Here is a 144,179-nt window from a genome sequence, read left to right on the forward strand (position 1 = left end):
AATCTCAGGCAGATTAACACCGAAATTGGTGAATTTTGGGCCGATTAATACTGAGATTTTATATATTTTCCATATCTTACCTTTTTCTTTTGCAAAATTTAATTGATAAATTCATTTGGAAATTTAGAAAGGAAAATTCTTATATTAGAAAAATCCTAAAAATATTTATACTTTATAGCAAAAAGTTCCAAAGTATTTGTACTTTTGGAACTTTTTGCTATAAAGTGTAAATACTTTTAAATATTTTTTATATTTAAAAAGACCCCATTTAGAAATTCATATAATCATGAAAATAGAAATTGACCTAAAACTAGGTCTGAATTGAATATAATATTCGATAAAGATAACCGAATTTGGAGAGAATTTGAAAATATATAAGATTTAGTATAAGATTTTGATAGATTGTCTGATATTTGAAAAAATTACTAAAATCCCAACGTTAACCTATGGCCAAAACATAGGTTAGAAAAAGTAAATTTTTTAACTAAATCGGTGTCGATCTCGCTCAAGATCCACTGAGAAAAACTAGTTTAACAACTTTTTACAAAGCGTGCTAGTTTTGAAAGATGAAAAGTTAAGAGTGCTATTTCTGATAATTTTTCATTTATATATATATATATATATATATACTAAAATTCAAAATTTGAATTTGAATTTTGAATTAATAAAAGGGCAGGGAGAAATCTCTCATTCTTACGTAAAAATTGGAAAGAGGGGAGGAATTGTTTCTTCTTCCTCTCTCTCCTTCTCTCTATGTTCTAGAGAAACATTTTCTCAGACAAATATCGCGTACTCCTCCCTAAGCCAAAACTGAGAGTGAGCCCACACCTCTGCATGATTTCTCGTCCTAAAGAATAATGAGGAAGACCTTGTGGTGGTGTCCACTTCATCCTGTTCATTGTGTTTGTGGTTGCGGTGGTTGCGGGTTTGGGAAATCGAGAGGAGCAGTTTGTGTTCGTGCTGAGAGGAAACTCAAAGATATAGATCTTCAAGGGCGTGTGATTCCCTTTATCCCTTTCTTCTTTATATGTTTAATACAGTAGATAACATGCTTAAATTAATATTGTTTATCGTTTTCTATTCTATATATTTTTCTGTTCTATAAAACAAAATTTAGAGACTAATGCATTCAATTGCTTCCATTGCGGAAAATTTCAATCCCTTCAGTATCGTCTTTTGCTACCAACATTGTCAGTTTGAAAAAATATTTTTTTACTTGTAAATATTGTCTGTGTAGTTGTACTATCGGCCAGACATAGATTTTCTTCACTCATTTTTTAGTCACCCAACATATGAAAATGATCAAGGTTTCTTCATTAGAAGAAAATAATTACAATAAGAAAAACAATATTTGGAAGATACAAAGATTAACATCTACTAGGAGGGAAAAAAAAACATGGATATGAATTTTAAAAAACAACATTAAGTCTAGATATTTTCAAACTCAAAGGAAACACTTGATGTTCTTTTAATTATGTCGATTTTCTCTTCAAGAGATTTAAAGAAGTCCGTCACATCCAAATTTGTCATATGGAATGGGCCAAATATGTCATTATCGTGATATGCAAAATTTGCTTCCATATTTTTTATTTTTTCCTTTATGGATGCTTGATAAAAATCAACTAAGTGTTTTGACATATGACAGGTACGTGACTAATGTCCCGTTATTCCGCATTGGAAGCATTTATTTTCAACACATTTTGAATTCTTATCTTGTGGAGCTTTTCTTTTGTGATCATCATTTTGTGTGGTTCTTTTAAAATTTGAATAATTAAAACGACCACCATGAAAATAATAGTTATTTATTCCTCTATCACGATTACGATCTCGACCACGACTACAATCTCGATTATTATTAAAATTCACAATATTCACTCAGGAAATATTGTTGTTTCAGTTGGTCGAGATTCGTGATTTTTCATCCACGATTATTAAAATTTACAACATTCACTTCAGAGAATGTTGTTGATCTAGTTTGTTGATATATATATATATATATTATCAATAACTCGTTATTTCATTCAGCCACGAGAAGACATCAAATGAGTGCATAATACTTTTAAAATATTTCTCTCCATATTGCTATCGCAAGAGTATATCCGAAATGTAAAAAAATGTCTTCTCTAACATGTTCATTTACGATGAGCTTTATGAAGAAAAATTATTTTCTGATGATCACATTTTTATGGCATCCATGTATATGTTGCCATCAAGTACTAATGACAAATAATTATTACCATCAATATCAAATGCTACAAATTCTAATTTTATCAAATTTTTCATAGTAATACTATTACAAAATATTATATTTCTTATTAGAAATTTAAAAGATATTAAATATGCAGAATAATGTTAAATTATTTAGTTATAACGAAGAGGGAAAAACCAATATACCTTTAGGACCTACTTTTAGCGAGAGAAATGACAGGAGCCAAGGAGAACATGGATATGAAAAATATAACATAATAATATATAATTAAAATAAAATAAAATAACAAAATATAAAAATTATGAGAATTTCTCAAGATTCTCCACTTTTCCCAAAATTCATAGATTTTATCCGATGTATGTGTGTTTTTAAAATCCATAAATGGCCATTTATTTATAGGGATTTTGGAAAGTAGGATGTGACAAGACACATTTGGACATCAAACATAGATTATTAATTATTATATGACATATGGCTAATACATGTAGTAATGTAAGGAGGACACTTGGCTTTTGACACTAAACTTGGACATCTATCTAATGCCTATTATAATATATATATAAATTGTTATAATTTTAATATTAAATAAAGTTAATTAACTAAAAGATGAATTTAAAATTGGGAGTTATTTTAGTAAATGTTAAATTTATATTCCTTTAGAAAGCTTATTCAAGCTTAGAATAATAACGACATCCATATTGATATCACGATTTCAATTTATGAATATACCAATAGATATTCTTATAAATTAAAAAAAATTATAGAAATATTTTCAATTGGTAATTAAATTGTTTGTATATTATGTTATAGAATTTATTGTTAGTTCTCTTTAGTATAAATTTTTTAAAAGTTTTTTAGTATAGAGATTTTGTTCTTATTATCATGCGTGTTAATAATAGATAACAATGATAGAGAGCGAAGATATCGATTAATTTTAATATCGATGTTAAATTATTCAATTTATGAATATATAAATTACTAACAAATATTTAAATCTTTGTTTCTATTAAAATTATTACTTATATTTCGATTTTTATTTCGACTAAAATTAACCATTTATTTCAATAGACTTTTCTTGTTTTGTTGAAATAATCTCATCTTTTAATCTTTTCTCTAGAAAATCAGAATTTTATTATTTTCTATATTCTCATAAAATCTATTTAAACTAGAGAAAATATTAAGTCCTTTAGTAAATTATTGTTTTTTCTGACCAAAATTTATTCCACTCATTGTTTAACATATTTGTTAGTGGTAATTTCATCTGTTATTTTTCTTGACAGGAAATAAAATCATTTTTGGTATAATTTATTGGCAAAAAAAAAAAAAAAAAGCTCAATTACACCCAATATTGAAATATTGCATAAGCCATAAGGAGAATCAAAGATTAGTAGTTGAGCCATAGGAAACTTTACCAATGGATACTATGTTGAGGATGAATTAATTAATTGTGTTAACCTTTCTCTTGTTTGCAAATCATATCATTCACATATATAATTTAATTTTAGACCTAAATTAACTTCTTGGCTTCTACTTTCTTAATGTCATCAATTAGGTTACGACATTAATCTAAAATTTTTCGACTATCTCAAAAGCAAATGTCAAAACTATAACAAATTGTTTAAGCGTCTTCGTGGAAAAAGATTGTTGAGAGTTCTAAAAGTTGGTTTGTTATAGTTAGTATGATATGAAAATGGTATTAGGTAAATTTTGGATATTTAAATCCCTAATTCTCGAATATTAAAATCCTCAAACTAATATGATTTCAATACAAAAGAAATGGTTATATTTGGATGAATTACATTCTAATAAAAAACCAAGAGATAAAAGGAAAACTAAATATCGATAGTTTAATCCATGATTGGAGCTATGAGATATATTTTAAGTCTAAATTATCATCGCATATCGAAAGAAAATGAATTTCATAATTACAAATAATACACAAAGAAATTGTCTTTATTTTGTAATAGATTGTGCAAATGATGTTGATTATCAAAACCCAAATTTAGTCAATAGGATATATCAACTAGAAAAGTTTGAGGATCTAATTGTAACACATCAATTTTTATCATTAAAATTTTGAGTGTACAATTGCAACTACTACCATACTAGAGAAATTTCTAGGATAGATGGAAATTTTGTTCATACTTCCTCTATTCATTGCTTCGGTATTTAAGAATTATATGGGTCCACAAAATAAATCAATAATAAATTAAAAATGTCATGTCAACATTTAAAATAATAATAAGAAAAAATAACCTTTCAAACACATCTATCAATAAAAATTAAGGATCGAAATTTAAGGGTTTGTTTGGTAAGAAATTTGAAAACAAAGTTATATTTCATGAATGTGTTTGTAGATTCTAATTAAACAATTGTTTAAAAAGTATTTTGTACTATATTTTTAAATTATAAAATTGGTTGTAGCTACCCACTTAATATAGTTTACAATAAATTGTTATTAATTTATTTAAGAACATGCTTTATGTTAAACAATTTTATATAATTGTTATTTATAAAATTATATAATTTATAATACATCACACAATACATATTTTAATTAAAAAATCAATTTACAACATGACATAGTATTTTTAAATGTTTTTATCTTTATTTAATATAATTATGCATTTTAAAATTTAAAATTCAAAACATAAAGATATTGTTTTTGAATCTGCATTATTTGATTCACAAAATCTATTTTTTTTTTTTTTTTTTTTTTTTTTAAATAGATCTGAGAGTAATTTTTGGACCAATTCAAAATTTTGGGTTGGTTGGATTGACAATCCAAAGGACCCAAATAACTGTAACCCAAATTTTAAGGGTTGGGTTGTTAAGTTATAACTTTTTTTAATTAAAAATATGTATATTTATATACAACACATATGACTACTAACTAAAATTTCATAAAATTCAAATGTCAAATACTAAATATCTATGATATTTATTGCAAACTTTAAACAAAGACAAATATCATAAAACAAAGGGATTGTTTGGGATAAGGAGTTGGTTATCACAATCTTAGGTTATTATAGTTGGGTTATAATAGTTTGTGTTTAGGTGTAGATTATTTTAATTTGGATTATAATAGTATGTGTTTGGGGTATAAACTATTTTGGTTTGAGAAGGAAATAGTAAACACGGTAGCAAATAATAAAAAAAAGTAAATGATGAATGTAAAATAGTAAAAATTGTAGCAAATAGTATATAGATAGCAAATGGGGTGAAATAGTGTTGATGGTAGCTAATTGGGGAAAGAAAAATATTATTTACTGTAGCAAGATGTGGTTATTATAGTTTAGGATAATCCTTGCCCCAAACACACCCAAGGTAATCAAATTTTAAACTTTTTATATATATATTAAAAGGAGCAAAATGGGGAGAAATTTTGACTCCCCATTTTGTCGTTACTACTTTTTCAAAATTTATCTTTTCCCTTTTGCTCGTAATTTTTATTTTTCCTCTTCACCTAAGATATTTTAAATCTACACTTTTTGCTCTTCAAACAACTACTTTATTAAAAGCCTCCTACCCTTTCATTATAAAATCTTTCAACCCTTGAAAGAAAGAGAGTCAGGCACCTCGTCTTCTAGGGTTAACACCGCCGCTGTCGTAGGTGGTCCGTTCGAAGGTGGTCGGTCGTCCGTTCCTCACGTTCCGTTCAGTTCCGGTGCCGGTTTCTTCACCATTCCAGTTCGACTATTTGTCAGTCATCTCCAAGTCGGTTTCTTCTCCGCTTCAGGTCGTCCATTCCACTGGTGGTTTGTTCCGTCGTTCGTCAGTTCGTTTAGTCAGTCGTTGTCTAGGTCTGTTCAGGTCTGGTGGAGGGTCGCTGTCGTTGGTCTTCATTCAATTCATCTCTGTCTGTTCTTGCTGGCTCGGTTTGTTTGGCGTGCTCGCAGTTGTTCTGATCCAAGGTAGTTCGTGCCTTTAGGTATTGAGGTGCGGGCTAACCACAGTGGAAGCGGGTGACGATGGTGCGTAAACGGTCGCCTTTAAGACTGAAGGAGAAGAATGGAGGTCGAGTTTCTCGACAACCCTTTCGTCTGCTTAGACCGGAGATTGATGCTCGTTCTTCGGAGGTGAAGGATTTAGGGTTGTCTGACGGTCGTTCTGAGGAGGGTGACAGGTCTGGTACGAGAAGTGTTGACAAAGTAGGGCTGGGGGGGTCATCGGTGGGTGTTTCGGAGGCAATTGAAGGGAAATAATTGTCGTCTAACCTAGATTCGGTGGGTATTGATCTGGGTGGGCTGGGTTTTGGGTTAGTTGATGGGCAGGAGAGTTTGGGCTCTTGTGGAGTTGGGGACTAGGGTATGAAGGGTGTGTTTGGGAGCCTTGAGGGTGTTAGGGGCTCGGATGAAAATCGGGTTGTGAGGGGTGTTGGGTTGGGCCTTGATGGAATTGGGGTGATCGAAGTTGTGGGGTGGTCTAGTTCTGGGAGAGCTAGGAAAAGGGTCAAAAGGAGTGGGGGGTTTTGATGGGTGGGTTGCGTGGTGCTGGGCCGAAGTTAGAAGGCTCGGAGGGAGGAGGGAGGGGGGGCAGAAGTCAGGTAGAGAGGGGGTTTCACAGGGCTGGACCTTTTGGTAGTGAGGGTCGCTCGGTGGACACACGGGACCTTTATGTTCGAGAGGAGTCAGTTCCCAAAACTGGTTTAGCTAGGGGTTTGGTCCTAAGTCGGTCCTGTTAGAGGAGAGGGGTGTTTCTGATGGTTTTGGTTACGGCATGAAAGGGGGTAATTCGTGGGCGGCCCTTTTTGGATCGAAGTTGAGGGGAAATTTAGAGTTCATTCCCCCAGTGGTTGAAGATGATAAGGTTATTGTTAAACCTTGTGAGGAAATTATTGAAGAGGGTATTTGTCTGTGGAAGAAATCTTTGGTTGGTCAGCTTGTGGATGCCAAACTCTTGTATACTGTTATTTGTCGAATTATTCAGAGAATTTGGGGACGCGTAGAGATGCCAACTATTGCCTTGTTGGAGAACGGTTTGATTATCTTTAAATTTCAGAAGGTAAAGTCAAGAGATTGGGTGTTGGAGAATGGTCTGTGGCACTTGGGTGGCAAACCCATTTTATTATGACAGTGGTCCCCATGTATTGTTTTTGGAACCTTTGTTTTTTATTTTGTTCCTATCTGAATTAAACTGGAGCGTGTTCCCCTAGAGTTGTGGACGGATAGGGGTTTAGTAGTGCCGTGGGTAAACCTGTCTCTTTTGATGTTGCAACAAGAGAGCGGCGGCGGTTATCGTATACGAGGGTTTATGTTCAAGTGGATGGTGATTCGTTAATGTTCCCTTCAGTCACTGTTAGAATGCAGGGTCAAAAGTTTATTATTCCAGTAGTGTATAAGTGGAAACCTCGTAGGTGTGCTTGTTGTGGATCCTTTGGGCATACTGGGGTTGTGTGTGAGAAGCAGGGTGTGGAAAAGAGTTAAAAGTTGTGTATTGTGGCGGTTAATGAGGGATGTTTGGGGGAGAATTGGGGTACTGAAAGTGTGAGGAAAGGGCAGAACATGGGTAATGGTGAAAAGAGAGATAACCCAGTGGTTGGGAGTAAGGGTGTGGGGAGTGTTGATGAGTTTACTATGGTCAGTCATCGTAGGCGGGATAGAAAAGGTGTAGGCCATAGGGGTGGCAGTGGGTCATCGGACTCGGTGCCCTTGAGGAAAGAGCATTTTATGGGTCCCCTGGAATTACGGGGTTTGTAAAGCATGTTGATGATCGCAATAAGTTTGATATTTTGTGTGATGAGGGGGGAGACTCCCTAACTTTGGCTCTAGTGCAGGCAGATCCTGATCCATTGTCTATTATGGATGAGATGTTTGAGAGTTCGGGCAAAGGCCCAGTGGAGGTGGTAGGTGTGATCTGTTGAAAGGTCCATGATTTGGTGTTCCTGGAATGTTAGGGGGTTGAACAACCCTGTTAAGTGTAGGGTGGTGACAGACTTTCTGGCTTCATCCTCTGTTACTTTATGCTGTTTGCTTAAGACGAGGGTTCGTCGTGAAAATTTTGGTATGGTGATGGGTAGGTTTAGTGATGCATGGAATTGTGTGTGTAGCTATAGTGTGCAAAGTGTTGGGAGGATCTGGGTGATATGGCGGAAGAATGTCTATGAGTTTTCTATTGATGTCAGTGGGGATCAGTTCATTTTTGGAACCTTAGTAGATATTGTATCTACTACTAGGGTACATATCGATGTTGTGTATACCTCTAATCACGTGAACGAGAGGAGGAACTTGTGGTCTCAGCTGATGGATGTATGTGTCTCGTGACAGCTTCCTGGAGTTGTTTTGAGGGATTTTAATGTTATTCGTAGTAGTTTAGAGGATTTTGGTGGTTGCCCTAGCTTGAGGGAGATGAAGGAGTTTGATGGGGCGTTATTGGAAGCAGATCTGATTGAGTTGGGTGTGACAGGTAACTGGTTTACTTGGACTACGCCGATTGGATCGTTGCTTGTCTAATGAGGCATGGAAGGTAGCTTTTCCGTATTCGAAGGTTAGGGTTGGTCAGTGGGGAATTTCTTATCATAACCCTCTTTTGGTGTCTACAGGGGAGACGAAGAGTAGGCCGCCTCCCACTTTTCGTTATTTTTCTCATTGGACAGAGGCTCAAAATTTTATTGATACTATCAGGTCAGTATGGAGAAGTTCTGAGGATGTATCCCCTATGGTCAACTTTGTGCGAAATTTGAAGGCAGTAAAGAGAGTTTTACGTGCTTCATTTGGGAGGCGTATCTCTGTGTTAGCTAATGAGGTGAGGGCGGCTAGGCAGGTTATGGAGGTTGCTCAGGCGAAGGTAGAAAGGGGTCTTGCTTTAGAGTCGGTGTGTGTAGAGGCGGCTCAGGCCACTGAGGTGTTTTAATCAGTACTGAGATTGGATGAGGCGTTGCTCTGACAGAAGGCCAGGGTGAGGTGGCTGGAGTTAGGTGATATGAACACAACTTTCTTTCATCGTTGTGTTCGTTCTCAACGCAGCTGCAGTGATTTATTTACGGTCGTGGATGCTGAGAGGATTCGCCAGATGGTGCATGACAGGGTGGCAGGGATGGCAGTAGATTTCTTTTGGGGTTGTTTAGGGTCTCAACCAGTGGGGTATAGGGATCTTACTGCCAGAATTGGGGATATTGTGCAATTCAGCTGGTCCGAGGAGGGGGTGGAGGAGCTTAGTCGCCCAGTGAGTCGAGATGAGATTAAGAAGGCTTTATTCTCGATGAAGTTTGGAAAGGCTCATGGGCCTTATGGGTTTTCGGTTGATTTTTACAGAGCTGCTTGACATGTGGTTGGGGATGATTTCTGTGATGTTGTGCTGAATTTTTTTTAGTCTTGTTACCTTCCTGGTGGAGTTAATTCTACTACTATCACTCTTATCCCAAAGAGACGGGGAGTTAAACGTATAGAGGAGTTTTGTCCTATTTCTTGTTGCAATGTTGTGTACAAGTGTATCTCGAGGATCTTAGCTGAAAGATTGCGGTTGTGGTTGCCTGCTTTCATCAGTGGTAATCAGTCTGTGTTTGCTCCGGGTAGGTCGATTTTTGAAAACACATTATTGTGTCAGAAGCTTGTGAGGGGATATAAGGAGGGTAGAGGGAAGCCGCGTTGTGTGTTGAAGGTAGACCTTCAAAAGGTGTATGATTCGGTAAATTGGGATTTTTTGTTTAGTGTGTTGCTGGCTATAGGTACGCCCCTCCAGTTTGTTAGTTGGGTGAGGACTTGTGTTACTTCGCCTATGTTCTCTGTGATGGTTAATGGTTCCTTTGAGGGATTTTTTCCTAGTAGGAAAAGGTTGAGGCAGGGGGATCCGTTGTCTCCTTTTTTGTTTGTGATGGTGATGGAGGTATTGTCTAGGTTGTTGAATAATCCTCCTATGTGGTTTAGGTTCCATGATCGGTGTGAGCGTGTGAGCCTGACTCATTTAGTTTTTGCAGACGATTTGATGATTTTCTGTGCAGCTGAGAGAGATTCTTTGGAGTTTATGAGGTAGGTCCTGGTAGATTTTGCAGGGTTGTCTGGGTTAGTTGCTAATGTTGGAAAGAGTTCCATGTTTATTGCGGGTGTGGAGTCTGGGGAGGCGGAGGAACTAGCTGTGTTTATAGGTTGCTCTCTTGGTTCGCTGCCTATTAGGTACCTGGGTTTACCTTTATTGGCGGGTCGATTGAAGGCTGGGGATTGTGCTCCTTTGATTCAGAGGATTACAGCTCGTATTAGAAGCTGGGCAGTGTGGTCCCTCTCATTTGCTGAGAGGCTACAACTTGTTAGGTCTTTCTTACAATCCTTTCAGGTGTTTTGGTGTAGCATCTTCGTGTTGCCTGCGTGTGTAACTCATGAGGTTGATCGTCTATTACATAGTTATTTATGGAAGGGTAATGCAGTGAGTCGGGGTGATGCATGGGTGGCATGGGATGAGGTATGCATGCCGCTGGGCGGGGGGGGGGGGGGGGGGGGGGGGGGTGTGAAGCATGTGGCATCTTGGAACCAGGTTGCTATTATGAAGTTGCTCTAGCTTCTCTTAATTAAATCAGGTTTATTATGGGTGGCGTGGGTGGAGGCTTATATTTTGCGTGGGCGGTGTTTGTAGGCTATTCGGAGTGAGGTTGAGAGGTCTTGGTGCTTGAAGGCTATCTTGCGAAATATAAACAGATTCAAGCATTTGGTTCATTTGATGGTTGGTGATGATCGGTCTTGTTTTGTTTGGTGAGATCCTTGGCTGCCGGGGGGGTGCGATTTTGGATTCCTATGGGTTTACGGTGGTTTATGATGCAAAGAGTAGTTTGGAGGCGCGGTTGTCAGAATTCATGGATGGTGAAGGAGATTGGAGTTGGCCTACAGTGTCTTGGGAGTTTCTTGAGATATGGGGTCTTATTTAGGCAGTGGGGCCTAGAGTGAGGGGGGAAGATTATTAGATGTGGGTGCCGGATGCGAGTGGTCGATTTTCTATCGCTAGTGCGTGGGAGAATTTGCGTCCTCGTCGTCCTAGGGTATCTTGGGCTGGTATTTTGTGGACGGGGGGTGGTATTCCACGTCACTCCTTCTGTGTGTGGTTAGCTGTGAGGAACGGGTTGGGTACGCAGGATTGGTTGAGGAGTTGGGATGTGTTATAGGGGGTGCCTTCTGTGTGGGGGAGATGTGAAGTCGCGAGATCATTTATTTTTTGAGTGTGGGTTTGGGAGAGAGGTGTAATCTGGTGTGTTGCGTCAGTTGGGCTCGTCGCATCGGGTGGCGGGTTGGGATGTGGAGTTGAGTTGGTTGTGTTGAATGAGGTCGGGTAAGGGGGTGCGTAGTAAGTTATTCCGTGTATTCTGGTGTGCTTCCATATACTACATCTGGCAAGAACATAATCGACGATTGCATGAAAGTAGACTGAGGTCGATGTCAACTCTGGTTCACCTTATGGTCTCTACGGTTCGTGCTCGTGCTTCTTCCTGGCGGGTTGATCTTCTTGGTCTTATATAGTGTGTTTACAGATGTTTTCTTGTTGTACTTTTCATTGTTCTTTGTTTTGCTGTTGTCCTTTGTTTGTGAGATTTTGGTTTCTTTTCTCTGGTTTTCTCTCGTGGCCTGCGTGTTTGTTTTTTGTGTTGGTTTTGTTTTGTTCTTATCTTGTAGACTTTGTTTTTGGTTTTGTTACCCTATCTTTGCTTGTACTTTGATGCTTTGATGCCTTGATCCCGGGTTGTGGGATCCCATTGTTGTTGTATAATAATATCACCTATTCTAAAAAAAAAAAAAAAAAAAAATCTTTCAACCCCTTCATTTTAAAATCTTTTTAGGATAACTAACTCTTTATAACACGATGGAAACTTTTTATCATTAAGTACTTTCATAAAATTAGTTTTGTTGGATGGTGATTTCTTCTTTAAAAGTCGTTGGATCCCAATAACAATGATCATGATTTTTAAAAAGTTAGTGGTCGTTTCACTAAGTTTCATAATTTTGAAAATTTTGATGATGGGCATGGATGAATGACTATTGGATTCACACATGATTCATCCACTCCCATGATAAATTCACATTTTTTTACTCTATCATTACACTGCAAATTTCCATGGATTTTAGAATTAGTGTGAATTGAGGATTTTTGTGGATTTGTTTTTTCTTTTTTTGACAAAAGAAAACGATGAACAAATCATTCGAAATTTGTGATTGTGTTATGAAGATGATTGGGGTTTGATTTGATTGGTTTTTATTTATTGAAATGTAGATTTTTAATGAGATTACTTTTTTAGATCAAACTTTTATATTTTTGTTCAAATTTGTGATGTATTCATAAGTGGTTATGTTATAGAGAATATTTCTCTTTTCCCACTTTTTTTTTATTTGTCCATAATAATCGTTTGTAGATTTCTATTTTGTATCATGGTTGTAAATAAGGTTGGCAATAGGGCGGGGTGGGGCCGGGGATGCACTTCCCATCCCCGTCTCCTTCCCACGGGGAGTCGGGGTCGGGGTCGGGGTCGAGGAATTCTCATTCGGGGATCGGGTCCCCACGGAGAAAATTTTCTCGTTTATATTTATATTTATATTTATTTATTTATTTAAAATCAATTAATTTTTTGTATTTATATTTAAATTTTAAATATTTGATATAACAAAATAGTATTATTATATTTTAATTATTTAAATAAATAATTAAAAACATTGTAGATTTAATAAAAAAAATTAATATAATTATATTATGAAATGAATTAAAAATTAAGAAAAAAGGTTAAAATAATAAAACTAGCTATTGATATGTATATGTATATATATATTAATGTTATTATTATTTTAAAAAAATATATTCAGGGCGGGGTCGGGGACGGGGATAGGGCGGGGATGGTTTTTATCTCCGGTTTGACCACATCCCTGTGGGGACCCGACTCCTTTTTTATGATATTTTGATATACAGTTTTGTTATTTTTTATTGCAGTTGCAAGTTTTTGTGACATATGTTTGTTTATCCGCATTTGTAGATTTTGGTATATTATTAAGCAAAGGCTTTATCATTATTGATACGTTTTATTGCCTTTTTAATTATAATATGAGATGAGTTTATTTTCAATTGATATTTATGTTTATTTTTAATTGATATTCATACTGTACAGAAAATAAAGAAAGTTGGTTAAGATATGGAGAAAATCATTGGGATGGAGAAGAAATAAAGAGAAAATAAGAGGATGGGGGATACAAAGAGATTTGAGAAAATTAGGGAATAACAAATAATGATGGGAGAAATTGACAGAAATATAGAGTTCATTTAATTTTATTTTTAATTTAGAAGTAGGTTCTCTATCGGCATAATCTCATAATTTTAGGATATTTTTTAACGAATTTAAATATTATTATTCAATCATGAACAAAATTCAATAATATTATTTTAACGTATATATAAAATTGGTAAATATTGTATAGCTAAATCAAAATTAAATATTATTATTCAGTGATGAACAAGTTTCTATTTATTAATATATTATTATTCAAAATTAAATATTAATTTGTATCAATTCTCTTAATTAATTTTTTTAGATTCCAAGCTATTGAAATTAAAGTTTGTTAGATTTTAATTAGATGAAGATTTATTTGATTATGAAAATTAAACCGACGGGCTGGAGAATTCATTAATTTATTTAATGTTGCTATTTCAACCCTAAAATTTTTTTAAAAAATATTTCATTTTATCCCTTATCTTAATTAGGGGTGTTAAAAAAAAGCTGATAACCCAAAAAAATCGATCAATCCAACCTAACCTGATTTGGGTTGAGTTGGGTTCAAATAAATGAAAATTTTATGGGTTGGGTTGGTTCATGAATTCACCTAGTATAACCCAAACCAACCCGAATTTATTATTAACTTTAAAATATGTTTTTTATTACTCATAACACAATTATTTATACATATATTGATTTTAATTTTGTTTAATTTAAATATTTTTTTGAATAATTTATTTTTTAACAACTCTCAAAATTAGTTTCTTTGCGCTTTAAAAAGAAAATTTTCACTATATAAATTGAAATTGAGTTGTTAATCTTAATTCAATATATAAAAATATTTAAATTAGATTTTTACATATTTACGTTTTGCTTCTTTTTAGAACAAAATTTTACGTATATGACCCGATTAACCCGAACCAACCCAACCCAACCCAAATATTTCATGGTTGGGTACCCAACTCAAATATTTAATGATTGGGTTAGATTAGGTTCATTTTTCAATAAGGGTTGTTCGTTATTTGGAACAATTGGGTTGGGTCTGAAACGTCTTTCAACCCAACCCAATCCAACCCATGAACACCCCTATTAATTATTATTATTATTTTTTTTTTAGATTTTTAGCCATTGAAATTAAAGTCAGCCTTGAGAATCATTAATTTATTTAATGTTATTATTTTGACAACAAAAAAAAATTGGTTAAATCTTTCATTTGTATAAGTTTTTTTTGGATTCCTAACCATTAAATTTTTTTGTTTGGTTAGATTTAAATTATATGGAGATTTATTGATGATGAAAAATCAACTGAATTCTTTAATTTATTTTTCTCCATAATGATATTATTTCAACTCTGAATATTTACACATTTTATTTCATTTTTCATTTTTCATTTTTCAAATTTTTATTGTGTTTTAATAAATGTTTTAATTCCTCCTCTATTTTTCATTCATTATTTTCCCAAACATAAATGTATAAATACGTTACATTTTTTAAAAAAATATTATTAAATTAACGAAATAGAATAACCTTGTAATTTTATTCACTTAGGGATTGTATTATTTAGAATTTAGGATACATATATCAAATGATTATTATAGACATTTTAAATCTATATTATTTTAAATTTATGACACATATGTCAAATTATTATTATAGACAATTTAAATAAAATATAGTGAAAAAAAATAAAGACTTCGATGGATCTCGAGGTTTTATAAAAATAAATAAATAAAATAACCAACAAATATTTGTCCTATTTTGATTTTTTTAAAATCCCCTAAACCAGAAGTTTCACTTAAAAAATTATATAAAAATTAGGCTTTTATTTGCTTTTCAAGTCACTGCATTCGAACCACTATAAAAAAATTACTTCACGAAATAATAATTAAGATAGGTTATTATGTCACTTTTATATCAATTTGTTTCACAAACTTTATTTGCATCATAATTTTATTTATTCATATATTTCTATATATCATTCTCCGTTTATAGTTTTAAATTTCATATTAACTATTTAAATTTTAAATTCAACCATAAGTATATTCATTCAAAAAAACTATTTACCTTAAAAAAACCATCTAAAAAATTTTCAAGAACATTTAAAACATTCCATCCATTGTCAATTAACTTGAAAACAAGAAATATGTAATTTTTTTTATACTATTTTGAAATCACTTTTTTTTCATGTCCAATATTTACTAATTAAATTCAATCAACTTTAGATCAAATTTTTATGTTAAGAAACTATTAAATTGTAATTTGAAATTTATTCTAAAAATTTATGTAAAAAAAATTTTAAGCTTCCACGTGTCTTCCAACTAATATATATATAATTTGGGTTGAGTTGGCTTGGGTCTTGACTGGAATAAAAAAATTAATAGATTTTTCCCCTATTTTTCTTAAATTTCAAGTGAAAATGTACATTAATTAAGGGCTTGAAGGCCCAGGAATATGTGGCGAAATTCGAACTAAGGCCTACAGATCGAAACCCTATCTTGTCGGACTGGAAGGAGCAAATCCAGGCCCGAAATTAAAGAAATGGAATATGCGATTCAGCTCCATTTTCACTTCATCCATCTCTCAATTCACATAATCAATTGACGCGATTTCATCATCACTGCCTTCTCCAATTCATTCAATTCTTCCCCTTTTCTGTTAATTTTTTATACCGTCAACACTTCAATTTCATTTTGTGTTACTGTATTTTTCTTTTCTCCTTATTCAATTGCAGTACATACTTTTTCTTCTCGCTTTTTAATCTCCGGGTTTCGTTATCGTTTCGGGGTTTTCGATGTTTCTTCTGGGATAGGGTCAGTGTTAGGTTTTTTCTTTTTTCATTTCTCGGGATTCTTTTGCTGATCGATCTGCGTTAAACGGATATGGGTGCCGACGGTGATTCCTGCGAGCACCGGGTTGATGGCGATGGTGAAGAAGGAGGAGTTAGTGTTGCAGTTAACATTCGATGTTCTAATGGGTCGAAATTTTCGGTGACGACGAGTCTGGATTCCACGGTTGGGACATTCAAATCAATTCTTGCTCAGAATTGTGATATCCCAGCTGATCAGCAGCGCTTGATCTACAAGGGTCGCATCTTAAAGGACGATCAGACCTTAGTTAGTTATGGTATGTTCTTCTTCTTCTTCTTCTTTTTTATTTGTTTTTTATTTGTTTATTTATTTTTTGAGTTTTTTTGTGATATGGAATTGTTTGATATGGAAGTATGTGGACTAAAGTTTGATGGGTAATTATCGTTTTGCTTTGTTTATTATAATTGGGTTTTTGAAGGATACGTGAGTGTGAATTTTTTCGGGGTTGTTTCTCAAGTTATAGTTTTCATTTGTTCCTAAGGGATTCTCCTGATTGATAGGATTGTAATCGTCTCCTGAATCATGTCGGCTCTTTGTGTTGATTCTTTTCTTTTCCCCTTTGTCTCAAATGTTCCTTTTTTTGGTACAGGGTTTGGCATAAGCCAAGTATAGATCAATTACCCGGGAATTGATGGGAAATTCTTTATGTTCATATTCTGTTGGGTCTGAGTATAGTTTAATGGAAGGTACTGAGTATAGTGCAACTGCTGCAGCCGGTTGTGTACTTTATGATCCTCTCTGTTCTTGACTTTCCCAAGTTGGTCTTTGTGTTCTAAGTCTTGTGACTGTATTATTTTATTCTTTCAGAATTAAATATGTATGGCATAATGTGAGGTGCCTGTACACCCAAGTTATATTTATTTGTATGAAGCTAAAATAATGTGCACGATTAGCTTAACAAGATGTACAGTTCCAGCTTTCGATTCCCATTTCATTCCTAGTGCCGGAGGTTCTTATGTTCATGTTGAATATTGGCTCAGTTATATAATGTACTCCGTGGTTATTATTTAGTGATTATTGTGAGACACATTACATTGATAAATTATGCTTATTATTTGCCTGCTGTCTGTATCCTTTTGTGCTTTTGAAGAACGGGTTAAGCTTGTTTCATTAGCACTCTTGCATTTTTTGCTGTAATTGCCGTTGAGGATATGTATTCTTGTTTGCATCTTTCCTGTCACCTGAAACTGACTTCTTATCCTTTTGCCTTTTCTTTTTGAAGGTTTACAGGCGGATCACACTATTCACATGGTTCGTGGTTTTGCCCAAACTTCATCAACTCCTTCTGCGCCTGCTTCTAATGTTAACAGTAGAAGTTCTGACACTGCTCCTGGCGTCACAAGAGGTGTTGGTTCTAACGAGAGTGGTGCTTCTGGAAATGCTGGCCTTGGTGCATCATTATTTCCTGGACTGGGTTTCAATCCTCTCGGTGGGGGTGCGGGTGGACTTCCTGAGTTTGAGCAAGTGCAACAACAGTTGACTCAGAATCCAAACATGATGAGGGAAATAATGAACATGCCTGCAATTCAGAACTTGATGAATAACCCTGACTTGATGCGAACCTTAATTATGAGCAATCCTCAGATGCGGGATATTATTGACAGGAACCCAGAGCTTGCTCATATACTCAATGATCCTGGTATCCTTCGACAGACATTAGAGGCTGCAAGGAATCCTGAACTCATGAGAGAGATGATGAGAAACACTGACAGAGCAATGAGTAACATTGAATCTTCTCCTGAGGGATTTAACATGCTGAGGCGGATGTATGAAAATCTTCAGGAGCCGTTTCTAAATGCAACAACAATGGCTGGAAATGCTGGAAATGATTTGAGTTCAAATCCATTTGCTGCTCTCTTGCCAAACCAAGGAGGTGCACAAGCGAGGAATGAGTCCAATAATTCTTCAACTACAGGATCAGAAACAACAGGAAATGCTGCTCCGAATACAAATCCACTTCCTAATCCCTGGGGTAACAATGCTAGTAGCAAAACATTGCCTCTTATACCTTTTAAGACTAGTCAAGTACAATTTTGGTTGCAATTCTAATCTATTCCTCTCATTTTTTTTTGTTAGAGCATGCCTTTCTGCATTCAAATGACATAACTCACATTTATCTTTTTGCGTTCAAATGAAATTATAATGGGAAATATTTACTTTTGTCTATGACTTGATATATTTTAGATAAGATTTATAATTTTATGTGGTTGTTTCTTGAAGGTACTTTTGCTCATCAATACTCTGATTTCTTATTTATTTACTTACTGAGTTTCTGTAATTTTTTCAAAAAGAAAATTTCACCTATGGTATTATATTTCTCTGGCCAAATTAAACGCATGACTCTATCTTTCTTGAGTTCTCTCAAGCTCTTTTGGCTTATTTCGTTGTAAATTTGAATCTCATACCATTCGTTTGGGAACCCAACTTCCCCATTTCCTTCACCCTATTAACATGGTTCATCTCATCTTTACTGAATGGTGGCATATTTCAATGTTTTTTTTAGGAGGAACTCAAACCACAACCACACAGCCTACTCCAGCAGGTGATGCAAGGGCTCCTGGTATTGGGGGTTTAGGAGGGGCTGGTCGTTTTGGTGGTGCTGTGCCAGACGCGGCTCAGTTGAATCAGTTTCTGCAAAACCCAGCTATTTCACAGATGATGCAAAGCCTGCTCTCCAATCCTCAGTATATGAATCAAGTACTGTGCTTATATGATAATATTTCCTGCTAAATTAGTTATATGCCATATGGAAGGTTTTGTAATTCCCATATTCTTTGATTTGAACTATAGATCCTCAATCTCAACCCACAGCTACGAAGTATGGTTGATATGAATCCTCAATTAAGAGAGATGATGCAAAATCCAGAGTTTGTTCGCCAACTAACTAATCCTGAGATGATGCAGGTACAACTTCTCAGACATCTCCCCACCCACCCACCGCACCCAAAAGAAAAGGAAAGAAACGATGAGATAATCTGCATTCTAATCTTGATTTCACTGGTTGGAATCGATTGGTGTTCATCGTAATGTGATGATGGTTCATAATAGCTTATTGATATCATTACCAAATTTTTGTTCTCTATTAAAATACATCTATAATTTTCTTGGTTCATTTCTGCATTTCCTGCTTGCAGCAAATGCTATCAATTCAGCAGACCCTCCTCTCTACCTTAAATCGACAGCCATCGTCTCAGTGAGTCCAACGTCCTCTCTTTAATTTACATTATTGTGCACCTTTGTATCTCAAATAATCGGCCGATTGAAACCATGGTCAGGGATCACATTTTATATAGAATGCTGGTGACTCATCAATCATCATCATATACTGAAACTGTTTTTCTTCCTTGTATAATCAAACCTCATCCGGAATGAATTCTGTGGCCTGATAACTGTTTGGTAACTTAGTAGCTTGATGAATTTGTCAAGATATTATTGTTGTACGATTAATCTTTGTGAATTGTAACAGATTTCGTTCTTTATTCACACTGATTTTTCACTCTACGTCATATATTAATTACTTCCTATGATTTACAGAGATTCTGCTCAAACAGGTGCTGCTGCAGGTATGGTGATGGATGATTTCTACATATGATGTTCCTCATTTTCTTTCACATAACCAATGTTTCTATGTCTCATGAGTTATAGGTGTTCCTAGCACTGCTGGATTGGAGATGTTAATGAACCTGTTTGGTGGTCTCGGTGCTGGTGGGTTGGCTACTCCGAACAATCCCAACGGTTCGATTATCTACTCGCTTCGTTATTTTCTTTTTACTGTTGCAGCTAGCTCACCCTCCTGGGGTTCTCTTCCCAGTTCTCCCTCATACTTAAACATCAAATAAACTTTCTTTGCAGTGCCCCCAGAAGAACTATACGCAACTCAACTTTCACAGCTCCAAGAGATGGGTTTCTTTGACACTCAAGAAAATATCAGAGCTCTACGTGCTACCTCCGGGAACGTCCACGCTGCTGTTGAGCGACTGCTGGGAAATCTCGGGCAGTAAAATTGATAATACCTACCTTTCTTCTTAAAAAATTTAATTGAGATTTGTGATGCAGACATGTACTAGTGAAACTATAGATCTACAGCACAAACAGCTGCACATGCCAGAGACATTACAGGTTATGTTTTGGAATCTGAATAATTGAAGTTCTTCCCCATGAGATAGAGATATATAGACTTGTGGATATGTTATGGATTACTATATTAAATTTGTCGCTCCCCTTCCCCAGCTTTGACATCCCTCCAAAAAGACTTGTAAATACATTTTAAATGTTTCAAATTTTATTGGAACTTGATCAGCAGCAGTCTTTAAATTCTCATCCCCCCCCCCCCCCCCCCTTTTTTTTTTTTTTTTTTTTGTGGGAAAAAAAAGTGTTGATGCTGATTTCTGTTGGCTTCTGTCTCTCTCTAGTTCTTTGATTAAATTGGTGAGTTTGTAGATCTGAACTTAGAAGAGCTGCATTTCAATATTGCTCTCATCTTGTTCTGGGATTAATGGACAGAATTTTCCTTTGATATATTTATTCCTTGGTTTAATTTGTGTAATCTCCAAATTCCAATTTGTGTTTGTGAAAAAGGAAAATTAATGATTCTTCTGTCATTTAATTTATAAATAATAAAAATCATTCATGAATTTTTTTCAAGTTATCATAATACTTGCGTATTCTGATTTTCATTTGAGAAAGATTTCAGATTTCAGTTTAAGTCGTTTTTTAAATTGTTATTTTGTCATACTCGCTTTGGAACAGTGTTTTCGGTTTGAGTCTCTTTTTTTAGGCTAGATATCAATTTTGGAAATTGTATTAATTTTAACTTTAAATTAATAATTGTATCAATTTAAATCTTGAATTTTGAGGATCCTATCAATTTAAATTCCAAACTAATAATTGTCCCAATTTAAACTCTAAACTTTTATAAGTATATCAATTTTAATTTTAAACTTGCGAACCTTCTATTATGTTTTATGTTTTATTTGGATACATTTAAATTGATATAATTGTTAAGATTGAGGTTTAAATTGATATTTTTCATTTTTTTAAAATAAAGACTTTATTAAACCCCATTCTTGTAGAGGAACCAAAGGATGAAGGTCGTCGTTAATACCTTTTTAACTTTAACTAGTCTTTTTGAAATGAGGTCACTGAAATATAAAAGAAGTTTAATAGGTTTTAAACTCTTAATTTGGTCATCAGGTTTTTGGTTTTGTATTTAATTGGTTTTTAATTTTTTAAAATTTAAGAATCTACCTTTAAGTTTATGGTTACATTAGACAGCAATAAATCAATTTTTTAAAAAAATTCAAATATGATGAGGTTTTATTGAAAAAAAAAAACATGAAAACAAGTATACTGATTATCTAATAGTTCTCTTCATTCATCATTTATGAATTTAGGTGATTCCAATTATTAATGTTGATTTAATTTGTAATTTATCTTAATGTTTTATAGATTAAATTACAAATTTAGTTATTGATTTCAGAAGTATTATCTAAAAAGTTTCAAATTTTTGTCTAATAAATATTAAACATTCACTTGTATATTGAGTGAATTTCTAAGATCTCATCTGATAATCAGTTCGGCCTCGTTTGGTAATCATTTCGTTTTTTAAAATTAAGCCTATTTCATTCACATTTCTTATAATAATTTACATTTTTCTTAAGTATAATGGTTGAATTCTTAGTCAAATTTTAAAAAAAAACAACTTTTTTAGTTCTCAAATTTTGGTTTGATTTTTTAAACTATTGGTGAAAATGAAATAATAAAGGAAGAAATTTGGAGGTGGAAATAATGTTCATAGGTTTAATTTAAAAAAATAAATAAAAACAAAAACAAAACAACAAAATGGTTACCAAATCCGGTCTTATTTTTTGTTTTTTGTTTTTGAAAATTAAGTCTATTTCTTTTCTATTTCTTATCACGATTTGCATCTTTATAATGATTAAATTCTTATATAAATTCCAAAAACAAAAACAAAATTTTTAAAAAGCTTTTTTTTTAGTTTTCAAAATTTGGTTTGGTTTTTTAAACATAGTTTATAAGTAGATAACAAAATAAGAAATTTGGAGGTGGAAAGAATGTCTAGACTTAATTTTCAAAAACCAAATCTTTATCAAACGAGACCTACATTGTCCAATTAGTAGGTCATTGATATAGTTAACATTTTTTTAACTCATGTAACCACTAAACATAATATTAATTTTTTAGGGTTTCATGATACATAAAAGTAAAATTTCTATATAATAGATCAATTATCAAATATGTTATTTACAAAAAGAAATATGTCGATGACTTATCACATACAAAATTGAAAGTTTAAGAATTTTTAAAATTTTTCGCACTAATCCAAATAAAACCCCATTTTAAAATTTAATGACAATTTGTAATAGAATTACTTTTATATATTATTATTATTACTACTATTTCAAGTTCAAAATGAAATTGCAAAGATATACTTTAGCTTATTAAATTATTGGCAAACTAAGATGGAAGGTCCAATCTTCCCTCTCACAAAGTTTGTCTCATCACATGTATTATTATATTATAGGGAGATTTTTAAAAATTAAAAAAAAAAAAAAAAACTATTTACATGAAATAGAAAAATTTAATCTTCTTTGATTGAGGTCGATATAAAACTATCAATATCTATCAATGATAGAAACTGATAAAAGTCTATCATTGATATTATGTGATAGAGACTAATATAATATATATATATTTTTTATTTCTGTAAATAGTTTGACATTTTTCTATCTGCAAAATTTTTTCTTATTATATTCCTAGACATTTTAATAATTTCATAAGTGACATATTGATAAATGGTGAATCTATATTTTCTATCATTTTCGTTAAAAAAATTCATGAAACATTATAATAATAAGCCATGTGAATATAATATAAATGATAAATATGTTTATCCATCAATTTAAATATTTTGTTTTTATAATTTTTCAATCACCTATATTTATGTAAATTGGACCTCAACATTTCCGTCACATTTCAAACCTGCATCAATCTTTCATTTATTTGAATTGGAATATTCTAATAAAGAAAATGAAAATTCAATGATTATTTGAAAATAAAAAAAGCATAAAAATAATTGAAAAAAAACAGACCCTCAAACAAACATTTTTTTTTTTCCTGAACACAAGAATTCACTTTTGTGCAAAATTGAAAAATTCACGGGGGGAGAGCAATTTCCTCGTGCCGCTGCCGGGAGTCGTTGCACCGCCGCTAGCCGGCGAGATCAAAATTCATATCTTCCATCACCATCTCTCTGTACACTGTTCCGAAATCCTGCGAGAATCTTCAAATGATGAATCCGAGAACATTCTTTTTGATCCCAACGACGGCCGCAAAGATTTCGCCGTGAAAAGCTACGGCGAATCGAAGAATCGAAGAATCAACCTGCCGTTCGAGGAACGCCGGCAAGCCGCCGCAGCGGTGGACGATGTGCGTCATTCTGGCTGAGAGTGTCGAAGATCGCTAGAGGTTTGATGGTGAAAGGAATCGATAGAAAGAGACGAGATTGATAGAGGTATATTGGAGGTTAGCAATTGGCGGAAATTTTCTTCCCACCGTCGTAGTGGATGCTGACGGGACGCACGGGACTCCGAAGTCACGTGCCTTCCCCGTGCTTCAGCTGCACAGTTTCCTAGGGTTTATTCCTGATTCGGGTAAGAAATCTCCCTATTTCGTCTCTCTGACCAATCAGTTGGATGAAGCTCTACGGCGTCGTTTATTGACTATTCTGTTGTTCTGTGGTTCTGTTTTCTTCGTTATTCTCATGGTGATTTCTTTTTCTTTTCTTTTTTGTTTTTCCTTTTTGATTTCTTTCTTTTAGCTGCCATCATCCCCATTCCCGTTAATGTTTGAATGATTTTATTATTATATTCAGAGTTTGATTCGTGATTCCTGGTTCTCCCCATAATTTATCGGTATCTCATTAGTATTTTTAAACTTTGATTTCCATTTCCCCTTCTCGCCTTTCTTCCATTTGGGTTTGCGGAGTTTACTCAGTTTCCTTCTTCGTCGAGGTTAGTTGTGGCATCGGTACCCTTTTGGGTATACAGGTGAAATGAGCACAAATTTATATCAGGTCATTACCACCAAACTAAACCGATTCACTAGCTTCTATCCTTCCCTGTTTCATCGGAGTAGTTGAGGCGAACTGATCATTTTCTGAAACTGAACAATCTTTTTGAAATTTACCATTGATGGATCTGTGTGTCATAAAATAATCGATTTATTTTCTTAGAAACAAAAACTTCATTGCCAAAGAGGAGATAGAAAAAGAGGGGGAGATGAGATACCCTCACATACTAAAGTATTACCAAAGAAACCTCTCAGCTAATGAGTAATTGAGCTATGCTATAATTCTAGACAAATTAGAAGAAGTAGATCAAGTAGAAGTAAAATTTTAACAAGTTCCCATTCCCAAAAGTTTTCTGTTAGATTCTTTTTTTCTTTTTTTTTTTTTAAAAAAATCATGAAAGACTTTGTGTATTTATGGACTTGCGATTTAGCAATGAAGTTATTTCTAAAAATGTTTTAGAGTTTTGTTTAGAATTGCAAAAATTCAAGCCAAAATCTAGATATACCCTGTGATGTAAAATTCGGTTCATTCTTCTAAAGCATTAGAAGTTTCTTACTTGTTCCCTTTTCTTTAGAGACAAAAAGATAGATGTGACACCTTCTTCTTAATCAATTATTAAATGAAGATGTTTGGTTGTGTTTATTAATACACTGTCTATGCATTTCAACAGGTTTAATGCTTTACTCCTTTTTTTCCAGTCAAATAAGGTAATTAAGATTAGAGTCTGAAGCTTTAAAGTGAAGATATTGACTTGTTTCAACATATCAATGACCTACACACCTCCAACATGGGCGACATTAGCTGCTGCTGCATTTGTTATTCTGACTCTTGTCCTTTCACTATATCTATTGTTCGAGCACCTTTCTGCATATAAGAATCCAGAGGTTCTCATATTCTATGAAAATGCTTCCTTGTCTTGTAATTTTTCTGATTTGCTTTCAAATAGTATAATTATTCCTGGTTATCATCTCTCAGGAGCAAAAGTTTTTGATTGGTGTTATCCTAATGGTCCCAACTTATGGTGTAGAATCAGTAAGTTCTTAACTGAATGCTTCCTGTTATGACTAGGCAAATACTTGAGATAAATTTCTTGTTTTCATTCTCTCTATCACCTTACTGAGTGTTGGTAGTCTGACCCTCCCTCAATGTAAAGGTTTATGGTTGAAATAGCAAGAAGTTCCAATATGCAACTTAACTATTTGTTCTTCCCTGCGTAGTGGATAATAACCTTCAATTTCAAGTTCATCATGGAAGGAGAATATTGACTTGAGCAGTTGAAAAACGTGTTCTTAAGGACACATTGCATATATTTGCAGTTTATAACTGTGAAAACACGTGACCTTGTTAATTTGAGGTTCTAATTGATTTTTAGACTTATATTCAACATGGTATTTTCTGCTGGTATTGATAGTATCTTTAAACATTGGCACGTGATATTTAATGTAATTTATCAGAGTTTATGATGATAGGATATAATTTTCCCTCTGTATTGAGTTTTGCTGTTCTTTCTCTGTTTTGGATGCAACAGATATCTTGTGTTCAAATTTGCACCTTCTCTTTTCTCTTACTTTGTTTACTTTGAACAGTTTGTATCATTGGTGTACCCATCAATAAGTGTTTATCTTGAGATACTACGCGATTGCTATGAATCCTTCGCAATGTACTGCTTTGGACGATACCTGGTTGCTTGCTTGGGTACGTTCTTTAGAAAAGATTTCAGAAAGTATTGTTGGATTATGACATAGGCTATGGGTTTTATGTTTCGCAGGAGTCTAAATATAGTTTTCAGATTATATTTGCCATTTGCCATTCATTTTTTCTGTTTGTCTGCAAAGTTCTAAAATTTTCTTGCAGTTTCACATGGACCAAGTCACCTACTGACCCCTTTATTATTAATCTTCTTTTTCGTGATATTACTAGGTGGGGAAGAAGGGACTATTGAATTTCTAGAGAGAGAAGGACGTTCAAATACTAAGACGCCTTTATTAGAACATAGCTCAGAAAAGGGAACCATCAAGCATGTTTTCCCTATGAACCTTTTCTTAAAGCCGTGGAAAATTGGTGGATGGGTTTACCATGTTATCAAAATTGGAATCGTCCAATATGTATGCTTGCCATTGACCATTGATGCTTTATTATCTAATGCCTTTTAATATGATTAAAGAAGACTAATGGATTTTCTATGGCAGATGATGATAAAGTCCCTCACTTCTATTTTAGCAGTAGTTCTTGAGAACTTTGGTGTTTATTGTGAAGGGGACTTTAATTTCCAATGCGGGTAAACCAAAATTTTCAAGTACTCTGGCGTTGCTTACTCTCCATATTGGACTAACTTTATGTCAAGTGTTGAATTTGTTTTATGTATTCATGTGATGGGGTTTTATTTAATTTTGATTTTTACATGGTACTGGATGATTTCTCAAGTATATTATTACGCACTTCTTGCTTTTTCATGTCCTTGATTTGATCCATCCGTCAATTGTATGTGTGCATCTGTGGAATTTATTGATCTATCATGTTGACATAACTTTCTTTACGATCTTTTATTTTGAAGGTACTTCATTATTCTCTCTCTTTTTCCTGTTGGTTTCTAGACTGGTTTTGTTTTTAATTTAGCTGAATTAAATCTCAATTGATGGTTGTCTGAAATTTTGGTATTCAGTATGCTCTATTTGCTCCTTCTCATTATGTTATCTTATGAAATACTTCTAGGTGGGGAGTTCTTATGACTATTGTTGCTTTAAAAAAAAAGACTGAAAAATATTGGAGCTTTTACAGCCGAAATTTTTGGTTGATGGTTTTAATACTTCTTTTGTAGGTATCCTTATATGGCAGTGGTTTTAAATTTCAGTCAGACATGGGCACTGTACTGCCTGATTCAGTTCTATACAGTTGCAAAGGATGAACTGGTACATATAAAGCCATTGGCCAAATTTTTGATGTTTAAATCGATAGTATTTTTGACTTGGTGGCAAGGTGTTGGAATTGCTCTCCTATCTGCCTTCGATTTGTTTAGGAGTCCCGTAGCCCAAGGGTTACAGTTTAAGTCAAGTGTCCAAGATTTCATCATTTGTATAGAGGTAGCCATTTCTTCCTCCTGCATCTTTTTTCCCCGTTTAACTGTGTCAGATCTAATCTATGAGTGGTGGCACCATTGATTGAGCAACTTTTGTCGGACTTGGCAAATAAAGTTCTCTTTTTCAAAAGTCACTTGACCCTTTAATGTAGTTCCCTTTCTCTTCTTAGATGGATAAGACGACAAGTAGAATTCAAGTTTATTCTACCTTTGTCATGCCTAAATTCTATACTTGATTGTTGAAACTTGATACAGGAACAAACTTTTGAAACCAATAGAATAGTTGAGTTTCATTTACTTTTAAAACATGCGATGGTATAGGGAAGGGACCTCTACAGGGTTATCTGATTGAGCTTGTTCATTGAATCGGAAGAACTGTGATGATGGTGATGCTATATTGGCGATAGGCATCCTGCAGTTTATTATTTCTTGATTTCTACGTACTTATTAAAGCAACCTTGTGTATTAGAATTTGACTGAATTAGGATTTTTTTTCGTTTTCATTTCCTTTTACATTTTATCTGCTGTGCTAATGACTTCATCTGGAGAATGAAACAGTTGTGAACCTTCTTTTCTTTTCTCATATATAGAGCACCATTTTGTCTTTTATGTTTCTCATTCTTGTTTTATGAAACATCCTTTTTCTTTTTTGGCAACTGTTCATTTCCGTGCTTTAAATAACGCAGCTTGGAGTGATTAATTGTTGTGAAAACTGGTTTTTGTTAGTAAGAACTTAACAGATGTATTCTTCTATTGATTCATCTTCTTCTTTTACTCACTCCAAAAGTTTCATCTGATTATTATGTCTGTATTCAGAAGACTGAATTTTAACACATCTATAAATTCATCCAGCACAGATGGCCGTTGCTTCTGTGATTCACTTGTATGTATTTCCTGCAAAACCCTATGAACTCATGGGGGACCGTTATCCTGGAAGTGTTTCTGTTCTTGGTGATTATGCTTCTGTCGACTGTCCTTTGGATCCAGATGAAGTCAGGGATAGTGAGCGTCCTACAAAGTTACGCCTACCCCAGCCTGACCTTGAAGACCAAGATTCCAAGATGGGAATGACAATCAAAGAGAGTGTCCGAGATGTTTTTGTTGGTGGTGGAGGATATGTAAGTTTTCCCCTTCACTCTATATATGTCATCCTGGACTTATCTAATTGTTTGGGATTAATGTCTTCTGGTGTTTTTTGCTTCTTAAGGTAACTTGGCACAATAGTTTGGCATTGAATACTACATACATACAAACAAAAACTATATATATGTACGTGCGTACATATATACTGTCACTCATGGGAAAGTAGATAACATGGGAAACTATTTTAAAGTAAGCACTATGGAATGTACATTTGCTCTCTTTCCATTAACCATAATAACTACTTCTGGTGGGCCAAAGTGCCTTTGGAAGACAATCGAGTGTTGTTACACAATAAAGTCGAGTAGGTTAACATTTGAAAATAAATACATTGGGCCTTTTTTGTTCTTATATTTCTCTAGTAACTTCAATGATTTTTACCATTTGAAATGACCTTCTGAACTTGCTTACAGATTGTGAGTGACCTGAAATTCACAGTAAACCAAGCAGTTGAACCTGTGGAAAAAGGAATAACAAAGTTCAATGAAAAACTCCAGAAGCTCTCCCAAAACATGAAGAAACGTGACAAGGATAAAAGAAGAACCAAGGATGACAGTTGTATTACGTCGCCCACACGAAAAGTCATTCGAGGAATAGATGACCCCCTTCTGAATGGGAGCTTTAGTGATAGCGGGGTCGTAAGGGAAAAGAAGAACCGTCGTAAATCAGGTTATATAAGTGCAGAAAGTGGTGGAGAAAGCAGCAGTGATCACGGTTTTGGCAAGTACCAAGTCGGGGGCCGCCGGTGGATCACTAAAGACTAGTAAAGAATAGGTACTGCTCTATATAATCAAATCAAGAAAAAGAGGGATGGTTATGGTTCACTTATCAAGTGGAGTTCTAATAGATGAGAGATGTGTATTGAGTTGCATATGCCTGAATTTGTGAAGCCTCTCCAAATGTAGTGTGGCATAGCAATGAAGGGAGGATTCCAATAGAAAACTCCTGCTATGATTTGTGCAACCAGATGCTAAGGTAATCTTTTTGGTGCACAGAGGATTAAATGACTATATGATGAGGTTAGTGTACCACGATTACAAACTATGTATGGGATTACCTTTCTTGTAAATAGATGAATATGATAAATCAGAATTGGGATATTTTGCATAATTTATTTGTGGGGTGAACTTATATATTATATATTAGTACAGAGATTTGTTAAATCTTATCAATTAAAAGTAACAGGCTCCTGGAATCATGCAGTGATGTTACAACCCTGCATTATTTTCATTGGATTGATTGATCTGAATTATGCATTTGGAGGAGATTGATTACCTTATAGGGTTTGTTTGGTATAAAAGGCCCATTTTAAAATATACCTTTGACTTTTAGATGGTATGTAAAAATAGGGTTATTGTAAAAAATGTTTCTGTTTTTGAAGAAAAAAATACCCCTTTTTGAAAAAAAAAAAAAAAAAAAAAAAACACTAGTGTTATTAGACCCTTTGATGATGAATGTTGTTACTTGTTAGCATGAAAGAATCTAGATGTAAAATTATGTCTATGTCCTCACTCAAAAACCAAATGGTTATTGGATCTAAGACTAGAATTGCTTCTTTGAAAATAATATTGATTTCTTTATTTAATTGTCTAGCTTTTAGGAGTGATTTTAGAACTGAAGCAAGTTTGGAAAATTGAGAAAAAAAGAAATGGTTTGTTTTTTTAAAAAATATTTTGCTATTAGGAAAAATGAAAAATGTAATTTGAAAAAAGCAAAAATAATTTTTATTTTAGTTATCAAATGAGGGACTTTGAAAACGTTCCTAAAAATAATAGAAATTCATTTAAGTAGTATGTTTAAGTTTTTATTTTTTATTTTTATTATTATTATTTTTTTAAAAAGGTTATTAAACTAAATGAAGTCAATGTGAAGATTAATAAAATGGGGTCGAAATGAAAGAACTTAGTATAAAATCATCAAGTTGGAGTATGGAATTAGTTTTAATTATACCTTCCAAGCTTGAAAAGTTTCTATTTAAAACCTTTCAACCTTGATTTTTTTTTTCTTCAAAACAATCCTTCAAAACTTTTGGTACGGTTAAATTCAAGGACATAAAATTTTGCGCCGTTAAATTTTACGACTATTGGTGCTGTTAAATTCAAGCTTGAAGTTTTTTAGTTCAATACTTTTGGTGTCGTTAAATTCAAGAACAGAAAAGTTTGTTTATGCACAATTTCATCAACGTACAAGTAAAATGAAGAAATTGGGGACATAAAATTAAAAGAGGAAGATGATATTGGGTATGGTTCATAAATAGTCCATATACCTGTTTTACTTTACAAATTTATTTAGATTTTTTCAAACTTTTTCGTCCAAGACAAAAACTAATAAGATTTGTTTTGAAATAAGCTTCGAATTTTCAAAGGCTAAATTGTGACTTTTAAAGTTACGTGATATTTTTGATAATTTAAGCTTCACCATTTTATTGGTTTTAGTAAAATTGGGCAAAATGACCATTGGAAGTTTCATTTTGTTTTTTTTTAAAACTATTTTTTTGACCCCTTGATGATGAAAATGATGTAAGCATGGTTATATAATTACTCTTTTGCCCTTTACCATCAACCCACCAAATTAATTCACATTTTCCACCTAAAATTAATTTATCTAAAAATCATTAACAAAAAACTATTCACACAAAAAATTCTTCACCAAATTTGTTGCTTGTATAATTACTCTTATGTCCTTATTAAATTTCCACTTTCAATTTCAACCACCAACCTATCAAATTAATTCACATCCTCTACCTAAAATTAATTTATTCAAAAACCATTAACAAAAAATTATTCTCACAAAATTCTCCACAAAATTTGATTTGTTTACAACCCCACAAAAAGTTCTCTTCACCTTATTATTTCTATAACGAAATTCGTCAAGTCCAAAACTTGTCTTTCACGAAGCTGTAATTTTGTACACTCCGTCGTAAGAAGATATGTATTTCATTTTTGTATGTATTCTCAATAGTTCACTAATTTCTAGAAAATTGACAAAACTAAATGACATTTTTGGAGTTTGATTTATGCTTGCTTTATTGATTGTTTTTTTTTTAATAATGTCCTGCATTTAATATTTATTTATAAATTTATAAAAAAAAAAAAAAAAAGAATTTTTTTTAATATACCTGGTCGGGCTTCACCGGATAGGAAGCAAATGAGTTCAAATTACCCGGTCAGGATTCAACTAAATGTTATATGCTTAGTTGAAGAAGTCGATCACAACTTTTATGAATATTCATTAAATCAAACTAATTAAGTTACCTCAAAAGCATGGGGAAACTTATAAAGATTGTACGTTTGTTGTTTTCCATCTGCATTGCCCTTATACGCCTATGCTTTATTTTTCAATCATTGTTTGAATCGTTTAATTATATTCGCAAAAATTTTCTTGCTCCATTCCTCATTACAAAATTTATTCCAATCGCCTATGATTGTTAAATTTTCAAAATCCATTTGTTTTTTCCTCTCCCTACCCATCATAGCAAACTCAATAATATAAAACAATGCAATTTTCACTACATCAAAATTGTTTTCAAACTCAAGACTTGGAAAAATAGAGTCCAACTTGTATGCATTCATGCCCTCATTATCGTTTAGATACTTAGCTCTAAGTCTAACAAAAGAATTTTCTCTCTTCACAGTTCTAGTTTGATGTTTTAGTCGTGTGATAAGGTTAAACTCTATTTGGCTGAAAAATACCTTATTCCCCATAAGGTTAAAGCTAATAACATCTCTTCTAGGTTCCTCTACCTCCCGAAGAAAAATATAATGAATTAGTAGTCCATTGAAGATGATATTTGTGTCAAGGAGAGGACCAAAACATGTTTGTTTAAACATGACTAATTGTGTCGGAGTTAGTTTTTTTTCTTAATTTTAGGGCTAGGAAAATGGTCATCCACCTTCATATCTAGTTCCATTATAACCTACATTTTTCATGAAATAGATAAATTAGAAGACAACACATCATGATCATCAATGAGTACTTAAAAAGAACAAAAATTGTATATAAATATATATATAAAAAAAATCAGCCTAGCCCATACCCGACTGAGTAAAAACCAGTATACCCCTACCCGGTCCCGCCCGCCCCCCTTTCGGGTACGGGAGGGCCAAAATCCAGAAGCGAAGGGGCGAAACTCCTGGCCCGGTTGTACCCTTCCCAGTCCCGGCTGGGCGTTTCCTACACCTACCCGATCTCGATCGAGCCTTCACGGGGAATCCTCACTTCTGGATTTCGACCCGGTCCAATACCCGGTTGGACTCATGACCGGGCCATATACCAATCTTCCCCTCCCCCTACCCAGTCCCGGTCGTGCCTTCATGTCATAAGTTTATAGGATTTTGGCCCGGTCCAATACCTAGCGAGGCGCCGGATCGGGTCACATACCAATCTTCCCCAAATCTCTTCCCCATTCTTCTCCGCTGACCACCCTTGTATGAAGCCCAACCGGGCGTCCCCTACCTTACCCAGTTTTTGCCCCTTCCCTTCGTCATTTTCTTTCTTTCCCGCCTATACCCGGTCGAATTATACATGAGCCCGACCGGCCTAGCATCAGGCAACAATCTTCCCCATTCTTCTCCGTCCGATCATATACCCGCTTATTTTTGTACGAAGCCCAGCCGAGTGCCACCTACCCCTACCCGGTTTTGCCCCCTTCCCCATCATCCTTTCCTCTATTTCCTACCCATACCCGGTCAAAATATACATGGGGGCCCGACCGATCTAGCACCGGATGCAATCTTCCCCAAATCTACTCCAAATCTTCCTCAATCTTCTCCGTCTGGTCATGTACCTGGTCAACATTGTATCAAGCTCGACCGGATAAGACTAATTTCCGAAAACTCATTTTTAGGCCCAAACTTATTCAGAAAATGTCGAACATGATGTTTTTAGAAAAAAAAAATTAGCATTTAACATAGATCTAACATAGATTTCAAATAATAATTTATAGCATCTAAGATAAACTAATATTTAGTGAAAAAAATGAAAATCCATACTTGATTAGTTGAAAAATTCCAAATAATCTTCAATAAAAAAGAAAATGGTAAAGGAAATGGAGATAAATGGAGTGAGATTGAGAAAATGGCTGGGAATGATCGAAAATGGCAAAGAAAAATAGTGAGAGTGGAGGTTTGGAGAGTTTAAGTAACTTTTGAAACGTAAAGGATATTAGAGTAATTTTACTTAATTTTCAAAATTGTGAAGTAAAAAACAAATTTTTTAAAAATAATCCAAAACATAAAACTAAAACTTCAAAAGGACTATTTTTGTGGATTGTCTCGGGTTTTAGTATCCTTCTTTGATAGAGAGACAACGTAAGGAAGCCACCGTCTCCCTCGCCGTCACCGGTCGACTCCAAATCCCGAACTCCTCATTCTTTCTTCACCGCCTTATCGGATTCCTCGTCTATGGCTCTCAATCTCCGCCAAAAGCAGACTGGTAAGCCCTTTCTTCTTCTTATTCTTCCTTCAGTTTCTGTCGTTGCTAATCAATTATACACATAAACCCCACGATTCTCCTGATTTCCATTTGTCCGACGTCCTTTGAACTAATTCCGTTTTTAATTTCTCGCAGAAAGCATTATCCGTATGTTGAATCTGAACCAGCCGGTTACTCCAACGGGTACAGCCAACGAAGAGGTTTACAAGATATTGATCTACGACAGCTTCTGTCGAAACCTCCTTTCTCCTTTAATTCATGTCAAGGACTTGCGCAAACATGGCGTTACTCTTTATTTCCTTGTCGACAAGGACCGTAAGCCTGTCCATGATGTGCCTGCTGTTTACTTTCTTCAACCTACTAAGCATAATATCGATCGGATCGTTGCCGATGCCTCCCGTTCTTTGTATGATAGCTTCTTCCTCAACTTCTCATCCTCTGTCCCTCGCCCGCTGCTCGAGGATCTCGCATCTGAAGCGTTGAAATCGGATTCAATTCAACGGATTGCTAAGGTGCACGATCAGTATTTGGAATTTGTTACTCTAGAAGACAATTTGTTTTCGTTGGCTCAGAAATCTAGCTATGTGCAACTGAATGATCCTTCAGCGGGGGATCGTGAGATTGAAGAGATTGTGGAGAAGATTGTTGGTGGGTTGTTCTGTGTTTTGGCTACACTTGCTGTGGTGCCGATTATTAGGTGCCCACGAGGGGGTCCTGCTGAGATGGTTGCCATGGCGTTGGATCAAAGGTTGAGGGATCACCTGTTATCCAAAAACAACTTGTTCTCTGAAGGTGGGGGGTTTATGAGCTCCTTTCAGCGCCCGATTCTGTGTATATTTGATCGTAATTTTGAGTTATCTGTTGGAATACAGCATGATTTTAGATATAGACCTTTGGTGCATGATGTTCTTGGGCTTAAACTGAATGGGTTGAGTGTTAAGAGTGAAAAGGGTGGAATGAATTATGAGTTGAATAGTTCTGATCCATTTTGGTTAGCAAATGGATCCTTGGAGTTCCCTGAAGTTGCAGTTGAGATTGAGACACAGTTAAACAAATACAAGAAGGATGTTGATGAGGTTAATAGGAAAACTGGTGGAGCTGCTGGGGCTGAGTTTGATGGAGCAGATATGATAGGTAACACTAAGCATTTGATGAAAGCTGTGAACTCATTGCCTGAGCTGACTGAGAGGAAGCAAGTCATTGATAAGCACACAAATATTGCTACTGTGTTGCTTGGTGAGATTAAGGAAAGGTCCCTTGATTCATATGCGAAAAAGGAGAGTGAAATAATATCGAGAGGTGGCATTGATCGGAGTGAGCTTCTCAGTGTGCTTAGAGGTAAAGGCACGAAGATGGACAAGCTTCGGTTTGCTATCATGTATCTGATCTCTTCTGAGAACATTAATCAGTCTGAGGTTGAAGCAGTCGAAGAGGTCCTAAGGGAGTTGGAAATTGACACCAGTGCATTTCAATATGTAAAGAAGATAAAGTCATTGAACGTGTCGTTCGCATCTGCAAATTCTGCTACCAGAGGCAACATTGTCAATTGGGCTGAAAAGCTATATGGACAATCAATTAGTGCAGTGACTGCTGGTGTAAAGAATCTATTATCTACTGATAGGCAACTTGCATTAACAAGGACTGTGGAAGCTTTAATGGAGGGAAAACCAAATCCTGAGATTGATTCTTATCTCGTGCTTGATCCACGCGCTCAAAGGTCAAGCGCTGGAACGAGCAGCAGCCATTTAAGAGGACCGTTCAAGGAAGCGATCGTATTTATGATCGGCGGGGGTAATTACGTAGAGTATGCGAGTTTGCAGGAACTTTCCCTTCGTCAGCAGGCTCCCAAGCATGTTGTATATGGTACAACAGAAATTCTAACTGGAGAGGAGTTTGTAGAGCAGCTTATGCAGTTGGGGCAGAAAATGGGTTTGGGAAGTGCTGCTGTATCTTCCAAGTAAATTAGTGCATATTCTTAGTGTAAAGCATCTTGGAGTTATTTTTTGGTTGATGAAATATTAAGTGGTAAAATTTTTAATGTCACATAGAACACTATAGTCACTGATGATGTATACTTATCATAGAGCGGGCTACATGAATCCAAGTTGATCGCTTTGAATCTCTTGGGATGTCATTTTCCCATTGTTAGATTGGCTCGATTCAGTCAATTCAGAGTAGAAGTAGAGGATCTGATGATCCAGACTACCAGAACCAATTTTGTTGTAGACTTTAATTGAACAGGATTTGTTCTATAGATTGTACAATTATGTCCCAATGTTTTAAAGAATCAATTTTGCTATTGGAGGAATCAACTAACCGAGTACCGGCAAATCAACATTTTGGTATAACTTATTCTTTCCTTTTTAGTTGTATTTTGTTTAACATTTCTAGTTGACACATTATTTTGTGTAGGACTATAATAGAACGTGAATTATATTTGTATATTTGGATGATTAAATCCCACACCAATTCACTATTTGCTTACATTCTTGAGCCACACATTAAAAGCAAGCATGCGACCCCTATTTCATCATAAAATCACCTCAAACACACTTTTAAATTTAATATCTATTTTAGTCGTATATTTTACGAAAATAATTTATTTCTTCAATCACCTAAGTTGACTCCTCACTTTCCTACTTGTCCAAATTTACATTACGATCATGTCATGTATCCCATTTGGCATATAATCATGCTTTCTCCTTAAATTATTTAAAAATTAGAAACATATTAAAAATGTGGCAAAAAAAATGAGAGAAAAATGTAGAATTCTAGAGGCATTTCAAAAATAGAAAAATAAGAAAAAATATATACAAAAATAACAAAATTTAATTATTTTCTCTTTCTCCATCTTCCTACTTCTCCTCCCTCTTCTTCTTCACCAATAAATCTTCTTCTTTATCTTTCTTCTTCTCTATTTATAGTTTTGTTCCTAGTTCAAAAATGTTAATTAGAATGATAATGATAGATAATGAAAGGTCAAATTATAGATCAAGTAATAATAGTTTTTTTATAGTTATATTGCTAGTTCCAAAATAGTAATAAAAATGTGATCGAAAAACTGATAGATATTGATAGAAGTCTATCAATATCTATCGGTGATAAAAACTTATGAAAGTTTATTATTGATAAACACCGATAAATGTCTATCAATGTTTAAACTGATAAAAATCTAACATTAATACTATCAGTAATAAATCAATGTCTAAACTAATAAAAGTCTATTACTAATACTATTAGTAATAGAAATTGATACAAATCTATTATTGATCGAGATCGATAGAAGTCTATCAAGTGTTTGTTTTTTTTTTACTATTTTTATAAATAGTTTGATATTTAGAATGCATATATCCAATTAACAACTAAATCACAACTTGTATATGTAAATCAAAATCTCAAATTATCTTCAGTTAAATTAAGAATTGTAAATTACAACAATGGATTAAGATATGTCTTTAACCAAGACGTTAGAAGTCACATTTCTATGATAACTCACCACACAACACTTGAAAACCATTTTTCATAAGGAGAATGTGTTGGAATATGATATACAACTATCGTATAAGTCAGAAGGCAAATGTGGAAACATGTTAAAATGATATTAGCACGATTCTTTTTTCCCAACGTTATTTGCCCTTAGATAATGACCACGATGAACTTTAAACTCCAAGTTTCAGCTTATAAACATGTATTATCTTCATTTGTTTTTTAATTGAATAAGGCAGGTCATGTATTGACTCTTTGATTTCTTCAAATAACTCTTTTAAATAGCGGCTATCCTTGTCAAACTGATTATAAAAAAATTGTACCCAATTCGATATCTTTCTATCTTTAATATCAAGTTCCTCATTCCATAGTGAACATAACTCAACATTAATGGACATGTACTATCTTTTTTTAGATTACATCTAAACAAGAAAACAAAACAAAAACACAATAGAGAATGAGCATATTCTTAAGCAGTTAAAGACTGCCCTATTATTCAATGACGTCAAAATTTGGAGAATAAACAACAAAATGAGAAATTACAAGGATATTAGAAACCTTAAGAAAAATAAAATCTTAGATGGTGGAAACATTTAAAAAATTTATAACTGTAACTAAAAGAGCTATGGCAATGTGTGAACCTTGGTATTTTGGAAATTACTGTGCAGGAACCACCATGGACCATTTCTGGAAAGCAATCTGCATAATCAAACAAAAAAACCAAGTTATAAACTTCTGCAGAGAATGACGTGAAAAACAGAGGTCCCAGCCAACAACTTCAACACCATTCGTCTCTTTTTGGTATTTTGATCAATACATTTACGTCATGCGAGGCCCGACATGAGAAAAGAAGATAGACTTGCTTTGTGTTTCTAACAGCGTGCCTAAAATGGCCAACAAGAGCGCCTCCCTTTGACCTTATGAGTGTCAGCACCTCACAGGAGTTTTCAGTAAAGAAATTAAGAAACATGAAACATCAATCAAAGGCTCTAGCTTACATCATGGAAAAGGCATCTAATCACGAAACAATTTTTTTTTTCTTTTGCAAAATTTTAATTTTAAATTTTTTCTTAATCTAATTACTCATGCTACTTCATTGTTTTTATTTTTTTTTTAAATTTAAAAAATCCACAGTTCGTGCATGGGCCCTTTCAATGAGTTGAGGATTGATTAGCATTTCGCAATAATGAAAGTGTGAGATTCTACCTGAAAAAACCAGCTGCAGTACGCAAGCCCATAAAGAGAGACAAGCCCAACCACAGCCCACGAAGACCCAAAACAGTAGGAGCATATAGCAAAACTGAAGAAGAGACGGCCCCAACTGCCATCTACAGGTAATTCACAAAATCAATCAAGTCACATCTTCGAAAGAGAATATTTCAGTCATAATTGCAAGGCTAAATTCAATTAAAAAAAATACACCCTTTGTTTAAAACACTATTTATTCTCTCAAAAGTTGCAAAATTACCCCCCCCCCCATAAAGATTTCAAAACTTACCCTTACAGTAGAAATCCTTTAAAATTTTGGACAGATTTTTTAATGGTGTGGCAGTAACCAAGAAAGGATGACAATTTGGATTTTTGTTCTAGGTCACCACCACATAATTCTAGGTAACTATTTCCATTTGAATCTCTATTAGATTTCTACTTTTAAGGGTAGTTTTAAAACGTTGATGTAAAAGACCAAGGGTGATGTGCAACTTTAGAAATAATATGAGTATTTTTTAAACAAATGACTTCAGGCATTTTTTTTTTTTAATTAAGGCTATATTCAATTAAAGAAACTGATTAAATAAACAAATACATACAAATAAATAAAGAAACTATTTACCATTGAGAAAGCAGCATATCGGAAGTCTGAAACACCATAATGCAGACCATCAAAAATAAACGCCAGAGAATTCAAAGGTTGAGTTGCACTAACAAACTGTAAAGTTTCAAGCATTAAGTTAGAGGATACACAATTCCTCACAGCAACACGATAAATTCACCACCACAGAATTGTATCCTACCAAGACTCCAGTTCTGACAATTCCTAAAACGTCCGCATCCTTGGTGAACAAGGTGGCAAGAGAACCAAAAGATGCCCCAAGAATTGCAAATAATATGGTACCTGTGAGCAATCCTACCTGTACAGGTATAGGTAAATTTATATAAAACTCCACATCAATTTCTAGAATCATATCTAGCTCAAAGACTTAGCATCATCCTAATAAAAAGTAAAAATAAAATGAAATAAAAGAAGACTAAGAATGTAGAAATTCAAAGTCCACACATAAATTCCTACCTTTAAGGCTAAGCCAGTTACTTCCTTCGCAGTCCTGTAATCACCTTTTGATACAGAGCTTGCAATCATAGCCTACCAAATAGATAATTTCAGGATCAGAGAGAAACAAATAAAGTTAAGGTGAGTTACTATAACTAGTTATTTAATGAGGAAAACTCAAGGTTTTAAACCATGAGTTGAAGAAGATATGACAAAGCCACAAAAAAAATTGGGACGTCGCTACTTCAGCAACCATTTTTTTGTACTATATTTCCATGGATTGAAATTTTCGGGAGGTTCTAAAAGGGGAAAAGTATGTACCTGACTTGAAGCAGCAAGTGCATCAGTAAGAAGAGAGACTGCTAACCATACTTGCATACATATTTGGTGTGCAGCCATAGCCACTGCACCTTGGCGTGCAGCCATTGACGTACCCAACGTCATAGTGGTTAGAACAGAAAGAGTCCTTCCAAGAAGAAAACCACCTAATAGCAGAGTCCACATCGTTATTTTATTGATTATTAACGAGTGAGAGAACTTGATCACATAACAAAGCCAAGAGGAATGCATTGTAAAATTTGATTGATCATTTTCCTTAAATGCAGCAATGGTTTAATTGCATAGGTCCCAGCTTCTTTTGATTTTGAATAATGTGATATGTACTACTATTTGGAAGCTTCCTACTGTTTGGAAGATTACGAGATGCGAATGAAAACTTTCAAGGGTTGAACATTCTAAAAAATTAAATTAAGATAAGTAACCAAATTTTAATCAGTGGTTTTTTATTCTACGGTTTCAGAGTATGATAATAATACCAATTGCTATGAAGTGATGGCAATTGATGCTTCAGACCACAATCTCATGTTTGATAGCATTTTTTTTTCTAAACCTTCTCACAAGTTTGCATCAGACCTCTCTTCTAAACAGTATGCTGTTAGTAGTGAAGATGAGGAAACTGGAGCCCATTGTGACTAAAGCATAATGAAAAGATTAATCCCAGTAACATGACACTAGTAAAGATATGAATAAAAGATAAGAATTCTAACAGTACCAGATTTCATGTATACACCAAATTGCAATGCACCAAACTTTGGCGGCAATAGTACAGCTCTTTTATTGAGAAACCATAACATCAAAAAGGCAATAACATATCTGAAACATAGACTCGATAAGTTTGGAGGGTATGATTAAAAAAATAGAGGAAAAAGATCAATTAGAAGTAAACATACTGAGATACAACAGTAGAAATTGCTGCTCCAGTTGCACCCAACCGAAAACAATAAATCAATATTGGAAAAAGACAGACAGCTAACAAATTTCCAATTCCTGCAAATGAAGAATACAAATTTAAGCAGGAAGGTGCAGTAAGAAAATGAAAAGAGAAATTGCTTTAAAATAAATTCCACCATTAACATAATTCTAGGTTTCATGACTAGATGCGTGCCTAGACAAAGAACAGGAGTTTTAGTATCCTTAAAACCCCGGAAAACTCCTTGAAGAGTCAAATAAAGAACAACAGCAGGAGCACCGAGGGCTCGAAGTGAGAGAAATTGTTGGGCTGGAATGCGCAAGGACGACTCCTATTCAAAATAAACCAACATATTCAAAAGATCATAAAGATAAAAGAATCTTTAAAGTATATGTCTATAACATAATATTTTTGGGAGGGTATTTAAATGTAAATATAAATACAAATCCATATAGCCAATCAAAGCATCACATAACTAGTTTCCAATTTAACTTACTGCAGAAATGCCCATGATATTAAGAAATATTCCAGATCCAAAATACAACGCCAAAGCCTCAAAAAGTCCAATCCCAACTGCCAATAATAAAGCTGTAGAGACTGAAGATAGCTGCTTTTTCTCATATAACTGCGCGTCTGGTTTTCCAACAGTATAGCCTTCTAAGGAATCTACTTACATGAAAAATTAATTTGGTATTAGATTACATAACCGTTAATTATAGCGCTCTATGAAAAAAGTTTGAACAAGCCAAAGACCAAAAGAACCTGATGAAGGATCTTCAATTGCATGTTTTGAAATATCCTCAGCAACAAAAGAAGTAGTTACACTCAGTAGAGGTATATTAAAAACCTTTGATATGTAGTTAAATATGTTTATAGAAACACCCGCTGAAGCCAACTCCAAGGCACCTACACAGATGTTGAAGATGGACAAATATGAAAAGTCTACACAATACTGCAATTCAGAAATAGCATGTACTACATCACTTCAGCTGGTGGGAGGAAGTGCCAAAGTAAAATTAATACAATTTACACCCAATAAATAGGACCCATCCCGATGATTACAGAAGGATGTTAGCATCCAAGAATTCCCATTGAGCTCGTAGCTTAACAGCTTAATTGATATATTAAGCAAACAGACACTGACTAACAAACCAAAGAAGTAATAAAAAAGTCGTCCAAGCACACACATGATCAAGTATCAAAGTTTTCATTATAAAGTAACTAAAAAAAAAAAGAAAAAGAAAACGTGGCCACTTCAAACTAAGTTTGTCCACACAAATGTATGACTCCACAGTCAAACTCAAAGCAGGGGTGGGTGGAGGGATCTATACATATTTGGGTCACAATTAATCACAGTATCAAATTAAAAATAATAAATAAACTGAATTAGAAGACCAGAAAGAAAAGTTATTATCAAATCAAGCAAAATACGTAAAGCAAAATAAATAGAAGGAAGTAAGCAGACTAACTTCAGCACAATTTTATGCGATATATATCTTTACTGGAAAGAATCTAAAAGAGCAGGGAAAAAATAAGAGTTGTTTTGTAACATGAAAACTAAAACTACAGAGTATTTGGAAATTTGAAGATACATGCCTAATCTTCCAATATAAGCAGTCTCCATAAGCTGTGCAAACGGTTCGATAGCTTGTCCAGCAATTGCAGGCGCACATAGAGCCAACAGCTCATGCTTAACATCCAGAGGCTGTTGGTGATAGTGGAGAAGTTCTTTCCACTGCCTGCAAGGAAGTAAGAAAAGTCAGCCAGTTCATACAAGCTGTCAAGTTTCATAACCAACTTTCAAAAGTAATAATAATAATAATTAAAAAAAAACGACAGTAAAGATAAATCTATAATAATTCAGCTAACAAGGAGGTATTCTCGACTCTTACACTGCCCCATTCTGATCCCTGGAAACAGCATCATCTTCTTCCGGATATAAACTTTCCTCCACATCCGAGGAATCCACCTCACAATCTGAGCTCAACTGATTCCTAGCCACAATAAAAGAGGCATTTCTGCGGCGTACAACAGGTGAAATGAACAGGCCATTGCACCGAGAACTCGCAGACAAACACCAATCCTCGACTCCATTTCGATTACTTAAAACCTTACTCTCAATTAAGGAAGTAACACAAACATCCCTACGCTTCAACGTTAAAAAAGACCACGTCTTATCAACATTTACTTTCTGTTTCCCCACTATTCGACCCACACCACTACAAACTATCCCGTCACTGACTCGACAAGCCATTTCCAAATTCCGACTGAAGTCCTGCAAATTCGCGCGTAAATATCAAAACATAAACAGTAAACGTAAGTAATAAGAAAACGGTCGAATTCAAAATCATAATCTACTCCCACAAAAACACATAGGAAACGCTCAAGCAATTAAGATTCGAAGCGTATAACAAAAACAGAGCTAAGTACCACAAAACAGAACAAGAAAGTAAGATTAACGAAGATTACAGCAATTAGTTAACGACAGATGAAAGAAATGGAGATGGAGAAGAGAAATACCTGGCTGGCTGGTCGGTAGTACGAATCGGGATTAGGGTTTCAGGAGGAGAATTCCATGGAAGAAATTGAAAACGAACACCGATTTTCAATCCGAAGTGGAAGCGCGAAGGCAAGAAAAAACGAAAGCTCTGAATTCTCTGTTTAATTCAAGCAATATAAAAAATAAAAGTAAAGTTAAAAGATAAAATAAAATGAAAAAAGGCGGCACCGAGCGGAAGTATCAAGATTAAAGTTCCTTTTGTTATTTTATAAAAATCTAAAAAAGATTAGATATTTTGTATAAGGTAAGAAAAGAGAGAATAGCTTTACGATTAAAATTTTGTTAAACTACAATTTTAATGAGATATTTTGATGTTAGGTCTAATATGTAATAAGGTGGACTCTGATCAACTTAGGTATAATTCAATTGGTTTATCTTCAACTAAAAAGTTAGAGATTTGAATTATTACCTTCACGAGATATATTTGACTTTATAGATGATGTAATAGATCTCCAAACCATATATATTTGACTTTAATAATTTTCTAAAGTTTTGAATTTTATATTAAATACCCAAATGTCACTTTTTCTTTTTAAATTCAACCAGAAGTAGGAATGAAGTTATTCATATTTTCGACCTATTAGTTAGTGGTATAAATCTTAACCAATTGAGATATATTTAAGTTGATAAATATATCTATTATAAAAAGTTGCTTTAAAGTGAGCATAATTGGATGATAATTAATATATTTTTTAACCAAAATATTTTTTCTATATATATATATATAGGAAACACATTAGGCTCGTAGTATTTAGAGAAGTTGTTTGATAGATCATTATCACTGTTGAGAATCCCACATTGGAAAAACCGAGGGGATTCACGCTCCTCATAAGATAGATGAGCTATTTCTCTTATGGTCAATTGGTTTTGAGATGGAACCTCATACTATCAAATATGATATAAGAACTCATAAAACCCAAACGAGTATTGTCGGTCCAATAAGCATGTTGAAAATCCCACAATAGAAAAGGCTTGCATCACATCATTTGAGTACACTCTCTATCGTTTAGCTCACGAGAGACTACACGACAGCTTCAAGTATTTGTCTAAACAATCGTGTACATGTGCTGTTGACTAAACGATCGTGTAAAGTTTGACTAAACGATCATGTGCCTAAGCGAGCTTCACTAAACTTACTAAACGATCAAGCACAAGTCTATATGATAAACACAATACTGCTTCACTAAACTTACTAAACGATCAAGCACAAGTCTATATGATAAACACAATACTCTCCCACTTGCTTGGTCGTAGAGCGCATCGTTGCAAGTCTATATGATAAACACAATACTCTCCCACTTGCTTGGTCGTAGAGCGCATCGTTGTTTCCTCATTCCCTCTACCAAATCCAACAGAGCCCACAAGAGGTTGACTAAACGATCGTGTAAAGTTTGACTAAACGATCATGTGCCTAAGCGAGCTTCACTAAACTTACTAAACGATCAAGCACAAGTCTATATGATAAACACAATACTCTCCCACTTGCTTGGTCGTAGAGCGCATCGTTGTTTCCTCATTCCCTCTACCAAATCCAACAGAGCCCACAAGAGGTTGCTGGTCTCAGTTCTTCATGAGAGTGAGAGAAAAAAAGAAGAAGAGTTCTTCGAAGGTAAGTCTCTCGTTCCTTTGTATTTATTTTTGAAAGTATGCAGTAATTTGTTCTGAAATGCATAACTTGTTTGTATGTTTGTGAATGCTTGTAATTGTGTCACAATGAATTTGAAACAAGCTTGCTTCTGCTCATAGGTTCTTTTTGATAAAAGTTCCTTCACTCAGGGCATGATGTAAAAAGAAGTTGGACACGAACAGAATCTAAGATATGATGATCTTTACGTATGCTTTGCCACTTTGTTGGGATGTATAAGGGTATGAACGTTTAACATGGGTGCCCTGTTGGGTGAGAAATGAGATGAGACTCGATTCTTTGTACTCCATGGTGTTGTTAGTGTGAAGAATCTTATAGTTTGAGAAATTTACATCTGAACCATATTAGCAAATGCAATGTAAACTTACGGTAAGGCAGAATGATTTTTAAGAAAATATATCCAAGTAAAGTGAGAATTGTTGGATATAGTGTCTTAAATCTCATGGATCTTGTAGTTTGTAATTGGTAAATACAAATGATTTATTTAGTAAAATAAGTAGTATTTTATTTGACATTTAGAACACATTAACTCAATTCAATAAACTAAGATCCAAGATTATTTTATGTAGCTTGAACAATATATGGTAGATATACAAGTGGATCATGTTTAAGTAAAAACCTAAGAGGTCTCTAGTATATGGATAAAATTAGGTGTTCTATCTTGGTGACCCTCAGTTACGACCCACTTTGTAAGTGTTCCAAATGATTTGACCTAAATCATTTATGTAGAGACATGTGAATGAAGGTATCCTATATAAAGAGTTTGTATAAGACCAAACAAATGAAGCTAGGAACATAACTACACAAGATGAAGTTAACTCTTTGTCTTGATGAATTGCTCTCTCAATTGCTTACTCCGGTTTTGAACAAGGGGCCCCTCCCTCTCATTGCCTTGAGAGAGATTTGTTTATGGTAGGATCATAAACAGGTTGTTCATTAGAGGATCAGTGAGACTCAAGAAGAAAGATGTAATTACAGGGATAAAATGGTAATTTTGACCCAATTATAATTACGAGAAATTCGTGAAGGATCAACTTATTGACGACTGGTTATATGCATTGACACAGAAATATATCTACAGTGCGAAAAGTGTAGCTACGGGACCTTAGTAGAATGACTCACAGTTGATGAATATTGATTACAATGATTAAAGAGTTTGATTAAGTTAATCTTGAATCATTAATCTGTAGGTCCATTAGGTCCTCCTGCTAGCTCACTAAGGGTAAAACAATGATTAATTAATTTTTGAAATAATTTGAATTGTTCAAATTATTTTAGAGAATTTTATATAATATGATTTATAATTAAAACTATATAATATGAGAGAATAATATTTGAATAATCTTCGAATATTAAATTAATATGAATTGGATTCATATTAAAACTATATAATAAAATTTAATATGATTGAGTTCATATTAAAAATATAGGCTATGAGAGAGATATGCATTTTTATATGATAAAATACATGATGAAATAAATATGTGGTATTTGTATTAATTAATTAATAGTTAATTAATTAAGTAATTAATTAATATTTATTTAATTATTTATTATATATTAAATATGATTAAAGATATATTTATTCATTAGAAAATAGTTAAATTTTAAAATAAAAATAAATCCTCTATAATTATGCAGGAGAGTGGGTGTGAGGGGGTTATTTTCCCCTCATGATAGGTTCTGCTTTTTAACGTAAAAACACAAAAAAAATTAAAAATAAAAATAAAATTAAAAAAAATAAGAACTATGGTGTTGTTCTGGTCTCTATGCTCTCTTTCAATTTCTCATAGAAAAATCTTCTCTCAAAATTTCTTCAGTTCCCTACCAATTTGGATCCCACAATTCGTGATCCTTCAAGAGACATAACGGGGAAGCCCTATTGGGAGTGTCTTTCCGTTTGAGTTCTTAGAGGTTCATGCAAAGGATTTTCTTGAAGAATTGGTCTTCAAAGGTAACTTTTCTATACGGTAGAAAATTGAATGCTTGAGCTTTACGTTTATGTAAAATCAATTCTGATTTTTCCCATCCCAATTCAAAGAAAAAAAAATAATTGCGCGCTTTTGCATTGGGATTCAATCCCTTCAAGAATAATCATCAATAAATAGGACAAAATACCGATAGTCATTAACAATAGGAGCATGAGTGGACTCCAAATATAAGAGTGGATTAAACCAAAAGGTGCATCGCATGAGGATGATGAAGTAGAAAAGGACAAAACAAGTTGTTTCACAACTTTACAATTTAAACAATCAAAGGAATTAAATTTTGAAATGTTGGTTAAATTTTCAGACAATACAAACTTGCGGAGTTTTTCAAAAGACGTATGACCAAGATGAAGATGTCATTAATATATAGCAGACTTAGTAATAGATGCAAAGATAGATGAAGAGCTAGGAATCTAAAGAGTTGTTAGTAGAGGTGAGCATGATAGATCAAAAAATTGAGCCAATCGACCAAATCGAAGTCGGTCAGTCAGATAAGGAGAGGGGTCGGTCGGTGTCGGTTTGGAAAAATTCCAAATAAAAAATTTCAAGAAAAAGTTTAAAGAATAAAACAACCAAACCGACTGATCGACCGACTTTTACTCCTCAACAGTCAAGATCGGTTAAAACATTTACTAAATCAATCATAGTCGGTTCGGTGGCAGTTTGGTAAAAACATTGACTCCGACATACCGATGCTCACCCTTAGATTTAGCTCAAACAATCGTCCCACTTTGCGACCCGTACCAACTATCTGTCTCGTATACAAATCCTGAACTTGATAACCATCAGAGGAAAAGGAAATAATTAACCAAGATCACAATGTTGATCAACAGAGGCAAGATTAAAGGTCAAATTAGGGACATGATAGGTATTTAGAAGAGTTAAGTCAAGTGTGGCAATAGTACCAATATGGAATATAGACATACCGTTTTCATTAGCAGCATGAATAAGAGGAAGGGATGGAGCTGGAGTTGAAAAAGTCAAAAGTGAAATATTGGAAGTCATGTGATTGCAACAAGTAAAATCAAGAAGGATAATGAGCAAAAGTATGGCCAAATTTGTGACAATTTGTGCAAAAAAAAAAAAAAAAAATTAGTAGGTATGTGTTGGGACTTGTGTCCTAATTCTCTGGGAGTCTCGTTGTTTGTAATGATACATATTATTTGATGAATAAAATAACTGTTATTTCATTCTAGCATTTACTCATATCCAATAAACAAAACTCCATGGTTATCTTATATAAACTTAAGCATATACATATGATATACAAGATCATGACTTAAGTGATAACCTAAATAGGTCTGTAGTATAAGGATTAAGGTGGGATACTTGATCCTAGTGACACTACAGATACGACTCGTTTTGATGAAGTTTGTAAATGTTGTAAACTACTACAGACGGTAGATCTTGATCATTCATGTGGAGACATGCGAGTGAGGGTGTCCTATACAAAGAGTTTGTATAAGACCGGACCACGAGATGACTAGACTCTGTATATAACGTCGTTGATACTAGAGACTTACATCTCACCTAAATGACCATAGGTGACACGACCTCAATCCTGAGTGTTTTGGAACCTGCCTTTGAGGGCGGTCCTTTGATTAGTATGAGTGAGAGTGGCCAGATTGCCAACTCAACATGCCTACCTTTTTGGGGACTTGTCTGATCTGGGAGCTAGGAACTCACTTACACAAGATGGAATTTATTCCTTCCCTGAAGTAGGGATAAGTAGAGAGATTGCTCCCTTAAAGGCTGATTCCGGGGCTTGAACATAGTGGCTATAGCTTCTCTTTGGAAGAGAGGACTCAGTCATAGTAGGACTATGACTTATGTTCATTAGAGGGATCAGTGGTATTTAAGGAGTTAGATGTAACTACAGGGACATAACAGTTATTGGTCGAGCTGTACTAACGAGCGATCTATGAAAGGTTGTCGCACTGCTGATTGGTTAAGATGGACACATAATATATCTGCGGTAAGGAGAGTTCAACTGTTGGTCTTTAGTGGAGTATCTGGCAGTTAACGGATGGTGGATCCCGTGACTAAAGAGTTTAGTCAATTATTCACGTACCGTTGGAGCTTTGAGCTACATGTCCATAAGGTCCCCTTGGTAGCTCAATGGATTCAGTTGAAGATCAGTTCTTGATGTTGATTTGAAATGTTCAAATTGACAAGAGATAATTCAATTATATATGATATGATCGGTATGGTGTATGAGATATATCTAGTGGAGGATTATTGTAAATGAGATTTACATTAAGTACCATGGAATAGAAAAAGAGTTATGGTTTGTATGTTTCATGAGATGAAATATTAAAACTATGGGTTATAAATATAGTATGATAAGTTGGTTATCATTTATATTTATAATAATATTAGTTATTGGATAATTAATTCTTTTCCTCTAATAACCAATTGAGTGAGAGGTTATTGGTGGTTTTATGGTAACCGTGAGTTAAAAGGAAAAATGTTTTCCTAATTTTACTAAGAAAAGGAAAAGAAATTTTTAAGATTTCTTCTCTCGAAATATTCTCACGAAAGTTGTCAAGTAAATAGGATTTACTAAGCGACAACTTAGATTAGGTAAACGATCGTGTAGTATTTGTAGGCGACAAACACTTAGCTAAGCGATGAGCTAAACAATCGCACAGCTTTTGCTAGACGATCGCTTAGCTTTTGCTAAACGATTGGGCATCGACTTATACGATAGCTTCTATCTTCTCCCACTTGCTCAATTGTTTACACGATTGTTGTTACCTCCATCTTTTGCATCAAACCAAGTCCACGCAGAGCCCACCCTCTAGATTCTCACACCTAGAATACCAAGGTAGCCTTCTTGGTGATTTCATACTCAACTCGACACCGTCGAGGTTTTGTGGTAGCTGCTCGTGTAGTCAGGGTGTTCGTGACCAAGAAGATCGCTGAGTTCGAGTGCACGGTGTCCGTGCAGTGTAGCGGTCGCATTGGACGAGCGTTCGAGGTTGCTGTGTTGCTATGTTCGAGCGTTCGTGATCAAGGAGCTTGACGATGAGTCTACAAATATGTGTAGCGATTCTCTTTGATCATTTGTAGTATCATGTTGTAATTTTTGTAATTAATGCATAACCGTATGTTTCTATTTATGACTGTAATTGTAAATTTCATATATTATTGTAATTTGAAATGATCTTTCCGCTTCTCATGGAAATCCTCATGTTCGATTTCCTTCAATTGGTATCAGAGCCAGGTTGTTCTGATATTCCAAATTACAAGTCTGTTTTGAACTTCTTTTACAGTTTTGATGGGTTTCTGCATTTGTATTTAATTGTATTTAATTGCTAAGTGCATTTGTGGTTGGAGTTGATGAATGTTTCGGGTTTAATTTCCTTTAGTTAAAGCTTTCTTTAATTACAAAGTGTTAATTTGTGAGGGTCCCTGTGTTTTTTGGGCGTAATTAACTTGCAATCGAGTCTGTAATTCGAAGAGTTTGAGTTAGTCGAGTCGTTTGTGATGAAGTTTCGAAGCATGGAGATGCGGTTCTCAACGAAGAAGAAGACCAAGTGTTGATCGTATCGTGTAGCCTAAGGTAAACGATCGTTGGGATTTATCTAAACGATCGTGTAGATTTTTCTATACAATCGTGTAGTATTTACTAAATGATCGTTTAGCTAATGTTAAGCGACGGGGTAAATCGTTTACTCTATCGCGTAGCGTTGGTTGTCCGATTGCGTTAGGCGCTGGAGGTAGACGATCTTAGTGGGGGCATGTGATGCTCATCATTTAGTAAAAGACGCGCGCTAGACTATCGTGTAGTTAGCAAACCTCATCACTTAAATACTACCTACACGATCGCGCGGTATACGATACGGAGGCGCTAACTAAGCGATCGTTTAGGCGATGGTGCTTTGCTACATCGTAATCGTTTAGACGATCGCGTAAGATGAGCGTTGTGCGGAGCACGTTAAGCGATCGCGTACCTCAGACTTCATCGCTTAGTAAAAGGTACACGATCGTGTAGTATTTGCTAAACGATCGTTTAGCTCTGGGAGCGTTGTTAAGCGATAGAGCGAAGAGTTTGTTTTATCGTGTAGACAATCGTGGGAAGTTTAGTACACAATGGTTAGAGACACGTTGCTTCGCCCGAGCGGTTCAAGTCCTGGTTCGCTTGTTTGAACCGAAGACTCCTTGTTATTGTAATAGTTAGCTTTAATTTTGTACTTTTAAGGCAATTTTACCCGTTCATCAACATTTGTTTATTATACATGTGATGTATGATGCTTATATGGCAAAGTGTTTGACATATAGTTTAAAACCCACCTTAGGTTGTGCAATTTTTCATGCATCATGTATTATAAATGTTATAATCTAGCATGAAGAAATTACTTGAAAGCATGTGCATGCATCATGAAATATAAGAGTTATATTTTGCATGCAATGAGCATTATCATGCATCATCCTTTTATTATAAATGTTATAGTCTAAGAGTGAATGGAAGCATGTTTTGTTTGTTTCATTACTGTTTTGTATAAGTGTTATATAAAAGAAGTAGCAATGAATGGACAATGCATTGAGCATGACACTTAGGCTGTTTATAAGCATTATGAATGCCTTACATCTATTAGCTTAGCATTATAGTGTTGTTTTCCGTTTATAAGTGTTATAAAGGAAATTAGACCTAAAATCAATAAGAAAGAGTTGCATGCGAACTTAGGGTGAACTCAAGCTTTTTAAAAGGGTTTTAAAATTGGGTTGAGATAGACCTAAATTCAAATGGTTCTAAAGAGTTTAGTAACCTAGATTAATCTTTTAAAATCAGTTTAATGGAACTAAATTTGTTTTAAATCTATCTATAAGGGACAGGTTTTGGCTAGGCTGGGGTTCTTAAGTTGATGGAAACGTAACACCCCTACCTGGGAACCTACCTAGAAAGGTGAATTAGTTAGATTTTTAACAAGCATGCGACAATTTGGTCAAAGACTCCGTTAAAGAGTTTAATGGATGATGATCAAAAGTTTTTTAACTATCCAAGATAAAAGTTACTCTTGGGAAAACCTAAAAGTCACTTAGTTAAAATCCTTAGCCGTGTTTTTTCTAAGTAAGCTAAACCCTAGATTATAAAATACTTAGTGGGAAGAAGAGATGTATCTGATATGTCTATGATTCCACCCACGTTTCTCCTTATACGTTCACATCGTGAGATTCATGCTTGGCCTCATGGTGCCCTGGAAGCATCCCCCTTTGGATGGTGTTTGCACGAGTCAATATCAAGATGGATGGAAAGAGTGTTTATAGTAAGTGGGTGAGGGGTGTGTATCAACACGTCCTATGGTCTCTGTCATTGGTTCACACCGTGAGATCATTCTATACTCCTTCGTGGCGCCCTGAGAGCGTCCCCCTTCGGATGGGTTTTGTGCAGTTGGTCAAGATCAAGGTGAACTCCAGAAATGGATAGAGTCGCTTTAGGTTTTGTCCCAATCGGATTTTTTCCCTTCAAATTGGATTTTTGGGGCGGATCTCTAGGACAAAAAATGACGGGTCACACTTACAAGAGATTGTTAAGTAAGTTAAGGATCTCTTGGCCAACTCAATGATGGCTAGTCACTATAGGAGCAAGAATTGTTCTGGTATTAATGACTAGTTGAGAACTTCTCAATTCAGAGGAGGGATAATTGACCTCCCTTCAGCGGATTTTGTCCTAAACCTTTGAAGCGTTATTGCGAAACTAGATGTCACACGGGGTTCATATTAGTTTTGCTAAAATCTTATTGGATGTTGTTTGTTTTACAATGGGTATTTGCTTAAAACCTAACGTAGGTCAATGTGTTTTTCTTTTTAGTAACTCGTTAGTATTTCCGTTTAGTGCTTTTAATATGACCGACTACATACAGTGGGAAGAATCGTGTGAAACGTATTTCGTGGCAAACGACTTCGTATTTGTCATGGTTGAGAAGTGTCCTCAAGTCTCAAGCCTTGATGCACCGTGAAGTGTTCGCAATGCATATGAGATGTGGATGAAGGCTAATTCATTGGCTAGACTTCACATTTTGGCTAACATACCTGATGTTTTGGCCAAAAGGGTTGAGCACATGATCATTGCACGAGAGATCATGGACTCGTTGCAAGATTTGTTTGAACGTCAGTTCTTACTTTTTGAGCATAAAGGGATGGATGAAAAAACCAGTAGTGTTAGTTGTTATGAAACTGATCCCACTACTCTCCAAAAGAGGAGGAAAGACAGTAAATCTGATTTATTGGTCTTGGAGACGTGTTTGGTAGAGAATGATAATTCTGCCTGGATCTTAGATTCGGGTGCTACCAATCATGTCATTTCCTCTTACCAAGGATTCAGTTCCTGGAAAATGTTGCCACAGGGAGAGATGACTCTATGAGTCGACACTGGTGAGGTTGTTTCAGCTGTTGATGTAGGCAGGTTGAAGTTATTTGTTGACAAGAAATGTTATCTATTGCTTGATAATGTTTTTGTAGTTCCTCATATTAAGAGGAACTTGATCTCGGTTTCTTGTCTCATTTTCTGAGAATAAAGTGTTTGTTTTCAATAACGGAATGGAGATTGGTTTTGGTTCAATGGAAAATAACTTATATGTACTAAGGTCGTTAGTCATAAAATCCTTGTTTAACACTGAAATGTTCAGTACGACAACAACAGCTAAAAGACCAAAGGTTTCTCCTAAGGAAAATACCCATCTTTGGCATCTAAGGTTAGGTCACATCAACCTTAATAGGATTGAGAAGTTGGTGAAAAGTGGACTTCTGAAGAGTTTACAAGAAAACTCCTTGCCGGTGTGTGAATCATGCCTCGAAGGCAAGATGACGAAACTACCTTTTACTGGAAAAGGTTACAGAGCCAAGGAAGCCTTGTAGCTTGTACATTCAGATCTCTGTGGTTCGATGAATGTTAGAGCTCGGGGTAGGTATGAATATTTCATCTCTTTCATAGATGATTATTCAAGGTTCGAGTATCTCTACCTAATGCAACGTAAGTCTGAAGTCCTTGACAAGTTCAAGAAGTATAAAGTTGAAGTTGAAAACTTGTTAGGTAAGAAGATAAAAACATTACGATCTGATCGTGGTGGAGAGTATATGGACCTCCAATTCCAGAACTATATGATAAAACATGAGATTACATCCCAACTCTCAGCCCTTAGTACATCTCAGCAGAATTGTGTATCAGAAAGGAGAAACAAAACCTTGTTGAACATGGTTCGATCTATGATGAGTTATGCTCATCTTCCAGACTTATTTTGGGGTTTTGTAGTGCAGACTGCATGTTATATCCTGAACAACGTTCCCTCGAAAAGTGTTTCTGAAACACCTTTTGAGTTGTGGAGAGGCCGTAAAGGTAGTTTATGCCACTTCAGGATTTGGGACTGTCCGACACATGTGCTAGTGACTAACCCAAAAAAGTTGGAACCACGTTCGAAGGTTTGCCTTTTTGTAGGCTACCCCAAGGAAACGAGAGGTGGATACTTCTATGATCCGAGTGAGAACAAAGTGTTTGTTTCTACAAATGCTATCTTCTTGGAAGAAGACCACATCCAGGATCATAAGCCATGAAGTAAGCTCGTTTTGTGTGAGATCTCTAGTGAGACTGAGACTGCTGAGGGTTCAACAAGAGTTGATGAACATGCCGACAGATCAACAAGAGTTGTTGAGGTCGGTACATCCAGTCAACAAGCTCAAGAGTTAAAACTATTTCAACATAGTGGGAGGGTTATGAACCCACCCAATCGCTACATGGGTTTGACTGAAGCCCAAAACGTCATTTCGAATGATGGGGTCGAGGATCCGTTGTCTTTTAAGAAAGCAATGGAAGATGTTGACAAAGATGAATGGATTAAGGCCAACCAGGAAATAGAGTCTATGTACTTCAATAACGTCTAGGACCTCGTTAATCCACCTGATGGGGTAAGACCTATTGGGTGTAATTTGATCTATAAGCGAAAGAGAGGTGTAGCTGGAAAGGTGCAAACCTTTAAGGCTAGACTCATGGCAAAGGGTTATACCCAGGTTGAGGGAGTTGACTATGAGGAAACTTTCTCACCTGTTGTCATGCTCAAATCTATCATGATTCTCCTGTCTATAGCCATATTTTATGATTATGAAATATGGCAAATGGATGTCAAGACTGTCTTTCTTAATGGTAATCTTGAGGAGACCATCTATATGACTTAACCAGAGGGGTTCATAGTTCCAGATCAAGAGCAAAAAGTTTGCAAGCTTAATAGGTCCATTTTTGGGTTGAAACAAGCATCTAGATCATGGAACATCAGATTTGACTCTGCAGTCAAGTCATTTGGCTTTGATCAGAACGTTGATGAGCCTTGTGTTTACAAGAAGATCATCAACAATTCAGTAGCTTCCCTAGTACTGTATGTGGATGATATCCTACTCATTGAGAATGATGCAGGGTATCTGACTGACATTAAGAAATGGCTAGCTGCCCAGTTCCAAATGAAATATTTGGGTGAGGCACTGTATGTTTAGGGATCCAGATCATTCAGGATCATAAGAACAAACGGTTAGCCCTGTCTCAAGCATCGTACATTGATCAAATGTTGATCAGGTACAGGATGCAGAATTCCAAGAGGGGTTTGTTACCCTTCAGGCATGAACTCGTTTTGTCTAAGGATCAATATCCTAAGACACCTCAAGAGGTTGAGAAGATGAGACAGATTTTCTATGTTTCAGCTGTAGAAATCTTAATGTATGCAATGTTGTGTACCAAACTCGACATTTGCTATGCAGTAGGGTTGTCAGTCGATATCAGTCCAATCTAGGATTTGATCACTGGACAACAGTTAAAACGATTCTTAAGTATCTTCGAAGAACGAGGGACTACATGCTTGTGTATGGAGATAAGGATCTGATCCTTATAGGATACACAGACTCTGACTTTCAGACCGATAGAGTTTCTCGCAAATCGACATCGGGGTCAGTTTTCACTCTGAATGAAGAGGCTATAGTGTGGTGAAGCATCAAGCAAGGATGCATCACGGACTCCACTATGGAAGTCGAATACGTAGTCGCTTGTGAAGCAGCTAAAGAGGTTGTTTGGCTAAGGAAATTCCTTTCAGATTTGGAAGTTGTTCCAAATATGGATTTGCTACACTTTTTATTGTGATAACAACGGGGTTGTGGCAAATTCAAAGGAGCCTCGGAGTCATCGTCGGGGTAAGCACATAGAACGGAAATACCACTTGATCAGGGCGATTGTGCATCGCAGTGATGTGATAGTCACGAAAATCGCATCGGAGCACAACGTTGTCGATCCCTTTACAAAGGCTCTCATGGCTAAAGTGTTCGAGGGTCACCTGAAGAGTCTGGGTCTACGGGACATGCGACATCTTGTCTAGGGCAAGTGAAAGATGATACTGGGGTATACCCTAGTTTATTGTATATTGTACATGTTTTATATTGTATTGTACATTAATTTCCCGAGTAATTAGGACAAATGGGAGATTGTTTGGACTTGTGTCCTAATTCTCCCGGAGTCTCATTGTTTGTAATGGTACACATTATTTGATGAACAAAATAACTGTTATTTCATTCTGGCATTTACTCATATCCAAAACAAAGCTCCATGGTTATCTTATGTAAACTTAAGCATGTATATGTGATATACAAGTTGATCATGACTTAAGTGATAACCTAAATAGGTTTATAATATAAGAATTAAGGTGGGATACCTGATCCTGGTGACACTACGGATACAACCCGCTTTGTAGAGGTTTGCAAGTGTTATAACTACTACAGATGGTAGATTTTAATCATTCATGTGGAGATGTGTGAGCGGGGGTGTCCTATACAAAGAGTTTGTATAAGACCGGACCACGAGATGACTAGACTCTGTATATAACGTCGTTGATACTAGAGACTTACATCTCACCTAAACGACCATAGGTGACACGACCTCAATCCTTTGTGTTTTGGGAACTCCTGCCTTTGAGGGCGGTCATTTGATTAGTATGGGTGAGAGTGGCCAGATTGCCAACTCAACATGCCTACTTTTTTGGGGACTTGTCTGATCTGGGAGCTGGAAACTCACTTATACAAGATGAAATTCACTTCTTTCCCCAAGTAGGAATAAGTAGAGAGATTGTTCCCTTAAAGGCTGATTCCAGGGCTTGAACATAGTGGCCATAGCTTCTCTTTGGAAGAGAGGACTAAGTCATAGTAATGTTCATTAGAGGGATCAGTGGTACTTAAGAAGTTAGATGTAACTACATGGGCATAATGGTTATTGGCCGAACTGTACTTACGAGCGATCTGTGAAGGGTTGTCGCACTACTGATCGGTTAAGATGGACACATAATATATCTGTTATAAAGAGAGTTCAACTGTTGGTCTTTAGTGGAGTGGCTGGTAGTTAAAGGATGGTGGATCCCATGAATAAAGAGTTTAGTTAGTTATTCACGTACCATTGGAGCTTCGAACTACAAGTTCATAAGATCCCCTTGGTAGCTCAATGGATTCAGTTGAGGATCAGTTCTTGGTGTTGATTTGGAATGTTCAAATTGACAAGAGGTAATTCGATTATATATGATATGATCGGTATGGTGTTTGAGATACATCTAGTGAATGATTAATGTAAATGAGATTTATATTAAGTACCATGGAATAGAAAAAGAGTTATAATGAAATATTAAAACTATAGGTTATAAATATGGTATGATGAGTTGTTATCATTTATATTTATAATAATATTAATTATTGGATAATTAATTCTTTTTCTCTAATAACCAATTAAGTGGAAGGTTATTAATGGTTTCATGGTAACTGTGAGTTAAAAGGAAAAATGTTTTCCTAATTTTAGTAAGAAAAGAAAAGGAAATTTTTTAGATTTCCTCTCTCGGAAATATTCTCACGGAAGTTGTCAAGTAAACATGATTTACTAAGCAACAACTTGGATAAGGTAAACGATCGTATAGTGTTTGTAGAAGACAGACACTTAGCTAAGCGATGAGCTAAACGATCGCATAGCTTTTGCTAGATGATCGCTTAGCTTTTGTTAAATGATTGGCCATCGACCTATACGACAAGTTCTGCCTTTTCTCACTTGCCCAATCGTTTACACGATTGTTGTTTCTTCTGTCTTCTGCCTCAAACCAAGTCCACACAGAGCCCACCCTCTGGATTCTCACACCGAGAATACAAAGGTAGCCTTCTTGGTGGTGTCATACCCAACTCGACACCGTCGAGGTTCTATGAAGGTCGTTCGTGTAGTTGGGGTGTTCGTGACCAAGGCGATCGCTGAGTTCGAGTGCGCGGTGTTCGTGCAGTGTAACGGTCACGTTGGACGAGCATTTGAGGTTGTTGTGTTCGAGCGTTCGTGATCAAGGAGCTTGGCGATGAGTCTACAAATGTGTGTAGCATTTCTCTTTGATCATTTATAGTATCATGCTGTAATTTCTATAATTAATGCATAACCGAATGTTTCTGTTTATGACTGTAATTGTAAAGTTCATATATGATTGTAATTTGGAATGATCTTTCCGTTGTTCATGGAAATCCTCATGTTCGATTTCCTTCAGTATGGTCATCATAAACAAAGACCAAATAGTAGAGTCAAACATGCAAGTGAATCAGATCAAAGCAAACTGATCTGGCTGAATTGAGCGGAATTGGTCTAGGTGGACCGAACTAATATGAGTGGCTCGAACATATCTGAATGGATCAAATCGGTCTGAGTGGGCCAAACTGGTCTAAGAGAAATGGGTAGATTAATCTGGGCACATCACCACAAGGCGACAAATATATGCACGGAAGATCAGAGCGGAACCAAGCGAACTGGGTAGTGGATCTAACAGAGGATGACCGAATCTGGGAGATTTAAGCAGTGCAGGTGCTTAACACAGACGATGGCTACAAGCTAGAAACTGAACAAGGGAGCTTGCTTGCAAATCTGAACGTCGGAGAACTAGATCTAACTTGGGAGCTTGGTTGCATGGAAGTTTGGGTTGGATTTGTTGAATTCGAACACGTTGTGAACATCTTGGCTAGATCAACCAGATCTGAGAGGACAGAGCGTTGATGGGCAGACGCGTGGGACCGATCGATTCTAGTCTGATGAGGGACACGATGGTTGGATCTGATGAGGGAGGCGAGGACGGGAGTTTGGTTAAAACCTTCTCTGATACCATATGTAAACTTGAATATTTTATTGAACTATTGTTACTTTACAAAGAGGAATACAAGTGTATATATATACACAAAAGACAATACAAGTAAGGAAAATTATAAGAGGGTGTTTAGCTCACCAACTTGAGTTGAATTGAGTTGATATAATACCAATTCACCTCAACTCTCAATTCTTCCAATATTTTCAATGGCTCAACCTACGACCATTTATGGCAACTATCGCTGTCACACTTCGGGAACCAACTCCAAGCTCCAATAACCACCTTCGATGACAACTCCGACAACTAACTCCGGGCTCCGACAACCACCCCTGATGAAAACTCCGATGACCAATTTCGAGCTTCGACAACTACCTCCGACAACCATCTTCGCGCGACCAACTCTGATGACCAATTTCAAACTATGGCAACCACCTCTGATGACAAACTCTGATGACCCAACTCCGATGACCACCTTCACGGGACCAACTCCAAAAACCAATTTCAGGCTCTAGCAATCACCTCTGACAACAAACTTCGATGACCAATTCCGACAATCACCTCTAACTACAAAACTCTTATGAAAATCACTTACGATGATCAACTTTTTATGACCACCTTCGAGCGAGCAACTCTGATGACCAATCCTAGACTTTGACAACCACCTCCGATGACAAACTTCTGCAATAAACTCTAATACCACCTTCATGCAACCAACTTCAAGCTCTGACTGTCGTCTCTGACTATATACTCCAGTGAAAATTATTTTCGACAATCAACTTTGACAACCACTTCCGACTATTATAAGACTGATGGCTGTTAAAGTACGTTGTAGGGTTGCTAGTTATGTAAATAATCGTATTGTCTACAATTAAGTGTGATATTTATATGTAGAAATTTGTAAAATATATTTTTATTTAATTGAATTCACATATCAAATAGGTGCTAAGAATATTTGGAAAAGTGCATATGTAGTTGAAAAATATGTAACATATAACAAAAAAAAAACCATAAAATGGAGAATTTTTTCCTATAACATTTTCTAGCAAGAATCAATGAAAAATAGAAATTTGTTCTCTAATGCTCCTCCAAATTTGGAGGAATTGAAAATGAAATTGTTGAAGAAATGTGGTGGCATTTCATTGGCTGCTAAGATGATGGGGGGTTTCAATTAAAAAAAATCATAAAAGAGTAAAATACATGACAACAATAGGAAGAAGAATACAAAGAAGAAGACGTTGATGAAACTCATGGAGAAAAATTAGGAATCAAAAGTTTTAATTTCTCTTTGGTCTCTCATTTTATTTAATCATATTGGGCAATTGCTATTTATTACCAAAAAGAAAGAAAGAAAGAAAGAAAGAAAGAAAAGCTTTAGAAATTAAAGAAAACAAATTGCAATCCATGTTCTATTCAAACAAAGATGAGTAATTGAATAAAAAAATTTCAAAACAAAAATAATAATTAGAAAAGCAGATTATTTAGAATTCAAAAAGCTGCACCAGATACCCAGATATATGAACTCAACTCTGCACCCAAAATACAAACATATGAACTTAGACCAACTACTCTCTACCCAAAACATAAACATATGAACTCAGATCAACTAACTCTGCATCCTAAACACAGTCATTTGAACTCTACAAATATATAAACTTCAGACATCCTATCTCAACTCAAGTCCCAAAACAGTCCCTAAATAAGAAAAGAGTAATTAAAGATTCTAATGGGCTAATTTATATAAAACATATATGATAATAATCACATACTTATGTAAGAAAGATTTAAGGGATTAGTTTACTATCTAACCAATATTTCGATAAGGGTCATAAAACTTAGTAATGTTTCATAATTATTTTAAAAATATTTTGGGACATTTTTAATCTTTTGATATTCACTTATCTTTTAATTTTATAATATTTTAAAATAAAAATATATCATTTTCATATTTACTATTAATTATAAGATTTTTTTTTAAAAAAATATCATTAATTAATTTATCTCTTATCAATAAAATTTTCAAATATTTAATTTCATATTAACATCATAATAAGTCTTTTATATTCCTAACTCAAAATCAATGATTGAAATTTCAAATATATGTCGAATATATTGATAATATACTAAAAAATATAAATATATATCATATACATCATGATTATATGATTTATTTTGGAATGTGTTTACAGATATACTTGAAACCAAGTGTTATAGTCCAATATTGGAATACAAATAGCTTTTTTTCCCCCTGGAAATAAACAAATTGCTGATTACATTTACGCCAATAGTATTTATTTAGCCTCATTCTCATTCCTACAACAAGATTCTTACCACAAACTTATGGCACAACAAATTACAATCATCAACTGCACTTAAAATTGTTCAACATTACAGATCAAAATCAAATTCACATCCATATCATACATCTCTTCTAATACAGTTCATCCATTTTCACGATTTCCGGCCACGAAGAGATTTATTTCAAATCGACTTATTAACGTTAAAAACGAGGGAAAAAAAAAAAAGAAAACAAAGATGGCTATTCTGTGATAAATACAGAACATTAAGAATCTACGTACATTGTGATTCTCTCTCTACAGCAGCATACAAGGAAATTATACTTCTTACTGAATGAGAAGAAGACCAAAAGCCAGTACATGTGTAAAGGCGACGAGATAGGCCAAATTCAAACCTTGTGAACCCATCCTCGAAGCGCCGTTTCCGTTATCTGCATATACATGGAAACAATCATATTCCAGATGATGAGTGTAGTGAAGGAGAAGTGTTCAAACTAAAAGCTTTGAGTAGAGGGGTGGGGTGGGGTGGGGGTATTGGTTATCTGTAGAGATTTCATCCTCTAATGGTGACTAATGACTAATTGATGATATGTTTTTAAATTTATGAATATTTTTAAGAGATATCGGAGATATCCATTAAATCCAGATATGAAAATCAAATCATACGATATATGTACGGATATTTTAATCATTGTTTTTAATCAGATATCATATCATTGTCGCAACATAAAAGTGTGTATTTAGGAGTTTTTTTCTTTGGTGAAAGTAACAACAATGCTCAAACAATCAATTGATTTTGATGCGTGGTCATGCGTTTTTAAGAGTGCTTCTCGACCAAACCCTTAGACCAAAAACACTGTAAAGTATTTTCTCACAAAACACTTTAGTTTAAGATGCTTTTGACCTTAAAAAACAAAGCACATGTAGCCTACTTTCAACCTGTTTCAATAGTACTTTCATGTTACTTTCAATGACGATGATTTCGAGTATAAATTTTCATAATTTATTTTAATAGAAAAGATATTCTACGGAAAAATTTCAAAGTTCAAGGATATTCTTTTTAAACAAATTTCAATGTTCAAGGGTAGAAACAAAAATTTTCTAAGTCAATGGGTATAATTTGAAATCTACCCCAAAGTTCTTTGAAGTTTTTTATATAATTTAACCTAATAAGTACTAGCTTCGAAGGCATTAAAGGCTGGGGTTTGTAAAAACTGAAATGCTTTAATTAAAGTCAAGTTTAGAGCTCACCTTCAGGCCAAGGGCAAGTGTTGAGAGTGGAAATATTTGTGAAGATGGTTTGTTTAGAGAAACCAGCATAGGCACAAGTAGTGGAGTCGCAACCAGAAGATGTTGAGTTACCAAGGAGAAAATTGTTGCCTTCACATGCCATGGCTGGGCATGATGACCAATTCGATAATTTCATTGAGGATGCCTTCAACTGTGATGGCTTACAGTCAAGACTGACAAAAGAAAACACACACAAAAAAAGTAAGCTCACTAGCTCTAGCTCTAGCTACATTCAGTTCAGATCCAACAAGTTTTCATTTCTCAACAAACAAATTATTCAGTGTGGAACATACATCCAGTTTTTTGCAGCATCACACTGACACAACACACAGTTGTTGGCCGTGTAATCGTACGTATCGTTTGAGAGAAGGAATGGGAAGTCTAAAGAGTCTTCCCTGATCGCTGATGAACAAGCTGCAGATAGAACTCAGAACAGTTAAGTTCATGGTAGGCATTTGTTGAACAAATATAAAGGATCTTCAGTGATATGGTAATGACGAAACTACGACAAAAAGTGTATCTGTTGAACAAATATAAAGGATCTTCAGTGATATGGCAGATCTTCAGTGATATGTCAACTTGTAAACAATTTCCTCTCACGGTCCCATTAAATGAATGGCATAATATTCTAACATATTGACGCGGACATTATGGTCTAGCAGCAGTTTGGCGAGAAAGTTGATGATAGTTTTTGTGGATGATCATGAACAAGGGTTAGCTATTACTATTAGACAACAAAACTATTACCTATTAAAATAGACAAACCAAAATTGCAGCTCCACTAAAAAGTCCTAGTATTCCTCTGAAGCCATGAGTCCCGCAAAATTGCAAAAAGAACTAGCATATTATATATGAAAGGGCAGAATGTAAAGGACCTCCACCAGCACACAATGATGGTCTCTGCATTGAGCATAACTAACACAGAATATCGCTTAAATCGAGCAAGCGAAATTACAGCTCTAGATAGTATGATCCAAGTCATCAACACACATTGTTACCAAGAGTGTACCAACAGGTCCTCACTACTACCTCAACAAAAAAGAGTGCACCACTCTCAGAAATGGTCTACTTTTAATGATGTCTCTCTTATTTGGATGGATAGGATAGTAACGTTATTCTTCACAAGCAATCAAGAGCTTTTAGTGATGAGTCAAATAAATAAAAATATAAAGCAACTTCCAAATCCCTCCATCACAAAAAAAATAAATAATAATAATAATAATAAAAAGAAAAAAGGAACTCCCAGTCTATCCACCACTCCGCTCTATGGTTGTAATCAGTTGACATCGACTTTTCTCTACCACCTTGGTTTATATATATATATATATATATATATATACACACACACATATATATATTTATTTATTTTACTTTGTCTGTTTTCTCTCTCTTCAACTTTTTTTTGTAAAGTTATACGGGCTTTGAAAAGCCATAGTTTTTCTTTTCTTACGGCTAATTGGAAACATCTTTTGTATACCATTTGATTGATTCTTTTTGTACTCTTGGATATCTTCGAATTTTTCATTTTATCAATAAAATTGTCTCTTATCCAAAAACTTTGTCTATTTTCTCTCTCTTCATTGACTAAACACCAAAATTAACCGACCTTCCATTGAGCATTTGATTCCCTGCAAGAACCAAACCTACCTCTAAAATTTAAAAAGAAAAACTATTCAATGAATGGTTGCCCCTTAATAATCGTTGAATTTGAATTTCAAATTTTGCATGCTCTCTAATAATCACTACATACAAATTTAAAATTCAAAGTACTTTTACAATTTTTCTCTCCTATATCCAATAGTGCAAAATGCTAGTCATATTGTGGTGGCTTTTTTGAATAGATTATCTAGTTAAATAGAGTGAGACGACATCAGCCATGTGGCATGGGCAACTCAGGGTGACAACGAACTGTCTACTCATATAAAACAACTAAACTACGTATTGTCTCAGGCATCATCAATTAATTAAGTACTCAAAAGTCAAGTGCAGTCATTATCCCAAATTCAACAGGAGGACAAAGAAATCCTAAATATCAGGATTGTAAGATACAACCTTGGATCATTAAGAACTCTATAGACTTATGAATAAAAAAAAGTGTCCTGAGATTGACCAATAGACACGACAAAATAACAGCTCTGGTTTACGATGAAATTGTTTTATTTTATTTTATTTTTTTTATTCTATTCTAGATGGAGAATTGATCTAGTGTTTGATGTTTCTCTCCTGTCTTGTTTTATATTATTTTGGAACATAAAATTACAAATACTTAAAATGGAGATTTGAACCCTCAACCTATCTTAAAAATTATAGATATTTTGCCAGGGAAGAAATAGGCAAAGAATTCAGGCAAATTTTTACCTTCTAAATTTTATTTTTTATATATAATCTTTTAATTCTCAAAATTTTAAATACGTGAAAAAGAAATCTCAAAATTTAAAAACAGCATATTAGAAAATAATTAAATATTGATTAGTTGTGTATATATATATTTTAATTTATGACAACAACTTTAATTATTCTATTTTTATTTTTAGAAGCATCTTAAAATCTTAGAAAACAGTAAACAGGGCTTTAGAAACCTTTTTTTCTTTAAAACAAAATCGACAACAATAAAAGATAAGGATTTTTTTTTCATTTTTTAAAATTAATTAGGATATCTAAGGGCGGTTTATTTGGCCATTCAGATTTTGTTTTATTTTTTCATATTTGAGTTAAGCAAATATGAGGTTTGCAGCAACCTAAATTATGTTTTTTCGAAGTTTGTAATCAAACTTCTAAAAACTAATATGAATTATATTAAATAAAGATGAAAATATTTATCAATACATGTTATAAACTCAAGTCACTTTTTATAAAGTAAAATATGTATCATGCAATGTATTATAAATGATATAAAATATTATAAAGTAATAATTATAGATTTTTTAACATAAAACATCTCCATACATAAACTAATAGTAGTTTATCCTCAACCAATACTTATTGGTTAACTACTTCAATTATTTTATGATTTATAAATATGCTATCGATCATATTTTAAACAATTATTTAAATTTAAATCTATTTTTTTATTATTCTACCAAACACATATATGAAAACATGAAATACAACTTGTTTTCAAATTTATTCCCTACCCAACAGGCCTTAATTACTATAAATGCTAAATCACAAAAAGAAAAAATACCCTTAAATTTTTTGCTTTTGTTTAGTGTTCTTTCAAAAGAACTCAACCTTTCATAAAAGTTTTTAAATTATAAGAAATTTGATGGATGAAAATTAGAACTTGAAATAGATGTGGCGGTGATATAAAATAGTGTGGGAGTATTGAATTTCTTAGGTAGTCTCGACACCTTTACAAAAAGTCGAGATTAATATAGTAATTATTGAAGGAATAGGGGTATTTTGAAAAAAAGAAAACAAGTTTGGGTTTTTTTATTTTTGGAAATATAACAAGAAATTTAAAATAAATAAATAAATAATTAATTTTTAAAAAAAGGCCAATCGACTTTTCTTCTTTCACTCTTAACCCTAATTATACTTGAGAATTAAATTGGATGAACAAACGAAACATCACAAAGCGAAATGGATTTAGAACTAAGCCAATTTAACCCTAAATTTCACCTAAATTTGTGCAAATTCATCAAAAATCATGTCATCAATTTCAGACTCAACCTAAAGGTAACGAGAAACGAAGAAACGAAGAAGAGGAAGAAAGGGGAAAAAAAAAAACCTCTAAGAGGAATGTCAAGAACTTGAGAAGCTTGAAGAGTTCTTGCATCTGCAATTCCATTCAGCTTCAAGATCGTCTCCTCCGAGACATTAAACCTTCCGGCAATCGCCGATACGGTGCTTCCAGTTTCCACCAAATGTCCGTAATGGACTACTCTGTTTCCATCCACTTCATCGCAGCTACACGGCAGAGGAATCCACAGCTCTTGCCCTAGCTCAATTTTACTCGGATCCGGAAGTCCATTTGCTGACGCGATTTGCTGGAACGTGACAAGTCTCGCGAAAGTGACTTCCGCTATTTTGTCGAGCGAATCGCCGCTCTTGACTTTGTAAATCGGACGCTTATCGGAGAGACCAGTCCCGTTGACGCAATTGCAGTTGAACGGAATCTTGATCTTCCTAGACGCCGGTAAGGGAAAACTCGACGGGGTGTTGGTCGGAAGGTTGTTGGCGCCGAGAAATGAGAGGAGGTGTTTGACCTGGAAAAGGCTTTGTACGGCGGCGATGGTGGTGGCGTTTGGGGGAATGTAGTCGATCAGAGAGTGGCATTTTGAGGTGGAGCTGCAGTTGAACCGCGGTGGTGTCTGAGCTACGGATACGGCGGCGATGGCGGAGAAAACGAGTACTTTGAAAAGGATGGTTCCAGCTCCAGAAGCCATAGTTGTCTTCTTCTCTTCGAAGTTGCAAGGTTTTGTTAGGGTATTAATGGCGGATTGACGTTAGGGGAAACGCGGTTTTGGAGTGGGGAAAACGGAAAAGTCGAAGTGGGCCACTCTGGTGTAGCGTGTACGCGGGGTAAGGATAAGGACTTTAGAGGGAGAAATTTAAATGTTAGTGAGGAAAGAAGTAGAAGCCGCCATTGAAGAGTCCAAGGAAGCCTTTCTATAGTACCTGTGAGCTGTGAGAAATTTCTGAGAAAATCGAATTAGGACGAAAGTTCTTTCCCACGTAATAATTGAGTTTTTTATTTTTTTGGTACTAATAACCAAATTTCTCGTCTAAATTTTCATTTTGAAAGTAATTAAAAATAAATTTTTGTTCATCCACACATCACTTGTGGATGTTTTTCTATCGAGAATATAGGAGAAAAAGTTTTCACGTGTGAAAGTATCGTTGTATTATATGAATATAAAAAGAGTAACAGAAGCAAAAGGTTATACATCTTTATCTTTAAAAGTAGTATCAAATAATATTACGATCATGAAATTTGGGTCATATAATTTCTGACTTTGACTATATTATTTTTTTTTTATGAAAACTTTAAAAGAAAATTTTCTAAATTACCTATGCTCTTTTTCATGGAGTCGTAAGTTGTAAAGGAAAAAAAACATAGTAGTCATTTTGAAAGAATTTGGATCATCGATTTAAACCGTTTTTAAAAAACAGATGCATATTAAACACTTGTTATATAGACACAAACATAAAAGTCCATAGATTAAATTTGTAATTTAATCTTAATTTTTTTTCCTTTTACTTTATAAAATTGTGTCATTCAACGCTACTTTAACTTTTGATTGAATAGATTATTAACTTCTCAATTTTTCATATTATAGATGTATATCGTATTTTACCTGACTTATATTTTTATTTTTCATTTGATCATCTCTTTTTGTTTTTTCTTAAATGAGAATTTTCACCATCTATTATTGCCAAAATTTGGTTAAAAAAAAACTTTTTTAATAATGAAAGTTTAATTAATTTTAGCAATGATTTCTTAATTTTTCTCAACTTTTGTCGCCACCTTATTTTCCTCTCCACACACTCTCTTCATCATCACTTTTGCATATTCTCCCCACTTCTTCTTCACATTCTCCCCTCATTCTCGGAGGATGATTTTTTTAATTAATATTATATTTTTTTAAGTGAAATTATTTCAAATAGTAAAAATGTTGAAAATATTTTCAAGATATAACAAAATTTTTGAATTATACGATAGACACTTATAGATACTGATGTCTTACTTCTATCCGTGTCTAGCAATATCACTGAACGTCTATCATTAATAGTTCTAAAATTGTCATATTTTATAAATATTTTGACCTATTTTTCTATATTTAAAAACGGTCATTCTTTTCAACTTATTAAGAAAATAGAGTTGTTTTGAAACTTATTAGAAAAATATTGTTGTTTGAATGAAGAAATGAGGTCTATCTTTTTATAGATTCTATGTAATTTTATCTTTTTAAAATAAATTTAATGATCTCATCTCTTGATAAAAAGATCATAGACCTCGTCTTGAGACAGAATCATAAAAATAACAATATTTGAATAATAAATTTCAAAATAACTATTTTTTTTAATAAATTTCAAAATAACTATAATTTTCTAATATTAAGGATCTCTGGTGTCCTAATTTTACTTATGTGTGAGGGTGGAGAGGAGGAGGAAAATTCTCCATATTTTTCAATTATCCCAAGTGAATTGTCACACTTTTTTTTTTTCCATTACAAGAGAATCATGCATGGGAAACACTACTATTAATTTTATGTAGTGTCATAGAAGAGTAAAGGAATTTACATTTACCAAGTCCAATGAGATTTTGTTGTTAGTTTATGTTATTTCATGAGATATTCTTTTATTTATTATATTTGATTTATTTGATTTAATATTGATCTCACACTATGTATTTTTTTGATATATTGTTGGTTTTTCTAAAAGAAAATACTATTAGTATTATTTAATTTCTACCTTAGATTTAATTTGGATATCAATTACACATGTCATATTAATTGCATTAGTTAGTTATGTATGCCAAAGCTTGGCTCAAGGGCATTGACATGCATTCCTTTCAAGTCTGGTTAAAGATTCAATCCTTCATCCCTGAAGTTGTTGCACTAAGAAAAAGTTTGTATATATTTGTATAAATCTTGAATCAAGCATCAAGCTTCAAGGTGTAGTGTGAATAACATTTATTAATTGAAAATGAGACTGTGTATCGTTATCTTTTTAAAATTTATTAATTCTTTAAATACATGAATCTCACCAAACACTGACGATGGAGTAGTGTTCATTTTCTGGATTTTTGTAATTTATTAAATTGAATTTCAATAATCAATAACAATTCTTAATTAAAAATGAGATCGTTCTCTTTTTAAATTTTATTAATTCCTTAAATACCTAAAATTTCTCATAAAAAACTGATGATGGAATTAGAAAATTCAAATGCTTGATTTTCAAATATTTTTTGAGGTATAGGAAATTATTTTGGGAATTTAAAATAAATTTTCAATCTTTTTAATGGTTCTAATCCCACTCACACTTGTTTATTTATGTTTTATTTCTTAAATATAAATTAATAAACATTAGACATTTTAAAAACAAAGCAAAATGACAAGATTTTTATGATTTTTTTTAATTGAATAATAAAAGATAAATTTGGTAGTTGTCTTCGTGGGTGTTTAGGGTGTTAACATCTTCCCTTTACACAAATAACTCTCAAACTCAAATCTGAATTGGAAAAAGCTTGGGTGCTTTCATTTATTTTTAAAAAAAATTATTAAAAATTATTTTTTTTTATGTGTTTAGAGGAAGAGCGCATTGGACTTAGTAATTGCACTTACATATTACTCATCTGAATTTGCATAATCTAGTACAGATATATTTTTAAAATTAGGTGATCAATCACACATTTAATATGATTGGTGGTGATTCCAAAACTCTTTTATTGTAAAAGACCATTAAAAGAGAAGATCGGCTGCTCTGCATCACATTCACCTTGTGACACGTATGATAATGCTTGAAGTTAAATATATTGTTAATTGTTAGTATTGATAAAAATATTTATTACTAGTTTAAGAAAAATCTAATACAACAGTAATATGAAAACATTGTATACTACTTTCATTCATTCTCGGTCATATCCAAAAAATTTAGGGGTTATTTGCGGCGTTGAGTTGCGATATGACGTCTGGAGTTCATATGTCTGTGAAGTTCATACATTTGTGAAGTTTATATGTCTGCGTTTGGAGTGTAGAGTTATTTGGTATGAGTTCATATGTCTGTGATTGGGGTGCAGAGTTGAGTTCATATGTTTAGGGTATCTGGTGCAGTTTTTTTAACTCTAAATACTATGCTTTTATGATGGTTATTTTTGTTTTGAAATTTTTTTATTCAATAATTCTATCCATATTTGTATTGTGAATAAAATATAGATTGCAATATTTTCTTTTAATTTTAAAAGTTTTTCCCCTTTTTGTCTTTTTTTTTTGTAAGTAATGAACAACAATTAATTCACTACCGTTCTTGCAAGAATATAATTAAATAAAATGAAAAACCAAAGAGAAATTAAAACTTTTGATTCCTAATTTTTCTTTATGAATTTCGTGATCATCTTCTTTTTCTTCTTTTTCTGTTGTTGATTTATATTTTCATACTCTGTCATGAATTTTTTAATCGAATCCCCCTATTGGGAATGTCCTAGAACTTGCAGTTCGCGCAGTTCGTGTTAAACATTCTATTTATCAATAAAATATTTTTGAGTAACTTATTCAATAAAGTTGTTGTTTTTTCATTCTAATATGAAAATCCAATAAACATATCAATGACTATAGTGTGAATACTTTAACTTTATGTGGTGACATAAACAGGATAAGTTAATAGTATATAGCCTAAATGGTCTAATAAGTATATGGATGAAATTGAGTATCTCATCTTGATAACACTATTGGATGCGACCCATTTTGTAGATAATACAAATGATGTGATTCATAGATCATTCATGTAGAGACATGTGAGTGGGGGCATCCTATGCACTGAGTTTGCATATAGACTGGACCAAAAAATAGTCACTTTTCTTTATAACAACCGTTTACTATTAAAACTAACTATTTCATTTTAGGTAACTTAACCCGATCTTAAATCCTGAGCTAGCTATGAACTCTTGTTTGTTTGGGATTATCCTTTGATCTGCATGGGTGAGAGTAGTCCGACAGCACTGCTCAATAAGCCTTCCATTTTGGGGATAAGACTAGATGAATAGCTGAGGACATAGTCCTACAAGATGGAATTCACTCCTACCCGATTTAGGGTTAGCAGATAAGTTGTTCTCTTAAGTACTGATTCCAGGTTTTGAATAATTGGGGCCCTGCCTTCTCATGATAGAGAAAGGACTTGATTCATAAGTATTATGAATCAAATTGTTCATTAGAAGGTTAGTGGGAACTTAAGGAACGAGATATATTCACAGGGTAAAATGATGATCTTGACTCAACTGTGTTTACGAACGACCTGTGAAGGATCGACTTACTGATCATGGTTATATCAAGCGGACATAATATATCTACAATGAGAGGAGTTCAACTATGGGCTTTAGTGGAGTGACTCATTAGTTAACGAATGAGGGTTAATTCCGTATAATGAGTAATTAATCTTGGATTGTTGGAGCTCATGATCTGTAGGTCCGCAAGGTCCTCCTACTAGCTCGTAAATGGATTAGCTTTAGAGTAGCGTGATAAGTTAATTTGAAATGTTCAAATTAGAATTAAACAGAATAGGAGAATTTATATTTAAATATGATTTAAATATATGAAGGTGAATTTGTATAAAATTAATTTAATATTTGATATTAAATTAATTAGAAGAATTATTTATTAATTTTATTAGAAAATTAATTTTACAAAATTAATAATATTTTCAAGATTTGAAATCAAATTGATTTTTAGAAATCATTTGGTTTTGAAAAATGACACAAAATGGAAATTTGGTTTTTTCCATTATCATCTTCAACTTGCTCACACCAAACCCACTAAGTTAGGCTTCAATAACTCCAAGCATGAGTTGCATCTCATGCAACCATCTTCTTTGCATGATAGCCTACAATAAATAAAGAAGATTGGAGTGAAATTGAGGCATGCATCCAAAGAGATTTTACAAAAAAATTCGAGCTGAAGAAATTGTTCTTCAAGTGGGTTGTAGCAGTGAGCTTCTCTCCAAGTTTCCTTTCGTTCAGGCTAGTTTTGAGTTCTACAACTCATTCTAAAGCTCCAAAAGTATAGTGGGAAAGATCTTGAGGTGGTTCACAGCAAGTTTCGGAGAAGATAACAGCTGAAAATCAAGATCTTAAGAAGTTCTACAAAGGTATGACTTCAAACCCTCTTGTAATTGATGAGCATGCTTTAGTCTCTGCCAAAATTAACGAATTAGAGTGCTTACTGTTCGTTGATTTCGTGATTCAAGCTTAGGAGTGTATTGTATAAAGTAATTAGAAGAATAAGTGTAAATATGAATGATGCGTTGATGCGTTTATGATGTGTTAGTGACACGTTGATGCGTTAATGATGTGCAACAGGACGCATGACACTCTTCTATAGACGTTCAAGTTTTCCTGACTCAGATCCAAGTATAAATCCAACTCAAGTTCCTGGTAAGTCTAGGGTTGAACTCAGGGATTCAAATTAAAGCTAATGCAGGCCTTGCGTTGTAACTATTGTAGAAATATCCTAAGTGGTTATTTAAGTACACTTAAGATATTTACAACTCTCGAATAATTTAAGCTAAAGCTGCTTTTACCAATTGATTTAGTTGGTTTAAGCGTTCGAAATGGAATTTTACATGAAGTTATAGATGCATCCGACATAAACAAGAAATAAACATTGGCAAAGTATGATAGATCAAATATGTGAATTTATAAAGAAACTGATTGTCTTTACAAAACCAATACTTAATCAAATGAGAAGATGAAAGCAATAAGTAAGATGAAATGAAAAGAGTCAAGCCGCAGAGTACAATCTCTTGTCCTCTTTGGCTCAATTCTGGTTCGTGCACAACCATTTATGGAAGAATTGGAAGAAATGTCTCTCTCTCGAGCTCAGTTTCCTACGCTCCTTGATTGGTGATGGTGGTGGTTCTCTTCCCTCTTGTTCTTTTCGGCACCACAGCACAACTCTACAATCTCAAAGTTTAAGAATTATGCAATGAGCTAATGATATAAGATTCTAGATTAACTTTTCCATTTTGTGGGATTTCTTCTATTTATAGACGTCGGTCTTCTCCAACTTGATGATGGGCAACATTAAATTCCATACCCTGGTTGGCCGCCTGACACTCAGATGCTTTTCAGACGCTGCCCGCTACAAATATCCATGCTTTCAAGTGGTGATTTGACACAAATAGCCTGAATCAATGTATCTTCCTTGCGTTGAATCCCTCCAACGCATGCCCCATGCGTTAGACTTTGCCTGCGACACTTTTCTTAATCATGTGTTAGACTTTGTTGAGATCCTGCAATATCATGCGTTATTGCCGCAGTATTTTAACAATAAACATTCTTTTGCATGAGTTTGATAGTGTTCGAGTAATTCCATGCGTTTCCTCTAAAAATGATGAGATTTTATCATTAAAGACCCTAATTGTTCCAACTTTTGATCCACAATAACTTGTATTTCTACAAGTTATCACTTATTGATCCTTGTTGCTTCCGCTGCATGCTGATATACTCTTACACCCCCCTCCCCCATCATTTTAGCAGCCAATGGAATGCCACCACATTTCTTCAACAATAATTTTACTTTCAATTCCTCTAAATTTGGAGGATTATCAAATAACAAATCTATATTTTTCACTATTTCTTGCTCGAAAATGTTATAGGAAAAAAAATCTCCATTTTATGATTTTTTTTTATGTGTTACATATTATTTAACTACATACATACATACCTTTTCAAATATTATTAACACTCATTTGATATGTGAATTCAATTAAATAAAAATATATTTTACAAATTTCTACGTATAAATATTGTACTCAATATAGATAAAATACTGTAATTTAGATAATCAACAATCCCACAACATACTTTAACATTCATCGGTCTTATAATAGTTGAAAGTGGTTGTCGAAGTTGATTATCAAAGATGATTTTTTTGCTGAAGTTTATAGTTGGAGGTGGTTGTAAGAGCATGAAGGTGGTATTGGAGTTGGTAGCCAGAGTTTGTCGTCGGAGGTAGTTTTTGAAGCCCGAAGTTAGTTGTCAAAAGTTGGACGCACTAAGGTGGTCGTCTAAATTGATCATCGAAGATGATTTTCACTAGAGTTTGTAGTTGGAGGTGGTTGTCTGAGCATGAAGTTGGTCACATGAAGGTGGTATTGAAGTTGGTAGCCGAAATTTGGCATCAGAGGTGGTTTTCGGAGCCCAAAGTTGGTCGTGCGAAGTTGATCGCATGAAAGTAGTATTGGAATTGATTGCCAAAGTTTTGTTGTCAGAGGTGGTTGCTGAAGCCCAAAGTTGGTCATTGGAACTGCTCGCTCGAAGGTGGTCATCGAAGGTGATTTTCATTGGAGTTTTTTTTTGTTGGCAATGGTTATTGGAGCCTACAAAGGTGGTTGTTAGAGTTGGTCATCGGGGTGTGTTGTTAGAAGTGGTTGCTAGAGCCAAAATTGGTCGTCAAAGTTGGTTGTGTGAAAGTGATCGTCTAAGTTGGGTCACGGAGTTGTCATCGAAGGTGGTTGTCGGAGCTCAAAATTGATTGTCAGAATTATCATCGGAGGTGGTTTTTTGAAACCCAAAGTTGGTTCTCGGAGTTTGACAACGATGGTCGCCGACAATGGCGAATGAGTGGAGCTATTGAAAACATTGAAAGAAAGGAGAGTTGGAGTGAGTTGATAAAATATCAACTCAACTCCACCAACATTTAAAGTTGTTAGGCCAAACATTGAGTTGGTATATTATACCAACTCAACTCAATTCATGTTGGTAAGCCAAGATTTTTGAAATAAAATTAATATAGAAATTAATTATATGCTTAAATTTGTATGGAGGGAATAAATAATCCACTAACATTGAATATAATAAAACTAAGGGTCCATTTGGTTGGCAAAATTCTATTTTATGTTTTCAAACTCACTAAGTTCGGGACATATGTATTTGGTAGACAATCTGGATTTTTTTTCTTGAAAACAATTTTCGAGTTATGCGATCCAAACCTTGTAAATTCTAAAAACAATATTTTTATGTTTTCGATATATCTAAATTTTGAATTTTAAATTTTAACATGCATAATTATATTAAATAAGAACAAAACAATTAAAAATATAGTATGTCATATTATAAGCTCATTTCAATTTTTTTAAAAATTAAATTATGTATTATATAATATTCTAAAATAATAAGCACACAACAAAAAATTAACATAAAACATGTTCATAAATAAATTAGTATTAGCTATAGTCAACCTAGTATTTAGTGGGTAACTACAACCAATTTTATGGTTTATAAATATAGTATCAAACATATCTAAAACAAAAATTTTAAATATGAATCCAATTTCTAGTTATGCTATTAAATCTGTATATGAAAATATGAAATACAACCTTGTTTTAATTGAATACCTTATTTTCAATTTTCAATTTTCAGGTTTCCCATCAAACATGCCTTAAACGTTTTTCAATGTTTCAATTATTCTCAACAAATAACTAAAGGAATTGAATTCCTGTGGAAGCGTGTGAATACCTTGAATTTAGACATTCGTTTTTATAGAAATAAAAAACAATAAAATAAACACATTCATTTGTATGATAAACATTCAAACAAAACTATAAGCATGCTAGAAAAGAGGACGAAGAGAAGAAATCAAAACTCAATTTTGTTGATTCTTCTAGCTTTCCTCTTCCACCGTTATCAACGATCTTGAACTTCTCCAATGAAGAATGACACCACCAACAAAGTTACCTTGCTATTTTCTAGGATTCCAAAGAATTTGGAAGAGTGGTCTCCAGGAACTTTTGAAAAGGAAAATGGTAGAGAATTTTTAGAGAGAAGGTGGAGGCTTGTGAAAAAAAATTCTCTATCCTAAATGGGTTATAAGGATATATTTATATGGAGAAAGGTTAACCCTTCACCAAGAATTTTCCTTTATACCCTTAGTGCTAATTAATTAAATAACCCTTATTTAATTAATTGACACATTAATTAAATTAATTAAATAACCATATATTAAATCCTATTTAATATACATTTATTTAATTATCATAAATATCATATATTTATACTAACCTCCAATCTCCATATTTCTTAATCAATTAATTAACCATTAATTAATCAATTAAATAACTATATTAAATTATATTTAATATGGAGTTAATTAACATATAAATATCACATATTTATATGTGTACATCTCTTCATGAATCCAATTCATATGAATCTTATTCAAATATATCTCTCTTACATAATTTGGATTATAGATCATATCTATAATTAACCATTATATATTAATCTCATTAATATAAAATTCCCTCATTTGATAGAACAATTTAAACAATTCTTCATTACTATCCTTTAGTAAGCTAACAAGGGGACCTTATATACCTACAGATTAAAAGCTCCAATGATATGAAATTAACTGATTAAACACTTTTAATCCAATTAATCAATATTCATTAACTACAAATTACTCCACTAAAAACCGACAGCTGCACTCTTTGCATTGTAGATATATTTCTATATCCATGGATATAACCGATCAACAGAGCAATGACCCTTCACAAATGCTCATAACTACAGCTGGGTCAAAATACCGTTTACCCCTACAGTTACATATAATTTCTTAAATACCACTGATTCCTCTAATGAACAAATAGTTTATAATCCAACTATAAATTAACACCTCTCGAGCCAGTGAGAGGTTGGGTCTCATTTTTCAAGATTCGAAACCGTCTATTAATGGAGCAATTTATCTACTTTTGCAAGGAATGGGAAAGAGTGAATTCCAATTGTTGCCCTTTTGATCGACACAGACTTACAAACTCGAAGCATGAAATTAAATGTCCAAAAACACCGGATCCTTACATTTTAATCAAAATAAAATGTAAAATCTACGTGTCAAAAATCGTAAACATCCAATATTGCAAACCGACATTCAAACGTTCCAAATGTAGAACATCAAACCCACCTCTAAGCTAGATTTTGTTTCAAAACAAAACCAAAGAATGTAAACACAAGAAAATTGGCTATGATACCAATTGAAGGGATCGGATCCCGAGCAGAAGCGTGTGAACACCTTACATTTTCGTTTTTTGTTTAAACGAAATAAAATACAGCAACAAGCATAATAAAATAGAGGATAAACATATTTAATCCAACATGCTTTTAAAGAGAATAGAAAAGAAGGAATAATAATTTCTTGTTGGGTTTTATGTCCTAAAACTTGTGGTTTGTAGATCGGATTCCCGAGCAGAAGCGTGTGAACACCTTACATTTTCGTTTTTTGTTTAAACGAAATAAAATACAGCAACAAGCATAATAAAATAGAGGATAAACATATTTAATCCAACATGCTTTTAAAGAGAATAGAAAAGAAGGAATAATAATTTCTTGTTGGGTTTTATGTCCTAAAACTTGTGGTTTGTAGACAATTAAACTTATTCTATTATTAATAAAGATGTTATTGAGGTTTTTTCAATAAAATTATTATTGAAGGTATGAATTGCACATTTTATTTTAGAAAGAACCTAAATCCAATAAACTAACAAATCCGGGGCTATTACATGAGTACTTGGACTTTATATGGAGACATAAGAGTGGATCGAGTTCGAGTAGATAACCCAAACGGTCTATAGTATATGCATAAGGTTGGATACCTTATTCTGGGGACGCTATTAGATGTGGCCTACTTTGTATTTAGTACAAACGACGTGATCCTAAATTGTTCATGTGGAGATATGTGAGTGGAGGCTTCCTGTGCAAAGAGTTTGTATAAGGAACGGATCAATAAATAAGTCACTCTTACTATATAATGTTGTTTACTATTTAAGACTAACTATTTCAAAGCGATGACCTAGGTAACTTGACCTTAATCTTGAGCTAACTATGAACTCCTGTTTATTCAGGATTATCCTTAGATTTGCATGGGTGAGGGTTGACTCAACAATGCAGGCTCAATAAGCCCCAATTTTAGGGTAAGATCGGGTAGATAGCTGGGGACATACGGTGCAAGACGAAATTTACTCCTACTCCTTTTTAGGGATAGTAGAGAGGTTGTTCCCTTATGTGCTGGCTCCGAGTCTTGAACAAAGAGGCCCCACTCTCTCATTGGCCCGAGAGGGACTCGGTTTGGTGATTGGATCACAAACTAATTGTTCATTAGAGGATCAATAGGACTTAAGGAACAAGATGCAATCTCGGGGGTAAAATAGATTTTGACCAGCCATTATTACGAACAACCTATGACGGGTTGGCTTACTAATTATGGTTAAATTAAATGGACAAAAATATATCTACAGTGAAAGGAGTGCAACTATTGGGCTTTAGTGGAGTGACCCGGTAGTCAACGAATGTTGAGCAATTCGGTTTAAAGAGTTTAGCCAATTAATCGCAGATCGTTGGAGCCCATGATTTGTAAGTACATTAGCTCCCCATACTAGCTCACAAACGGACTAAACCTTAGAATAGTTTAATGAGAGAATTTGAAACGTTCAAATTCGAATTAAGAAAATCGATAATTATATAATTAAACATTTAATTATCGAATTAAACGAAATTGGAGAATTGGATCATATTTAAATATGATTTAAATATTAATTATATGAATAAGGATTCATGACTGTGGAATTGGTGGTGTAATGATTTAATATTGGATATTAAATTATTTAAATAAAATTTATTTAAAATTAAAAATTTGAATTTTATGAAAATTCAAACAATAAATTCAATTTTTGTTTTAATTTAATTTTTGGAAATTTAAATTAAAATTTGGTAAAATCGAATTTCATTTTAAAATTGGAAAAAACATGTTTAGTGGGTTTTTCCCACTTTGAACACCTATGTTTCACCCAAATTCTCAAGTTGTGGTGTCAAATTTCAGTGCATTAGTGTGACATGCTGAATTTGATAAAAATCAAATTCAATTCAACTAAGAAATTACACTTGCATGGCTATTTTTCCTCACAATTTGTTAAGAAAGGTTCTTCAACTATTGGACACTAAAACTAGTAAACTTCTAATAAATTCCCTTGAATTCCTACTCATTTTGGATTCCACAATCCAATCTAAGGTCTTAGAGAATAGTAGGGAAGATCAAGTGGTTGTCTACAAGTGTTGCTAAGGAAATTCGAGCTGGAATTGTAGGATTGAAGAGTTCAACAAAGGTAATCTCAGAAACCCTACTTTGTGTTTTGAACTTGCATGTTTCTTTGTTAAAATTGATGGAATTAGAGTGTTTAAGATCCTAATTACTTCTGCATGTTGAATGGCAACACCAACATTTATTACCTTTGGAGATTCCCTTGATCTTCACAAAAATCCCAATATCTTTCTCCACAACGAATCTCCAACAAACTATGAACACTACCGTAAGAGAGACCCAATATTCTCTTGAAATCCAAGGGTAGAAGTGTGGTCTCTAACCCTTGAAGAAGGAAGAGGAATAGAGAATGGTGGAGAGGAGAAATTGTTGAGAGAATTTGGGAGGATTTGGAGGCTAGGTATTCTCAAAATGAATGCTTACCCTAATTTGGGTAAAAGAAACAATTTATATGGAGAAGGGTTTACCCCTTCTCCAATTATTTTCAAATTTGCCCTTAGGGCTTAATTAATCAAATAACATTTATTTGATTAGTTAGCAAACTTAATAAATAAATATATATATTAAATCTAATTTAATGTATATAGTTAATTGATTAAATAAACATCCTATGTTTATTTGCCTCCACCTCTCAAAATTAATTAATTCCTTATGAATTTGATTCATAGAAAAAATTCATTATTTGAATTCTATTCAAATATTTTTCTCTTAAGTATAGATCAAATCTATAATTAACCATATCATGTTAATCTCATTAATATGCTATTCCATCAATTGATTTGAACAATTCAAATCATTCCCCTTGTATTTCCTTTAGTGAGCTATCGATGGGACCTTATGAACCTACAAATTAGAAGCTCCAATGATATGAGATTAATTTATTAAACTCCTTTAATCCCATTAATTAATATTCATTAACTACTGGGCACTTCACTAAAGATCGATAGCTGCACTCTTCGCACCGTAGATTTATTTATGTGTCCATGGATATAACCAATCAACAGAGCGATGACCCTTCACAAATGCTCATAACTACAGCTGGGTCAAAATATTGTTTTACCCCTGCAGTTACATCTAGCTCCTTAAGTACCACTGATTCCTTTAATGAATAAACAGTTTATAGTTCAATTATGAACTAACACATCTCTGTCTAGTGAGAGGTCGAGGCTTCATTTTTCAAGACTTGAAACAAATTATTAAGGGAGAAATTGATCTACTTTCCCAAGGAATGAGAAAGAGTGAATTCCATCTTGTGCAGTCATGTTCTCAGCTCCTTAATAAGATAAATCCCCAAAATCGTAGGCTTATTGAGTTGATTATCATGACCACTCTCACTCATACAGATTAAAGGACTACTATCATAAACAAGAGTTCACAAATCACCCAAGATTAAGGTCAAGTCTCCTATGGTCATCCTAGTGACACTACAAATACAACTCGCTTTGTAAATGTTACAATTGTTTAAAGTGCTATAAATAATCTGATCCTGATCCTTTATGTGAAGACATGCGAGGGGAGGTATTCTATACAAAGAGTTTGTATAAGACCGGACCACAAAATGAATAGACTCTCTATATAACACCATTACTAGAAAAGACTTACATTTCACTAGGATGATCATAAGAGACTTGACCTTAATCCTGAGTGAGTTGTGAACTCCTATTTATGATGATAGTCCTTTGATCTGTATAGGTGAGAGTGACCATGATAGCCGACTCAATACGCCTACCATTTTGGGGATTTATCTGATTAAGGAGTTGGGAACACGCTGCACTAGATGGAATTAGTTCTTTCCCATTCCTTGAGAAAGTAGATAAATTGTTCCTTTAATAACTGGCTTCAGGTTTTGGAAAATGAGGCCTTAACCCCTCACTGGCCTGAGAGGTGTTAATTTATAGTTGGACTATAAAATGTTTGTTCGTTAGAGGAATCCGTGGTACTTAAGGAGTTAGATATAAATGTAGGGTTAAGTATGGTATTTTAACCCAACTGTAGTTATAAGCATTTGTGAAGGGTCATCACTCTGTTGATTAGTTATATCCATGGATACAGAAATAAATCTACAGTACGAGAGTGTAGCTATCGGTCTTTAGTAGAGTGCCCAGTAGTTAATGAATATTGATTAGTTAGATTAAAAGAGTTTAATCAATTAATCTCATATCATTGGAGCTTCTAATCTGTAGGTCTATAAGGTTCCCTCGATAGCTCACTAAATGAAATACAAGAGGAATGATTTGAATTATTCAAATCAATTGATAGAATAGCATATTAATGAGATTAGCATGATATGGTTAATTATAGATTTGATCTATAATGAAAAGAGAAATATTTGAATAGGATTCAAATATTGAATCTTTTTTATGAATCAAATTTATAAGGAATTTGTTAATTTTAAGAGGTAGAGGCAAATAAACATAGGATGTTTTTTTAATCAATTAACTATATATATTAAATTAGATTTAATATATATAGTTATTTATTAGGTTTGCTAATTAATCAAATAAATGTTATTTAATTAATTGTGCCCTAAAGAAAAATTTGGAAATACTTGGAGAAGGGGTAAACCCTTCTCCATATCAATTATTTCTTTTACCCAAATTAGGGTAAGCATTCATTTTGAGAATACCCAACCTCCAAATCCTCCTATATTCTCTCAACAAATTCTCCTCTCCACCATTCTCTATTCTTCTTTCTCCTCCAAGTTAGAGACCATACTTCTACCCTTAGATTCCGAGAGAATATCGAGGTGTCTCTTACGATGGTGTTCATAGTTCGTTGGAGATTTGTTGTGGAGAAAAAAACTTGGAATTTTCGTGAAGATTAAAGAAATCTCCAAAGGTAAAAAATTGTTCTATCTTCTCTTCTATTCTCTTTAAAAGCATGTTGGATTAAATATGTTTATCCTCTATTTTATTATGCTTGCTGCTGTATTTTCTTTCTTTTAAACCAAAAACGAAAATGCAAGGCGTTCACACTCTTCTGCTCGGGATTCAATCCCTTCAAATTGTATGAAAGCCAATTTTCTTTCGTTTATGTTCTTTGATTTTGTTTTAAAACAAAATCTAACTTAGAAGTGGGTTTGATGCTTTGCATTTGGAATGTTTGAATGTCAGTTTGTAATATTGGATTTTTATGATTTTTGACACATAGATTTTGCATTTTATTTTGATTAAAATGTAAGGGCTCGGTGTTTCTGGATGTTTAATTTTATGCTTCAAGTTTGTAAGTCCGTGTCGATCAAAAGGGCAATAGTTGCTAAAGAGATTGGGGAGAAACAGAGGCTTTCAGAGATGTTCGGAGCTGAAAATCGAAAAACCTAGGGCATTCTGCCTTGCAGCGTCACGACGCTGCGAAGGCGAAACGGCGTGCAAGATTCGTAGCGTTGCAACGCTCCGAGGACTAGACGGCATTGTGTGGCATGCGAGGAGTTGATGAAGGTGTTTTTTGCCCTAATTTGCTCATGTAACTTAATTTTATTTAGTTAATTAAATTAGTATAAATGTTATCTTAATTTAATTAATTAATTGCTTTCTGGGGGTCCAAAATTTGGTCCAATTAATGCTGTTTAATTTAATTATGCATGAGATGTATGATTTAAATTAGTATTGAATGGTGCATAATGTATGCCATTTAGATTAAAATCTCACCTTAGGATAGAGATGTTCATATATCATATCTAAATATAAATGTTAGTATTTTAATATAAATGCTATATTTTTTTTAGATGTTTGGTAAATTAAGCATGTTCATGCATCATGTAATATTATAAGTATTATAATTTATGATGGCATGATGATTGATGACGCTTAATGATTGTTTAATATAAAGGTTATATTTTAGAATGAAAAAGGAATTTGCATTGAGCATGACATTACTTAGATTAATATAAGCCTTATATTTTTAATCAATGTCACCAATTGCAAACTTATAGATTTTATTTTTCATTGTTTTATAACGGTTATAAAAGTAATGAAATTAGAATTAAAATCTATAATCAAGAGTCACATGCAATATATCTCAAAATTAATTTTAAATGGTTTAAAAATAATTCACCTAGACTTATGTTAAACATGTTTTTAATGAGATTAGAAATAGATTAATCTTTTGATTCATTTTAATAGGATTAAAATGAATTCTGATTAAAAGATTAAATTTATAAAATGGTTACCTATAAGAGACCTTTGTCTTAAGGAACGTTTTGTCTAGGCTGAGGTTTTTAAGCTGACGAAAACGGAACACCTCTACCTGGGAACCGACCTGGAAGGTGAATTGGGCAAATATTTTATAAGCATTAATAAGTGATCACTTTTGTCAAAGAGCTTGATGAATGAAATCACATATTGTTAAAATATTTAATATAAGTGTTATATTGAGCAAATTAACAAGGACTTAGCTAAAAATTGATTAGCTAGATTTTCCAAGTTAATAAACCCATATTTTACAAAATACTTAGTGGGAGGAAAAAGATGTATATGATATGTCGTTTCTCCACACACGCTCTCCCTAAAAGTTCACAAGGCGAGATTCATGCTTGGCCTTGTGGTGCCCTGGGCGCACCCTCCCTTAGGATGATATTTGCTTAGGTCAATATCAAGGTGAATGGAGAAAGTGTTTATAGTAAGTGGGAGAAGGACGTGTGTCAATACATCCTACGGTCTTCTTCATTGGTTTGAAACGTCATTTCCATGCTCGACCTCGTGGCGCCCTAGGAGCATCCCCCTTAGGAAGGTGTTTGCATGGGAAAGGGACGCATCAAACTCTAAAAATGGATGAGATCGCTATAATCAATTGTTCCAATAATTAATGAACCCTGGTTCCCCAGTTGTCTAACAGTCCATTAATCAGTCATTGATTACTCCAATTGTTGCTTAAGGTGTTCTCGTGGTGCACAGTGGAAGCGACCTCCTTTACACTCCTTATCATCCAGCAAACAGTTTCCTAATAGCACCACGGTCGTCTACACGATCAACAGTGCACGAACCAACAACAACTGGGAATGACACCAACACTCGAAGCCCTCGGTATTCTCGGAGTGAGAATCCAAAGGGTGGACTTTGATGGAATTGGTAGAGGGAAGGAGGAAAAGACGATCGTGTAGTATGAACAAGCAAGTGGGAGATAGTAGAAGACTATCGTATAGTCGGGTGCTTGTCGTTTATAAAAAGGTACACAATTGTGCAGGTTTAGCTAAGCGGCCGTCTATCAAATGGTAAGCGATTGTTTAGGTCTGCTCGACACGCTAAGCGATTGTATAGTAAACGTAAGTGATCGTTTAGAAATCGCGGGCGATCGTTTAGTGCGCGGGTGTGCGATCATTTAAGAAAGATGGGCACTATCGTATAGGCTCTCAACGCTATGCGATCGTATACTTTCACACCGTGAGCAATTTTTCTTCATGTGTTGAAAAAATGAAAACAATTTTTATTTTATTCTTCAGTTATAAGAACTGAATTCGAACTTCCCATTTTCACACGATTCCGGATAAATATTCGATCAATTATCTCATAACCGCCTAATTAATTAATTAATGAATATAATCATATTATATTCTTAACCTATAATTTAATATCATATATCTACTATAGTTTTTTCTCCTCTATTTGATATAAATCATATTTATATCCAATTTTCTCCAAAATAATGTATCTCATACATTTAGTTAATCATATCATATATAATTAACTAGTTCAATTATATCATATATAATCAAACTCCCTCTTGTCAATTTGAACATTTCAAACTGACTCAAAAACTAATTCTCAACTTTATCCATGCTACTAAGGGGATCTTATGAACCTATGGCTCGAAGTTCCAACGGTACGTGAATACCTGACTAAACTCTTTAACGACAAGATCCACCATCCGTTAACTGCCAGGCATTCCACTAAAGACCCACAGTTGAACTTTTCTTACCACAAATATATTTTTGTGTCCATCATATATAACCAATCATGAGTACGATAATCCTTCACAGATACTCGTAAGTACAGCTAGGCCAATTTACCGTTTTTCCCCAGTAGTTACATCTCACTCTTTAAGTACCACTGATCCCTCTAATGAACAATACAGCATAGTCCAACTATATGTGAACACCTCTCGACCAAGAGAAGGTATGTGGCGCTGCATCGTCCAAGCCCTGGAATCAGCCCTTAAGGGAGCTATCTATCTACTTGCCCCTGCATTGGGGAATGAGTGAATTCCATCTTGTGTAACTGAGTTCCTAGCTCCCAAATCAGACGAATCCCCAAAGTGGTAGGTTTGAGTCAGCGAACTGGCCACTCGCACCCATACAAATCAAAGGACCGCCCTTAATGGCAGGAATTTCCAACTCACTCAGGATTAAGGTCATGTTACCCGTGGTCATTCTAGTGAAGCGAAGTCTCTGTCATCAGGTCTTAAACAAACTCTTTAAACAAATTAATCACTTTGTGATCAGGTCTTATACAAACTCTTTGTATAGGATGCCCCCGCTCGCATGTCCCCTAACGAATGGTTAGGATCAGACCATTTGTGACAAGTCACAATACTTGTGACCATTCCACAAAGCGGGCCACATCCGTAGCGTTACCAGGATAAGGTTTCCTTCCTATATTCATATACTACAGACCATTTTGGTTATCACTTAAGACATGATCCACTTGTATGTCACCACATACATGCTTAAGTTACATCCAGATAACCAGGGATTTTAGTTTATTGGTTTGTGGTAAAGCAAATAAAACATTCAACTGAGCAAAAACAAGAAGTGAAGTAAAATATCATATATTATACATCACAAGCGTTCGTACAAACTGTTTACAAACTACAGTACACAAGACTTTAAGACATTAACCTCATCAGTTCTTCCCTAAGGTAGACTGTTTGAGGCAGGGTTATAGTGTTGAAAATGAAGGGTTACACTTACGATGAAGCATTAAGGCAGTTAATGATTTATTAACCAATTGAATGGTAATTAAATATTATATGAATAAGGAATTATTTTGGGATAATATTTGATCGAGATGTTGGGAATGTCCTAAACTCGCAGTTCGTAAATGTTTTTAACATATTCTATTTATCAATAAAAATATTTTTGAGTATTTTATTCAATAAATTATTATTGATATTTCATTTTTTTTTAATGAAAATCCAATAAACAAATCCATGACTATAACATGAATACTTTAACTTTATATGGTGACATAAAAGAGGATCAAGTTTTAGTATGTAGCCAAAAAATGGTCTATAAGTATATGGATGAGATTGGATACTATTCTGATGACACTATTAGATGCGGCCCATTTTGTATATTGATACAAATGATGTGATCCAGAAATCATTCATGTGGAGACATGCAAGTGGGGGCATCATGTTCAGTGAGTTTGTATAAGACCGGACCTCGAAATAGTCACTTTTCTTTATAATAACCGTTTACTGTTAAAATTGACTATTTCAAACTCAATAACCTAGGGTAATTCAATCTTAATCCTGAGCTAACTATGAACTTCTATTTGTTCAGGATTATCCTTTGATCTGCATAGGTGAGAGTAGTCCAACAACACTGCTCAATAAGCCTCCCATTTTGGGGATAAGACCGGATAGATAGTTGGGGACATAACTTTGCAATATAGAAATTCACTCCTACCCGACTTAGGGTTAGTAGATAGGTTGTTCTCTTAAGTGCTGATGCCTAGTCTTGAATAACGGGGCCCCATCCTCTCATGAAAGAGAGGTTATGGTTTATAAGTTGGACTATAAATCAATTGTTCAATGGAGGATCATTGAGAGCTTAAGGAGCAAGATGTATTTATAGGGGTAAAACGGTAATCTTTGATCCAGTTGTAAATAAGATCGACCTATGAAGGATTGACTTACCGATTATAGTTAAAATGGACAGAAATATATCTACAGTGAAGAGAGTGCAACTATCGAGCTATAGTGGAATGTCTTGGTAGTTAACGAATAGTGATTAATTTGTTTAAAGAATTTAACCAATTAATTGCAAATTGTTGGAGCTCATGATCTGTTGGTCCATAAGGTCCCTCTACTAGCTTGTAATTTGGATTAGTAAATTGAGTAATCTTGATGAGACTTAAAATTAGGGTTTAGAATTTGAAATGTTCAAATTTAATAAGGGTTTCTATTAATTGTATTCAATACGATTGAAATGTTTAATTTTATCAAAATTAAACAAAATTGGAGAATTGATTAATGTTTAAATTATGATTTAAATATTAATTATATGAATTTAAATTAATACAATTTGAAAAACAAAAGGGAAATTTCTAAAAGTTGGAAATCTCCACTAAAGGTGCAAGCACCTTATTCATCAAATTCCACTCAATTCATGAAGAAGAAGCTGGCTTTCATACAAGCTTTGAGATTGCATGTTGAAAGCTTTATAAATTGGAGTGTTAGATTGAATGATAAGCCATACATTCATAATTTCTAAAAAAAAAAATTATGCAGAATTTGAAACCCTTAAGTAACCCTCTTTAGTCTTATCAAAACCAACTCAATTTAGTGTTTCCATCACACAATCCTTGCAAGAGAATAGTTGAGAAGATTTTTGTAGTGGTCTACTTGAAGATTGAAGTATCTTTTCGTGGAGCTCAGCTGGTTTTAAAGAACATTCATCAAAGATATTGTGTTAAGCAAACCCTCTTGTGAAATAGTTTTTCTATAGCATGTTTTAAACTCAAATTAAGTGTAATAAGAGTACTTATTGATTCTGATTTTCTCTGCTGCATGTTAGTTTACTCCATCAATTGGTATCAAAGCATGATTTAAGTACTCAATTATCGTTAATTTGAGTTTGGTGTGTGTTTTTCATAAACTGTATGAAAATGGTGAATTGATATGGTTTTTTCTGAGTTTGGCATTTAAATCTCATCAATTATGTTATAGTTATTGTAATTGGCTCTTGTTTGATAGACCTTAATGTGTGTTTAAGTGTCTGTAATTCGATTGGAGTTATTAGAGTTAAAGGTGGATTTTTTTCTAATCGTAACTAAATCTTCAATTTTGCAATTAGGATGTAATTGAAGAAAGAAGTAAAGAAGGTCGAGAAGCAGGAACTAAAATTTCAAACCACTGCTACATACTCGATGCTCAATGGAATACTCGATGGTATTTCATGAAATACTCTATGCACGATTCCATACTCAATGGTAGTTGATGCATTTACTCAATGATATTTCATGAAATACCCGATGCTCGATGTTCATACTCGATCATATTTCATGAAATGCTCGATGCACGATGCCATACTTGATAGTACTCGATGCATGATACCTTACTCGATGGTCGATGGTGTTTAGTCGATGGTATCTTATGAAATACTCGATTCTTGATGATTCTTGTTGTCGTACTTGATGTTTGATGGTATGCTCGATGGTATTCACTGCTTGATTGTACTCGATGGGTTTTTCCCGAATCAGTCCATTTTTAGCATTGGAGGTCCTTTTCGAGAGGTATGGGTTCGGTTTAAGGTGGTTCGAGCGGTCCAGAAGGTTTTTGGAGCCGATTTTTGCTGAATTTTGTAATAATTAGGCCTTTATTTGCTTGAAAATTCCAAAACTTAAACCATATTAGTTTGTGTTTAATTATTTATGCATGCAATGTATGTTATAATTAAATAAATCCTGTATGTGCATAGAGTATGCCATGTAGAATTAAAATCCCACCATAGGAAGCATGTAACATGCATTAAAAGTATGTTATAAAGTGTTATAATATATAGTATGCATGTATAGGGTTTCAAATGTTTTAATATAAAGGTAATATTAAATGATGAATGCCTTTGATGTATGTTATGGATGCTTAGCATATCTAAACTTTTGTAAGTTGTTATAAAATTAAATTAGACATTAAAATCCATAACAAAGGTAAACAACATGCTCACTTAGGTTAACAAATTGCTTTAATAGTTAAAATAGGTCATTATCTTATAAAATTTGGTTACAAACTCAATCGGTTTAGAATCTTGTCTAAGGTTTGGGGTATTTAAGTTAACGGTTTACATAACACCTCCTACCTGGGGATTATGACCAAAATGATGATAATTGTTAACTGGTTTTATGAGCTTGCATGAGCGGTGTGAGGTTTAAAATTAGTTTAAACACCTAGACATCGTAGGTTGAAATCCAAATATAAACGTTATACTTGGATAATAATCACATAGACTTAGGTTGTTTAAAATTAGCCGTAATAAAACCTAAGTTAAAGAATACCCAAACATTTAGAACACTTTAGTGGGAGATTAACAATATATTCGATATATAGTTTTTATCTCTCACGTCCTCAAGAGTTCACATCGTGAGATCCATGCTCAGCTTCATGTCGATTTTACCTCGATTGCTCTATTTAGAAAGTGTTTACATGGGCCAATAGCAAAGTGAATGGGGGAAGTAGTTCATAGTAAACGGGTGAAGGAAATGTGTCAACATATCCTATGGTCTCCTCCATTAGTTTGAATTGTGAGATTCCTATGTTATGCCTGCCATTGTTTTTAGGCGGCACTAGCTAGTCGTTAACCGCAGCGATCCCTTCGGAGGGTTGTAACATAGGATTCAGAACAACCCAAGCTCCAGAAATGAATAGGATCTTATAGTTCCATCTTGAACACTGTCTTCTATTTCGAGGGCATGTTCATACCGTTCTATAAGATCTGAAAATGGTGGTTCACACTTACAGAATTACTAAGTGTTAGTAAGTTCTTGATTGAAAAATATTAGCTAAAGAACTATCGGAATATGAGTTATTTTGGAGATAATATTTAGTCAAGAATGACTTGCTTTAGTGAAAGAGTATTTGACTGCCTTAGGTAGTACTTATTTTAACTCACTATAGTATCATTGCAAATAAATAAAGAAATATAGGTACTTTATTATTTTGTTAAAATTGGATTAAGATGCACAAGATTAATAGAATTTGTTGAAAATTTTCAAGAATGTCAAACTCAATTATACAACTTCTTGCTTTTGACAAATTTATTGGAGAGAGTTATTCCAACTGGAAATCAAATTTAAACACAACATTAGTAGTTGATGATCTGAGGTTTGTGTTAACGGAGGAATGTCCTCCTATTCCTAGTTCAACTGCAAACTGAATCGTTTTGGATGCTTATGATAGGTGGGTAAGGGAAAATGAAAAGGTGAGGGCCTATATCTTAGCGAGCATATCTGATGTGCTCAACAAAAAACATGAAGCCATGCCTACAACCCATGAAATTATGGCGTCGTTACAGGAAATGTTCGGGCAACCGCCATCTTATGTATGACACGAGGCTATAAAGTATGTTTATAACTTGCACATGAAAGATGGAAAAAATGTTGGGGAACATGTCTTAGAAATGATGGTTCATTTTAATGTTGCAGAAGCTCATGAGGCTACCATAGACGAAACTAGTCAAGTTAGTATGATATTAGAGTCTCTTCCAAAGAGCTACCTAACCTTCCGTACTAATGCCGTAATGCATAAAGTTAATTACAATTTGACTATATTAAAAAAAACTACAAACTTATCAGTCAATGATGAAATTGAAAGAAAGTGAAGCAAATGTTGTTTCATGATAAAAGAAATTTCTGAAGGGTTCATCGTCAGGAACGAAACCCTCTGACAAAAAGAAGTCTGTCCATTCACCATATAAAGACGAAAGTGTATAGATGAAGAAAAAGGAAAAAGGGAATAAACAACCTACTGCAAAGAAAAACAAAGCTCCCAAAGGAAAATGTTTCCATGGTGGAGAAGACGGGCATTGGAAACGAAACTGTCCGAAGTATTTGGCTGAGAAAAAAGTGGAAAAGAAAAATCAAGGTAAATTAGATTTACTTGTAATTGAAACATGTTTAATGGAAAATTCTCACTTGACTTGGATATTAGATTCAAGAGCCGCTAACCATATTTACACTTTTCTACAGGAAACTAGTTCTTGGAATCAACTCTCAAAGTACGAAATGACTTTCAAGGTAGGAACAAGAGAATCATTTCATCTGAAGCAGTAGGAGATGTCAAGCTATTTTTTGATGAATCTTTTATCTTGTTAAAAATGTATATTATGTTACAAAGATGAAAAGAAACTTGATATCCATATCATGTCTGCTGGAAAATATGTATAAAGTATCTTTTGAAGTTAATAAAGTGCTCGTTTTCTTAAGAGGTGTTCATATTTGTTCTGCTAGACTTGAAAATAACTTGTATGTATTAAAGCCAACTGAAACAAAAGCCATTTTAAATATAGAGATGTTTAAAAAGGTAGAAACTCAAAATAAAAAACTCAAAATTTCTCCTAATGCCTATCTTTGGCATCTCAGAATTGGTCACATAAATCTCAATAGGATTGAGAGATTAGTTAAAAACGATCATCTAAATCGGTTAGAAGACAGTTCTTTACCTCCTTGTGAATCATGTCTTGAAGGAAAAATGACTAGAAGATCTTTTTCTTAAAAAGGTCTTTGTGTCAAAGAACCCCTCGAACTTATACATTCAGACCTTTGTGGTCCAATTGATGTAAGAGCACAAGGGGGATATGAATATTTTGTCAATTTCATTGATGACTATTCTAAATATGGCTATATTTATTTAACGAGTCACAAGTTTGAAACTATCGAAAAGTTCAGGGAATTTAAGACCGAAACAAAAAACTTATTAGGTAAAAGAATTAAAATACTTTGATCAGATCGAGGTGGTGAGTATATATGGATTTACAATTTCAGAACTATATAGTAGATCACGGAATTCAATCCCAACTCACAACATCTAGAACACCACAACAAAATGATGTTGCAAAAAGGAAAAATCGAATCTTGTTAGACATGGTTCGATCAATGATGAGTTTTACTTAATTACCTCAATCTTTTTGGGGGTATGTAGTACTAACTGCAGTATATATTTTGAACATGGTTCCCTCATAAAGTGTTTCTAAAACACTGTATGAGTTCTGAAAAGGACGTAAAGGTAGTTTACATTACTTTCAAGTCTAGGGATGTCTGACACACGTGTTGGTACAAAACCCTAAGAAACTGGAACGACGTTCAAAATTATGCTTATTTCTTGGATACCCTAAAGAAACAAAAGGTGGATTGTTCTATGATCCTTAAGAAGATAAAACATTTGTTTTGACAAATGATACATTATTTGAAGAAGATTATATTAAAAATCATCAACCTCGCAGTAAACTAACATTGAAAGAATTGATCAAAGATACTACAGACAAATCAACAAAAGTTGTTGATCAAACTGGTCCATCAACAATAGTTGTTACCCCATCACATTCTTCTCAAGAGTTAAGAATGCCTCGATGTAGTGGGAGGGTTTTTAATCAACCTGAATGCTACATGGGTTTAACAGAAACTTAAGACGTCATACTAGATGATGGTCTAAAGGATCCATTGACCTTTAAACAGGCAATGGAAGATGTTGATAGGGAATAATGGAAAAAATCCATGGACATAGAAATGGAGTCAATGTATTTCAATTCTGTCTGGGAACTTGTAGATCAACCACATAAGGTTAAACCTATAGGTTGTAAATGGATCTACAAGAGGAAAAAAAGACCAAACTGGTAAAGTGCAAACCTATAAAGCCAGACTCGTGGCAAAAGGTTTTACCCAAAGAGAGGGGTTTGACTATAAAGAAACATTCTCTCTTGTTGCCATGATAAAATTAATAAGAATACTCTTATCCATTATCACATATTATGACTATGAAATATGACAAATGGATGTTAAGACAACTTTCTTGAATGGCCATCTTGATGAAAGTATTTTTATGTCTCAACTAGAAGGGTTCATTGAACAGGGTCAAGAACAAAAGGTTTGTAAGCTTGAGAGATCCGTTTATAGATTGAAGCAAGCTTCTAGATCCTGGAATATAAGATTTGACACTGAGATCAGATCTTATGGCTTTGAACAGAATGTTGACGAACCTTGTTGTACAAGAAAATAGTCAACAAAACTGTAGCATTCTTGGTACTTTATGTTGGTGATTCATGCTCATTGAGAATGAGACAAGTTTCCTTGCTGACGTAAAGAGATGGTTAGCATCACAGTTCCAAATGAAAGACTTAAGAAATGCACAATATGTTTTTGGGATTCAAATTTTTTGAAATCAAAAGAACAGAACCCTAGCATTATCTCAGGCATTTTATATTGGCAAAATGTTGTCGAGATAGAATATGCAAAATTCTAAAAAAGATATGTTACCTTTTAGAATGAAATTCATTTGTCGAAGGAACAGTGTCCTAAATGTTGGGAATGTCCTAGAACTCGGCGTTCGTGTTAAGCATTCTATTTATCAATAATGATAAGTTATTGATTTTGCATTCTATTATGAAAATCCAATAAACATATCCATGGCTATAGTTTGAATACTTTAACTTTATGTGGTGAAATAAGTAAGATCAAGTTAATAGTATACAGCCTAAATAGTCTAATAAGTATATGGATGAAATTGGATATATCATCCTGTTAACACTATTGGATGCGACCCACTCTGTAGATGGTACAAGGAGTTGTAAAGTGCTATAAACGATGTGATCCACAAATCGTTCATGTAGAGACATGTGAGTGGGGGCATCCTATGCAATGAGTTTGCAAATATACTGGACCACGAAAATAGTTACTTTTCTTTATAACGACCGTTTACTGTTAAAACTGACTATTTCTTATTAAATAACATAGGTTAACTCGATCTTGATCCTGTGCTAGCTATGAACTCCTGTTTGTTCGGGATTGTCCTTTGATCTGCATGGGTGAGAGTAGTCCAACAACACTACTCACTAAGCCTCCCATTTTGGGGATAAGACCAGATGAATAACTGGGGACATAGCCCTGCAAGATGGAATTCACTCCTACCCAATTTAGGGTTAGCAGATAGATTGTTCTCTTAAGTACTAGTTACAGGTCTTGAACAATTGGGGTCCCGCCTTCTCATGATAGAGAAAGAACTTGATTCATAGGTATTATAAATCAAATTGTTCATTAGAGGGTCAGTGAGAACTTAAGGAACAAGATGTATTCATAGGGGTAAAACAGTTATCTTGACCCAGCTGTGATTACAAACAACCTGTGAAGGATCGACTTACTTATGGTTATATTAAGTGGACACAATATATCTACAATGAGGGGAGTTCAACTATGGGCTATAATGGAGTGACTCATTAGTTAACGAATGAGGATTAATTTGGTATAATGAGTTTAGCTAATTAATCTTGGATCGTTGTAGCACATGATCTGTAGGTCCGCGAGGTCCCCCTACTACCTCGTAAATGGATAAGCTTTAGAGTAGCATGATAAGTTAATTTGAAACGTTCAAATTAGAATGTAATGAAACAGGAGAATTTATATTTAAATATGATTCAAATATATGAAGATGAATTTATATAAAAATTAATTTAATATTTGATATTAAATTAAGTAGAATTAGTTAAATTATTATTAAATGATTATTTATTAATTTTATTAGAAAAATAATTTATGAAATTAATTTTATAAAATTAATAATATTTTCAGTTTTAAAATCAAATTGATTTATTGAAATTATTTGGTTTTTTGGAAAAATTAGAAAATTACAAAAATATGCACAAAATGGGAAAATGGTTTTTTCCATTACCATCTTCAACTAGCTCACTCAAAAACCATTTGCTTTCTCCTCAATTACTCCAAGCATGAGCTGCATCTCATGCATCCATCTTCTTTGCATGTTCACCTGCAATAAATAAAGAAGATTGGAGTGAAATTGAGGCATGCATTCAAAAGATTTTTATAGAAAAACTGTGCAGAAGAATTGTTCTTCAAGTGGTTTAGCAGCAGTGAGCTTCACACCTATTTTCTGTTCGTTTAAGCTGTTCTTGAGTCTCACAACTCGTTCTAAAGCTCCAAGAGGATAGTGGGGAAGATCTGGAGGTGGTTCACAGAAGTTTTAGAGAAGACAACTGGTAAGGATCAAGATCTTGAAGAGTTCTACAAAGGTATGACTTTAAACCCTCTTATATTAGATGAACATGCTTTAGTTTCTACCAAAATTAATGAATTAGAATTCTTATTGATCCTTTTTGCTTCCGTTGCATGTTGATTTGCTTCCATTGCATGTTGATTTGCTTCCATTGCATGTTTATATACTTTTACACTAAGACACCTTAAGAAATTGAGGAAATGAAAAAAATTCCATATGCATTGGCAGTTGGGAGTCTAATGTACGCTATGTTGTGTACATGTCCTGACATATGCTTTGCAGTTGGAATCGTCAGCAGGTTTTAATCTGACCTAGGACACAGTTATTAGACAGCTGTCAAAAACATCCTCAAGTATCTTAGGAAAACAAGGGACTATATACTTGTGTATGGACCTAAGAATTTGATCCTTATAGGATACACTGATTCTGATTTTCAGATTGATGTAGATTCTAGGAAATCTACCTTAGGATCAGTTTTCACTCTTAACAGAGGAGCTATAGTATGGAGAAGTACTAAACAAAGTTGTATAGCTGACTCCACGATGGAAGCAGAACACGTAGCTACATGCGAAACAACTAAAGAAGCAGTTGGCTGCATAAGTTCCTGACAGATTTGAAAGTGGTTCCAAATATGCACTTGCCCATTACTCTATATTATGACAATAGTGGTGCAGTTGCTAATTCCAAGGAACCAAGGAATCACAAATGTGGAAAACACATCGAAAGAAAATATCATCTCGTCATAGAGATCGTACACTGAGGAGACGTGATAGTCACGCAGATAGCCTCAGAAAATAACCTCGTTGATCCTTTTACGAATGCCCTCTCGACTAAAGTGTTCGAGGGCCGCCTGGTTGGACTAGGACTACGGGCATCATAATCTAGGGCAAGTAGGAGAATGTCAAAGGGTATTTTAGATGCCCTAGTTTATTGTATTTTCTCTCTTTATTTCTCAGCATTGTAAACATTATATATTTATATGTTTTTCTCACTGGAGTGTTAGTCTAAATGGGAGATTGTTGAGAATGTCCTAAACTCGCAATTCGTAAATGTTGTTAACATATTCTATTTATCAATAAAAATATTGTTGAGTATTTTATTCAATAAATTATTATTGATATTGCATTCTTTTATGAAAATCCAATAAACAAATCCATGGCTATAACATGAATACTTTAACTTTATGTGGCGACATAAAAAAGGATCAAGCTTTAGTATGTAGCCAAAAAATGGTCTATAAGTATATGGGTGAGATTGGGTACCTCATCCTGGTGACACTATCGGATGTGACCCATTTTGTATACTGATACAAATGATGTGGTTAAAAAATCATTCATGTGGAGACATATGAGTGGAGACATCATATGCAATGAGTTTGCATAAGATCAGACCTCAAAATAGTCATTTTTCTTTATAACAACCGTTTACTATTAAAATTGACTATTTCAAACTCAATGACCTAGGGTAACTCAATCTTAATCCTGAGCTAATTATGAACTCCTATTTATTCAAGATTATCTTTTGATCTGCATAGGTGAAAGTAGTCCAACAGCACTGCTCAACAAGCCTCCCATTTTGGGATAAGATCAGATAGATAGTTGGGGACATAGCTTTGTAATATGGAAATTCACTCCTACTCGACTTAGGGTTAGCAGATAGGTTGTTCTCTTAAGTGCTGATGCCTAGTCTTGAACAACAGTGCCCCACCCTCTCTTTTAGTTTATAAGTTGGACTATAAATCAATTGTTCAATGGAGGATCAGTGAAAGCTTAAGGAGCAAGATGTATTTATAGGAGTAAAAAAGTAATCTTTGACCTAGCTGTAAATACAAATTATCTGTGAATGATTGACTTACTGATTATGGTTAAAATGGACAGAAATATATCTATAGTGAGAAGAATGAAACTATCGAGCTATAGTGGATGTCTTGGTAGTTAACGAATAGTGATTAATTTGTTTAAAAAGTTTAACCAATTAATTGCAAATCGTTGGATCTCATGATCTGTAGGTTCATAAGGTCCCTCTACTATCTCGTAATTTGGATTAGTAAATTGAGTAATCTTGATGAGATTTGAAATTAGGATTTAGAATTTGAAATGTTCAAATTCAATTGGGGTTTCTATTAATTGTATTCGATACAATGGAAATGTTTAATTTTATCAAAATTAAACAAAATTGGAGAATCGATTAATGTTTAAATTATGATTTAAATATTAATTATATGAAATTAAATTCATTATAGTGAAATTGGTGTTTTCTTAATTTAATATTAGGTATTATATTAACAAAATTAATTAAAAGGTTTAATTAATTAGTTTTATCTAAAATTAATTAATTAAATTAATTTTTATAAAACTAATAAACAAATAAATTAGTTTATTTATTAAATTGATCGATAGGATATACAAGCATGCAACGATAACAAAAAAAAAAATCAATAAGCACTCTAATTACATATTTGAGTTCTAAAAGCATGCTTTGACAGAAAATCAGAAAAGGGTTTCTTATGAACATACCTTTGATGAATTCTCCCAAACCCAAGCTGCTCTTCACGTGATTTCAAATCCAATTCTCCATTGAACCACCAAGAGATCTTCTCTACTATTCTCAGCCTTGAATTTGAGTGGTGGAACTCCAATTAGTGTGAATTTGTGAAGCGTGTATGTGTGGGTTTTTAGGTGAAGCTGAATTTCTGCAGTTGTCTTCTAAAGAACTTAGAAATTCTTCTTTCAATCTCCAATATTAGAGCTTTTATACACAAAGTACATGCAAGCATTCAAACTTAGCTTAATGCCAGGAGCAACTTCACGAAGAAGTGGGATTTGTGTATAAATTTGGGAGGAACGCCTCCTACTTGGTGTAAATGTGGGAAAAACCTACTCAAACCAAGATTTCATTTTTCAATTTCAAAATTAACTAAAATGTGATTTAATCAATTCACAATTAATTAAATCTAAAATACCAAAATTCAATTTCTTAAATTGAATTGAAATTGAAAATTAATTTTATTTTTAATTAATTAAACAATTTAATATCAAATATTAAATTAATCACACACCCAATTTAAAACACGAATCCTATTCATGTAAATAATATTTAAATCAATATTTAAATATTATAAACTCTCAAATTTCGTTTAATTTCAATAAATTAAACGTTAATTATATAAAATATAGTTATACAAACCCTAATTTGAATTTGAACTTATTCAAAACCAAACCCTAATTTCATTTTGAACATTTTGAAATTGAAATTCAATTTGAACAATTCAAATTGATATCGTTCCAAACCACTCAATTTATTAATTCAAGGTGTTCATGTTTTACGAGCTAGTAGAGGACCTTATGGACCTACAGATCATGAGCTCCAACGATTTAAGATTAATTAGCTAAAACCCTTTAAACCAAATTAATCACTATTCGTTAACTAACAAGTCACACCACTATGGATCGATAACTGTACTCTCCGCACTATAGATATATTTGTGTCCACTTGATTTAACCATAATTAGTAAGTCGACCCTTCACAAGTTGTTCGTAATAACAGCTGGGTTAATACACTGTTTTACCCTCGATATTACGTCTTGCTCTTTAAGTTCCACTGATCCTCTAATGAACAATTGGTTTGTGATCCAATCACTAAACCAAATCCCTCTCGGGCCAATGAGAGGGCGGGGCCCCTTATTCAAGACCTATATTCAGTACTTAAAAGAATAACCTTTCTTCGTTCCCTAAAACGAATAGACGTGAATTCCTTATTGCACCCTATGTCCCCAGCTATCTACCTGGTCTTACCCCTAAAATAGAGGTTTATTGAGCCGAAGCTGTTGAGCCAACCCTAACCTAGGTAAATCTAAGGATAATCCCGAATAAATAGGAGTTCATAGTTAGCTCAGGATTAAGGCCAAGTTATCTAGGTCATCGCTTTGAAATAGTTAGTCATAAAACAGTAAACAACGTTATAAAGTAAGAGTGACTTATTTCTTGGTCCGATCTTATGCAATCTCATTGCATAGGACACCCCCACTCCTCATGTCAATACATGAACGAATCAGGATTACTTCGTTTGTAGCATCTTTACAACAACTTGTAACAACTACAGAATGGGCCGTGTCCAATAGTACTACCAGAATAAGGTACCTAACCTTATTCTATACTATAGATTATTTTGACTATTTACTTGAACCTGACCCACTTTTATGTCTCCACATAAAGTTTAAGTATTCGTATAATAGCCATGGATCTTAGTTTATTGGATTAAGACTTTACAAGTGCAATTTATAGATTCAATAACAATTTTATTGAAGTAATCTCGAATAACATCTTTATTGATAATAGAATATGTTTAACTTTACAAACTGCAAGTTTTAGGACATATGATAACTTGTGGAAATACAAGTCATTTATGCCACCTTATCTAGATATTACGACCAAAAGTTAGTAATTATGCGCCAATTGTATGAAGATTAGCCTAGTATGGCAATAATTATAAATGTTTGCGCTTACACCCTCTAACGCCAAAAAGATGGCAGGCAAACCAAACTTTACTCTGTTTTGCAGGAGACCAAGTCACCGCTTGCGCTCAAGGCTCATGAGAAACTAATTAACGCATCTCTGCCACATTGTGCCCATCGATCAACCATGAAGAGACGATTACCGAAGTAACGGCGCAATGCGACAGTCAAGCCAGAGCTATGTTTCAACCGCATACAGTAATAAAAATAAACACCGCATGCGAACCTATGATCGAAAGATGAAATTGAGCAATGCGAGAGCGGGGGATTGAGACACGTGTACAACTAACGGTTGTGCAGAATTGATGGTCTGATTGCATAACAGAAGGAATAATATCCCTCCATCTGTGGATTTACCATAACCATCAAGTGAGGACTACAAGGCCGGAGTCAAAGATCTGCTCCTATAAATACCCCATTGATTTCAGAGAAGAGTATGCTATTTGATACGGGGCTAAGTGCTACAAGATTTTAGAGAGAAAAGGCTGAGCTGAGTGCTGAAGAGAACGAGATAAGGCCGAGAGGTGAATCTCAGATCTAACCTGCCATATACTCGATCGAAGCTCTGTACAGAGACCCCTACTACCGGTGGAGCAAGCTTGAGAGGGAAGCTCTTCCTACCATCGAAACCATCCTATCCGGCAAGCAGATCTCCATCGAATATGTGCCAAGACATCGACACTTGTTTGTATCTGTTCTATCTCTCTTTCATTGTATTCCATATTTTCTTTATCTCTTCATTCACACATCATGTATCAAACGCTTAGTAGAAATATTAAATGTTTCGATAGATTCCATTTACCATTTTCTGTCTATTTTCGTTCACCCATTAGTCACTTTCTTCATGATGTTTTCTTAATCTCCTGATGAGCAATATGAAGCACCAAGAACTTAATCTGTATTAAAGTTATAAAATATGTTTAGCTAAAGCATGCTAGACGGCATCTTCACCTGTGAGAGCAGAAGCGAAGATGTCATTCTGATCTGTCGAGAGAAGGTCAGAAGAGTGCGTTAACTAAAGCGAGTAGTACTTCCAGACATGAAAGCAACCTTGCGTTCATTACGTTAAAATCTATTTCACCGCAGACATGTGGGGAACACGGCTGAACACTGAGAGGTGTACGCCAAGAGAAGAGCATAACAATATTTGTACCTTCAAATCTAATTAAGGTCTTGCATTGTTTTTAAAACTGATCTTTCTCCTTCTATTCTGTTCATAAGACTTGTCGTCGCATCCCACGTCTTTGCATAACTTTCACAGCCAGCCTTAATCCTAGCATCTTGTACATGAAGTCTGTATCTTGTAACATCTAGCTGAGGTTTATTGTATTTTTATGTTTTATCGCATCTTTACTGCTTTCCTTTATTTTACTGCAATTTACATACCTGTATAAACTTCTTCATAAAGAATTAAAAACCTAATTGCATATACCATGAACATACCGCAATAAATGACACCAATTCCCCGTGTTCGACCTCAAATCACACCGAGAAACTTGCGGTGGAATTACACTTGGTTCCATTGTAAGGAAACTTGTGACAACACAAAGCATACTACATGAACATTCCAAATTAACGCATAACTATAAATAATATCGCCTCATTATGAGCACTTAATATCATACATCCCAAACCTGTTACATGTTTATGGGATCATAAACTTGTGTTATAATCATCCATGCGTCGTGTGACATAAGATACATTTTATGTTTACAAGTTTATGGCGCCGTTGTCGGGGAATCTGGTTAATGGTTTATTGTTTGAGTGGTTTTTGGTATTTTGCAGGATAGATCTCATTGTACTGGTTGTTTAATGTGGAGAGCAGCCTGATGGTTTATGAATCCTGGTGCTGAACCGGAATTCGTAGCTGACCCTAATATCGAGCGAACCTTCCGTGCGAGGATATGCCAGAATAGAAATCGGCGAAAAAAAGAAGCCAGCATGGAAGATAATCATGACGATGCGGTGTCAATAGTAAACCCAGGGGCTGTTCGACCGACCCCCAATGCAAAATTATGCGGCACCCAACCTGTACGATTTTTCGCCTGGAATCTCAAGGCCAACTTTCGAGAAGAATGCACGCTTTGAGATCAAGCCGGTCATGTTACAAATGATTCAGAATGCAAGGTAGTTTGGGGGTCTGCAAGGTGAAGACCCGCATGCTCACCTGACCAGCTTCGTCGAGATGTGCGGAAATTTCTCCCTACCTTGCGTGACCCTGGAGAATATTAGGTTATATCTGTTCCCTTATAGTTTGAGGGATGGGGCTAAGAAGTGGGCTTATTCACTAGAGCCCAATGAAATCACTTCTTGGGAGTAATTGGTTGAGCGGTTTATGAAGAAGTTCTTCCCACCGTCTGTCAACGCAAAGAGGCGAAGAGAGGTGTTGAATTTCGAGCAAAAGAGTTATGAAACCTTGAGCACCGCTTAGGTGCGATTCCGACAGTTAGTAAAGAACTATCTGCATATTAGGATTCCTGATAGTGTCTTGATGGAAACCTTTTACAATAGCCTAGATCCATCAACGTAAGTAGTTGCCGACTCCTCTGCAGAGAGAGGATTAATGAATTAGTCATATACGGAAGCAAATGACATATTGGATTGCATATCGCGACATTTTAACGAATGGATTGATAATGGGCTTGAGGTAAGATGTCTGGAACCAGAAAGAGTAAAAAGGGCTGATGTGCCGACAGACACAATGAGCGCATTGGTCGAACAAATGACCATGATGACATCACTCGTCCAGGTGGTGGCTGATCAGCAGAAAACTATTTCCCAACGAACAACGCAAGTTAATGTGGTGACTCATATGACCGCTATGGATTACAATCAATGGGGAGAGGTACATCCAGCAGACGTCTGCCCATGGGATCAACAACCCATATATGTTATTTTTGATGAATCATGGGGCAACGACCACAACCGTGGTTGGGAGAATCACCCAATTGTCGGTATGGATGAGAATCTCATTCATGAAGGCCATAGTTTCTATCAATTTAGTTATCAAGAGGATCGAGGCAACCCTCCGGTCTTCACTACCCCGAACTGTAGTCCAAGTGATTCTCAAGGTACACAGCCATGCGACCAATTGTTTGCATATGACACCTCTTGCAGTACCTCGTCTCTGGAGACGTCACTGAAGCATTACATTGAAAAGAGTGAGGCGATGAGACAGTCGCAAGCTGACTCTCTCAAAGAATTAGAAGACCAAATAGATCAGCTTGTGAGAGAATTAAAGAAGAAAATGCCTGGTACACCACAGGGAAGTTCAGGAGTATTGGGGCCAAAAGGTAAAGAACAATGTCATGCCGTGACGTTGCGGAGTGGCAGAACAACAGCCCCCATTGCACCGAAGGTACTAGATGCTGTAACAATACCGGATGATTTAACTGTTAATGATGACCAAGTACAAAATAATGAAAGCAACCCTAATTTAGAAGCAAGATTATTTACAAAAGATGAAGCTTCTCAAGATTTGAATTCTGAATCAACGCAACCTCCAACCAACAACACACAGCAAGCACAGGACCTCACTAAGCAGGAAAGTGAGCAGGAAACACGACGGGATCCTCCACCTTTCCCGTGTAGGCTGAAAAAGAAAGACGATAGTAAGCAATTTCAGAGGTTCCTGGACGTTCTTCGACAACTACATATTAATATTCCCTTAATAGAAGCGTTAGAGCAGATGCCGAGCTATGTGAAATTCCTCAAGGATATTCTCGCCAACAAGAGAAAGATCGGAGAAAATGAAACAGTTGTACTATCATATGAGTTCAGCGTTTTGTTTCAAAATAATCTCCCTGCTAAAATGAAGGATCAGGGGACTTTTACATTACCCTGCACCATAGGAGGGAAGATGGTTGAAAACGCATTGTGTGATGCCCTTGTCAATCTTTAAGAAGCTAGACATCGGTGAAGCCAGGCTAACCATGATTACATTACAGTTAGCCGATAGATCAATAAAGCTTCCAGAGGGCAAGCTAGAAGATGTTCTCATGCAGGTAGACAAGTTTATCTTCCCCGCTGATTTCGTTATATTGGATTATGAGGCAGATAGAGAAATCCCTATCATCCTGGGACGCCCATTTCTCACCACAGGGCGAGCATTGATTGATGTGCAGAAAGGAGAGTTGACCATCCGGGTCGATGATCAAGAGGTAAAGTTCAATGTACTCAATGCGTTGAAGTATCCAAGAGATATAGAAAACTGCCAATATATCAAAGAACTGCAGGGAGAACAGTTACACGAACCCTTGAAGAAAATGGAGCAAGATTTTGAAGACGGCGCAATATTGGAGGAAGATTGCGCCGTAATTCATGCTGAATCTAATTTCAAACCGCTCAAGTTATCTGAACGGACTTCGCAGCGCATTAAGCCATCTTTAGAAGAGCCACCTGTGTTAGAGTTAAAGCCGTTGCCGGTGCACTTAAACTATGCTTACTTGGGAAGTAATGACACGTTACCAGTTATCATCTCTGAATCACTAAGTAAGGAGAAGGAAGATGCTTTCATACGGATCCTAAGAAATAATGCAAAAGCCTTAGGATGGACCTTGGCAGATATTCGAGGAATCAGTCCCTCGTATTGTATGCACAAGATTCGTCTGGAGGAAGGAAAGAATGGATCAGTGGAAAGGTAGCGTCGCTTAAACCCTGCCATGAAGGAGGTTGTAAAGAAGGAAATAGTGAAGTGGCTAGATGCCGGTGTCATCTACCCGATATCTGATAGCAGCTGGGTGAGCCTAGTGCAATGTGTTCTAAAGAAAGGGAGAATGTCAGTCATCACTAATGACAATAATGAATTGGTTCCCACAAGGACAACTACGGGGTGGAAAATCTGCATGGACTATCGCAAGCTAAATTTGGCCAGTAAAAAGGACCACTTTCCACTCCCGTTCATTGACCAGATGCTATACAAGTCATTTATGCCACCTTATCTAGATATTGCGACCAAAAGTTAGTAATTATGCGCAAATTGTATGAAGATTAGCTTAGTATGACAATAATTATAAATGTTTGCGCTTACACTCACTAACGCCAAAAAGATGGAAGACAAGCCAAACTTTACTCTATTTTGTAGGAGGCCAAGTCACCGCTTGTGCTCAAGGCTCATGAGAAACTAATTAACGCATCTCTACCACATTGCGCCCGTCGATCAACCATGAAGAGATGATTACCGAAATAACGGCGCAATGTGACAATCGAGCCAGAGCTATATTTCAACCACATACGGTAATAAAAACAAACACCGCATGCGAACCTATGATCGAAAGATGCAACTGAGCAACGCGAGAGCGGGGGATTGAGACACGTGTACAACTAACGGTTGTGCAAAATTGATGGTCTGATTGCATAATAGAAGGAATAATATCCCTCCATCTGCGGATTTACCATAACCATCAAGTGGGGACCACAAGGTCAGAGTCAAAGATCTGCTCCTATAAATACCCCATTGATTTCAGAGAAGAGTATGCTATTTGATACGGGGCTAAGTGCTGCAAGATTTTAGACAGAAAAGGCTAAGCTGAGTGCTGAAGAGAAGAAATCCGGGAAGAGAACGAGATAAGGCCGAAAGGTGAATCTCAGATCCTACCTACCATATACTAGATCGAAGCTCTGTGCAGAGACCCCTGCTACCGGTGGAGCAAGCTTGAGAGGGAAGCTCTTCTTGCCATCAAAACCATCCTATCCGGCAAGCACAAGGCCGAAAGGTGAATCTCAGATCCTACCTACCATATACTAGATCGAAGCTCTGTGCAGAGACCCCTGCTACCGGTGGAGCAAGCTTGAGAGGGAAGCTCTTCTTGCCATCAAAACCATCCTATCCGGCAAGCACATCTCCATCGAATATATGCCAAGACATCGACACTTGTTTGTATCTGTTCTATCTATCTTTCATTGTATTCCATCTCTCTTTCATTGTATTCCATATTTTCTTTATCTCTTCATTCACACATCATATATCAAATGCTTAGTAGAAATATTAAATGTTTCGATAGATTCTATTTACCATTTTCTGTCTATTTCCGTTCACCCATTAGTCACTTTCTTCATGATGTTTTTTTAATCTCCTGATGAGCAATACAAAACACCAAGAACTTAATCTGTATTAAAGTTATAAAATATGTTTAGCTAAAGCATACTAGACGGCATCTTCACCTGTGAGAGCAGAAGCGAAGATGTCATTCTGATCTGTCGAGAGAAGGTCAGAAGAGTGCGTTAACTAAAGCGAGTAGTACTTCCAGACATGGAAGCAACCTTGCATTCATTACGTTAAACTCTGTTTCACCACAAACATGTGGGGAACACGGTCGATCACTGAGAGGTGTACGCCAAGAGAAGAGCAGAACAATATTTGTACCTTCAAATCCAATTAAGGTCTTGCGTTGTTTGTAATACTGATCTTTCTTCTTCTATTCTGTTCATAATACTTGTCGCCGCATCCCACGTCTTTGCGCAACTTTCACAGCCAGCCTTAATCCTAGCATTTTGTACATGAAGTCTGTATCTTGTAACATCTAGCTTAGGTTTATTGTATTTTTATGTTTTATCGCATCTTTACTGCTTTCCTTTATTTTCTGCAATTTACATACCTGTACAAACTCCTTTATAAAGAATTGAAAACCTGGTCGCATATACCATGAACATACCGCAATAATCGACACCAATTCCCCGTGTTCGACCTCGAATCACACCGAGAAAATTGCGGTGGAATTACACTTGCTTCCATCATAATGAAACTTATGACAACGCAGAGCATACTACATGAACATTCCAAATTAACGCATAACTATAAGTAACAGCGCCTCATTATGAGCACTTAATATCATACATCCCAAACCCGTTACAAGTTTATGGGATCATAAACTTGTGTTATAATCATCCATGCGTTGTGTGACATAAGATACATTTTATGATTACAATATACAATCCAATATTGATTTTAGAAATCAATTTCTAAAATATAATTTGAAAAAACAAAAGGGAAATTTCAAAAAGTTGGAAATCTCCACTAAAGATGCAACCACCTTATTCATCCAACTCCACTTAATTCATGAAGAAGGAGTTGAACTTCATGCAAGCTTTGAGATTGCATGTTGAAAGCTTTATAAATTAGAGTGTTAGGTTGAATGATAGGCTATGCATTCAAAATTTCTAAAAAGAAAAAATTCTACTGAATTTGAAATCCTCAAGTAACCCTCTTTTAGTCTTATCAAAACCAGCTCAATTTAGTGTTTCCACCACATAATCCTTGCAAAAGAATAGTTGAGAAGATCTTTGTGATGGTCTATTTGAAGCTTGAAGCATATTTTCGTGGAGCTCAGCTAGTTTTAAAGAATATTCTGATGGAACACGAGACAGACGCAGCGGAAAAAGAATCTAATTATACTCTAATTGCTTTTAATTTAAAGGAAAAAAATATTCAATTGAAGGAAAAAACAGTAAATAAGAGGGATGGAATACAACCTATATAGCTCCCGAAAAACGTTTTTCCTCGCTAAATCTCAACCCGAACTCTTCTGGACCACCACTAGAGTTGATCTACTATCTTCTGGACTCAGAACCAGATTGTGGGACACGATGGATGAAGAAAACCGAGATAGAGAAAGAGATGAAAAATAAGAAATGGAATTTCTTTTGGTTTGGGTTTTTCTTTTTTTTTTTTCACAACCCAATTTAGGAAAAATTGCCAAAAGTTTTTCATCCATAATTGAAAGCCCAATTTAGAGAAAAAAGCAATGCAAAATTACATGAAATCAATTCATAAAAACCCAACATCTAGAATCCACTATCTAAGTGGGCTTAATGTCTCCACTATAAGCCAACACCTAGCCCACTATTTTATTAGTGAAATTATCCAACAAAAATTTGGATTTTCCCACTAACTTTAGTCAAAGGACAAAATAGTCATTTGGTCAAAGTCAAACTTTGACCAAAAAGTCAACATTTTGACTTTTTATGATTTTTTCCGTGTTGACTAATTTTGACCTCCCGAGCATGAATCTACATTCATTTTCTCAAAATTCAAATCACATTTCAATATAAGATCGGTCAAAGTTTGAATTTTCAAAGTCAAAAGTCAACTCTTTGACTTTTTACATCTTTGACGATTTCCATTATTTCCGAACTTTCGAATATGAACGTAGTCATATTCTTGATATTGAAATCACATTTAAATATTAAAGTTGTATCTCTAAACTGAAAAACCCGACCACTATATCACATATACTTGTCGGTTTCTCTCTCTTCACCTATTTCGAACAATTCGAATTATTCTATCATACTGTTCTGAGTTTATTCAATATGAGTTAGTAGGGGAACCTAATGAACCTATTGATCATGAGCTCCAACGATCCGAGATTAGCTTGCTAAACTCTTTAGATGGAGCTAATCAACATTCGTTAACTAGTGGGCCATTCCATTATAGTCCCATAGTTGCACTCCCCTCACTATAGATATATTTGTGTCCATTTGATATAGCCATGATTAGTAAGCTAATCCTTCACAGGTTGTTCGTAATCTCAGCTGGATCATAAAAACCGTTTTACCCTCAAGACTACATCTTGTTTCTTAAGTTCCACTAATCCTCTAATGAACAATTGGTTTAAGGTCCAACCTATAAACCGAACCCTCTCAGGCCAAGGAGAGGGTGGGGCCCCTTGTTCAAGACCTGGATTCAGTACTAAAGAGAACAACCTATCTACTATTCCCATAACGGGTAGGAGTGAATTCTGTCTTGCACCCTATGTTCCCAGCTATCCACCTGATCTTACCCCTGAAATGGGAGGCTTATTGGGCCAACGATAATGAGCTGCCCTCACCTATGCAGATCTAAGGATAATTCCAAATGAACAGGAGTTTATAGTTAGCTCAGGATTAAGATCAAGTTACCTAGGTTATCAATTAACGAAATAGTTAGTTTTATACATAAAATGGTATTTAGAACGTAAAAAGTGACATTTCATGGTTCAGTCTTATATAAACTCTTTACATAGGATGCCCCCACTTTCATGTCTCCATATGAACGATTTAGGATTACATCATTTGTATTAACTACAAAATGGGCCGCATCCATAGTGTCCTTAGAATAAGGCGCCCAACCTCATTCATATACTATAGACCATTTTGGCTATATATTTGAACTTGATCCACATTTATGTCACTATATAAAGTTCAAACTACATTAAATAGCCTCAGGACCTTAGTTTATTGGATTCAAGATTACAATTTCAATAACAATTTTATCGAAAACCAAAACAGAATATGTATATTAATTTACAAACTACAAGTTTTAGGACATAAAATCCAACAAACTCCCACTTGGACTAAAACTCCTAGTGGAGTATCATAACGTTGAATTTAAGTGAGAAACATATGAGTACAATAAACATATGAATACAATAAACTAGGGCATATACCCAAAAGTTCTCTCACTTGTCCTAGTTTACAAACTTCATAGACCTAGACTCTGTAGGTGACCTTCAAACACTTTAGCCGTGAGGGCCTTTGTAAAAGGATCAATAATGTTTTGCTCAGAAGATATCTGGGTTACTACAACGTCTCCACGATGTACAATCTCCCGGAGCAGATGGTATTTGCGCTTAATATGCTTGCCACGCTTGTGGCTTCTTGGTTCTCTTGAATTTGCAATTGCACCACTATTATCACAATATAGGGTGATAGGCAGATGCATATTTGGAACGACTTCCAAATCTATCAAGAATTTCCTCAACCATACTGATTCCTTTGCTGCTTCACATGCAACTACATATTCAGCTTCCATTGTGGAGTCCGCAATAGAATTTTGCTTCACACTTCTCTATACTACTGCTCCTCCATTCAGAATGAACACTGATCCCGATGTAGATTTTCTTGCATCTTTATCGGTTTGAAAATTAGAGTCAGTGTATCCAGTAAGGATCAAATCCTTAGTACCATACACGAGGATGTAATTCCTCGTTCTCCTAAGATACTTGAGGATATTCTTAACGGAAGTCCAATGATCATATCCAGGATTGGACTGATATCTACTGACTATCCTTACTGCGTAGCATATGTCAGGTCTAGTACATAACATTGTATACATTAGGCTCCCTATTGCGGAAGCATAGGGAATGAATCTCATATCCTCAACCTCTTGAGGTTTCTTAGGACATTGATCCTTTGACAAATGAATTCCATATCTGTAAGGTAACAGACCTCTTTTGGAATTCTGCATCCTATACCTAGACAACATTTTTCTATATAAGGTTCTTGAGACATGGCTCGTGTTCTGTTCTTGCAGTTTCAAATAATCTGAATCCCGAGAACATACTGTGCATTTCCTAAATCTTTCATTTGGAACTGCGTTGCTAGCCATTTCTTAATGTCAATTAGGTAACCTACTTCATTCCTAATGAGTAGAATATCGTCAACATATAAAACTAAGAACGCTATAGTAGAATTGACGATCTTCTTGTAAATACAAGGCTCGTCAACATTCTGTACAAAGCCATAAGATTTGATCGTAGTATCAAATCTTATATTCCAAGATCTAGAAACTTGTTTCAACCCATAAATGGATTTTTGAAGCTTACAAACCTTTTGTTCTTGACCCTGTGCAATAAACCCCTCTGGTTGAGCCATATAGATACTCTCTTCAAGATCGCCGTTTAGAAAGGTTGTCTTAACATCCATCTGCCAAATTTCATAGTCATAAAAGGTAGCAATGGATAAGAGTATTCTAATCAACTTAAGCATGGCAACGGAAGAGAAAGTTTCTTCATAGTCCACTCCTTCTCTTTGGGTATAACCCTTTGCCATAAGTTGAGCCTTAAAAGTCTGTACTTTACCGGCTTGGTCTTGGTTTCTCTTGTAGATCCACTTAAAACCAATTGGTTTTACATCATTTGGTTGATCTACAAGTTCCCAAATAGAATTGAAGTACATAGACTCCATTTCGAGGTCCATGGCTTTGACCCACTGATCACAGTTCACATCTTTCATCGCCTGTTTATAGGTCGATGGATCCTCTACGCCATCATCAGGTATGACGACTTGTGTTTCTGTTAAACCAAAGTAACGGTCAGGATGATAAACAACCCTCCCACTACGTCGAGGCATTCTAAACTCTTGAGAAGGATGTGACCGACCAGATGTACTAGTTTTATCTACTACTTTAGTAGATGAACTAGCTCTATCTATAGCGTCTTTGGAAATTTCATTCAATACTAGTCTACTGCGAGGTTGATGACTTCTTATGTGGTCTTCCTCTAAGAATGTGGCATTTTTCGATACAAATACCTTATTCTCTTGAGGATCGTAAAATAGACCACCTTTTGTTTCTTTTGGATAACCTACAAATAGGCATAGTTTTGAATGACGTTCCATTTTTTTAGGATTTTGCACCAACACGTGTGCTGGGCATCCCCAAATTCTAAAGTGACGTAAACTGCCTTTACGCCCTTTCCATAGCTCATAAGGTGTTTCTGAAACACTTTTAGAGGGAACATTATTCAAAATATAGACAACAGTCTCTAATGCATGTCCCCAAAAGGAATCAAGTAACTTAGCAAAGCTCAACATTGAGCGAACCATGTCCAACAAGGTTCTGTTTCTTCTTTCAGATACACCATTCTGCTGTGGCATATTAAGTGCAGAGAGTTGTGACTTGATTCCATGTTCTATCATATAGTCCTAGAATCTTAAGTCCATGTACTCCCCACCTCGATCTGATCGTAGTGTCTTAATTGTTTTACCTAACTGGTTCTCAACCTCAACCTTATATTCTTTGAACGTTTCAAAAGAATCAGACTTGTGATGCATTAGGTAAATATGACCATACCTTGAATAATCATCAATAAAACTGATGAAATATTCATACCTACCTCAATCTTTGACATTCATCGGCCCATAGAGGTCCGAATGTACGAACTCTAAGGGTATCGTGTAGAAGAATGTAATCTATCGCATAGAAAAAGTCCTGCGATCGTTTAGCTACGACCAACTAAGTGAACTATTGTATAGTAACACTCCACGATCATTTAGTCTCTCTTTCAGCTATCATTTAATGAAACCAATTCACTTGATAGCAATCCATGAGTTCTTTTTCGAGAATAACAACTCTTCTAATTATAGGAAAACATTTTTTCTTTTATCTCACGGTTACCATAAAACCAACAATAACCTCCCACTCAATTGGTTATTAGAGAAAAAGATGTAATTATCCAATAATTAATATTATTATAAATATATATGATAACCAACCTACCACATTATATTTATAACCTATAGTTTTAATATTTCATCTCATGAAACATATAAACCGTAGTTAATTTTTCTATTTTATGGTACTTAATGTAAATCATATTTACATTAATCCTCCACTTGATGTATCTCATACATCACACCGATCATATCATATATAATCGAACTTCCTCTTGTCAATTTGAACATTTCAAATCAACCCCAAGAATTGATTCTCAACTTGAATCCATTGAGCTACCAAGGGGACCTTATGGACCTGTAGCTTGAAGCTCCAACGGTACGTGAATAACTGACTAAACTCTTTAGTCACGGGATCCACCATCCATTAACTGCTAGGCACTCTACTAAAGATCGAAAACTACACTCTTTTTACTATAGATATATTTTGTGTCCATATCAACCAATCAACAGTGCGATAACTCTTCACAGATCGCTCGTAAGTACAACTAGGCCAATTAACCGTTATGCCTTTATAGTTACATCTAATTCCTTACGTACCATTGATCACTCTAATGAACATAAGTCATAGTTCTACTATGACTGAGTCCTCTCTTCCAAAGAGAAGTTGTGGCCACAATGTAGAGACTTGAAATCAGCCCTTAAGGGAGCAATCTATCTACTTACCTCTGCTTCGGAGAAGAAGTGAATTCCATCTTGTGTAACTGAGTTCTCAGCTCCCAAATCAGATAAATCCCTAAAAAAATAGGCATGTTGAGTTGGCAATCTGACCACTCTCACCCATAATAATCAAAGTATCGCCCTTAAAGGCAGGCATTCCCAAAACACTCAGGATTAAAGTCATGTCACCTATGGTCGTTTAGGTGAGATGTAAGTCTCAAGTATCAACGACGTTATATAAAGAGACTATTCATCTCGTGGTCCGGTCTTATACTAACTCTTTGTATAGGACATCCCTGCTCGCATGTCTCCACATGAATGGTTAGAATCAACCATCTGTAGTAGTTCACAACGATTGTAAACCTCCACAAAGCAGGTCGTATCTGCAGTGTCACCAGGTTCAGGTATCCCTCCTTAATCCTTATACGACAGACCTTTTTAGGTTATCACTTAAGGCATGATCCACTTGTATATCTCATATACATGCTTAAGTTTACATACAATAACCATGGAGCTTTGCTTCTTGGATGTGAGTAAATGCTAAATAAAATAACTCTTATTTTATTCATAACAATGTGTACAGTTTACAAACTACTAGACTCCGGGAGAATTAGGACACCAATCCCAACAATCTCCCACTTGTTCTAATGCCTTGGGAGACTAATGTGCAATACATGATAAATACAAGTACAATATACAATAAACTAGGGCATACCTCAGTATCGTCTCCCATTTTCCTTAGACAAGATGCCGCATGTCCCATAGACCCAGACTCTCCAGATTACCTTCGAACACTTTAGCCGTGAGAGTCTTTGTAAACGGATAAGCAACGTTGTGCTCCGACGCGATCTTCGTGACTATCATATCACCGCGATGCACAATCTCCTTGATCAAGTGGTATTTTTGTTCGATATGCTTGCCTCTATGATGACTCTGAGGTTACTTCAAATTTGCCATAGCCCCGCTGTTATCACAATAAAGAGTGACCGGTAAATCCATATATGGAACAACTTACAAATCTGTAAGCAATTTCCTCAGCCAAATAGCCTTCGTAGCTGCTTCATAAGCAGCTACGTATTCGACTTCCATAATGGAGTCCGCAATGCATCCTTGCTTGATGCTTCGTCACATTACAACCCCTCCATTCAAAGTGAACACTGACCCTGATGTCGATTTACGAGAATCTTTATCAGTCTAAAAGTCTGAATCTGTGTATCCTATAAGGATCAAATCCTTATCTCCATACACGAGCATGTAGTCTCTCATTCTCCGAAGATACTTGAGGATTGTCATAACCGTCGTCCAATGATCTAATCCTGGATTGGATTGATAACGACTGACAATCCCTACTGCATAGCAAATGTCGGGTTTGGTACACAACATTGCATACAATAAGCTTCCAATATTTAAAGCATAGGGAATCCATCTCATCTCCTCAACCTCTTAAGGTGTCTTAGGACATTGATCCTTAGACAAAATGATTCCATGCCTGAAGGGTAACAAACCCCTCTTGGAATCCTGCATTCTATACCTAATCATCATTTGATCGATGTACGATGCCTAAGACAGGACTAACCTCTTGTTCTTACGATCCCTAATGATCTGAATCCCTAGAACAATTCTTAATGATCTGAATCCCTAGAACATACTGCGCTTCACCTAAATCTTAGGTTTGGAACTGGGCAGTTAGTGATAACTTGTAGAAATACATGTTATTTATGCTATCTTATTCAGATATTGCGGCCAAAAGAGAGAAAATATGCGTCGATTGTATGAAAATTAGCTAAAGAATACAATAATTATAAATTATTGAAATTACACCCACTAAGATCATTAAGATAGTAGAAAAGGATATTTCAAGTCTGTTTTGCAGGAAACCAAGTCACCACTTGCGATCAAGGCTCAGAGAGAAACTGAACAACGCATCTCTGTCGCATTGCGTTCGTCAAATCAATATTGAAGAGATGATCAACGCAATGACGGTGCAATGCGACAATTGATCCAGAGCTGAACTCCAACCGCATGCGGTAATAAAAACAACACCGCATGCGAAAACACGATCGGAAGATGCAAATGAGCAACGCAAATGTGGAGGATTGTGACACGTGTACAACTAACCATTGTCCATATTCGACGGACTGATTGCATAACAGAAGGAATATTTATTCCACCATTTTTGGACTTTCCATAACAATAAAGTGGAGACCACAATTTAGAGAGTCAAAGCCTTCAGCCTATAAATACCCTTAAAGAATTCACTGAAAGATATACTTAATACGGGGATAATTGATACAAGACTATTGAGAGAGAGCTGATCTGAGTGCCAATCGGAGGAAATCCGGGAAGAGAGGAGACAAGTTCGAGAGGTGAGTCTCAGTGCAATTCTGCCAAATCACTGCCAAGAAGCTCGGTACTCATATCCCTTCTACCGGTTGAGCAAGCATGAGAGGGAAGCTCATATTTAGATAAGCATGCTTTAGTTTCAGCCAAAATTAGTGAATTTAAATGCTTATTGATCCTTGTTACTTCTACTGCTTGTTAATACACTCTTACACCAGGTACCTTCCATGATGCACAAATCGAGACAGACAAGGGGTGTTTGCTGAACTCCATGCATGGTGCCTTGCTTGATGCATGGGTTTCGAGTACCGCATGCGTTGGACAATGAAGTTCAACGCATGGGCATCGTCTCTTTGCACACGACTATGAGCATTGAATCCATCACGTTTAAGTCCCTTCACCATATTGGCATCGACTCGCCGCATGGGTATGCTACCTGTCGCATGGGTTTGCGTTCACACTTTTATCCTCAAGCTTCTCTGCTTTGCAAGGCTATCACCCCCATCACATGGAATGTGTCCCACCGTAAGCCATCATCGCATGCCATCTCGCTAGAAGTCATCATCGCATGCCAAGATACCAGGCGCCACAAGACAGAAGCAGGTCCTCTGTTTTTCTGAGCTCTAGAGTACATTGTTTCTGACTCTAGACAACATTGTTTCTAACTCCGAATGACCCAAAAAAAATACTTATTCGATTGAAAAAATAAAATGCCCAAACAATAGGCCCTTGTATTGATCAAATCAAAATAAAATTTTATAATCTATGATGCCAATAAATGAAATTATCTATCAAGCAAACCTCGCACATTTTCAAGCAACATGTAGAAAAATAACCCAGCTTACAAACTGATTTTTGTTAAGAAAAAACATAAAATCAAAATGGAAGAAAACATGGGCTTTGATACCAATTAAAGAATCGAATTTCCACAAAAGCATGTGAACGTCTTGCATTTAGACATTCGTTTTTTATGGAAACAAAAATAGCAAAATAAAACATGCATTTGTAGGATAAACATTCAAACAAAACTATAAGCATGCTATAAAAGAGGAAGAAGAGAAGAAATCAAAACTCACCTTTGTTGATTCTTCTAGCTTTCCTCTTCCACCATTACCAACAATATCGAACTTCTTCAATGAAGAAGGACACAACCAACAAAGTTACCTTGCTATTCTCTAGGATTCCAAAGAACTTGGAAAAGTGGTCTCCAAGAACTTTTGAGGAGAAAAAGGGTAGAGAATTTTTAGACAAAAGATAGAGAGAAGGTGGAGCCTTATGTAAAAAAATTCCTTACCCTAAATGGGCTATAAGGATATATTTATATGGAGAAGGGTTATCCCCTTCTCCAAGAATTTCTCTTTATACTCTTAGTGCTAATTAATTAATAACCTTTATTTAATTAATTGATACATTAATTAAATAACCATATATGAAATCCTATTTAATATAAATTTATTTAATTATCATAAATATCATATATTTATACTAACCTTCAATCTCCATTTTTCTTAATCAATTAGTTAACCATTAATTAATCAATTAAATAACTATAATAAATCATTGTTAGCTCTCAAAAAGAGCTAAGTTTATGGTCGTAACTTTCCTATATTTGGGTAATTCTTGTGTTATTTTTGTCTTATTTTGTAGGAGAATTGATCACATGGAGCAAGCACGTTGCAAGGATGAAGAATCGAGGAAAAGGGAAGGAAAAACTGGGAGTCAAACACACCTAATCGAGCTGAGATGAAATAGGATGATTATGCCCTGTTCCAGCGTTGCAACGCTCTTCAAAAGCCTAAGTCTAATGCTTGTTCGACGCGTGAAGGCATTAGCATCGAGTACAGGCCAACATTGCAATGCTGCCCCGAACGTCACAATGCTCCGGAGTTAGAACATCGCCATCGTTGCAACGCAAGCTTATGCTTGACTCCAACGCTGAGGGATAGAATGCTCAGCGTTACAACGCTCTTCTAGGGTATTGCGACACTACGAAGATTGACAGAAATTCAACATCGCACGCGCAACCAAGCGTCAAGAGGGAGCGTTGTGACGCTTCCTTGATGCTTACCAATTTGCGACGCTGCGACAAGCCTACAAATATGACGTTTGGGTTAAGTATTTGTGAGACCTCAGAAAAACGAAGAATAGAGAAAAATTAAAGAGTTAGTCTAATTTTGGGAGCCCTTGAAGTCAAATTGCTAAGCAATTGCCGCCATAGTCAGCTCGATTCTCTCCCGAGTAATTCTGATATGCCTCTTAGAGGCTAGGTAATTTTCTTAGGATAGTTTGTATGTCTTAATTCTTGAAGGATTGCTAGTTAAGTTTACTCAACTATTGTCAACCCTTTGGATGGATTTGTTTTAATTTTAATAGAGTTTCTTTGAATTTAACCCTTTGAATTTATCCCTTAAGCATGATCTAGCCATATGTCTCTACATACATATTTAAGCTATAAATGACAACCTTGGATGTTAGTTTATTGGTTTGTGAGTTTAATTGTGATGCCCCCTCCCAGACTACTCTATTAGCCTAGGCAAGGACATGACTATAGCAGTTATCAACCCTTTTGTGACATTTACTGCCTACTAAACCTACTTAAGTAATTTGATAACAACACACAATCTCAAACACAGCTGTCTGCCACTATGGCCAAACAAACATCAAACATTAAACATAAAACATTTATGGAATTTACAACATAAGTCTCATGAGTCCCAACTTCCAAACTTAGTCCCTATATGCAACGACAACATGTGTACAAATATTTACAATAACCACCTAGCTGATAGGTTACTGGAATCCCTGACTTTATGTGGCAGAGAAGATGCAGAGTTATCTTTGAGGGATTTGACCGTTACCTGGGGAAAGAAAAAATTTAAAAATAAGGTGAGCTACTAGCCCAGTGAGTGACTTAATAAAGAAAACAGGTTCTTATGCTTAAGTCTTAATAAAGAAATCATACTGAAACATAAGTCTTTACAGTAACCTTGTACTGAAATGTAAACTTTCCAAGCACTAAACATGTAAAGTTGTTATCATCATGTCACTAAGTTGAACCTTAGTTGAAAGTAACCAGATATGGTTAAATCCCAACGTCAAACCTTAGTCAAGAGAGAACCCTTTTGCTCGATCTCTCGACGTCAAATTACCTACGTGTACGTGGTTATAACTAAGTACCGTCATACCTTAGGTACTATAGCTTGGATACCTTCTCCAAGTCTTCAGTATCGAGCTTGAAGTAACCTTAGTCATACTAAGACTTATTCTTTAAAGCATGTATACTTGAACGCATAGTAACATGTCTTTAAAGACCCTAACGCATGTTTTGTGCATATGAACACACATAAATAGTTTTAAAAGTTTTACAATATTCTTTCATACATGGCATACGTTTGGAAAACATGAACTCATAGTTTGCTTGGAAATTTTTTTGTAAAATAGCTAGCATGAGAATAATCTTTCTTAAAATCATTACAAATACTTAGTCACTCACAACTTTAGAGCTACTCCTTAAAGGTTGATATGCCTCTAGCAATGGTGTCAATCCTGTGGACACAACAACATACATTTAGCTACTAGCAATGGTCTCCCTTTTGAGACTAACTCTTAATTAAGCTTATGTTTAGCCTTCCCTAGAAGACTTTCAATCAAATACATACCTGCTATAGGTTGAGCATAGAAATTTCCTTGAGGTTTAGGTTCTTGCTATGCGGACAACATACCTCACCAACACATTCCCATAATGCAACCAACACTTGCTCTAAGTGTTCTTTCAGCCGCACATGGTCATTCACATAAGCATCTATGCGTCTTAGTCTTCAAAGCATGCCTTCTTAGCCCAAACATAAGGTTAAACTCATAGGAATGCTCAGCCTTTCGTCTACCTGTGCGCTTATTTTGAGTTTCCTACTTAATCAACCCAAGCAGCTGCCTGCGTATTCACATAATTCTATATTCGACTTACTTCATCGGTAACTCAAATTATAAAGCTTATCTCAAGAAACTTCCTTCTACAAACCTGTTTAGAATTGTCTTAGAAAGTTTACCTTAAAATTTAAGCTTAAATTTTCTTGTGATTCGTCCTAGAGCATCAATTATTCATCGATAGCCCAAATTCACCCAGGAACTAAACCTCTTGTCACTTTCTTCCTTCTCAGCCTTATTTCGGTGATATTTTCTTCCAATAGCTCGGCCTCTGAAACTAGACTCATAGATCTTTCCAACAACACCAAGAATTCTCAATTTTCACAGAGGAATTGTTCAAACTGACCTTTTGAAATTCATCATTCTTTTTATACTACCACCCACCGTCTTTCATGAATTCTTATCATGACATCTCCACCTCAAGTGGGCCTAACTCACGAGATTAGGATAGCTGGTGCCCCTAATCGATAGTTTTATGTTGATTACTTCAGCTACTATCAATGCATGTCTTCAATTAGGTTCAACACAGACCATAGTTCCTTCGCAAGCTAACTCCAACGCATGTGCCTTGTACCTTGGCCTCCTCTTACCTTCAATCATCATCGCAACTCCAGTACTTTCAACTTTGCAAGGCCTGACCAATACAAGCCCTACTCATTGCATGCCAAGCTTGATCTCCGCACATCCAGCCATCGCCCAAGTCACTACTTGCCTTAACGCTCGAGGCTTGTCTTGTCGTAGCCCCCATCGTATGCTAACCTCTAAGGCCTTGTCAACGTCTCAACGCACAGCCTTGCTAATGCTTCCCCCTGCGTGCATGTGCTAGGTTGAATGCCCAATCCCAAGCCAATGCCATGCCTCGTCAACTGTGCGTCCTCTCTTTGGCAATGCTCAACACCCTCCTACCGCATGCATACTAACCTCACAAGACTTGGTTGCCACATGCCTTGTCTATGCATAAGGTTGCAAGCATTTAACATGGCTTCTCTTGGCGTGCACATTCCAACGCATGGCTTCTCCTCATTCAGCCGTAGTTGGCTTTCTTAAGAGCCTAACTAACCTAAAAATTTAAGGCCAACGCCCATCAACACCAACTCATGGTTGCACACTAACAACACTTAGCTAATTTCTAGCTTCACTTGAGAGTCAAGCTTCCAAACTTAAACATTTCTTTCAACTCTTTACCCACTTCCCTACAATTAAACATTAGTTCTCTCATTAACCTACTTATCATACTCTTCTCAGTAGTAAACATACACAAGTAGGGAAATTACGGTTCAAAGTTTACATTAACGCTACTAAATGTCAAATAAAACATCTCATATTTTATTAAATAAATAAAATGTTTATACAATACAATTATAAACTACAGAACCCTACGAGATTTAGGACATTGACTTCAATACAATGATCAAGATACAGCCTAAAGGGTCTATAGTATAAGGATAAAGTTGGGTACCTTATCCTGGTAACACTATGAATACGACCTACTTTATATTTGATACAAACACAATGATCTAACACGTTTGTGTAGTTGACATGCGAGTGGGGGTATCCTATGTAATGAGTTTGTATAAGACTGGATCGTGAAATATTAACCACTAGATGTAACATCATTAACTAGTTAGGTTCCTATTTCAATAAGATGACCTAGGCAACTTAGTCTTAATCCTGAGTATATTATGAACTTCTGTTCACGAGAGATTGTCCTTTGATTTGTATAGGTGAGGGTGGTTAGTTCCCGACCCAATATGCCTACCATTTTGGAGACAAGAATGAATTGAGAGCTAGGAACATAGTAATACAAGATGAAATTCACTCCTTCTTGCCTTAAGGGTAAGTAGATGAGTGTTCCCGTAAATGGAGTCTCTAGGACTTGAACAAAGGGTTTACCCTCTCATTGGCCCGAGGGGGGGGGGGGGGGGTTCTATTTATTGTTTGGACCATAAACAAGTTGTTCATTAGAGGAGAACTGGTACTTAAAGATCCAGAGGTAACATAAGGGTAAAATGGTATTTTGACCCAGTTGGAGTTACGAACACTCGCGAAGGAATAACCTACTGATAGCTCTCAAAAAGAGCTATTATTCCTAGCTTAATTTGGGCTCGTTAGTGGATTTTATGTGTTTATTTTCCCTAGTTTGTAGGTATCAAGCAATCAAGAGGTCGAATTGGGGATTTAAAGCTGATCGGAGTTAATTTGAAGCAATTTGAAGTTGATTTGAGCATCTGGACTTCAAAGAAATCAAAAGGACCAAAATGCCCCTACCGAGCGTCACAGCGCTCATAATTGGCCTAAGCCTGACGCTCACCTAATGCTTAGAGTGCAGGGGAGCATTGCAACGCTCCGAATATTCATCAGCGCCATCATCACAACGCCATGCAACGCTCCAACCCTGACGCTTGTGGATAGAAGCTTCAGCGTTGCAACGCTCTCCTAGAGCATTGCGACGCTACAATAATTGACAGACAAGCAACGAAGCGCACATGTGAGACAGCACCAGGCCTAGCGTTGGACTTCTTGCCTGATGCTCCTCTTCAGCCACATCAGCGTTGCAACACTATTCCAAGCATTGCAACGTTGCCCTGAATTTTTCTATAAATACTTCTCTTTGTTTTAGGTTGAAACATGCTGAAAATTGTATTGTTGTTTAATGAAGGTCGAGGAAAGGCCTTAACTTCTTCCTTTTCCTTTATGTTTTCAGTATCATTAGGTTAGTTTTTGTTTTATTTTTGAATTCTGGAGATGTATTGCAACCTATCTCGTTGGTTTTTCTATGAATCGATGAGGTAATTCTTTTGTTTAGTTCTTAAATCAAGTGTTCTCGTGTGCTTTAGATTAGAATTTGTTTTTCTTTGAATCTCACATTATTTAGATTTTCTTTCGTGTGTTGGATTGACGCCCTTATCACGATCGCATATCTTAACTAGTTAAATTCAGGCTCACATGTATCCTTGTAATCATCCATGCTTTGAATTTACCCTTGTAGCACTGATTAGATGAGCATGCTTAGGTGTATAGGCTGACCTTGAATCTTTGCATCGCACGTTTAATCTAGATTTAAAGAATAAATTGATTATTTGAACATTGCTTTCCTGACACTTAATCAATATAGTTGAATCCTTGTTCTTAATACATATGTTTCTAGTTCTTTATGACCGCTAAGGACCCAATTGCATCTAGGAGCATGTAGGTTAGTTAAGGCACGATCTTTCCAACCTTACAAATTAGGACGCTCGATTGGTTCAGATTAATTCATTTTTGGTTTTTGTAGAGATTAATTAATTTGCATCGATTGAGTAGCTATGCATGCATAATTCGAATATATGATATTTTGGTAGAAAACAATGATTTGATTTACATTGAATGACTACTTGATCCGAGAACTAGATGAATCCATTATCATTCCATATATCCCCTATAATTTATCTTTCTTGCATGTTTTCAATATCAAAACCCCCATTTTTACTGTTTTTCCACGGTCAAATGTAACCCAAAAGAAATTAATTCTTCGATTCTCTGTGGTTCGACCCTGCACTTACCACTTTTGCTACATTTTAGTAGTAATAGGAGTAGTTCAGTGATTTTACAAATTTTTTTTTATCAAGTTTGAGGCTTATTAACGACGTAGGTCTCGGGCCTATCACCTGTTGTTATTGGTCTAAATCTGTGGACACAGAAATATGTCTGTAGTGAGAAGAGTGCAGCTGTTAATCTTTAGTGGAGTGTACCCACAGTTAACTAATATTGATTAACTTGGTTAATTAGTTTAACCAATTAATCTCATATCGTTGGAGTTTTTTATCTACAGGTCCACCAGGTCCCCTTGTTAGCTCACTAGAGGATATTTAAAGGGACAATTTGAATTGTTCAAATTAATTTGAGGAAACCATATATTAATGTGATTAATATATAATTGATTATGGATATGATCTATAATTAAAATTAAATTGGAAAGTAATATTTGAATAAAATTCAATTAATTAATTCAAATGAATTAGATTTACAAAGAATTAATTAATAGAGAGGTATTGCACATATACATACGATGTTTATGATGATTAAATATATATACATTAAATTGGATTTAATGTATAAATAGTTATTTAATTAATGTGTAAATTAAATTAAATAAGTGTTATTTAGTTAATTAATTGTAGAAAAGGAAAATAGGAAAAGGATTTGGCCCTTCTCTATATAAAGACCTCTCTATGATCCCTTTGGGATACACTGAGAATATACAGCACACAAATGTTATTGTATAAAAATTTTCTAAGCCACAAAGAGAATCCTCTATACTCTCCAAAACCCTTTTCTCCTTTCCCCCTCCGAATAGTTGGATACCACTTATCCCTCTATTGGAATCCTAGAGAATAACAAGGTTACTCTCGTGGTAGTGTTCGAGATTGTTCAAGAAACCATTCATGATCAAGATTGTTGGAGGAGCTGTTCGTTGGAACTTAAAAAGGATTGTTCCTGAAGCTTGGGAATCTATAAAAGTAAGAATGGTTCTAATCTTTTTCTTTAAAGCATGCTTATTACATATTTATATTTTGTTTTAGTATACTAAATTTGTTTATGTAAAAATCAAATTGCAAGATGCAAGGCATTCACAATGCTTCCGCTGCGGGATTCGATCCCTTCAATAACATGCTATAAACTCTACAGCCATGCTAGAAGAAGCCATCACTGCTTGTTTAACACTTTTCCACGATACAGCTCCTCCAGCCAACATAAAGATATGGCCTGAAGTGGATCGGAAAATGTCTTGACATCCAACATAATCATAATCGAAATACCTAATGATCTAAAAACTTCTTATCTTCGATAAGTGAGCATATAATCTTTTGTTCTCTGTAAATACCTCATAACCTATTTGGCTGCTTTCCAATGATCCATCCTCGGGTTGCCCAAATATCTATCTAACACTCTAATTATGAACACAATATCTAGACACATACATTAAACTTCCAACAACAGATGCATAGGTAGAGATGTCCACGGGGTGGCGCTCCAAAGTTAAGTCATCCCCATCCCTATTTTATTCCCCATCCCCATGAAATTCCCCATGGGGATCAGGGGGGATTCCAAGCGGGGAATTTTTCCTCATTATATATATATATATATATTGGTAAAAAGTCAATTAATTCAAATCACTAATGTGAGCCAATTTTAATTAATTAATTAACTTTATCACTAAATTTTTTATTATAGTTAGTTTATAAGAAAATTTGAATTAAAGATAAATTACTCAAATTTTGGCCTAAAAAAGCTAATTAATTTTCTTAGTAGAAAAAAATAAATATAAATAAAATTATTCACATATATAATCTAAATTTAAACATTCTATTTAAACATATTCATTATCTTTCCCAATAAATAATCAAATTTGAAATTTACATGTAATATTTATATAATAATAATAATAACATAACTTTAGATAACTATACTAAATAAATATGTAAAAGCTAATCGGGGCGGGGACGGTGAACGGGGCGGGGATGGGGAATTAGCTCATGGGGAATCCTCGCCTAATCGGGGAATCCTCGCCCCGTTCGGGGTGAGGCCCCATCCCCATCAGAAAATTAGACATCTCTATGCATAAGGAACCTTCTACATCTCCTTAATCTCGAGTACAGTCTTGGGGCATTGACCTAAATGAAATTTATCACCTTTAGTGACATAGGTATCTCCTGATGCACAATATTTCATGCCAAATCTACTCAAAATCTTTTCAACGTAGTTCTTTTGTGAACATCTCAAAATACCTTGAGAACAATCTCGCAATATTTCTATTCCTAATACAAAAAAAGCATCACCAAGATCCTTCATCTCAAATTCTTTCTGAGAAACCTGTTAGTATCATGCAATAAACTTGCATCATTACCTGCTGTGAGTATGTCGTCGACATATAACACCAGAAAGATTTATTTACTCCCACTGAACTTGTGATATACACAGTCTTCCACTGTATTCACCTCAAAACCAAAAGAGGTTATTACTTCATGGAATTTGTGATACTATTAACGATGGGCTTGCTTGAGGCCATAAAAATATTTCTTCAATATAGACTTTGAATTACCATACACAAAGTTTTCTGGTTGCACCATATAAATCGTCTCATCAATGTTCCCATGGAGAAACACAGTTTTTATATCCATGTGGTGTAGCTCTAAATCAAAGTGAGCTACCAGTGTCATGATTACCCTGAAAAAGTCTTTCAATGAAACTAAAGAGTATATCTCTTTGTAATCAATATCTTCACCTTGAGTAAAACTCTTTGCAACAAGATGATCTTTATATATTTCGATATTACCATGTGAATCCCTTTTTGTTTTAAATATCCATTTACAATCCATAGGTTTCACTCCTAATGGAAATTCGAAAAGTTCCCAAATGTCATTGTCTTTCATGGATTTTATTTCCTCTTCTATAACATTTATCTGCTTTTGAGAGTTAAAAATTTGTAAAGTTTGTTGAAAGTTGATTGGACCATCTTCCATTATGCCCATATCATCCTGATGTTCTTGAAGAGATACAATATAATCATTAGGAATTGCACTTCTTTTTTCTCTAGTGGATCTCCTTAGTGGCACTTCTTGAAGTTGTTGAGTTTGAACTTCATGTTAATGAGGACTTCAATGTTGTCTTGTTCTATAATTGGTTCATGATAACTTTCCTAATGTTATCCCTCCCACCCCTCCCCCCCCCCCCCCCCCAAACTCAACATCGTCTCAAACAATGATTTAGAAGTGGGATTATAAGCATGAAACCCCGAGAGCGCTCAGAATACCCAACAAAATAGTAGCTAATAGTTCTTGAGTCCAATTTTCTTTCGTTAGGCCAATAAGGCCTAGCCTCGGTTGGACAACCTCAGATGTGAAGATGCCTAATACTAGGTGATAACTGGTAGAAATGCCAGTTATTATAAGTCTTTTATTTAGAATTATGAGGGCTAATAAGTAAAAAATGTGGTGATAATACTTAGCATTTTCGAAAAATTGAGTTTTGCGTCGATTAGCACCTAAATCCTCACTGACCCAAATATTATACGTTACTCCATGCCAAAGTGTATATTTTTGTGGCTATCGCAGGAATCAAACGCATGCGTTTGAAATAAGCAATCGCAGACAAACGCATGCACTGAAGCTAGGCGATCGCAAAGACCAACGCATGCGCTGAAACCAGGCGATCGCAAAGACAAACGCATGCGCTGAAAGTTAAATCGCATGCATCCATCGCACGAAAGTTGCGGTGATCGAATGCGTCCATTGCACGAAAGTTGTGGTGATCAAGCGAATGCGGTGATCAATTGGGAATTGCGGCCACGGAGTGACAACCATAGTAGAAGGACAATCGCAGGATGGGTAGAAAGCATTGATGCTTTAGCTAAATCAAGCTCGGACGCATACCTTGGGAGTGTCAACAAGATAAGATGATGTGACATTGGCCATACCACGACAAAACCAGCAGTGAGCCATAACACAATCATGATAGCTGTCGGCGTTTAAACTCTATAAATAGCCTTTGGACCTTCATTTCAAGATATCCGAACTTTTGCCTCAAGGCAGAGGTTTGCAATCACAGATGAGAGCTTGAACAAGATTTTCAGTGAGAATTCTTCACCTTCACAAACCAGACCGAGTGACGACCGGAGCTTTCGCCAGAGATAGAGCTCGAGAGAGACATCTCCACCATTCATCCATGGCACCACCGGCAGTCTTGACGCAGAGTCCTTCATTTCTCTTCTAATCTCTGTATTGTATTACATTTTAGCTTAAGATATTAAAACATTTTGTGATCAATGCAAATATTGATTCCTTCATTACCGTCTTCTTCATCATCTTTATCTTTATCATTGTTTATCCTCAACGCTTATTTATCAAAGGCGATTGCATGCTTAATCGTGTAGCCTAGAGATAGGACGCATGTAGCAACCCATCAAGAGGTGTGCGTTGTGCGAGTATAGTGAGTTAATCCTCTTTGCTTGGTGAAAGGCTGTAGTAATGCTTGTCTATGGGATGTTGCATTGCTTATTTATAAGTTAAATTGTCGTGTCTAACTGCCTGAGAAGGTAAGAGATGGAACGCACTAAAGCAAAGTTTGCATTGTTCCTAGAGATAGGCACAATCTTATGCTCGATGCAACCATGCACTATAGAGATATAGTCATGCAGCTGACCACCGAGAGATGTGCGATGCGTTAGTGCAATGAGCTGGGATTACTCGGGCGATTTAAGATAATAAACATTACTATGCATTAATGGTTGTTGTGTATCTATCTATTCTCATCGCAAGTCTTCTATTGCTCAATCTGTATAGTTAGGAGTAGGAGTAGTGTAAATCCATTAAACTTCCTTTTATTTTTCTTTTCATCACCTCAAACGCATTGCTTCACAAGCATTATTGAGTGACAAGTCCCTGTGTTCGACCTCGAATTACCCGAGAAACTTGCGTTTGTGTTATACTTGGCGCGAGCGTAAGAAAACTTGTGATAGGAATGAGTGGTCATTGCATACTGATTAATGCATTTTCACTTCGACGCATGACCTCAAACGCATGGGCACAAACGCATAAGCCATGTCTAACGCATGATTTCATGTACAACCCCATCCGTCCCTAATAATAATAATTTTCCTTCCTACCAACAAGTTTTTGGCGCCATTGTTGGGGACATGGCAGCTAATGTTTTGTGAAGTTTTATGTTTTCGCAGACACCCTTTCAATCTTAGGCATATTGTAGATTGTGCGACCAAGCTGCAAACAATATTTGAAGTATAGGCAATGCGTCGAAAGTCAAATATTGACCCCGAGATAAAAAGGTTATCTATCGCATGAGCTGGAAGCAGTTTTAGGCGCATATAAACCATCATGCATCCAACAATTGCTGGAAGCTCCAATGGTCAGGGCGACTCCTTGACCCGAGCAGTTGAGAACCATCTCCTGCATGGGAGACTCCTTGCGGTGACAACACTCCAATTTCTCCAGGGACGTCTTCTACTCTATCGTCACTTTCTTAGTTTAGTTTATTATTTCTATTTATTGCTATTTTGGATATGCGGCTGCTTCCTTGGTTGTGGTGTGCTTGCTCCTTGTAGGTGCGACAGTAACTCTCCTCGGTGCGCAATTACAACGGAAGAATCCTCCACATCCTTCAACGCATGGCTTTAATCACATGAATTCTAATGCATTGTCGCATGCGTTGTTCTACTTAAGGTTCTATTCTTGTTATCTTTTATGCCTTATCCTTTTGAAAATCTCTTTGTCTGATTGCGGTTCTTTGTGATGCATCTATAATGGTACAAATAATTCACCCCATCCTCTAACTAGTATCGCAGGGGTCTCCATACTTTTAATAGCTTCTTCAAATTGTGAAAGTCTATAGTTTTATTGTGTGTAAACCCTTGCTCAAGAATTTGTTATCACATTCCTGTTGAGTTTGTTTTTAGCTTGCAGTGAGAATACTGCCATCCTCTAAGTTTGAAGGTGGCACCGATATCGAAGAATTGCGTTCATTACATTGCGGTCATTCCCTTAAAAAAATCTTTTGAAAATAACAACTCCACTGCTAATGCAATGGGGAAATTCATGTTGATAAGAGTTGAGTTGTGAAAGGCACTTACTCGTAGTTGGATGTCCGCATGACACCCGTGGGGGAAAGCCAAAACAAAGGTAAGTCGCCAGGATCAACGTATAAGCGCAACTCCTCTGTCTGACGCAAGCCAAATTAAGCAAGACATGAGTTGAGTTGAATATGGAACGCAACCGAGGTTGGATGCCCGCATGACACACGTGGGGGTAAGCCAAAACGAAGACCATAACCAAGTTCAACACGGAATTCGAATAAGTAATCACATAATCTGGAATTGTTTTGAACGAACGCATTCTCAAGAGCTGAACGCAAAGTTGCGGTGAATGAATAAAAAGTTTTTTAACAAAGGCTTGCCGAATTTAACTTAGAAAAGATTTCTTTGGAGAAGCAACAGAAGTGGAGGAGAGCATTGCGTCCATAGTTAGAGGCACGAATAAATTATATTCTGAGAAGATGGTCATCGCAAAGAGACGCCGGAAGGTAAGTTAAGAATTTCTTGAGTATAACGCATGCTTGAGGACAAGCATGACTCTAAGTTTAGGGGGGTGATGCCAGTATTATAAGCCTTTTATTTAGAATCATGAGGGCTAATAAGTAGAAAATGAGGTGATAATACTTAGCATTTGCGAAAAATTGAGTTTTGCGTCAATTAGCACCTAAATTCTCACTGACCCCAATATTATGTTTTACTCCATGCCAAAGTGTATTTTAGTAGCTATTGCAGGAATCAAACGCGTCGTTTGAAATAAGCAATCGTAGAAAAATGTATGCACTGAAGCTAGGCGAGACAAACGCATGCATTGAAACCAGGCGATCGTAAAGATAAACGCATGCGCTGAAAGTTGGATCGCATGTGTCCATCGCACGAAAGTTGCGGTGATCGAATTCGTCCATTACACGAAAGTTGCGGTGATCAATTGGGAATTGTGGCCACAGAGTGACAACCATAATAGAAGAACAATCGCAAGATGGGTAGAACGCATTGATGCTTTAGCTAAATCAAGCTCAGACGCATACCTTGGGAGTGTCAACAAGATAAGACGATGTGACATTGGCCATACCGCAATAAAACCAGCAGTGAGCCATAACGCAATCATGATAGCTATCGGCGTTTAAACTCTATAAATAGCCTTTGGACCTTTTTTTCAAGATATCCAAACTTTTGCCTCAAGGCAGAGATTTGCGATCACAGATGAGAGCTTGAACAAGATTTCAGTGAGAATTCTTCACCTCCATAAACCAAACCGAGTGACGACCGAAGCTTTCGCTGGAGATAGAACTCGAGAGAGACATCTCCACCATTCATCCATGGCACCACCGGCAGCCTTGATGCATCCTTCATTTCTCTTCTAATCTCTGTATTGTATTACATTTTAGCTTAAGATATTAAAACATTTTGTGATCAATGCAAATCTTGATTCTTTCATTGTCGTCTTCTTCATCATCTTTATCTCTATCATTGTTTATCTTCAGTGTTTATTTATCAAAGTCGATCGCATGCTTAATCGTGTAGCCTAGAGATAGGACGCATGTAGCAACCCACCGAGAGGTATGCGTTGTGCGAGTATAGTGAGTTAATCCTCTTTGCTTGGTGAAAGGCTGTAGCAACGCTTGTCTATGGGATGTTGCATTGCTTGTCTATAAGTTAAATAGTCGCGTCTAACTTCCTGGGAAGGTAAGAGATGGAACGCACTAAAGCAAAGTTCGCATTGTTTCTAGAGATAGGCACAATCTTATGCTCGACACAACCATGCACTATAGAGATGTAGTCATGCGGTTGACCACCGAGAGGTGTGCGATGCGTTAGTGCAATGAGTTGGGATTACTCGGGCGATTTAAGATAATAAACATTATTATGCATTAATAGTTGTTATGTATCTACCTATTCTCATCACAAGTCTTCTATTGCTCAATTTGTATAGTTAGGAGTAGGAGTAGTATGTAAATCCATTAAACTTCTTTTTATTTTTCTTTTCATCGCCTCAAACGCATTGTTTCACAAGCATTATTGAGTGACAAGTCCATGTGTTCGACCTCGGATTATCCGAGAAACTTGCGTTTGCGTTATACTTGGCGTGAGCGTAAGAAAACTTGTGATAGGAACGCGTGGTCATTACATATTAGATTAACGCATTTTCACTCCGACGCATGACCTCAGACGCATGGGCGCAAACGCATAAGCTATGTCTAACGCATGATTGCATGTACAACCCCATCTGTCCCTAATAATAATAATTTTCCTTCCTACCAACACTAGGCTTCTTTCCTGTCCACAACTCATAAGAGGTTTTAGCTACTGCTTTACTAGGTACCCTATTAAAGATACATGTTGCAGTCTTTAGTACTCACCCCAGATGGATTCTGGTATAGAAGAATGACTAATCATACTTCTTACCATATCCTTAAGTATTCTATTTTTCCTTTTCGCTACACCATTCATGTTGGGTTTGCTCGGCATAATGTATTATAGGACGATTCCACATTTCTCTAAGTATTTGGCAAAGGGTCCTGGACGTTGTTCAACTGATCCATCATAGCTACCGTAGTTTTCACCACCACAATTAGATTTGACAGTCTTAATTTTCTTTCTTTAGCTTTGAAAGACTTGAAAACGTCTAAAGATTGAGATTTCTTATGAATTAAATGTAGTTACCCATATCTTGAATAGTTGTCTATGAACGTACTAAAATACTGTTGTCTATTCCAAGAAGCCATAGGGAATGGGCACAAATGTCTATATGTATTAGTTCTAAGACATCTAAGCATCTGTTGGCACCTAATTTTCTTATGTTTACAGTTTTTCCTTAATATATTCCACACAAATGTCAAAGTTACTTAAATCAAGGGAATCAAGAATTCCATCTGACACAAGTCTCTGAATTCTCTATTTAGAGATGTGACCTAAACGTTTGTGTCATAACATAGCGAAATTCTCATTTAATTTACACTTTGTACCACATGAATTAGATAACAGGATCTTGTTAAATAAAGTAAAAGAATCAAGCATATATAAATTATCAATTAAAGGACCGGAACCAATAAGCTTTGAATCTTGAAAAAGATTAATTTCATTATTTCCAAAAGAACAAGAAAAACCAATGTTGAATGAGAAATTTCGGCGAAACACGAGTTGTCACATCATCAATGAAAGCTCGAGCCCATTGAAAAAATTATAAGTTGGATTGGACCGAGTAATTAAAGTCACTCGGGCCCAACCCAATTCAAACCCATGGTAAAATTTTGAGCTAAATTAAAGATTAAGCTCAAGCCTAGTATTTCGGTCCAACAACAAATGGGCTCAAACCCAATTTTGGCCCAAGAAAGTAATTAGGCCCAAACCCATATAAGGCTCATGAGAAACCTCTATAAATAGAGGCATTATCTCTTCATTTAAGAGGAGGTTGGTGGGAATTGAAGGCAAAATCTCTCTGAAGATCTGAAGTCTGAAGCTTCAAGAATTTAAAGAACATAACTCCCAAAGCTTTGAAGATTAGAAGATACTAAAGCTCTGAAGATCGAAAGACACTAAAGCTCTAAAGATCAGAAGACATATCAAAGTTCTGAAGACCGAAGTCCTTTGAAGATACAAGTGTTTTGAAGGCTGAAGTCCTTTAAAGATACAAGCATTCTGAACACACTTAAGACTGAAGTCCTTTGAAGATACAAGCATTCTGAACATGCTTGAAGACTGAAGTCCTTTGAAGATACAAGCATTTTTCCAAGACTTCAACTCCAAGATCATCATGCACTTCGCTTCCTCAAATCAAGCGTACGCATTCAACTGAGAGAGAATCAGAGGATCAAGTACTAGAGATCTAACCACATCACATCAAATCAACATCAGCATCAACACCAACTCAAGTTCAACTCCATGAAACAAGTTTCTCCAAAAGCCTCGTGCGAATACTAATCCTCTAAGAAGATCAACAAGCCTGAAGGCCGATCATCCAAAAAGATCAACAAGCCCAATGGATGATCGTCCAAGAAGATCAACAAGTCCAAATGCCGATCGTCCAAGAAGATCAACAAGTCCAAAGGTCGATCATCCAAAAAGATTAACAAGCCTAAAGGCCGATCATCCCAGAAGATCATCAAGCTTAAAAATTGATCATCCAAGAAGATCAACAAGCCCAAAGGCCGATCATCCAAGAAGATCAACAAGCCCAAAGGCCGATCATCCAAGAAGATCAACAAGCCCAAAGGCCGATCATCCAAGAAGATCAACAAGCCCAAGGACGATCATCCAAGAAGATCATCAAGCCCAAAGGCCGATAATCCAAGAAGATCAACAAGCCCAAAGGTCGATCACCCAAGAAGATCAACAAGCCCAAAAGTCGATTGTTTAAGAAGATCAACCAACTTAAAGATTATAGTTTATTTTGAAAGCATCAAAATACTATGTATTAGAGATTGTACTCACTTTCTACAAAATTAATACAAATACAAAGTTCAAGTTCCACGAAATAAATTTCTATTGAAATCTCGTGCGAACAACCAAATTTGTCCAAACTAAAAATAAATAAAAAAAATCCATCTAAATGACGGTACAACAAAAGTCTCATTCAAATCCAAACAACAACCAATTTTTAAATGTAATCTAAGACTCACAATAGCTTCAACTGGAACTACTTTACCATCACCCACATAGATGAATCTTTCAGTATCACTTGACGACTGGCTCCACATGCAACCCTTCATTGATATACTTATGAGAGTAGTAACACCGAAATCTACACATCTATAGATACATAAACTAAATTAACTTCAGAACAAACCAAAGTAAGAAGTTTACCGTTCTTTACACGTCATTTGGCGTATTTAAGACAATCTTTCTTGAAGTGACCTTTTTTTAAGAAAAAACAAGGATTTTTAGTAACCTGTTTTTTTTTTTTTTCTCCTTATTTTGTTGAGATGTCCATTCTGTAGCACCTATAGATTTCCTTTCTTCTTATCATGAGAGTTAATTGCCAAATGAGCATTTTTTGTCCTTTCTCTCTTCATCCTATCTTCTTTTTGCACACATTGTGAGATAAACTCATTAATACTCCATTTATCCTTCTGAGTATTATAGCTTATCTTAAATTGAGTAAAATGTGCAGGAAGAGAGATAAGTATCAGATGTACGAGTAAATTTTCATTTATCTCGATATCAAGTGCCTTTAATTTACCTACGAGATTGGACATTTTCATAATGTACTCCCTTATGTTTCTATTGCCCTTATACCTCATAAAAGTTAAAGAAGTCAAAAGACTACTTGCTTCCCCTTTTTTATTTTTAGCAAAATATTTCTCAATTTGAGCAAGAAACTTATTTGCATTTTCACTTTTTGTGATAGAGCCTCGGAAAGACTCCAAAATGGAGTGCCCAATGATCATCAAACACATGCGATTTGACTGTTTATACTTCTTAATATTAGCCGTATTTGATTGTTCTTCAATAGAAGTAGGTTTGGCGGTCCTTACTGCAAGGTCTAGATCCATACACCTGATAAGTATCTCTAGGCTTTTCTTCCAAATTTTGAAGTTCGATCCATTCAACTTAGGAATTGAACTCAAATTTCCAGATATTTGAGTAAGACCAACTGAAACAATAAACAACAAAACATATACTCATTATTAAAATATGACTAAGTAATTTCACATATGTGGTGAGCCCCTTTTACAAGATAACTAGCACAACATTGATGCCTAGCCTTTGGGCAAAGATGCCAATTGTAAATGGTACTCCAATATATTAATCAAAGTATTGACAATAAATTTGTCAAAAAATAGCATTTCTTTGGATCGACTATGTTTCACATGAACAATCCTTATACTGTCACATACTCATTACCACATGCATACCCACAATTTGGCCAAATAATTATCTTCCTTTGGGTCGATAAATTATCGGCATAAATTCCTAAATATGCACATCTCATATTTCATAACTAAATTAGTCTAAATAATAGAAACTACTTTGGTAACATATTATTTTTACCAATTCAATCCAAAATATAAGACACAATAATATAATAATATTATTGTACAAAAATAATAGAAGAAGAACGTCCAATAGTCTTTATCAAAATTCACCCAATAATTACATACACATAATACAACAAAAGCAACATAAATATGTGATTATCATCAAATATCATCAATCTGACTTAAATTTAAATTCACCAAAATATTAATCAAATTTAAATTTAAATTTACCACATTATCAATCAAATTTAAATTTAAATTCATCAAAATATCATTCACATTTAAATTTAATCCACAACATGATGAATTAATCTTGAATTCACAACATGATAAATCAAATTTAACTTAAATCCACAAATGATTAATCAAACTTAAACCAAAATCCACACAGAATTAATCAAATTTAAACTTGAATATACAAAAGTTATCAATTAAAAAACTTTTTTTTATTCACAAAAGTATCAATTAAAAACTAGACTTTAAATTCACTAAATCATCAATTAAGAATTAATAATAATAATAATTCCCAAGAAATGCCGACATGAAATTCACAAAATTATTAATCTAAAATCAAGAATCGCTGGCAAGAACATCACAAAATCATCAATCAAAAAACCAAGAAACGCCCAGCTAAATACCACATCCATGATCGGCGACTCCGAGACATCCGACAACAATAAACTGAACCCTATGTCTAGCGAGAGTTGCAACTACAAGATGGTGAACCAAATTTGAATCAAATAAACAAACATAAACCAACAAGCATGAAAACCAAAGCTTCGAATGCCCCTCTCTTTATATATTAGTTCAATTGGGATTCTCATTAAACTCTAATTAACTATAAATAGACTTCTACCATTTAAGTTCATACTCAATTAGAAATCTAAGACTTTAATTAATTAAATCACATAGGACTCAATCTAATAAAATAACTAATGTGATAAAATATTAATTCACTTACATAATCCATAATCCATATTTTAATTGTACGTATTATTATTTAAATATGGTTAATTAGGTGTGTCCTATGTTTAGCTTTCAAAGACTTTGTTCAAATGCTCATTTACTAGTCAAATAAATCATTATATCATGTCATGTCATATTTTTTGTAAAAGAATATTGATAATGATTAGTTTTTTTTTTTTATCAAGATTAAAAATATAATATTTTAATTTAGCTCAATTAACAATGGATACATATATTTGAATCTCATATAATGAATATAATAACAATTTAGAAATTTAGAAATTTAAAACAAGGTAAACATAAAAGTTTAAATACTATATAAAATTTAAACCAACATTCCAAGCCCGAGAAAAGATCAAGTTGGAATTAAAAGTCAATTTTAGCCATCAATAAATTTAAGTCCAATGTGCAACGAGCTAAGAAACGTCTCTTTCACGGCTTCTTTTCTTTCTTTTTTTTTTCTCTCTTTTTTTTCTTTCTTTTTTTCTTTTCTTTAAAAAAAATTACAAAGTCTCTTTCGCGCATTGACTGTTTAACTAAAGTCAACAAATAATAATATATTATAGTGTATTTAATTAATATTTAAATTTGATATTGGTTTAAATTTATAATCTTAATTAAAAAGAGAAATTATTTTCAATAACAAAACTATTGAAAATTATTATTGAAAATCTTTACAAATAATAGCAAAATATCACAATCTGTGATAAACCATAATAGACTATTAGTTATGTCTGTTATGATACAAATAGATATAAATAGTAGTTTATCGCGATTTATCGCAGATAGACAATAAAATTTTGCTATATTTATAAATATTTTGGTTTATTTCCTATATTTGAAAACAACATTTATTTTAATATTGTCAAAAGTTCAGAATAAATTATTTTTAATATGGTTTAAATATAACCAAATTAAAAAAAAAAATTGTGTTTTTCATATTTTTTTTTATTTTCAATTCACTAACAAAAATATGTTAAAGTTATCATTAATTTAAAACAAAATATATTTGGTAGATTTTTTTTAAAAAAAATTACTACATGAAAGATGAAATATATATTTAATTTGTATATGACTAAGATTAAATTGAATATATATATATATATAAAAGTTTGAATAAGTCTAATTTGTAAATTAAATACTTTTTTAATATGATTAATCTAAAATCAAATATTATTTTGCTAATTTAGTTTAGAAGTTTGTAATTTCAGTTATTTTTTCAAAAAAATTATTATTATTATTATTTTGTTTTCATCAATTTTAAAATCGAACTTTCAAATTATAATTTTTCTTTTGTGATTTGATAGAGTTGTTTCTAAATAAAGAAAAATAAATCAAAATATTTATAAATAGAGCAAAATATCACAGGTCCATCAGTGATAGATATTGATAAACTATTATCATCTAATACTGATAAACTACTATCATCCATCACTGATAGACACTGATAGATATCTATCGATGTCTATCACTCATAGATTATAACATTTTGCTATATTTGAAAAAATTCCATATTTTGACATTTAAAATAATTTTCCAATTTGATATTTTAGTTTTAATAATTAAGCAAGAAAGGATTTACATAATTTATTATTCATTTTTTTTTTTACATAAATAAGTTAAAAATAAAGGTGAATTTAGAGCTTTGACCCTAATGTAAAATGATCAATTTTAAGAGAAATTTTCACAGATAGAAAAATATCAAACTATTTACAGAAACAGCAAAAAAAACAACTTCTATCAACGTTTATCAATAATAGACTTGTATCAGTTTTCTATCACTATAGTATCAATGATAAACTTTTATCGTTTTCTATCATTGATAAACACTAATAAACTTCTATCATCTATCAATGATAGACTTCTATCAGTTTCTATCACTAATAGACACTGATAGTCAATAGACTTTTATGAACACCTATTAGTGATAGACTTGTATCAGTTTCTATCACTCGTAATATCAGTGATAAATTTGTCTTAGTTTTTATCACTGATAGGCATTCATTTTTATTGGCCTCCAATAAAGAAGATTAAATTTTACTATTTTGTGTAAATAAATATTTTTTTTTTCATTTTTTAAAAATCCCCTCATTTTATTTACTCACCTTATATTATTTTAATCAATAAATTTGGGTGAAATGAAAAGGAAATAACTTTTTTTTAATATGCATAATTAAAAAAAATAAAATTGTTGATTTTACCATGTTTGATGATAAAAATGTTGTATGTGACCATTAAAGTGGAATCAAATATTTTTATGATTCGTTGTAGACATGGTTAAACATAAGTACATTACATGTGATAAAGCAAAAGTACAAAAACATAAAGAAATTCACAAACTATAGATTTATAAAATGTTGTAGATATACAATATCTACATATATTAATATTCACATTGTAATTGTTGTTTAAAAGTATTTGAAATGTTAAATATACAAAAAATGAGAAGCTGCGGAAAAAATGAAAAAAAAAATTAATTAATTAATCATAGTAATCACACAACAACTAATAAATAAATATTAAAGTTTATTCCTACACTTAAGAATAAAGGAAAAAGATGCAGAAAATAATCTGAGATAAATTAAAATAAGATGTTTGACAATCTTAATTGAAGAAAAAAAAGGGAGAAAAAAGGTCTTCCAAAACCTCACGGATTTGTCACAAAAGTTAGTGAAAAACTAATTTAAATGATAAAATTGCTAAAAATATTTATAAATAATAATAAAATATCTGCATCTATTTAAATCGAGATAGACCACAGATAGAAATAAACAATGAAATTTTACTATATTTATAAATATTTTGATTCATTTTCCTATAATTAAAAACAACTCAACATTAATCCTCATTTTATAATTGGCCATATTTCATTAGATTTTTTTTCCGTCATCTATCAAACTCTAAATTTGGCTATTCGTTTCAATTTCCCTAAATTTTTCAAAACAAAAAATCCATTTTTTATCAGTAAATAAAAATCCATTTATAAACCAATTAAAACCCTAAACTTTTTAAACATCTAACTATATTGAGTAAATTTAAACCTTAAAGTTTATATTAATTTATACCCTCACCCTCCGTTCCCTTTCAATTAAACATCACATAAAGACTTATCATTTTGCCAATTAAATCTATAAAATTTTAGAAGCAAACTAATTTTAATTCTTAGAATTTCCTTCGAATATGAATCGTTCATACCGTTAATCTTACATTTGAAGAGATCTACTCACAGAATAAGTGTACCTTTTAATTTAACCCCTGAATTACAGTTTCCTTTTACTCATATTCCTCACCCTAAATCCAAAACCCTAACATAGAATGGCGAAACGTCACTGTTTGGCGTTAGTTCTGACATTGTTTTTGTCTCACAAAACCATTTCAGTTGACAAATAATAGTTCGTCTAGAACATATTTGAATTCAACTAAAAAAGAAAGAACCTATTTAAACACTTCAAAACATCCAACAGCAACAAAACTTAGGGTAATGCAGAGCAAAACCAGGAAGCCCATTACAGAACCACAAAGCACAAGATAAAACTCCAATGAAGAGATGTACTCAAAGGAAGGTTTTGTGCAAGAATTGATGCTTGCTTAAAAGACCTAAAACAATCCATGGCATTCTATAATTTACGTAACTACACGATTCTATCCCATCCCTGAAAGAAGATTCCTACTCACCTGCCGTCCTCAACGGTTCTTCGAATGAACTCTAGCCAAATAATTAGGCTTCAGGCAGGAACCTGGCTTCCAATGGTAAATGTAGTTTGAAGACTAGATACTGACAGACATCACTTATTGTCCAATAGCTGCAGCACTGACTCCGCAAAGCTTTGTTGTTTACGTTCTCGGTATTTTGGGCTCGGACGGGAGTGCTTCAAATATCCATCCCATGGAACCTTCTTAAGACCTGCACGAGCACATATTATGTCCCTGACCCTGTTAAAATAAAATAACAAGCAAAATTAGAGCAGCCTAAGGCCAGTTGAACAAGAAAAGTTAATGGAAAGATTTTATTCTGATAGTGATAGAAGAACTGCTATGTAGCATTGCAGGTGGGAACTAAGGTTACCTCTCTGCAAACTCGATGGGTGTTTCTCCAGGCTTCAAAACTTGGGGTTCCAGGTACCAAACATCACAAACAACAGCCCAAGAGGTCATAAGCTGCAGCAGATGCATAGTGAATGACTGCCTGCAAAACGTTACACAGTCCGGGAATCATCTACCTGATATAACAACCAATTCCATGCTAATGCATAACAAACCTAAATACCTGATTAAAGTCATGCACTAACATGCGCAAAAATACCACCATTGACAGACAAATACACTAAACTCTGGCAAATTCCATATCAATCAAATTATTTCTAGCCAAAAAGTGTAAATTCACAAAGTTACTTAGAAAGAGAACACCAGGATGAAACTGTGAGACTAGATGAACCAAAACGATCTAACAAGGGAAGATGCTTGTTTTGAAATATCCATAGAATTCTTTACAACCGAAGTTAAGCGAGGAGAGCTTTAACCACGTTAAACTATAACAAACCAAGGTCTAGCATATTTGAAACGAACTCAGGTCTAAGCATGACTATAATTTATTTCCTGATGGAAAACTTTATTGCAATGCAAAAAACCCCATGACACCAACACCTTTTCTATCGAGCATGAGCATAAGCATATTAGCTAAGCTATCAGCATTTGTGGTTTCTTTAGGGTGGTATCAGTTTTTCTTTTCTTTTCTTTTCCATTTTTTTAATTTTAATTTATTTTTTCTGAAAGTTGTTTAGAATGATATTTTCTGTTTATGCTTCATTCTATTTGACTTACATCTTTATCAACGTTTAGCAAATTAGGTTACCAAGCACAAACAATAATATTTACCATTGCACGCGAGCATCACTTTTAAAACCAACAAAATACAGTTTTGTTCATTTTCTTGAAGTTGCCTAACTAAACAAAACATTTGTCAAACATGTTTTTAGAAATTTGAAAAGAATTTTCAGTCACTTACCTCGATTATCAAACAGGAATAAAGTATCTATCAACAAAAACTAATCAAATAACACATGTAATATTCCTCCACAAAAAGCTCCTTACTTCCTGCTGTTCCAAAAAGCATCGACGAAAATTTTGTTGTATTTGATTGCAATTGGGCAAACAGAGCAGCCAAGTTCAAATGCACCCTGAAATCATATGGTAAATCAAATAAATAAAATAGGCAACCTCAGCAAACTAGATAAAGCAAAAACTGGATTGATAAATAGCCTATTGGCCTTGAACAATACCTTCTTGAACATAACAGAGTAGTGGTTATTTACACAAGTTCCTTCAGGAAATATAAGAAGAGGATTGTTGTCAGCCCCTAGAACGTGGTCATTTAACCTAAAAGAGAAGAAGTTTCAATAATCATTCCACATTTCCACTAACAACCAGTATTTATTGTAATTCTTGTGCTCTTGTTGTACGGTGACACTTACTTCTTTGCAACAATCTCACGGTCCTTCAACTCTGTACGGTTGAACCATATACATCCTATACTCTCCAATATAGTGCTTTGCAACAGGCCTTCAACAACATATAACATAAAGGAAGTTACAATATGAAGACGATTATGGCCTTTCCTGATTACTCATTATGTCTACGATTCGTAATTGTAATAACTGATAGAAACGAAGACAAATATGTCTACTCATTATTAATAGCAAGCATGCCTCTCTCAAGCTTCCATTACTCCATACTTATTCCTACAACCTAAATCTTCAGTTCACATATTTTGCATAATAAATACACTCACCAACCCACCCAGGGTGCTTTTGCATAATAACAGCAAAGGCAGTCATTTGCTCCAAGACTATGAAATCAATCATGGAAGTGTGGTTGGCCACAAAAACCTACACAACGAGGAATGAGAAGAAAAACAATATAGAGAATGATGCTCGACATCTTGAAAAGGGGAAATATGTTAATACATTGGCCAAATGTTATCTAAAATCCCAAACACCTGTTTTGGTCTGATGCTAGGCCTTGGCCCATGATACTTAACAACCCCAGTCCAAGATGCAACAAAGAAGCTGCAAATCAACTCCACCAAAAACCTCTGACAAGGAAATATACAATATTATAATCATTACACAAAAGAATTCTTAACTACCATGCTAACAAGAACAAGATAAGTACATTATTAGGCAAGAAATTTTGAGGGTAGGAGATCAAACAATTGACCATTAAGATGTTAATTAATAAGTGTCTTATCCATTACGTTATGCTCAGATTAGTGTACAAGATATATATAAATAAAAGAATAAGCACACAAGATATATAATTGAGCATTCACACCTCTAACTTAGCTCTCAGCTTAGGTTGCCCTTTCAGAAGTAAATTCACTGGAATGAATGTTGAAAGGAAAATTATCCATCCTATTGTCAATATGAGAACCCTGTACCATTAGGTCAACAAAACATAAACAAAGAATGAAAGTTAGTTCCTATAACTTGAAGTGACCATGTCATTATCAGACCAATGCTGCATGTAAAAAATAATAATAATAATGCCAAAATATTAAATCATCGATTAACCCAAAAGCTTAAGCTGATAGGTGAAAGTAAGTTTAATATTATATCATCTAACACTCCTCGCACTTGTGGCCTTGAAATATGTAGAAGACCTAACAAGTGGAAATTAATATTAACTGGGGAGTAAATAATATTGAAGGGATTTGAACACATGACCTCCTAGATTACCTACTCCAATACCACATTATTCACCGATTGACCTAAAAGCTTAAGTCAATGGGTGAAGGTAAACAACACAAAACAAGCTAACCTCGCCGGGAAGAGAACTAGATACCGAATCACCACTCCACAGCACCACAAAGGGAACAAGTAAATATTCCAATTCCATGGCTCTGGTGGATTTGATTTGAAACACCGAGTAAACGAATCCTACGCATTCATCATCAAAACAACAAATTAAAAACAACAATTTTTAAAGATAACTGGAGGGGAACTTTCACCTCTCAAAGAATTCACTTCCAGGACGAAAAGGGAAAAGCAAATAGACCTGAAAATAATAACCCCACTTTCGCTATGATGAAAATGATAAAAGAATTGAAAACAACGAAAAGGGAAAGCTTACATCAACAATAGCACCAGCAGCCTCGGTAAGAGTCGGCGAAATATCAAGCAAATCACGCCTAACAAGCAAAAACAAGTTAATAAGCTAATCAAATCTCTCGGAAATGGCAAAAAAACGAATCGGGGTAGCATGATACGAGAAGAAAAAACACGAAACAATATGAAATTGAAGAAACAGAGAGAAAAGGGGAGATCACAGGCGGAGCTTGGCAGTGGGTTCTTGGATAGAGGATCCGGAAGGCAAGTAATCTTCGATATTGGGGCGATCCAAGTCCAATTCAGAGGCGGAGGAGTTGAGAGGAGCAGCACCACTCATAATTGGTGGCTTTGAGAATCTGATTGAAATCTGGATGTGGGTTTCCTCCTATCTGCTTCTTCTTCTTCTTCTTCTTCTTCTTGGCGTTGATTGTGAGGTCTGAGATTTGGTTGAGCTGTGGGTTTGGTTTTGTATTTGTGTAATGTTTCGTTCGGTGGTTTCAGTTACTCGTATTTCTCAACACGCACAAATTTGATGGGTCCTCTCCTCTTTCTTCCTTTCTCCTCTTTACATTTTTCATCTCCACACACATACTTTCCCAGGGTGCCTCTTTTATGGTACGCTTCTAAATTCTTAACTAGACGTCCCGGAGAATTCGAACTTTTGACTTTTAATAAAGAAGTAGTAAATCAAAATAGAAGGGATAAAAATATGATCTTTAATCCATTGAAAATTTTGAAACTTTGGAATAATTGTACGATAAACCTCATTTTTAATCTAAAATAGAATATGTTCCATTTTTTAAAATTAAAACTCGAGTTTTTCTTTTTACCTTTTGTTTGTTCATCATCAACAAAAATTAACCAAAAAAAACTTTTGTAACAATTAGGTGTGTAGTCGTGTTGTGAACATGAGTATGGCCGAATTCTAAAATATATTATCAGCCTTTGAGACTTTAGGTTAATGTTTATATAAATTTAATATATTTTGTCACATAATCAACCAGTAATGCTGATGCCATTTTTTCATCAGTAAACTAAGTTAAGAGATCTTTTTGTAAAAAAGAAAAAAAAAAAGCTAAGAGACTATTTAATTCTTTTTTTCCAAACCCAAAAGACTAATAATGTCTATTTTACACTTTCAAAGACCAAACATATACCAAGATTTTGAATCAATTTTGTTACTTATAAAAAAAACATTCTTATGGTTTTTTAATAATGATAAGTTTACCTAGATTTGTAAATATAAACATATGTCCAACTATCATACACACATGTAAATTAACTAAGAGATTAGAAGTTTAACTTCTCCATCTGCATATATTGTTGAAGTAAAATATATA

The 144,179-nt window shown here is 34.7% G+C and overlaps 7 protein-coding genes across 14 annotated transcripts; 4 read left to right on the forward strand and 3 right to left on the reverse strand.

Annotated features, from left to right (window-relative positions):
* The first annotated feature begins 7,713 nt into the window (after positions 1-7,713).
* On the forward strand, positions 7,714-11,063 carry LOC120088982 (uncharacterized). The gene is made up of 12 exons (XM_090313624.1): positions 7,714-7,788; positions 7,986-8,054; positions 8,188-8,385; positions 8,476-8,614; positions 8,751-9,052; positions 9,098-9,448; positions 9,521-9,719; positions 9,876-9,981; positions 10,075-10,176; positions 10,321-10,455; positions 10,546-10,603; positions 10,896-11,063. The coding sequence occupies exons 1-12, from the start codon at positions 7,714-7,716 to the stop codon at positions 11,061-11,063; spliced, it is 1,902 nt and encodes a 633-aa protein (XP_090169750.1).
* Positions 11,064-15,837: 4,774 nt separating this feature from the next.
* Positions 15,838-20,548, forward strand: LOC120078001 (ubiquitin domain-containing protein DSK2b-like). Its single transcript, XM_039032167.2, has 8 exons — positions 15,838-16,505; positions 17,472-18,221; positions 18,753-18,946; positions 19,040-19,153; positions 19,384-19,442; positions 19,784-19,812; positions 19,895-19,984; positions 20,102-20,548. Exons 1-8 carry the CDS (start codon positions 16,262-16,264, stop codon positions 20,248-20,250), a joined length of 1,629 nt encoding a protein of 542 aa, XP_038888095.2. The 5' UTR covers positions 15,838-16,261; the 3' UTR covers positions 20,251-20,548.
* Positions 20,549-23,237: 2,689 nt separating this feature from the next.
* On the forward strand, positions 23,238-29,735 carry LAZ1 (organic solute transporter ostalpha protein (DUF300)). 7 transcript variants are annotated; one of them, XM_039031963.2, is made up of 10 exons: positions 23,238-23,922; positions 25,012-25,225; positions 25,317-25,373; positions 25,928-26,036; positions 26,262-26,446; positions 26,531-26,619; positions 27,160-27,421; positions 28,275-28,535; positions 28,625-28,749; positions 28,971-29,735. In XM_039031963.2, exons 2-9 carry the CDS (start codon positions 25,109-25,111, stop codon positions 28,724-28,726), a joined length of 1,182 nt encoding a protein of 393 aa, XP_038887891.1. In that variant the 5' UTR covers positions 23,238-23,922; positions 25,012-25,108; the 3' UTR covers positions 28,727-28,749; positions 28,971-29,735. The 7 variants fall into 7 exon arrangements, with proteins under 7 accessions (XP_038887891.1, XP_038887884.1, XP_038887886.1 ...); XM_039031956.2 differs by lacking the exon at positions 28,625-28,749; XM_039031958.2 differs by lacking the exon at positions 28,625-28,749 and having other exon boundaries at positions 23,321-23,922; positions 25,040-25,225.
* Positions 29,736-33,806: 4,071 nt separating this feature from the next.
* LOC120078530 (SEC1 family transport protein SLY1-like) lies at positions 33,807-36,302 on the forward strand. The gene is made up of 2 exons (XM_039032805.2): positions 33,807-33,990; positions 34,126-36,302. Exons 1-2 carry the CDS (start codon positions 33,960-33,962, stop codon positions 35,949-35,951), a joined length of 1,857 nt encoding a protein of 618 aa, XP_038888733.1. The 5' UTR covers positions 33,807-33,959; the 3' UTR covers positions 35,952-36,302.
* Positions 36,303-37,812: 1,510 nt separating this feature from the next.
* Positions 37,813-43,733, reverse strand: LOC120077081 (MATE efflux family protein). 2 transcript variants are annotated; one of them, XM_039030939.2, is made up of 14 exons: positions 43,512-43,733; positions 42,884-43,266; positions 42,588-42,730; positions 41,754-41,897; positions 41,488-41,657; positions 41,187-41,322; positions 40,972-41,068; positions 40,794-40,894; positions 40,064-40,227; positions 39,764-39,835; positions 39,489-39,605; positions 39,308-39,403; positions 38,683-38,804; positions 37,813-38,175 (listed from the first exon to the last, which is right to left on the reverse strand). In XM_039030939.2, exons 2-14 carry the CDS (start codon positions 43,243-43,245, stop codon positions 38,100-38,102), a joined length of 1,800 nt encoding a protein of 599 aa, XP_038886867.1. In that variant the 5' UTR covers positions 43,246-43,266; positions 43,512-43,733; the 3' UTR covers positions 37,813-38,099. The 2 variants fall into 2 exon arrangements, with proteins under 2 accessions (XP_038886867.1, XP_090170024.1); XM_090313898.1 differs by having other exon boundaries at positions 42,588-42,726; positions 43,512-43,721.
* Positions 43,734-61,641: 17,908 nt separating this feature from the next.
* On the reverse strand, positions 61,642-67,713 carry LYM2 (lysm domain GPI-anchored protein 2 precursor). The gene is made up of 4 exons (XM_039032026.2): positions 66,618-67,713; positions 63,181-63,301; positions 62,849-63,060; positions 61,642-62,028 (listed from the first exon to the last, which is right to left on the reverse strand). Exons 1-4 carry the CDS (start codon positions 67,273-67,275, stop codon positions 61,925-61,927), a joined length of 1,095 nt encoding a protein of 364 aa, XP_038887954.1. The 5' UTR covers positions 67,276-67,713; the 3' UTR covers positions 61,642-61,924.
* A 71,374-nt stretch (positions 67,714-139,087) lies between these two features.
* On the reverse strand, positions 139,088-143,503 carry GPAT9 (glycerol-3-phosphate acyltransferase 9). The gene is made up of 11 exons (XM_039032771.2): positions 143,058-143,503; positions 142,862-142,919; positions 142,550-142,668; positions 142,064-142,163; positions 141,729-141,824; positions 141,522-141,618; positions 141,205-141,292; positions 141,013-141,109; positions 140,825-140,910; positions 139,800-139,919; positions 139,088-139,666 (listed from the first exon to the last, which is right to left on the reverse strand). The coding sequence occupies exons 1-11, from the start codon at positions 143,174-143,176 to the stop codon at positions 139,519-139,521; spliced, it is 1,128 nt and encodes a 375-aa protein (XP_038888699.1). The 5' UTR covers positions 143,177-143,503; the 3' UTR covers positions 139,088-139,518.
* Positions 143,504-144,179: the final 676 nt, after the last annotated feature.

This window comes from Benincasa hispida, chromosome 5 (assembly GCF_027475165.1).
Source record: "Benincasa hispida cultivar pf3 chromosome 5, pf3_genome.v1.1, whole genome shotgun sequence".
Lineage (NCBI taxonomy): Eukaryota > Viridiplantae > Streptophyta > Magnoliopsida > Cucurbitales > Cucurbitaceae > Benincasa > Benincasa hispida.

Coding starts and splice junctions, on each gene's coding strand:
- LOC120088982 (XM_090313624.1), top strand. CDS start 7,714: ATGGGTAATGGTGAAAAGAGAGATAACCCAGTGGTTGGGAGTAAGGGT. Junction 9,449..9,520: donor ATGGGCCTTATGGGTTTTCG/GTTGATTTTTAC, acceptor AATTTTTTTTAG/TCTTGTTACCTTCCTGGTGG. Junction 9,982..10,074: donor TTTTTTCCTAGTAGGAAAAG/GTTGAGGCAGGG, acceptor TATGTGGTTTAG/GTTCCATGATCGGTGTGAGC.
- LOC120078001 (XM_039032167.2), top strand. CDS start 16,262: ATGGGTGCCGACGGTGATTCCTGCGAGCACCGGGTTGATGGCGATGGT. Junction 18,947..19,039: donor ATCCTCAGTATATGAATCAA/GTACTGTGCTTA, acceptor TTTGAACTATAG/ATCCTCAATCTCAACCCACA. Junction 19,985..20,101: donor TACTCCGAACAATCCCAACG/GTTCGATTATCT, acceptor CTTTCTTTGCAG/TGCCCCCAGAAGAACTATAC.
- LAZ1 (XM_039031956.2), top strand. CDS start 25,109: ATGACCTACACACCTCCAACATGGGCGACATTAGCTGCTGCTGCATTT. Junction 26,037..26,261: donor ATACCTGGTTGCTTGCTTGG/GTACGTTCTTTA, acceptor TGATATTACTAG/GTGGGGAAGAAGGGACTATT. Junction 27,422..28,274: donor ATTTCATCATTTGTATAGAG/GTAGCCATTTCT, acceptor CATCCAGCACAG/ATGGCCGTTGCTTCTGTGAT.
- LOC120078530 (XM_039032805.2), top strand. CDS start 33,960: ATGGCTCTCAATCTCCGCCAAAAGCAGACTG. Junction 33,991..34,125: donor TCTCCGCCAAAAGCAGACTG/GTAAGCCCTTTC, acceptor AATTTCTCGCAG/AAAGCATTATCCGTATGTTG.
- LOC120077081 (XM_039030939.2), bottom strand. CDS start 43,245: ATGGCTTGTCGAGTCAGTGACGGGATAGTTTGTAGTGGTGTGGGTCGA. Junction 40,895..40,971: donor ATTTCTACTGTTGTATCTCA/GTATGTTTACTT, acceptor TCTATGTTTCAG/ATATGTTATTGCCTTTTTGA. Junction 38,176..38,682: donor ACTGCAGCTGGTTTTTTCAG/GTAGAATCTCAC, acceptor TTGATTATGCAG/ATTGCTTTCCAGAAATGGTC.
- LYM2 (XM_039032026.2), bottom strand. CDS start 67,275: ATGGCTTCTGGAGCTGGAACCATCCTTTTCAAAGTACTCGTTTTCTCC. Junction 63,061..63,180: donor GATGCTGCAAAAAACTGGAT/GTATGTTCCACA, acceptor TTCTTTTGTCAG/TCTTGACTGTAAGCCATCAC. Junction 62,029..62,848: donor CACTTGCCCTTGGCCTGAAG/GTGAGCTCTAAA, acceptor ATGTATATGCAG/ATAACGGAAACGGCGCTTCG.
- GPAT9 (XM_039032771.2), bottom strand. CDS start 143,176: ATGAGTGGTGCTGCTCCTCTCAACTCCTCCGCCTCTGAATTGGACTTG. Junction 141,110..141,204: donor CGTGAGATTGTTGCAAAGAA/GTAAGTGTCACC, acceptor CTTCTCTTTTAG/GTTAAATGACCACGTTCTAG. Junction 140,911..141,012: donor ACTCTGTTATGTTCAAGAAG/GTATTGTTCAAG, acceptor ATATGATTTCAG/GGTGCATTTGAACTTGGCTG.